The sequence below is a fragment of the Phascolarctos cinereus genome, unplaced genomic scaffold, assembly GCF_003287225.1.
Source record: "Phascolarctos cinereus isolate Bilbo 61053 unplaced genomic scaffold, phaCin_HiC Scaffold_2;HRSCAF=192, whole genome shotgun sequence".
Taxonomy (NCBI): domain Eukaryota; kingdom Metazoa; phylum Chordata; class Mammalia; order Diprotodontia; family Phascolarctidae; genus Phascolarctos; species Phascolarctos cinereus.
The window spans coordinates 318,068,535-318,212,713 of NW_027555625.1; the positions used below are offsets into that span (position 1 = coordinate 318,068,535).

The 144,179-nt window shown below is 42.4% G+C and overlaps 1 protein-coding gene across 2 annotated transcripts; it reads left to right on the forward strand.

Annotated features, from left to right (window-relative positions):
- Positions 1–4,461: 4,461 nt before the first annotated feature.
- Positions 4,462–120,310, forward strand: ARHGAP40 (Rho GTPase activating protein 40). Of its 2 annotated transcripts, none has more exons than XM_020990802.2 (16): positions 4,462–4,691; positions 72,590–72,792; positions 84,462–84,682; positions 89,357–89,432; positions 90,997–91,160; positions 92,785–92,950; positions 94,395–94,486; positions 94,685–94,762; positions 97,731–97,890; positions 100,621–100,703; positions 102,429–102,635; positions 103,778–103,918; positions 109,556–109,716; positions 112,334–112,389; positions 116,515–116,634; positions 117,947–120,310. In XM_020990802.2, the coding sequence occupies exons 2-15, from the start codon at positions 72,612–72,614 to the stop codon at positions 116,619–116,621; spliced, it is 1,893 nt and encodes a 630-aa protein (XP_020846461.1). In that variant the 5' UTR covers positions 4,462–4,691; positions 72,590–72,611; the 3' UTR covers positions 116,622–116,634; positions 117,947–120,310. The 2 variants fall into 2 exon arrangements, with proteins under 2 accessions (XP_020846461.1, XP_020846462.1); XM_020990803.2 differs by lacking the exon at positions 4,462–4,691 and adding an exon at positions 43,448–43,647.
- The last annotated feature ends 23,869 nt before the right edge of the window (positions 120,311–144,179 follow it).

Genomic DNA, 144,179 nt, shown 5'->3' on the forward strand with positions numbered 1-144,179 from the left:
GCCTACTGCCCCCTTTTCAAAAAAAATTACTCAGTGCCCCCCTGGAAATCTACTTTCTTTAACACTTTAACTTTTTAAAAAATTTGCATCATTTCAAAAACATACAAAATATATTCTTTTAAATGATGCATCTTAAATTTAATAATTTATTGTAAATTTGTGTTTTTTTCTTACCCTGAAATTTTGCTGATGCTATATTACATATACTATACATGTAACTGTATAGTGTCATATTGTAACCACATCATTACATGCACATATTCCTGCTGATACATGCTGGACTTCCCAACAATGAGCAACATGCTTTCCTGCCAACACTTGTTTGTTAAGACCTGTTGGTAGACTTGACCACTGATCAGTTATAACTTGCATGTTGTGTGTTTATTTGGAAAATAATGTAATCACTATGACTTTAACTCTGTTACACAATGGATGAAACACATACAAATGGTTTTTCTTATCTTTTCTTCTTTCCTTATGCTTCCACCACCTCCTTATTTTTATTCAATGACCCTTCTGAGGCTGTTACTTCCTCCCAATCGTTCCAGTACCCTCCCAGGAGGCAGTATTGCCCACTTTGGGAACCTATGTTTTAGACCAGGGGTAGGAAACCTGTGGCCTCAAGGCAATGTATGGCCCTCTAGGTCCTCAAGTGTGACCCTTCGACTGAATCCAAACTTGACAGAATAAATCCCCTTAATATTTGTTCTATAAAACTTGGACTCAGTCAAAAGGCTGCACCCAGGGACCTAGAAGGCCGCATGTGGCCTCGAGGCCTCAGGTTCCCAACCCCTGTTCCAGACTAATAGTACTTTCTTGGGGTTGAGCAGTCTTTCTCCCCTGCTGTGTAGGGGAAGAACCTAAAAAGGGTGCGAGTATCCGGCCTAGGAAAGCTATAGAGTGTACAACAATGCAATGATTATGAGTGCCTTGAGAGTTTGGGATTGAGGCAATGAGTCCATGGTGTAAAAAATAAAAGGGAGACGAGCAACTCTCCGCTCTGACAGGTCTCATCTTTCCTTGGAACCTGTAGCATCCACATGTCTCACAGTGTCAGTGAAAGGATAGGGTTAGTTTCCTCCCTTTTTTCCTCCACGACTCTGTCAGAGTCCTTTCTGCCCCATCTCTGGTGACTATTTCTTTTTGTTAGTTAATTTTTAAAAAATTAACAAGCATTTATTTTTTCTGGTGACTATTACCATGTCTTTTTATTAATTAATATTTTTTTAGTTTTCAACATTCACTTTTTTTTTAACTTTTTTTTGGTGAGGCAATTGGGGTTAAGTAACTTGCCCAGGGTCACACAGATAGTGTCAAGTGTCTGAGGTTGGATTTGAACTCAGGTCCTCCTGACTCCAAGGCTGAACTTGATCTACTGCGTCACCTAGCTGCCCCCATCAACATTCATTTTTATAAGATTTTGAGTTCTAAATTTTCCCCTCTCCCTTCCTTCTCCCCTCCCCAAGATGGCATGCAATCTGAAATAGGCTATACATATATAATCATATTAAATATATTTCCATATTAGTCATGTTGTGAAAGAAGAATCAGAACGAAAGGGAAATACCACAAGAAAGAAAAAACAAACAAACAAAAAAGAGAAAATAGTATGCTTTGATGTGCATTCAGACTCCATAGTTCTTTCTTTGGATATGGATAGCATTTTCCATCATGAGTCTTTTGGAATTGTCTTAGATCATTGCATTGCTGAGGAGAGCTAAGTCTATCAAAGTTGGTCACCATATAATGTTACTGTTACTGTGTACAGTGTTCTTCTGGTTTTGCTCACTTCACTCAGCATCAGTTCATGTAGGTCTTTTGAGGTTTTTCTGAAGTCTGCCTGCTCATCATTTCTTATGGAACAATACTATTCCATTACATTCATATACCGTAACTTGTTCAGCCATTCCCAAATGATGGGCATCCCTGTAATTTCCAATTCTTTGCCACCACAGAAAGGGCTGCTATAAATATTTTTGTACATGTGGGTCCTTTTCTCTTTTTTACGATCTCTTTGGGATGCAGACCTAGAATTGTATTGCTGGATCAGAGAGTATACACAGTTTTATAGCCCTTTGGGCATAGTTCCAACTTATTCTCCAGAATGGTTGGATCAGTCCGTAGTGACTATTTCTTAATGGTAACTATTTCTTGCCTACTCTGGATAAGCTGTTCTCCTAAGCTGCTTCAGTTGAACCTCTCTCTCCAGCTATCCCTCCTTCTGTGGTGGTTCCAGATTTTGGGCCATAGTTCAGGTGTGTGAATTAGTTGTAACAATGCCACAGGACAAACAAAGGCCACAGGTAGAGCCATGAAGACTCAGGACAAGGAAATTCAGGGGATACAAAGGATAAGAGATTAGCCTTTTGGGAGAGCTTGGGAGTATTCACTACATGTTTCCATCAAAACTTTGGCTCTAAAGTAGATCCATCAGAATTTTACCAAAGACTTTCCATCTGAATTTTGAGCAACAGAGTAATCTCCTACAGATTGATTACTATGTTTATTTGTTTCTTGGAAGTATGTAGGGAAGGGAGGCCTGGAAATCTTGAGATTATTTTGGACTCTTCTCTTTCCCTCACAGTCTATATACAATCAGTTGTCTAGTGCTATTGCTTCCTCCCCTTACATCTCTAAAATGCATTGCTTTTTATTCCCACAGCTAACTCCCTCATACAGCCTCTCATTACCATCTGCCTGAACTATTACAAGTCTCCCAATAGGTCTTCCTGCCTCTCCAATTCAATCCATCCTTCACACAGGTGCCAGCATAAATTTCTTATGCAATGATCTGGTCATAGGATCATGGTAGATCAGGAAAGAACCTCAGAGGTCATCTAGTCCAACCACTTCATTTTACAGTTGAGGAAACTGAGGCCAAGGGAGGGTAAGTGACTTGCCCAAGGTCATACTGGTAGTCTCAGTGGCAGGAACTCAGGTTCTCTCACTTCCTGGCCAGTTCTTCTCATTGCACCATGCTACCTCCCTTGAGGCCCCTGACTCCTATGCTAAGAAACCTCCCCGTTGATTGTTGACTGGAATTCAAAGAACTTTTGTATATGAGAACTTCTTTGTTAGAGGCAGGATTTGAACTCAGGTCATCCTAACTCTAAGCTGATCTTCTATTTGCAATGCCAAACTGCCTCTCATATAGTATCTTACTTTTTTTTAAGTTTACAAAGTGCTTTCCATACTTTATCTCCCATTTTACAGATGAGGAAACTGAGGTGTTAAATAAATTGAGCAAGGTCATACAATTAATGGCAAGGCCTGGAAATAAAACTAGCCCTTTAGCTTCATGAGAGCAAGGAATTTTCTTTGTCTCCCCCCACCCCACCCCCAACCCCTTGAAGAGCTGGACTCTGCATACAGTAAGTTCTATTTAAACTATTCCTTTTAGGGTTTAAAAAAGTTGTATTAACATTTTTGCATCTTCTAAGTCTCCTAATATATTCCTCTCCCAACCCCTCCTGGAAAGCCATCACTTGTAATAAAAAATAACAATAAGAAAAAAATTCAGTAAAACTAACCAACATATCAACAGTCTGCATAATGTTCCACACTCATAGTCTGCAAAGAAGGGAGATATATTCTTTTCTGTTAATGTCCTACTCTTGGTAAGTGCCTTTTAGGTGTTTTCTTCTCCATTTTCTTAGGCCATTTTTCTTCTCCAGACGAAGAAATTGAGGCAAACAGGGTCAAATGACTTGCCCAGGGTCACACAGCTACTAAATGTCAGAGGCCAGGTTTATAACTCGGGAAGATGAGACTTCCTGATTCCAGGCCCAGTACTCTATCCACTGTGCCACCTAGCTGCCCGATGTATTTTTCTGTTTCCAATTTGGAGCCTAGCTTGGGGAAAATTCCACAGAATTCAGTATCTATTGTTTTGTTGGTCTTTCCCCTTATGCTGTTGTGATCATCATTCATATTGTTTTCCTAGTTCTGTTTATATCACTTGGCATCTGTTCCCATGTCTTCCCCTTCCTCCCTGTATTTTTCATATTCGTTGTTTCTTAAGCACACTTATATACTACACATTATTTTAGCCTATCCTAATCATTGGGGGACTTTCTTTCCAGTTCTCTGCTACCACAACGTGTTGCTATGAACATTTTGATGTATATAGGACCTTACTTTCTTTTTTCTTTTTTAGTTTTTATTTATTTATTTATTTATTTGTTTGTTTATTTTCTTACTTTCTATCTTTGACCTCATTGGAGAATATTGCTCAGATCTGGGTCAAAGGGTATGAGCATTTAAGTATCTTTTTTTTAAAGGAAAATTCCAAAATACAATAGACTTTAGCTAATTATCTGTTGAATGGGGGATACTGAACTGAGAAGGAGCCCCACAGCTGGCCAGTAAGCAGAGAGCAGCTCCCGGGTTTGATGCTTCCTCGGATCTTTGGGGCTGTCCACTTTGGCTCGGCTCGGAGCAGCGCCTCCCCTTGCCCGCCGGCCGCCCCGCCCTCCTGTTCCACGCCCCCGCTCCTAGCTCCAGCTTCCCTGGGGAGACGGATTCCAGACCCGGGAGCCCAGGAACCCGGCGCTCTGCTCCTGCCGCTGGGCTCTGCACTCTGCCTTCTGCCTTCATCTCCCGTTTCGCGGGTAACGAGTGGAACCGGCACCAGAATTGCCCCAATCCCTGCCCAGTCGCGCTTAGTCCATCCCTCCTATAGCACAGAACAGGTAGGGAGCGTGGAGGGGCGTGTGGGCTCTTTGAGCTGACCGGGGAGTTGTAGGAGGCATCACAGGGGCTTCTGTGGGGAGGGGAAGGTCTAGTTCGGGGGCATCAGTGGCTCTTGGAGAAGGCGAAGGTTCTAGGGGTTCCGGGAGAAGGGGGATCGGGAGTCTCGATGAGAGGAAGGGGACCTTTGGGGGTTCTGATGGGGTAGTAGGTGAGGGATCTGGGGATTCTGGGGGAGAGTGCACTGGAAAGAGTAACAAGAGGAACACTGGGGTCTCTAATGAGGGAGGGAAAGGGGGACCTGAGCAACTTGGGGGGCTCAATCGAGGGAGGGAGTCAAGGAGTACTCTGCACGGGAGTGGCGCTTAGTTAAGTGAGGGGAGGGATTGCTTGGACGATCTAAAAGGTAAGAAAAGGGGAAAAAAAAGCCCCATTAGCTGTCCTAAGGGAGAGGGCTTAAGGGCGAGAGGGGCGGAGTCCGTTGCCAGGGCACTTCGCTTTCTTCAGGCCAAGCGAGGTGAGGGCCGGTCCGGGCCTGCCGGGGGATATTTAAAGGTACAAATGTTTAACTTCTTATTTTAACCTTCAAAGAGCGATTGTTGCGAACCTCTGGTTCTCTTTGCTCCGACGACTGTTTGCACATCTGTGGGGAGCCAAGCAGAGATGGGGAGAGAAGTCTCTGGTGAAGCCGAGGTGGGCAAGTTGCCACGGCCTGGAGACCCATTTTCCAGCACCGACTGGGTCTCGGAGAAGATGTGTCTGGGTGGAGGCTGCCCCCGTGCTCCGGGCTTCCGGGGCTCTGTCTGGCCCTCTGCCGGCGCTCCCTGTGACCCTCGACTCGCCCAGATCAGACCTGGAGCTAATTATATTATTCACTGAGACACATGACTTAACTTTGAATGTTTTTCTCTTTTGCTTAACCAGATTGTATCTGATAAATTGCTTTCTGGGCAGGGTTTTGAATTTACAGTGTTAGTGTTAATTGTCACATTACATTATGTTTGGTAAGTTGGACACTTGAAAGAAGTGCTGGAGTTAGGTTCCCTGTTCTGAGTGTGAGGAACTGAGTGTGTTTGGAAGAGAAGGAGGTGTCTCTTTTTCGCCCACTCATTTATCGTACTCTCTCTTTTACTCTTCTTTCACGCTCATTCTTCTTGATTTCTCATACTCTTCCTAAGTCCTTTACTCTCACACTTATCTCACTTTTCATTCTTTACCTTTCTTTTTTTTCTTTCACTATCTTCCTTTCCATTTTCTCTCTCTCTCTTAAATTCTTTTCCCTACTCTTAGACTGCCTCTTTTCCTCCCATAACATTTATTACTAACAGTAACTATCTCAGCAAAAGCTAATAAATAATATTACACCTACAACCACAAACTCTAGTTTGATAAAAGAAAATCAATGTTTGTGTACCTACAAAATAGCGGAGTATTTGCTCTGTGTCCATTTCTGGTCTCATGTCTGTTTATCATATTTTTGTGGTTCTTTCTTACAGTCATAGCTATTCTGATCCTACTTTATTTGGCATCACTTTGAATAAATCTTTGCATATTTCTTTGTTTTCTTATTTGTTATTGGGGCACAATAATCTTCTGTTAAAAATGTCTCAGTGGTGTTGAGGTTCAGGAATGCCATGCCTCTGAGCACAGGCTTTGGCAGGTACCATCAAGCTGGAGGAGCTTCAAGTAAGGGCTGCACTGAGGATGCTGTGTCTCTTTTTGAATGACCAGCCTAGCTAATTGCAGAGGAAGGCTCTTTACCAGAAAGGGGTGAAGGCCCTGAGACCATTTTTCCTCCTACAAGAGCTCTTGAAACTGCCCTTTTGGGTAGTGGTGTCAAACTCTGAAAGAAATGGGAGCTTCTAAGCTAGACCAAAGGATTCCTGAGGGCTGCATATTAAGAAAAACACCTATTAACATTATCTGTGTTTTATTGTATATTTATTTTGTTCATTATTTTTGTTCCTCTATACCTCTTTTTTTCATACTTAAATGTTTCCCTTTTCATTTAATGTCATTCCTGCAGAATGTGGTATTTGCTACCTCTGTTCTAAGTCATCTGCTTCTATAGAAGGAGTACTTGAAACTAGGTGATATAGTGGATAGAATGATGAAAATCTGGAGGATCTGAAGGAGATAAGTGACCCAGGGCAAGTCACTTTAATTTCTCGAAGGCTTACTTTTCTAATTTGTAAAATAAGGATGGGGCATCTAGGTGGCAAAGTGACTAGAGTACTAGCCCAGGGGTCAGAATAGAGCTGAGTTCAAATGTGGCCTCAGATGCTTGTTGGCTATGTGACCCTGGATAAGTTACTTAATGCTGTTTGCCTCAGTTTCCTCATCTATAAAATGAGCTGAGAAGGAAATGACAAACCAATCTAGTATCTTTGCCAAGAAAATCCCAAGTGGGGTCACCAAGAGTTGGACACAACTGAAATGGCTGAACTACAACAAAATGAGGATAATAATTATTGTGAGGATCAAATGAGGTAACTTATGTAAAATACTTTCCAAACTTACTGATATATCATGGATCCTGGAAATGCTATGGCTTATAATAAATATACCATATTGACATGCCACCATTTGTTCAACAATTAATCTAGCTTTGGTTTCAATATAGGTTACTGCCAGCTTTTTTCCTATTACAAAAAAGCCACTATGACTATTTTTATACAAATACACTTCCTCCCTTCTTCCCCCCCCAACCATTTTTTTGTTTTTTTGTTTTTGTTTTTGCTAGGCAGTGGGGTTAAGTGACTTACCCAAGGTCACACAGCTAGTAAGTGTTATGTGTCTGAGGTCAGATCTGAACTCAGGTCCTCCTGAATCCAGGGCCAGTACTCTATCCACTGAGCCACCTAGCTGCACCCCACCCCCACAACCTTTTTGAGAACATATTTAGGATATAGTACTAGAAGTGGGTTCAGCTTTATAACATTGTCAAATTGCTCTGCAAAAATATTGTTATCATTCATAACTCTACCAATAAATAATAGTTAGAATTTATATAGCACTTGAAGGTTTGCAAAATGCAAATGTTATTACAAATAAATAACAGTTCTGGAAGGTAGGTGTTATTGTTATCCTCATTTTACAGATGAGGAAAGTGAAGCACAGAGAGGTGAAATGACTTGTCCAGGGTCAAACAGTTAGCTGGCATCTCAGGCCATATTTGAACTCAGGTCAAGTCCAGTAGTATACAAGCTATCTAATACCTTGCTACTTACCAACCGGTCTTAACAGTATACATTTTCCCCCACAGACCACCATCAGTGAATTTTATCTTTCATGATTTCTAGTTTAATGGATACCTCAAAGTTGTTTTGATGTGCATTTGTCTTGGGAGCTTAAACAATTTTTCAAGTGATAATTAATCACTGATTGCCTCTTTCCCCAATTATACATGGATATCCTTTGACTTTCAGTGTCTTGCATATAGTAGGTTTTTAAAGAAATGTTGCTTGACTTGAATCTGACTTATATTGGGAAATGGCTATTCCTCTTATAAATTTATATCAGTTTTAGGGACTTCTGTTCATTGCAGTAATTCTATTGAAGCTGAGCAGTTTTTCATTTGTTTCTTTGATGTGGTGTAGAGGAAAGAACTCTGGATTTGGAGTCAGAGAACCTCGCTATAACCTTTTTTTTTTTTGAGGCAATCGGGGTTAAGTGACTTGCTCAGGGTCACACAGCTAGTAAGTGTCTGATGACCTCACTTTTAAATTCACATCTTTGACTTACTATTTCTGAAACCGTGAGCAAGTGACTTAACTACTCCTGAGCCTTAGTTCTCTCATCTGTGAAATGAGGGGGTTGTACTACATGTTCGCCAAGGTTCCTTCCAGCCCCAAATCTATGATCTTAAAATATGTGATCTTAAAGAAAAACTACTCACAAAACTGTCCTTTTCTGCTCGATGACTTGTTCTTTCTTTAGCTGGTCACATGGAGGGTTTCTTTGGTGGATTCTCACCTGTGGGACACTGACCTTTCTGAAAATAGATGAATGTCAAATTCATTTCTTTTTTTTTCTTTTGATTAGGCAGTTGGGGTTAAGTGACTTGCCCAGGGTCACACAGCTAGTAAATGTGAAGTGTTTGGTCTGAGGCGGATTTGAACTAAGGTCGTCCTGACTTCAGGGCTGGTGCTCTATCCCCTACGCCACTTCACTGCCCCATCAAATTCATTTCGAGAGATATCAGCCTAGGTAGCCAGGTGTTACTTATGGCATCAACTCAGAAATATTTGGCCTTGTTGTTTTTAATCATGTCCAATTCTTTATGACCCAATTTGGGGTTTTCTTGGCAAAGATACTGGAGTGGTTTGCCATTTCCTTCTCCTGCTCATTTTACAGATGAGGAAACTGAGACAAACAGGGTCAAGTGACTTGCCCATGGTCACACAGCTAGTAAGTATCTGAGGCTGGATTTGAACTCAGGAAGATGAGTCTTCTTGACTGTAGGCCATGCACTCTATCCACTACACCACCTACCCACCCATATTTGATCTTAGTTTTCCTGAAAATAGCTCTCCACTGTTTGGCCCATCAGTCTCTGATTTGGGATCCTAAGAAATCTCTCCTCTAGTTCATTGGTGCCCGCTAGCCTCAGGATACATCTGAGGCATTTGTGGGCTTTGGGGAAGTCTTGAAAATAGTAGCCCTGTTTTTATTGTCTACCTAAGCTTTTATTGTCCTGATTTAATAATAATAATACTAGCTAGCATTTCTATAATACTTTAAGGTTTACAAAGAGCATTACATGGATTATCTCATTTGAGCCTCACAATGATGCTGGGAGATAGGTGCTATTATCATTCCCATTTTACAGATGAGGAAACTGAGGCAGACAAGTTTAGTGACTTGCCTGGGGTCACAGAGCTAGTACATATATGAGACAAGATGTAAATTCAGGTCTTCCTGATTTGAAGCCCAGCACTCTTGTATAGATGTCTTATTGGAAAACTAGCTCCAGTGGACTCTGGGGAGCAGGATTTTCTAGCCTTAGAAATTTTCATCATTAAAATTAATATTTATTTAGCACTTCAGAGTTTGTAAAGTAGTTTACAAACATTTCAATTGATCTTGGGAACAACCCTTTGAGGTGAGTATTTCAGGTGTTAGCTCCATTTTACAGTTGAGGAAACTGAGGCTCAGAAAGTTTTGGCGACTAGACCATGGTCAGTCAGCTCCATGGTAAAGTAAAAAAGAACACTGGATATGGAATCCAAGGATTGGAGTTCAAATCCCAATTCTGCCACTTATGACATGTGTGACCTTAGCTGGGTTAACATAGACGTGCTGTTAAATATTTAACAACAGGCTGTCCAGAAAAATGTATACATGATACACTTTTAAGTTTAATCTGCATTATTCACATTTTCTCTATCACATTCCTATGTCTGGACAACTCAGTCTCTGATATGTAACTTTTGCCAATTTCTGAGATGTAAATGCTCACACTGAGAATTTAACATTCGGCTCTCTGATGCAAGCTGACTCTAGTATATCCCTGAGCTAGATATGGTCCTTTTAGCTTTAAATATAAGTGCCAGAGGTGAGAAATTAATGCATTTGAGTAAAGTATATGTAAGAGTTGTTCCAATGCCACACATCTTTTTTTTTTTTTCACTTACCTGGTAAGACAAGTAGGTGAACCGAAGGATGTGACTGACTCATTGCACAGAGGGCCTACATTAGTACAGTGGGGCAGGTAGAAGGTTTGATTGGGGTGGCATACCTGTCAAACTGTAAGACAAGAATAAAGAGAATTTGGGGAGCACGTAGTGCAGAAGGGAAAAAGCTTTCTTGATCTAGATTTTCAGTAGGAGTACAGACTGTGAAAGTGGGGCTTCAGTGTTTTGACCAGGGGCCCCTAGAAAAGTTGCCACAAGGATTCTGTGCCCCTCTCCACCAAGTTGTGCTCTGGGTGGCTGCCTGTTTCACCTTTACATCAGCTCTGCCTGAAGGTCACATTAGAGATTCCTAATAAATAGTCTAGGTTATAGCTTTTAACTCTAGGTCCAAGGGGAAGGCAGAGGGATGAGCTGGGGAGGGGTGGTTAAGATTAAGAGATCTTGGATTGGTTTTCTGGGACAGAGTCATAAGAGGAGAGAATAAATAGAAAGCCTGGAGAGGACTCATGCCCATGTACATACAGGTTGGCTGACCGTCAGCATTGTATAAGATTTGGAATCAGAGACCTTGAATTTAAATCTTAGATCTGTGACATAAAGGTGGGAATCTCTGTAATCCCAGAGTTCCTTAATCTATCTGGGTTTTTGTTTCCTCATCTGTTATTGGTAAAATGAGGGTACCGGTTCGGTGACCTCTGAGGCCTCTTCAAACTCACGGAATTTGATAGCAAGAATTTGGGAGGAGAGAGGGAGACAGGAGAAAAGAGGGAGAGAGAGAAAGAGATGGTAGAGATGAGAGAAAGAGAGAGATAGAAAGAGGAGACAGAAGATTATATAGAGAGAAATAGGGGTGGGAGGAGACAGACAGATTATGCTTCCCTGCATGTCTTTCTACAATTCTGATTATTGAGAATTGATCACATGTTCTTTTGAGGCTCTATAGGGCAGCTAGGTGTTGCAGAGTGCCCAGCCTGGAGCCAGGAGGACCTGGGTTCAAATCCAGCCTCAGACCAAACACTTGACACTTACTAGCTGTGTGACCCTGGGCAAGTCACTTAACTCCTATTGCCTCGCCAAAAAAAACCCCAAAAAAAACCACCCAAAAAACCAAAATTACAGTTTAATAGTGATTTATCAGTCAGGGAAGAGATTCTAATGAGAAGGTTTGGAGCAGACGCTAAGATTTCTTACACGATGTGGAACTGTGGCTAAGAAATGAAAGAAGAGAATTGAGACCTGTATTCATTGAGAGTACAACAAACTTGGTTACCAAGACTTGTCTACTCTTACCCAGAACCAAAGGATTCAAAATTCATCCTTTTCAGTTTTAGGGAGTCTTAAGGAAAAAAATAAAGCTTTTTTTGATCACGTGACAGATTCAGCTATCTCTGAGCCACAAGTACACAACACAAACTAATTTTTTTTCCAGTAAAAATGAAGTTAACAGAACAGTACAACCAGAATATCGACATCAATCTGTTAAAGATGCATTGTGTGGGGCAGCTAGGTGGCACAATGGATAGAGCACTGGCCCTGGAGTCAGAAGGACCTGAGTTCAAATGTTGCCTCAGACACTTGATACTTACTAGCTGTGTGACCCTGGGAAAGTCACTTAACCCCAATTGCCTCACCAAATAAATTAATTTTTAAAAAAAGATGCATTGTGTTCAGCTGTCTAGTAACAGCATACTTTGTGGTCACAGTATGAAAATAGCTTGTTTTATGCAAAAAGTGTGTTCCTAAAAAGGTCTGTGCAAATCAGTTTGTGGGGCAAATTGACCCTATTTTCAAATTCCATGTAAATTGTGAATACTCTTTTAAAACGATGAATCACTTTGTGGTTCAGGGGAAACAGTACTGAATTTGGAGTCAGAGTACCTGGACTCAAATCCAAGGTCTGTCACTTACCTAGCTCAGACTAGTTCTAATGCTTGCTGGGTAACCTCAGGCTAATACTTAACCTCTGTTTGCCTCAGTTTCTTCCTCTATAAAATGGAGATAATAAAGCACCTACTGTTGTTGCCAGTATCTAACAGGATTATAATTGTAAAGTACTTAGTACTGTGCTTGGCTTATAATGAGCACTATGTAAACGGTTAGCTATTGCGATTACTACCTGCATGACTTTAGGCAGTTCACTTTCCTCTCTCTTGTCTCAGTGTCCTCCACTGCAAAAGGGGGAGGTAGACTAGATCGTCCCTGAAGTTCTTGCCCTCTCTTTTATTCTATAACTTTTACAAAAATAATCGTCTCCCCCTTTTGACTGTGTTAGGGTTGCTGGGTAGTACGGTGGCTAAAACTGCGGGGCCTGAAGTCAGGAAGACTCATCTTGAGTTCAAATGTGTGCTTAGATGCTTACTAGCTATATGACCCTGGGCAAGTCACATAACCCTGTTTGCCTCACTTCCCTCATCTGTAACGTAACCTGGAGAAGGAAATGGCAAACCACTCCAGTATCTTTGCCAAGGAAACCCCAAATGGGGTCACAAAGAGTCAGACACAACTGAAACAAGCCAACAAGAATTAGATTGTGGACTCCTTGAGAATAGGAGCTAGTTTTTTTTTTGGTCTTTTTTTGTATCCCCAGTACTCAGCACAATGCCTGACACATATTAGGCATTTAATAAATGTTTGTTGTTTGTTGATTAAATCTATGATCTCCTGTAAATAATTGCCACATAACTGACCTTTTTAAGTTTGCATTTTCACATTAAAAATGTTTCCTAAAAGTTTTAGTTCATTTCTAAATTATGAAAACTTCCCCCAATTTAAAACTGCACCAAGACTTATGGGACACCCAGTATTTTTAATTCCATATTGTATTTTTTTTTTTTTGGCTAGGCAGTGGGGTTAAGTGACTTGCCCAGAGTCACACAGCTAGTGAGTGTTATGTGTCTGAGGCCGGATTTGAACTCAGGTCCCTCTGACTCCAGAGCCGGTGCTCTATCTACTGCACCACCTAGCTACCCCCATATTGTATTTTATATCTCACTTTTTATCTCACATGCGTAGGAAACATTTTGCAAACATTATCATAGTTGTAGAAGGGACCTTAGAGATCATTTAGTCCAGTCTCCTCAGTTTACAAATGAGGAACTGAGAAGCTGTGCCTTGCCCAGGGCCACACAGCTAGTGAGAGTCTGAAGTAGGATTGTCATAGTTGTTATTATATTTCTGTCCTCAAATATAAATTGTCATTTAAACAGCTACTTGTGGGTTGGGATACAGAGAGGTCAAACCTATTTTCCTTATGTAGTTGCCAAGAATTGTTACAAAGACATCAGCTTATAGGATTATAAGATTTTACAGCTGGAAGAGAATTCATTTTACAAATGGAGAAACTGAGGTATTAGAGGAGGGAAAGTGATTTGCCCAAGGTCCCAAAGCCAGCAAGTCGTACAAGAGGCATCTTAACTCGGGTTTTATGACAGGGATCTTCACGGCTCCTTTTGCTATATGTGTTAGTATTAATATTGTTTCCCCCATCCCACCTCTAAGACTGTCAGTTCTTTGAGAAAAGGAACGTTATCTTACACATTCTCTCTGTCTCTGTCTCTGTCTCATATCACTTTTGTTGTTCAGTTGTTTCAGTTCTGTCTGACTCTTTGTGACCCCTTTTGGGGTTTTCTTGGCAAAGATGCTGGAGTGGTTTGCCATTTCCTCCTCCAGCTCATTTTACAGGTGAGAAAACTGAGGCAAACAGGATGAAGTGATTTGCCCAGGGTCCTACAGCTAACCAGGAGCTAGGTTCATCCTATGTACATACATAATAGTCCTTTGCATTTGCATAGGACTCTAGTATTGCAAAATGCCTTCATATACACCCATTGATCCTCATAATTACTTGGGGGGTGGTAGGCAAAGGCACAGACTAAATGTATCTTAGAGATGAAGAAAGAAGGGCTTGGATACAATGGAGTAGGGTCATACAATACAAATTGGAAGGGACCCCAAGCCCAGAATTCCTTCTATTATGTGATGTTGCAGCCGGTACATGTATGTAACCTTGGTTTGCAGCCCTTGCAGAAGGTGGTACTGGGCTCACCCCTTCTCGCCCCAATTGCAGGTAGCTGTCCAGTTGTATGCTAGTTGTTAAGCTCTGTACTCTCAGCGAGCCGTATGGGTTCTGTAGCTTTTGCAGGGGAGGGGGGATGGTGGCCTTCATCTCTCTGTTCTGCCTCTTGTTTCTTGTGGGGAAGATCTCCTCAAGGTCTCCAGGCAGTGGAGGCTGAGCTGCTGGCTCAGCAGCAGCTGGTGGGCAGCCAGAGGCATAAGGGGATATCCTTTGGAGGCTGCCTGAAGGATGTTCCAAGTTGTTTTCTCCTGCTAAGTTACAATACCAGAGGACAAAAACCCCAGGGCTTAAAGGCGGAGAAAGGAAATGCTCAATGGACTTGCCAGTGCAGGAAACCAGCTGCCCTCCATCCTCCCCCTCCTCTCCCTTTCTCTTCCCCCCCCTCCCCCAGCCTCCCACTTGGCAGATGATAAGAGTTACAGCTGCCTGACCTGCACGTGTGGGCATCTCTGCTATGTAGTCAAGTGAGTTCTAAGGATGGGATGGTTCTCAGGCACCGTTGATTCTTTGTGAGGGAAAAAAGCAGAGGCACCACATCTTTTTACCCTAAAGTTTTCTCATCCCATTCTGCTCTCTACTGGGGCTATTGTCCTCTCTGACAGGGCACATCTCAGTCTTCTTTAGCAGTGGTCCTGTCCAGTGCTTTCACCAGGTTCTGTCATTTATCTATTATGAGGAGGTGTGTTATATGGCAGCCAAGTCTGTTCTGTGTTCTTTACATCGTGAACATCATAGATTTAGAACTGAAAGGAACTTTAGAGATCCCAGAATCCTATCTCCTCAATCACTCAACATTTACTAAGCATCTGCTATGTGCCAGACACTGTGCTAAGCATCGAGGATACTAAAAGAGGCACTAGAGTCCCTGTTCTCAAGGACTCACAATCTGATCTTTTTAAAAATGTATTTTTAACATTCTTTTTTTAAATTTTGAGTTCCAAATTCTCTTCCTCCCTACAGCCCCTCCCCCTCTATTGAAAAGGCTAGTAATATGATAAAATGTGAAATCATATAAAATGTATTTCCATATTCACCAAATTGCAGAAAAAAATAAGAACAAAAGCAAAAAAAAAAGCAAGAAAAATAAAGTGAAAAAGTATGCTTCAATCTGCATTCAGAGTCCATTGATTGTTTCTCTGGAGGTAGGTAGCAGTTTTTGACATGGGTCCTTCGAATTCATAATCTAATCTTCCTTCTTTTTTGGATGAGGAAACTGAGGCCCAGAGAGGGGAAATGATTTGCTCAAAGATACACAGGTAGTAAGTAGCAGAGCCAGGGTGAGGGAATTTGGGATGACCATATATAGCCTAAAAAGAAGTCGGGCAGCAGTGTGCTAAGATAGAAAGTGCAATGGCTTTGGCCTGAGGGGATGCTGTGCCTGAATCCTGTGTCTCAGGGCAGGGGAAGGCCTGAGAGGCTAAGTGAGTGAGCAGCTGAGTGAGGGCAAAGAGCCTGGATCTTCTGATTTGGTGCTGGTGTTCTTAACAGGCGCCATGACGTCTCAGTGGGAGCTGTCTCCATGGGACAAATGGGGTTGCACTTTCCAAACAGTTTGGGCTCTTAGGATGATATAACAACTCAGTTAGGTACTTGTCACAAATCCTCATGTGTGTATTTCAATGCAAGAATGGCGGATCATAGATGCAGAGCTGGAAGATACCTTAGAGCTTGTGTAGTCCAATCACTCATTTTACAGATGAACAAACTGAGGCCTGGGGAGGTTAAGTGACTTGCCCATGGTAATATAGGTGGTAAGTCCTAAGGGCAAGTTTCCAACCTAGATTCTCCGTATCTAAGATGAGCATATTTTCCCACTGTACCACATTGTCTCTGGCAGCCTATGTACATTTGGAGAGCCTGCAAAAAACTGCCCACTGAGAGCTGCATTCCATACAAGGCTGAAACAATGCGCAACATCTGGATGGCCTCTGACCAACTTTCCTGATTGGTTTTAAAAGTGTTTTGTATTCAGAAATTTTTTGGCTCCTCTACAGCTTTTGCTCATTGGACAGAAAGGGGTCAAGGCTGGAGATATTCTAATGTTAACTTACAGTAGATCCTGTGTCCTCGAACATCCTTTTAAAACAATGAGTTTGCTCATAGTTATTTCTGTTGCTTATCTTTTGTACGGAAGGCTTCAAAACACTTGCTTCTGGATAGAAGACCTCAGGAGAATATTAGCTTCTTGAGGACTGAGATTCTTCTCTTTCTGTCTCCCCCAGGTTACCTAATTTCTTGCCTCCTAGAGAAGCTCCTCGTGAAGAAGGAAGTTTGCTTTCCCTTCACGTCTGGTCGACTTTCTGTTGACTTTCTGCGTTCTTGATGGTAGATTTATAATCTTTGCTAAATCTGAGCCAGTTTAGGAAAGTAAAATAAAACATGAAGGTAAAGTTTAAAATGGAATGAATTGTTGATCCTAAGCCTTATAAGCTCCTTATCACTTGCTCATTAATGACCGCTCCTGCTGATACTGTGCTGAGGTCTTCCGTTTGTCCACACATCATCATGATCATGTACTGTTCAGATCTTGCCAGCTTGGACTGCGTTTGCCCTTTTAATATTTCATGGATGCCAGGTCAGGGCTTGGTACATTTCTCTTGCCATGTGACCAACTCACCTTCTTTCTAGTCCTTCATGTCTTTGATGATGTCTTCTGTGTTTCTGTCTTGTACAGGCCATTGTAGTGGGAAGAAGAGATTAGACTTCTGCTTGACTCTAGGGGGCAGATGTAGGAACAATAGGTAAGTTACAGAAACACAGATTTCAGGGTAATGTAAGGAAAAACTTATTAATGAATTAAAAAACTATTAAGCACTTACTATGTGCCAAGTACTGAGCTAATGGTAGATACAAACAGAAAAGCGAAACTGTCCCTGCTCTCAAGGGGCTCATATTACAATGGGGGAGACAACATGCATAAGAGGGTTTAGCTGCAAATCAGATGAAAACAAAAACCTAGGGACTTTAGGGAGTAGTAGCAAAGCAGATGGTAATTATGCTTCCTGGTGATAAGTCCATTGATAAAACTATTTTTGTTTATAATGTGGAGCCATCTGGAAATGCCAAGGGTTTTGGTGTCAAGAACTTTCTTTTCCAGATCTTCAGTAGTTACTATTTCTATGGCAGGGGCTATAGCTCCTGCAGAGGAGTTGCCAGTCCCATTTCTGCAAGGTTTGCTTCCTTGATTGATAACTGTGGGGGCTGAGCTGGAAACAAGGCTGGGCAGGGGTGTGTGTGATGCTATTCTTGAGTAAAAGATCCTGGATTGTTAATACCAGGGCCTGAGGGAAAGGGAATGGTCAAGGTGGTGGTGGTGGTGGTTTCACCTACCTGGTATATTCATGCCACTTCCTACTTTATTTACATGAGGGCACTTTGCTGCTTTAGCTGGGCTGATTTGCTTGCCTCAGCAGTGGCAGCTGGTGGTGGTGGTGCTGGGGATGGTAGGTCCCTTTTTTAAAAACTTCGTTTAAATATTTATTCTTAGTTTTCAAAATTCACTTCCACAAGATTTTGAGTTCCAAATTTTCTTCCCATCTCGGCCCTCCCCCCACCCCAAGATGGCATACATTCTTCCCCTAGTCTGCCCTCCCTTCTATCCCCTCCCCCTTCCCTTATCCCCTTCCCCTTCTATTTTCCTGTAGGGCAGGATAGATTTCTATACCCCATTGCCTATATATCTTATTTCCCAGTTGTATGTAAAAACAATTTTTAACATTTGTTTTGAAAACTTTGGGTTCCAAATTCTCTTCCATCCTCCTTCCCACCCACCCTCATTGAGAAGGCAAGCAACTCAATACAGGTTATACATGTGTAGTCATGCAAAACACTTCCATAGTAGTCCTGTTGTGAAAAACTAACTATATTTCCCTTCATCCTATCCCACCCCGTATTTATTCTAATCTCTCTTTTGACCCTGTCCCTCCTCAGAAGTGTTTGCTTCTGATTAGCCCCTTCCTCAATCTGCCCTTCCCTCTATCATTCCCTTGCTATCTTATCCCCTTCCTCCCAATTTTCCTGTAGGGTAAGATAGATTTTCATACCCAATTGAATGTGTATATTATTCCCTCCTTAAGCCAAATCTGATGAGAATAAGATTCATTCATTCCCTCTTACCTTCCCCTGTTTCCCCTCCACTGTAAAAGGCTTTTCTTGTCTGTTTTATGTGAGACAATTTACCCCATTCTACCTCTCCCTTTCTCCTTCTCTCAGTATAATCCTCTCTCACCCCTTAATTTTATTTTTAGTGTGTCCTCTATCCAACTATCTATCTATATATACATATATTTTTTCCCTCCAACTGCCCTAATACTGACAAAGCTCATGAGTTACAAATATCATCTTTCCATGCAGAATGTAAACAGTTCAACCTTAATAAGTCTCTTATGATTTCTCTTTCCTGTTTACCTTTTCATGCTTCTCTTGAGTCTTGTGGCTGAAAGTCACATTTTCTATTCAGCTCTGGTCTCTTCATCAAGAATGCTTGAAAGTCCTCTATTTCACTGAATATCCATTTTTTCCCCTAAAGGGTTATATTCAGTTTTGCTGGGTAGGGGATTCTTGGTTGTAATCCTATCTCCTTTGCCCTCTGGAATATCATATTCCAAGCCCTGTGGTCCCTTAATGTAGAAGCTGCTAAATCTTGTGTTATCCTGATTGTGTTTCCACAATACTTGAATTGTTTCTTTCTGGCTGCTTGCAATATTTTCTCCTTGACCTGGGAACTCTGGAATTTGGCTATAATATTCCTAGGAGTTTTCCTTTGGGGATCTCTTTCAGGAGGTGATCAGTGGATTCTTTCAATTTCTATTTTGCCCTCTGGTTCAAGAATATCAGGGCAGTTTTCCTTGATAATTTCTTGAAAGATGATGTCTAGGCTCTTTTTTGATCATGGCTTTCAGATAGTCCAATAATTTTTAAATTATCTCTCCTGGATCTATTTTCCAGGTCAGTTGTTTTTCCAATGAGATATTTCACATTGTCTTCTATTTTTTCATTCTTTTTTTTTGTTTTACAATGTCTTGATTTCTCATAAAGTCACTAGCTTCCAATTGCTCCATTCTAATTTTTAAGAAAGTATTTTCTTCAGTAACTTTTGGACTTCCTTTTCCATTTGGCCAATTTTGCTTTTTAGGGCATTCTTCTCCTCATTGGCTTTTTGGACCTCTTTTGCCATTTGGGTGAGTCTATTTTTTAAGGTGTTATTCTTCGTATTTTTTTGGGTCTCCTTTAGCAAGCTGTTGACTTGTTTTTCATGATTTTCTTGCATCACTCTCATTTCTCTTCCCAGTTTTTCCTCTGCTTCTCTTACTTGCTTCTCAAAATCCTTTTTGAGCTCTTCCATGGCCTGGGACTGATTCATATTTTTCTTGGAAGGCTTGGATGTAGGAGCTTTGACTTTGTTGTCTTCTTCTGGTTGTATGTTTTCACCTTCTTTGTCACCAAAGTAAGATTTTATGGTCTGGCATTTTTGTGCTGTTTGCTCATGATCCTAGCCAATTATTTGACTTTTAAACTCTTTTTTGAGGTAGGGGTCTGCCTCCAGTGTGGACAATGTTCAGGGGTTTTGTGCAGCTGTTTGCAGAGATACTTCTTGGGACCTGTAAATTTTCAGTTCTTCCAAGGTGGTATGATCAAAGGCGAAGTGTTTACTCCTTTCCTGGCCCGTGCTGTGGTCTATGATTGACCACAAGCACTCTTTTATGCCTTGGAACTGTGAGGGGGATTCCCTCTCACAGCCACTATCAGCTCCACCGTGCCAGTATTCCTCCTTGTCCTGGGATTGCCACCCACGACTGCAGCCCAGATCCAAGCGTGGGCAAAGCAAGAGAATCCTACCTCAGTGCCAGCAAAGAGATCTTTGCAATCCCCCTCTGATCAGCTGCTGGTTCCTCCCTCCATCTGTGGGCGGAGAGCTCTGGAAACAGCTGCTGCCCTGGGGCTATGCCGGGACTGGGACTGGACTGAGACTGGACTGAGCACCTCTCTCACTGTGGTCGATAGACCTTTCCTACTGACCTTCTAAGGTGTCTTTGGTGTTTGTGAGTTGAGAAGTCTGGAAACCACCACAGCTCTCCGTGATTCAGTCCTGTGAGGCCTGCTCCAGGATCGCTAAGGCCGGGTCTTTGCTGGCACAGCCCACGCTGAACTGTGCTCCTCTTCCAGCCCTGCGCAAGAGACCCTTCCTGCTGACCTTTCAGGTTGTCTTGTGCTAGAAATTTGTTTCACTCTGTCTTTTTGTGGGTTCTGCAGCTCTAGAATTTGTTTTGAGCCGTTTTAACAGGTATTTGGAGGGGTTTGAGGGACAGCTCAAGCAAGTCACTGCTTTTGCTCCGCCATCTTGGCCCTGCCCCCAGTAGGTCCCTTTTCCCACAATGCCATTTGTTCCCCCAAGATGATGCTTGCAGGGCAGGTCGTCTGTAGAATAATATTATTCCTGGGGTTCTCAGGTTCCCCTATCCTTCTGTGGCACTTGGTTAGTAGTTGGTGTTGATGGTGACCATGATGGTGGGCCCCTTCTACATAAAGATTGCTTTTCTTAATGATGGCTTTAGGGGCTGGGCTAGAGATAGGCTAGTGGTCTGGTAGACATTGGCATTACTGAAACTCTTGAGCTTACCCACCTGTCAGTGGTAATTGGCGTTGGGTGTCTGAAAGTAGAACAGGTTGCCTCTGGAGGCTGTGAGCTTCCTGTTCCTCGAGGAGGTTAGATGACCAATATGGAGATGCTGTCCAGGAGATTTTGTCAAGTAGTCTGCCAGTCAGTAAACATTTATTATCTCTTATATGCCAGGCACTGTGCTAAGTGCTGGGGATGCTAATGTGAAAAAGAAAGGCAGTCTGCTCACAAAGAATTTATCATCTAATGAGAGAAGACAACAAAGGAAGCTGAAAAGGTTGGGGGGGAGGAGAGGAACGGTACCAGCCCTAGGGTACGAGGGAGTAATCCCCAGGTCTGCAGCTGTGTGGGAAATTAAGTGGCGGCTACCCTGGGGTCTTCTTTAAATGGAGACTTTGGGAGAATACTCTATTCTGCCCTCCTGTCGGAGGGACTGAAGGTCAAATGAGGTACCTGGAAAATGTTTGCATTGAAATGACTATTGCTACTACCACCACCTATAGTAGCTGTCATGTGTATGTCAACATACATTTTACATAATTTTTACATACCACTTTTCCTCAAAACAACCCTGTGAGGTAGGTAATGCAAATATCATTACTCCCATTTTACAGTTTAGGAAAGAAGATCTTAGTAGCAAATGAAACTTGCATTAAGGTCAAACAGCCACTAAGCATTGCATTCAAAATCCATATCTCTGGACTCCAAAATTAAGATTTTTCCCACATTTCTCTGAGAAAAAAAGGACACGATTTGCTGGGGGAGGGGAGGTAGTGTGTTTTTTTTTCCCCCTGAGTTCTGTGGACTGTAAGTTTACTTTAGTTTTCTACAGTGGAAGATAACTGCCAGTGATAATATATTTCATCCGATCAAGAGCTGGAAGGGACCTTAGAGACCCTTTAGTCCAATCCCCTCATTTTACAGGGGACACTGAAGCTCAGAGAGGATTAGGGGCTTTGTTCAAGGTCATAACAGGTAGTAATTTTGTTACTACTAATTATATAAAGGCAAGAGATAGTCTTAGGTTAACTTACAGCAGATCCAGAGTGCTGAGACAGGCTTTAAATAATGAGTCAATTGTAGTTATTTTTTGGGAGCTGTCTTTTATATGACAGATCTGGGATCCAAACTGAGGTCTCCTAATTCATTGCTCTTTCTACTACTCAGCAGCTAGATGGTATGCGTCAGCTAGCGTCTGCCATGAGAGAAAAGCATTAATATGTTTTGTTTTGTTTTTTTTGTACTAAGAAAGTGGACTAAAACATCCATTCCTCTGGCCCGTTCATCCTATTGCTAGGCATAAACACTGAGAACGTCACACAACAGAAAGAAAGGTCCCGTGTAATCAAAAAATATTTATAGTATCACTTTTTTGCAATTGGGGTTAAATGACTTGCCCAGGGTCACATAGCTAGTAAGTGTCAAGTGTTTGGTCTGAGGCCGGATTTGAACTCAGATCCTCCTGACTTCAGGGCCAGTGCTCTATCCACTGCACCACCTAGCTGCCCTTATAGGATCTCTTTTTGTTGGTGAAAAAAACTTGAAGCAAAGTAGATACTTATTAATTGGGGTGTGGCTAAGCAAATTGTGGTACATGAATGTAGTGGGATATTAGTAAGAAAAAATACATATAAAGAATACAGAGAAGCATGTAAAGAACTATATGAATTGGTGCAAAGTGGAGGAAGTAGAACCAGGAAAACAGCAACAATATAAATGGAAAAAGCAACAATGACAAAACAAAAAGTTATACAGAATGCTGTAATAATAATGACCCATCTTGGACCTGAAGAAGAAAGGAGGAAATGCACTTCTCTTCTCTTTTGTATCAATCAATCAATAAGTATTTATTAAGTGCCTGCTGGGGGCAGACATTATGCTAAGCACTAGGGTTACAGAAGGAGCTCACAATCTAGTAAGGGAGACAATATGCAAACAAGTATGTACAAAGCAAGCTGTATAGAGGAGAATTAACAGAGATGGAGGACTATGGATGCAGCTCCCTGCCTATACTGTCAGACTCTGGTGATGTGTAGATTAGTTTGCCAAAGTGCTTTTCTCCTTCCTCCTTCCTTCCTTCCTTCCTTCCTTCCTTCCTTCCTTCCTTCCTTCCTTCCTTCCTTCCTTCCTTCTTTTTTATTATTATTTGTTTTAAAGATGACTCAGGGAGGGAGAAAAGAAATACATTTTGAAGTAGAGGTGATATAATATTAATAGCTAGGATTTATATCAAGGTTTACAATGTGCTTTACCTATGTTATCTTATTTGATCCTCACAATAGTTTAAGGAGTTAGGTACCATTACTATTCCTTTTTTTACAGATGAGGAAACTGAGGCTGAGAAAAGTTAAGTGACTTTCTCAGGGTCACTGTTAATAAGTGTCTGAGTCAGGATTTGAAGTCTGGTCTTCCTATCTCTAAGTCCAACACTATTTACTATAACACCTAGGTGTCAATTTTTTTATTTTTTGAGGAAAGGACATTCATAAATTGTACTCCTATTTAGGCTCAAGAATTGTTGAAGAGAATTTGCTGGAGCCAATGAAAATGATTGTTCATTTTATTAGTATATTTTGAATTTCACATCATGAAACAACTTAGCCAATACTCTACATTTTATAGGTTTGCCTTAAGGCCTTACTTAAACAACTGACCTTGGGAATAGGAGGCTATCAGGGAAATGGAATAGATAATTTGGACTCATTACTTGGCTTTGAGACTTTGATATCTATATGTATATTTATATCTATCTATATCTGTATTTGAATGTGGTATCTTTGGGGTCCTGGAAATACAGTGTAAAGGATACAAGGGACTGTCAATATGTTACTCTCCCCACCCAACCCCCCATCTCTAGTGTGGGCAGGTACTGTGTCTTTGCATCTTCAGCTAGTATACTTTTTCTGAACTGTGATTTCATTTATGCTAGTGTGGAAGAGAAACCTAGTACTCTATACATTTGTCTAGAGTCTGTCAGAAAGCTAATAATTATTAATTTAAATTGTAAGCATTTCTCCTTAAAAAGGATAATCCAAAGAGAGAGAGATTTATCTTACTTTTGAAAATCTCTCTGGCCCAAATTACTTAAAATTTATAACATTCAATATCAAAGACAAAATTCTATAGCCAAGATTAAGAAAGAGTAGAAAGTTTAAGTAACAGCTTTTGATTTTTGTCAAATGGAATGATAATAATAATGTTTTTGGTACACCCTAGAGAATCATTTGCCTAAAACCATTCAATCCTTCTTTAAGCCACTTCCTCTAAAGATTCTCCTTTCAACCTGGTCAAAGGTAAACTCAAGAGATTCTTCTGTTAGATTAATCAAAAGGCATTCTTTCCCTTAGTTTGATAATTGTTATTTTTGTTCAGACCTGTCCTACTCTTTGTGACCCTGTCCGGGGTTTTCTTGGCAAAAATATTGGAGTGGTTTGCCATTTTCTTCTCTAACTCATTTTACAGAGGAGGAAACTGAGGCAAACAGGGTTAAATGACCAGCCCAGGGTCACACAGCTAGTAAGTGTCTGAGGCCAGATTTGAACTCTGGTCTTCCTGACTCCAGGCCTGGCACTCTATCCATTGAGCCATCTAGCTGTTCCAGTTTGATAATAACTCTAATCAATTTCAGAGATGATTCCTTCCTTAACTGATAGACCTCTTCCTTGTTAGGCATTCAATAAGAGTGATATGAAAAGATTTTAGTGAAGGCCATGGATAGTTAAAGGAAGACTAATAAGGTTTTTCAGTCAGATTACACCAAGGTCTTCAGACTAAAGTATTGTCCTAATTTTTTTTTCTTAATGTGTAGCCTAAAGAGTGGCCTAATATGCTTCTATAATGGATAAGGGAACTTATAATTTATAATTTATAATCCTAGAGAGTTGCCTGGTAGTGCTGAGAGCTATGGTGATTCCCCAGAGTCACACCACAAGTATCTAGTAGAGTCAAGACTTGAATCCAGATCTTCTCAACCGAGGCAAATTTTCTTTCCACCACACTATGCTGCTTCTTGTGGTAGCTTGATAATATAGTTGGTACTGAATCATGTCTGAATGAATGAACATAGAACACTGTTGTCCAAATTGCTTAATTTTGTTAATGGCTTGAGTGGATTTAGCATCTGCAAATGCAGATGCCTGAAATTCTATTCCATATGTATGCATACATAATATGTATATGTAGGGGTTTGTTGGTAAATGTTTAACAACTGGCTCCCCCGTCCCCCATTGTTCCCATTATACATTTTAAAATTTAATTTGTTATTAACATCACTTTCTTAAGTCTGTGATGGGGTGCTTGTGTTTGGGTGTTTGTGCTTGGACCCCAATTTCTCCCTAGCCTCAGAAACACTGTCTCTGGCAGTTTCTCCCCAGCCCAAGAACACTGTGCCTAGCAATTATTCATGACCAGCAAGACCCTTATCTCTTTCCCTGGTGCAGTTACAAACGGCACCTGAAGGAATTATTAGTTTGAACTGGCTTTGCACTGGGTCATAAAGATATTCTTACTCACTGGACTGTCTATACTACCACCCTACCTCATTATCTACATCCTGGACTCCTCATTATCTGTATTCTAGACCTAAGACATATGTATACTCTCTACATCTATCTTGTCAAACAAGACATTGACTGGTGGCAGACTGGACAACTCTCAGTTACCCTGAACTCTAGTTGACTTAGTGACGTAGCAGGCCTAAAACCACATCTCCATGTGGCCCCCCTTATGGGCTTTTCCCAGTGAACTCTGGGTAAAACGGCTGTGCAGTAGGTACAAGAAGTGCATGTTCCTTTAAGAACTGACTGCTCCTTAACCACTCCCTAATTCCCACCCTGAATCACCTAGTTAGCATATTTGACACATGTTTTATTATATTTTATCCTATATAAACTTTAACTGTACCCCTCTAAGATCACAGTTTCCTTAAGAATCCTTGCCCACTGAAAAGCTTAACAATAAATCTTTGCCACCTTGACTTAAAGAATGCTTGAGTCTGTGAATTCATTCCAGACAACCCGTCCTATACTTTGGTCTTTGAGGGGTCTCAACCTGTCAGACTGCAACATTTAGACTATCAACAAAACAATAAACCAAGCCCTAATTTATAGTGTTTGCCAGTTTCCAAGATGTAATTGCTCAGTCTGAAAATTTAACAATCAGCTGCCAGTTTGAGCTGGCTCCAGCACCCCCTTGTAATATAGACACAGGCACGCGTGCACACACACACACACACACACACACACACACACGCATATTCCTATATTCCTTCTCCTTGGAAAGCTGTAGTGGAAGTAATGAAAAAATTTGGAGTGAGAGGACCTGAGTTTATATCCTGAGTTTGTCCCTTATTACCTGTGTGACCTTAGGCAGATCACTTCACATCTTTTGGACTCGGTTTCTTCATCTGTAAGATGAGAGGCTTGGAGCAGATGACCTCTCAGGTCCCTTCCAGCTGTACATCCTATGAGCCTAACATTTTTCAGTGTTTTTTTTTTAAGTTGATCAAGAAACAGTGTCATAACAACATTTTGTTGTAAAAATAGATACTGTAGTGGAAACTTCCTTCCATTGTCATGGCTCTTCCTCTACTTTATCTTCAGAAGTTTCTTAATTACTGTACTTGACCACTGCTGCTTTAATTACAGCATCTTATTGCTAAGTCCTACTACAGTTTTCCAATAAAGTCCTCCTTTGATGTCTCACCCTGGCATGGAGGAGACTCTGGGTTCTGGAAGGCTACATCTACATAAATAAGACTCTGACTGGTCCTTCCAAGCTGGAAAGGCTTCAGATACAATACTAGTGATGAATTACATGTCTGTCATCCAAGGAAATGGCTCTAGGATAATGATGTTTTTAGCCAAGGCAACTCTGGAAGACCATCTACCTAGTCACAGAAGGGGGTGTGATCCCATCATTAACAGATGGGAGTACCCATGCCTACAAAGTCACAGATCCCAAAATGCTACAGAATTATTCGAACAGAGAAAACAAAATTAATCTGAGATATTTAACCACCAACTGAAGTATGGATTACAGGTTGTGATGGACTCAGGCTGATACAAGGTGCTGTAGGAAATACTGAAAATGTGGTCCTCCCTTCAGAAAACTCACACAGTCTAGTTGGGGGTGACAAGACTACCTACCATTTTTGAAACCACTAGAAAGCAACATGAGATGATATCTGGTTGTAGCCAAATTTTAGTAGGCAGTGTGGAATAATGCAAAGAGTATTGAACTTGGAATCAGTATAATCAAGGTTCAGTTCCTGGTTTCTCCACTTGCTAGCTGTGTGACCCTGAGTTTGGCCTTTTCCCTTCCTAGGCCTCAGTTTCCTCATTAGAAGTGGCCTCTTTCCCATATACTCTACCCTCCAGTTAAACTGGAATAGTACCTTTCGCTCATGTTTAAGCTGTATTCTAATACTTCTTGGCCTTTACTGACTTCTGGAATGAGCTACCTTCCCCTCTTTACCTGATGAATTTCTAATCACCTTTTGTTGTTGTGGTTTGTCCTTCCTTCTTGAAGAGGAACTTGACTTCAGGATGACTTGCAAGTGAATTAGATTTAAATAAGGGAGGGCTGTGCTGCATTCTCCAGTTAACCTCTTTTGGCCCCCAGGGTTAGTAATGTCCTCTTTATAATCCCACAATACTTTGCTTTGCGCCTCTCCAATGGATTTATCCAGCATCTGGTGGTGAAGTGGAATAGAGCACTGGGCCTGGAGTCAGGAAAATTCATCTTCTTGAGTTCAGACCTGGCCTCAGACACTTGCCATTTGTGTGACCCTGGGCACAACCCTGTCTGCCTCAGTTTCCTCATACGTAAAATAAGCTGGAGAAGGAAATGGCAAACCACTCCAGTGTCTTATCCAAGAAGACCCCAGATGAGGTTATGAAGAGTTGGACATGACTGAAAAATTAGCAACAACTATAGTTGAATAGTCTGGTAAGCTGTGTTTGTGTCTCATCTCAATTTTAGTCTGTAAGCTCCACATGAGGGCAGAGGCATCTTATTTATCCAAATCTTGTACCCAGCACAGGGCTCTGCATGCAATAAGTGATTAATAAATGTTCATCGTTGTTGTTATTGCTAAGAAGTGCCAGGGAAGGGGAGCTTGGGGAGGTCAGGCTGGAGCTGCCAATGGTGAGACATGGAAATAGGGAGGAAGACTCGGCTGGGTTCAGGCAATTCTGTGCGAGAAAACCAGCGGGATTTAAGGAGCAGGTTTAAGGGTGTAATAGTTAGGCCCTACATCCTGCTGGGTCCTTTGGTTTCCTATTTTCTACCAGTGGCCAGAGTTTGTGTAGTAATAAGTAGTGTTGCCTGGGCAACACATTTCATATTTGTATCTGTATTCTTTCTCTGATGAATTTCTCCTCTGTCCTCCAGGGTCCTCTCCACAGTTACCAAATATTGTGGTTTTAAGGGAGAAATGGTTTTTCTTTTAACTTTTTCAATTGTCAGCTGCCTGGGGAGCTTCATTCGTGACTTAGAGCAAATTAAGAGGTAATAATGATGCTAATTGAAAGGATGTTTACCCACACCTCTGCAGCCCTTCCTAAGCTTTAGAAAAGTAATAACAGTAACAACAGCTTGTATTTCCTAAAAAAGTGGACCAAGAATTTTTGATATGTTAACTCATTCGATCCTCACTACCACCGCATGAAATAAATAAGTGCCATTATTATTCCCATTTTACAGAAGAGGAAAATAAGGTGAGGGGGTCCACTAGAAGGCACCATTGGCTGTAGAGTCAGAAGACCTGGGTTCAAATGTAACCTCTGATGCTTACAACTTGTGCTACCTTGGGCAGTTTGCTTAACTTTCCTGGGCCTCAGTTTCTGCATCTGTAAAATGAAAGCAGTTGAACTAGATGGTCCTTGGAGGTCCCTTCCTACTCTAAATCCATGTTCTAATTGTAAACCAGGTTTTCTGACTCCAAATCTAGTGCTCTTAGGGCTGTGGGTGTAGGATAGTGTTGTACTGGGATTTATTTAAGATCTGCATCCAAGACCTAGCTCTAGCACTAACTCACTATGACTTTGGATTTTGGACTAAAATTAAGATCATTCAATTTGATCTAATATTAAGAGGTCATGTTTATATAATACTTTAACATTTGCAAAGTGCTTTATAAATGAATTGCCCATCATCACACATTTGGTAAGTATCTGAAGCAAGATTTGAACTCTGATCTTTCCAACTCCAGCACCCTATTCACTGCAGTGCATCACTGCCTCTAGCTTTTTTTTTTCATATGTAAAATGAAGTGCTTATGCTAGGTAATCTCTAGTACCCTTTCCAGAATGAATAATTTATGAATCAATGAATATATATATACATACACATGAATCTGAATCTGCCTCTGTCTACAGCACCTTCCACAGAATGCCCTCTCCCCCATTTTAGTGGCAAAATACCTATTCAAAAGGGTGGAAATGATTCCAGCAAATATTTCCTAGTGGCTGTTGTAGGAAGGACTCTGGCAGGGAGAGAGGAAGGAAGACCTCAGGGTTGTGGAGGAGTGCCAGTCAAATCCTCCCCTTGATTGAGTTCTGCCTGAAGTGGACCGTGCAAATCAGCAGCTTCCTAGAGGTCAGCCAGGATGTGTGGCTGTTAGTTTGCCTCGGGATGTTTTTAGTTCATTTGCTAGAGACCCACTTCCTGTTTCTGGCTGTTCTTTGATGCTGATTTGAGGAGGGTCCAGGTGGATCCTGTGTTTTAGTCTGGGCCCCAGAAGAGAAGGAAATGGTCTATCTCTCAATGAGCAACCTCCCTTGTCATCCCCTGGTAAGGAACCAAAGAGGCTTTTATCAGACCACATGCTGTCTATAGTTAAATTTGAGAAGGGAGAAGACTTTTTTTTTTAAGGCAATTGGGGTTACACAGCTAGTAAGTGTCAAGTGTTTGGTTTGAGAGTGAATTTGAACTCAGATCCTCCTGACTCTAGGACTGGTGCTTTATCTACTGTGCCACCTGGCTGCCTCAAGAAGGACCTTTTTGCTGGAGAAATCAGAGAAGGGTTTGTGGTGAAGGTGACAGGAAGGTGTAGGAAGGCAAAGATTTCTGCAGGCATTAGTGAAGAAGTAATACATTCCAGGCATGGGCCTTCTGATAGTGGGCTATATCTTAGAGAGAGAGGCAGTGTGATTCAGCGGAATGTTGAGCTTGGGATCAGGGTCCTTGTTAGCTGTGGGACACTGGGTAAGTGACTTGATCCTCTGAGCTTCAGTTCCTCATCTGTAATATGGGGACAGTAATAGCACTTACCTCCCAGAGTTAAGGAGGAATGAGACGAGGAAACTCAGTCTAAGAGAGATTAAGTGACTTGTCCAGGACTGTCCAACAATTCAGGTAGACTCTGGTGATGTTTCCCATCACTGGAAGTTTTTGAGCGGAAGCTAGATGACCTTCCCCTGGGTGAACTGTTTGATTAGATTATGTCCAAAATCCAGTCTATGAAAGATAGAAACAAAGGCCCAAAATATAACAAAATGAGAATAAAATGAGAAACTATTTGTAAAATGGTTTGCAAACCTTAAAGTGTTATTAGCTATTATTAGTATTAACCCAGGATGTTGTATTCTTAAGTCCATCACTATTTTTTAAAATAAGATTAGCATATTTTTCCAAATAAAAATATTTTCTCTCCCTCCCATGTCTCACTGCTCCATGGGAGAAAAAAAGTAAAGAAAAACAAAGTCATTATAACAAATATGCATAGTCAAGCAAAACAAATTCTGTTATTGGACATGTCCAAAAAATATGCATATCTTCCCCTGCACCCTGAGGCTTCATGGCTTCTTTTTTCAGGAGTCTGGGAGAGTGGTCAGCAATGTGTTCACTCCAACTAGCCTCCTCCTCCCTTTGTGGGCTGAGAGGTGAAAGCTCATAGCAGACCAGGATGGCAAGAGCTCTGGAAACCAAAGTAATTCAGGAAACGTTGACTACGTTTTCACTTTGTCTAATGCATTATGATGGACATTGGGATGGGGGTGGAGGGAGAGGGGAGAGGGAAAAGGGACACGCAGAGATAAGACCTGGTCCCTGCCCTCAGGGAATTTATGATGTACCAGGTGGATATGGCACATGCACAAATCTAATAATAAGTGGTATATGCTAAGTACATCAGGGAAGTACAAAATGCTTTTTGAGTCTAAAGAGGGAAAGAAATGGCATATGAAGTTCAGTTGAAGGAACTGGGCATGTTTAAAGCTGAGAAGAAAAGACGGAGTGTGGTGGGAAAGAGGGAAGAGAGATGGCAATTATCTTCAGACATCTGAGTTATGAAGAACTTTTTAGAGATCATCTGATGTGGAAAGCTGACATGGAAGAGGAAGGAGATTTATTCTCTGTGACTGAAAAGGGCAAAACAAGGAACAATGGGTGGAAGTTACAAGGTGGTTACATTTCTCACATGTTTTGTTTGTGGGGAGAGTGCTGGGCCTGAAGTCCAGAAGACCTGAAAGACTTGAATTCAAATCAACTGTGTGGCCCTGGGCAAGTCACTTAACCCCATTTACCTCAGTTTCCTCATTTGTAAAATGAGCTGGAGAAGGAAATGGCAAACTGCTCCAGTATCTTTGCCAAGAAAATGTCAAATATGGTGAAAAAGAGTTGGACATGACCAAAATGCCTGAACAATCAAAGTGCTATAGGCATGTCATTTCTTGAGGCTGATAAAGTATTTTTTGTTGAATGCCTGGGCCTGTGAATGACTGTCCTGAGCTTGTGCTCAAGACTTAATGAAGCTAGGACCCTGATGTAAGCCAGAGGAGATCCAGGGGAAAACCTAATGTCGTGGAGGAAAAAAGTAGAAGGTAGCAGCTTGTAGGGTAACAATAATAATAATAATAATAACAATAATAACAATAATAATAATAATAAATAATAATATAACACTTGTGTTATTTGATCTTTGCAACAACCCTGGGAGGTAAGTGTTATTATCCCCATTTTACACATGAGGAAACTGAGGCTAAGAGCTATTAAGTGACTTGCCCAGGGCTGTCCAATAATTCCAGTAGACTCTGGTGATGATGAATTCCCTACCACTGGGAGTATTTGAGCAGAGGCTAGCTTACTAATTGTCAGGAACCTTATCCCTGTGTTTGACTAGATAATCGCCAAAATCCAGTCTATCGAAGACAGAAATAAGGCCCAATATATACCAAAATATCCATGGCAGTCCTCTTTGTGCTAGAAATAAAGGCAGTGCCCATTGATCAGGGAATGGCTGAACAACTTTTGCTACATGTATACGGTTTCCATTATTGCACGGTGAGAAATGAGGGTTATGAGAAATTTAGAGAAATGTGAGATTTGTATGAGGCAAGAACATAGACTATGACAACAATGTAAGTGAACATGAAATTAACTAAAAGGAAATTGAACTCTGTATGATGGAAAAAACACTGAAAGTCTTAGAAGAGAGATAATGAAGCATAGCTCGTTCACAGCTAAGAGGCAGAAGTCTACCAGACCAGAATATTATATACATTTCTAGATGATGTTCCTGTGTTGAATATTTTTGCTGAATTGTTTTCTTTCTCACAAGGGAGGAATCAATCTAGAAGAGGTAGGTGGGAAATAACTCATAGAATTACTGAGTTAGAATAAACTTTTTTTCCCCGTTTGGCCATCAATAAAGTATATATTTTTTAAAAAATAAAAGAAAACAAGGGGCACCTAGATGGTGCAGTGGATAGAGCACCGGCCCTGCAGTCAGGAAGACCTGAATTCAATTCCAGCTTCAGACACATGACACTTAGTAGCTAGCTGTGTGACTCTGAGCAAGTCACTTAACCCCGATTGCCTCACCCTCCCCAACAAAATATGCAATGATGTAGCAACAATTCTACCTAGAAGGCAAAAGGCAAAAAAAAAAAGTTTATTCTAACTCAGTAATTTTGTGAACTATAAGTACATTCCTGTCTTTTATATTTGCTCCTTATCTTCGTCCCTTTCTGAAGCATGTTGCAGTAGAGGAGCAGTGACTAGAGTCAGAGGACCTGAGTTCAAATCCTGCCTTTGACTTCTAGTAGTGACTTAGGTTAGTCACTTCTCTCTGGGACTCAGTTTCCTCTTCTTTAAATAAGGAGGTTACATTAGATGGACTCTGAAGTTCTTTCCAATTCCACATCTATGATCCCTAAATGGAAGTATTGCCTTCAGCTTGTCCTGCGCCCATTTCTCTCCACAGTCTTTCCCTTAGTGAGCTCCAAACCCACAGGTGCAATTATCCCCTCTGTTCAGATGACTTCTTAGTCTATATCACCTCTCCCAAACTGTTCTGAGCCTTAGTCCTACATTCCCCTATTGCCCATTTGGGTGTCAACCTGGCACTTAGCCTCAAACCTGGTGTTCCTGAAACCCCTGCCATGTTGGTCACCTCAGCTGGAAATCTTGGAATTGTGTGGAGGAAGGTTCTTTCTCTAACACTTCCTAGCTCTGGGACCTACAAGAGGCTGTGTGATGTAATGAAAAGAGAGCTAGATTTGGAGTCCTTGAAGATCATTGCTTAAATCCCTATACAATGACTCTAAGTCACTTTCTCTGAGTTTCAACTTATCTATAAAATCCCGATGGTAATACTTCAGTTATCTACCTAATAGGGATGTTGTAAGGAAATCACTTTGTAAACTGCAAAGCTATCATCATCATCATCATCATCATCATCATCTACATGCCTGCAGTATGAACTGTTTAGTGGGGCATCCTCGTGAGTACCCCACAGGAAGGGTCAGAGACGCAGTAATGATTTGCCGTGGGGCAACCGTAGAGTGTGTCATCAATGCTCATGGCGCCATAGGGCCCCGGCCCCCACCTTTCTGGTCCACTCCTGCCGCGGCTCTGGTAGCTCTAGAACTGCCCCAGATAGTGAGTCAGGCTTCTCTGAGGTTGGTCCAGGTCCCTTTGATCAGACTTTGCCCCACCCTTAGGCATGTAATTGAGGATTATCCAGTGATGAGTGGAACCCTCATCAGGCTGCACTTATTGGGTCAGAAGACCCATGGGGCTGAAGATGTACAATTTGGAGGAATAGGGGAAGAAGATGGGAGAAGATGAAGTTAGGAGTAAATGGGTATAAGGGACACGTAGTGACCCTTGGGTGCTCGATGACAGTTCAAGCAGGATGACATAAGGCAGACCCACATTTTAGTTTCACTTGAACGATTTATGGTGTCAGAAGGAATGTGTGTTGACAGAAAGGAGATGCTTCGATTTCAGGGCTGCGTTACGTGGCCTTGGAGCCGTGCCAGGCTGTTGAGCAAAATCTCCAGCTCTTTCTAAACCTGTAGGACAGATACTAGGCGGCCTTGGGGCTGAGTTCGGTGGCCTATTTGTGTGTTGGGAGTTGTTACTTAGTGCACGTGGCTTTCTTTAGGGCAGCTGCCAGCAGTTCTCTGGGGGAGTGACTCATCTCAGAGATGCAGGTGACTTGGGACACATAAGCATAGATTTAGGACTGAGAAGTACTTTAGACATCATGTAGTCCATTTGTCTTCCCCTCTCTCAACCACCATTTTACAGGTGAGGAAATTTAGCTCAGGATAAATTAGGCGACTTGCTCAAGATCACACAGCTAGTAAGGATTTGAACCCAGGGTCTCTGTTTTTACATCCAACATCCCTACTTGAAGAAGTTGGAAAAGTAATTCGCCATATATTCAGTATCTCATTGTATATCTTGTCTTTTTTTTTACTTTGTTTAGAGTGGGGTCTGTGAACTTGTTTTTAAAAATATTTCAGTAATTATATTTTAAAAATAATTTATTTTCTTTGTAAGTCTATGTGTTTTGTTTTATGCATTTAAAAATGATTTTGAAAAAGAGCCCATAGGCTTTATCAGGCTGCCAAAGAGTTCCAGAACGCAGGGAGGGTTGAGAAGCTCTGGTTGAAGTAACAGCCACATTGTGACACAAATGACTTTGACAGACCTAGCCTTCTCAGCAATGCAAGGATCTAAGACAACTCCAAAAGACTCATGATGGAAAATGCTGTCCACATCCAGAAAAAGAACTATGGAGTCTGAATGTAGATGGAAGCATACTATTAGCTCTCTTTTTGTTGTTTCTTCTTTCTTGTGGTTCTTCCCATTGGTTCTAATTCTTCTTTACAACATGACTAATGTGAAAATATGTTTAATATGAATGTATATGTAGAGCCTATATCAGATTGCATGCCCTCTTGGGGAGAGGAGAGGGGAGGCAGGGGGAGAAAATCTAGAATTCAGAAGCTTATAGAAGTGAATGTTGAAAACTAAGAATGAATAAATCAATTTATTTAAAAAAAAAAAAAGCTCTGGTTGAGACAGTGTCCCTGTTCCTCTGAAAGGTGTAGGGATTCTCTTTGGAGGAGAAACTGCATTCAATTTTTCAACCAGCATTTACTAAACATCTGCTTAAATGTGAGACCCTGTGTTGGGGCACTAGAGTTCTTAGAAATGAACAAGATGTGTTCTCTGCCCGTATGGATCTTGCCAGTCTAAGAGTAGGGTAACACAAAAGTGACAGAAACTTCAGGATCAGGCAGAATGTGGCAAGGGCAGTCCAAGCATTGTAGGCATTCCTGGGGGAACAGCCAAGTCAGCATTCTCCTGTTGGCTGAGCTACGAAAACTTCCAGGAGTTCTCTCTATATCACTGACTTGTGCATCAGAGGACAATACAACCTATAGTTTGAGTGTGTGATGAAAAGGCAAAATGAAATTATAATTCACATTTATCTAGAACCATAAAGTTTATCAAATACAAATATTATTGTCCTCATTTTGTGGATGGAAATTGAGGCTCTGAGATTAAGTGACTTGTCCATGGTCACACAGCTAATAAGTCAGTCAGTCGACTAGCATTTATTAAATGCCTACTATGGTCTAGGAGCTGGAGATATAATGAAAGACAATTAAAATAGTCCCTGCTGTCATGAAGGTCACAGTCTAATGGAAACAACATGCAGATAACTATGTGCAAGCAAAGCTAGATACAGGATGAGTTAGGGCTAATCTCAGAGGGAAGGCTCTAGCATTAAGGAAGTCTGGGAAAGTTTTCTTAATGAAGGTGGAATTTTAGCTCAGACTTGAAGGACATAAAGGAAACCAGGACACAGATGAGGAGACTCTTCCAGGCATGGGGGGGACAGACGGTGAAAATATCTGGAGCTGAGAGATGGTGCATTGAGTCCAAGGAACACCAAGGAGGCCAGTGTCCCAGGATTATAGAGTATATGGAGGTGGGAGTAAGTTAGAAGAAGACTAGAAAGGGAGGAAGGGGTCAGGTTATGAAAGGCTTTGAAAACCAAATGAAAGATTTTACGTTCGATCCTAGAGTACATTGAATAAAGGGGTGATATGGATAGACTTGTGCCTTAGGAATGTCAATTTGACAGCTAAATGGAAGATAGCCTGGAGTGGGGAGAGACTTGAGGCTAGAAGACTGACCAGTGGACTATTGCAGTAGTCCAAGCATGAAGTGATGAGGACCTTCACCGTGGTGGTGGCAGCATCAGAGGAAGGAAAGGTTGCGGGGGAGGTGGTAGGCAGTGTGGGTATACAAAAGATGTTGAAAAGAGAATCAGTAAGATGATAACAGATTGGATGAAGGTGGGAACGGAAGAATTATCAGTGGAATTGCAAGCCTAGGTGACTGGGAAGGTGGAGGTACCCTTTACAGTAATAGGAAAGTTAGAAAGGAGAGGGTTTTTTGAGGAAAGATAATGAGTTCAGTTTTTAGACATGAGTTTAGAAATCTCTACATGACATCCGGTTTGGGATGTATAAAAAGTATTTAGGCTGTGGGACTAGAGGCCAGCAGAGAGATTAGGTCTGGATAAGTAGATCTGAGAATGATCTGCATGGAGATGATAGTTAAACCATGGGAGCTGATGAGACCACCAAGCAAAACAGCACAGTGAGAGAAGAGGGTCCAGGACAAAGCCTCGGAGGACACTTGTGACATGAAGAGCCAGCAAGAGATAGAAAAGTTGTAGTCAAGACAAATAGGAGGAGAACTGGGAAAGAACATTGTCAGAAAGCAGTGTAAGAGCCTGGATTCAGTTCCAGGTGCCCTGACTGCAAGTATGTCATACTGCCTCTCCACATGGTCCCATGTTCAAGCTATAGCCATCCTGTGGAGAAGAAAAGGGCATTTTGGATAGAAAAGCAACAAAAAGGTCTGGAGAAGGGCCAGATGAGAACTTTTTGTGGGAATTAGAAAGAAATGCTGCTTAAAATAAAGCTCAGAGAAGGGCACTGTGAAACCTTATTCATCTAGGTTCTAATTTATTTAGTTCTCAGCTAGTAGATTGAAATAGGTGCTCTCCAAACCTATTATTTTTGCCATATGCTGTCAGAAGCTCCTATAGGGGGAAGAACATTGTAGCTGGCGGTATTGCCTGGCGGGTAGAACATTAGCCCTAGAATCAGGAAGACATGGGTTTGAATCCTGCCTCAGACACAAGCTTTGTGACTCAGGACACTTAACCATCTAAGCCTCAGTTTACTCACTTGTAAAATGAGGGACTTGGACTCTATGACTTCAAAGTATCCTTCCAACTCTATATCTGTGATTGTTGAACCTCCCCCTCATCTAGCCTTGTGATTTTATAAGCTTGCCTCTACTCTTGATCCCATGTAGCCCCTCCTGGGTAGAAACCCTAAGTCCTTGTCTTAAGGAAGCATCTTTGTATGGAGTACTTAAAACAACACCAATATGGGCAGAGCTTATAATAGTTCACATTTCTGTGACACTTAAAGGCTTGGCTTATAAAGTACTTCCCCCACAACAACTCTGTAGTAATTGGTACAAGTATTATTATTATCTTTTTTGGGGGGTGAGGCAATCAGAATTAAGTGACTTGCCCAGGGTCACACAGCTAGTAAGTGTAAAGTGTCTGAGGCTGCATTTGAACTCAAGTCCTCTTGACTCCAAAGCTGGAGCTCTATCCATTTCACCACCTAGCTGCCCCAGGTGCAAGTATTATTAATCCCCATTTTACAAATGAGGAAAATGAGATTCAGAGGAGAGGAGGAGTTATTTGTCCAAGATTACTTTGATAGTATCGAAAGCCAGATTTCAATCCAAGTATCCTAACTCTACATCTGTCCACCATTTCGCCTCTATACCATGCTGCATCTAACCGTTGGGCTTGAAGCTATAATCTCCCCTCAGTAGATAATACACTCCTCGAAGGCAAGAATTATTTCATTTGCGTCTTTGTTTCCAGTGCCTAACACAGTTCTTTGCACATGGTTGGTGTTTAATAGACGTTTGTTGATTTGAATTGACTGTTTTCTTTCTCCTAAAGTGAGAGCAAGTTGCTAGAGATTTTTTGGCGTTCACTTCCAAGGCATGGGAGCTTCTCACTGGCATTAATGAATTTCAGAATGTTTGCCTCACAGGGTCTGAGCAATGGGACCTTTCACATCTGTTCCAGCTGGGTTTGTATTCCCCACAGCTGAGCTGCTATGAGATTGTGTGTTTTTTAGGACAGCTGTGACTGCCTCATCCCTTGGAACGGAGCAGCCAATCTGTGTGGAAGCAGAAGGGTTTTGAAATTGGGTGGGAAGTGAGCAGCTGCCGATGTGTTATGACTGAAAGAGAAAGCCTTTCTTCCCAAACATTTCTTCTCCCACCAGACTGTAAGAATGTCATTAAAAACATCTTTGAGGGGCAGGTAGGTGGTGCGGTGGATACAGTACCGGCCCTGGAGCCAGGAGGACCTGAGTTCAAATGTGGCATCAGACACATAACACTCACTAGCTGTGTGACCCTGGGCAAGTCACTTAATCCCATTGCCTAGCTTAAAAAAAAATCTTTGAGTTTATATACGATATCTTCAGAAGGCTTTTTTTAGAATACAAATAATTACCTGGGAAGGTAATACAGTAGGTATCTATTCATTTGTCCAGTCATCCTTTTATGAAACACCTATTATATACAAGCATTGCTGCATTAATTAATTTCTCAAATTCAGTCCTGGTAGACAGCAAGGCCTTGCGGAAATGAGCTGTAGGATACATACATATCTTTTTGAGGGACTGGGTAGGTGGTGAGAAGGCATAGATCCCTGAAGACAGACTGGAATGAAATCCTTCCTGCAAAAGTGGTAATGATGATGATGATAATAATAATACCTTACATTTCCACAATGCTTTAAGCTATACAAAGCATTTTCTTCTGGTCTTGTGAGGTATGCATTATTACAAAGATTTTATAGTTGAGGTAATTGAGTCTCATAGAGGTGAAATGACTTGCCTGGCCTCCCATATCTAGTAAATAGTTTAGTCTGGATTCAAATCCACATCTTACCTGACTCCAAACCCATTTGTGGGGGGGGGGGTCCTGAGCAGCTGGAGGGTATTGAGCCAGAAACAGACTTCTAAAAGGGGGAAATGAGTAGGCTCCCAAGGTCAGATATACCTATTGTCTAATGTTGACTGGGCCAGCTGAGGGGAGAAAAATGTATCACTGTCCCTTGGGTTGCCTTGGATGTTTCCTGATTGTTGTCAGGGTTCTCTAATGGATAACATGAAATATAACTTGGTGGGGAGTGGAGGTGGGGAAACATTTCTTGAGAGGTTTAGGCTCTCCTGTGAGATTTTACTAGCTGGGAAGCATTGGCAAGTTTTCTTCTTTAGAATGATCATCAGGGGCAGCTAGGTGGCGCAGTGGATAGAGCACCAGCCCTGAAGTCAGGAGTACCTGAGTTCAAATCTGGCCATAGACCAAACACTTGACACTTACTAGCTGTGTGACCCTGGGCAAGTCACTTAACCCCAACTGCCTTAAAAAAAAAAAGAATGATCATCACACATTCCCAAGATGCCATAAATATATGATTGATCTAGTGTCAATGCACATCATCATTTTAGCTATTACCTAATGAAACAAATTATCATGCATCAAGATGTTAAGTTACAGAGCTCAAAAGGTATTCAAAATATTACAGCAGCCTATTCAAATCATAGCAGAAACACAATTTTTTAGGGAAGCTGAGATGAGGAAAGAGTGTTTTCCTTTTTCTCCTTTTTCCCTTCCCTAAAATACGTGCGCGTGCACACACACACACACACACACACACACACACACACACACGCATACTCTTTAATAAAAGCAATAGTTGGTTTTTTAAAAATCCACATTAAATACTGTCAGATGTTTCAGGAATGTTTGAAGGACCTATGATTTTGGTCAGCCTGAGGGTCTCCCAGTTTGGGAATTCTTTCTACTTATATAGAGTTGGGAATTTCCTGCATTATGTAGAGAGATTAAGGTTCTTAACCTGAAGTCCATGGACTTTTTTTTTTTAATTTTTAGGCAGTTGGGGTTTAGTGACTTGCCCAGGGTCACACAGTTAGTGTCAAGTGTTTGGTCTGAGGGCGGATTTGAATTCAGGTGTCCTGACTTCTGGGCCGGTGCTCTATCTACTGCACCACCTAGCTGCCCCCCACCATGAACTTATTTTTTTAAAAATATTTTGATATCTCTACTTGGATACAGGGTGTCCCAAAAGTTTTAGTGTAGTTTTATAATTTTTAAAGCTCTTTAATCTCTTAAAAACTTAAAACTGTACTGGCTTTTGAGCTGGCCTGTATTACTGGTTTTCTTTGTCATCCTGTTTTTTTATTTTATTCATTTAAAAGCATTTTTCTGAGAAGTCATAGGCTTCCCCACATTTCCAGAGGAATCCATGACACAAGAAAGGTTCAGAACCTTTGAAGAGAGGTTAAGTGACTTGCCCAGGGTGATGGTATTTGAGGTGGAATTGGAACACAGGCCTTCTTAGTTCTAAGCATGGCAGGCTCTCCACCATACTGTGACAGCTCTCAAGTCAAGAAAAGTGTAGGCTCTTCAGAAACTTTATGAACAAGAATGACTTTAGCTAGAGTAACAAGGTATTTTACCCTTTAAGAAAATGTACTAGTAAAGCCAATTTCATACACAGAGAAACTTGCATGAGACAGACTGAACAAGAAATATGTAATTGTCCCCTCCCATTCTTTGCTGGTTCCCTCCTTGCCAAGCTTAACTGTAAAGGTTTACTTGGTGTGTATGCGTGTGTGTATGGTGTGGCTGTGCCTGCACTGAGTTGGCTACACCCAGGAGAGGAGGAGGAGGAGGAGGAGGAGGTGAGAGAGACTGATACCCAGTCAGTGTGTGTGTGTGTGTGTGTGTGTGTGTGTCTCTCTCTCTCTCTCTCTCTCCTCTCAATCTCCTGTTCTCCCTCTCAGTCTCTTGTTCTCTCTGTCTCTTGTTTCTCTCTCTCTCTCTCTCTCTCTCTCTCTCTCTCTCTCTCTCTCTCTCTCTCTCTCTCTCTCTCCTCCTCCCTCCCTCCCTCTCTTTCTCTCTATTCCTGGTGGCTACTTTCTGGTTGCTTTTCTCTAACTCTTCCCATATACAGATGAAGCAGGATCAGGGCAGCAGCTCCCCTGCTCTGGGACTTTCCAGGGGAAGAAGTTTAAGTGACTTGGAAAAAAGGCGACTCCTGTCCCGTCTCAGAATTGAGAAGATGGAAGAGGTGGGGCAGCCGTGGCCTAGCTTCACCCATACCAGGATCCCCAGGCCCCAGCTTGTGTGGCGGCCAGTTCAGTACCGCAGGCGGTGGCCTGGTTCGAGCCTGGTGTTCAGGTACCAAGGGCTGATTCTTTGCATTCTCCTCCTTGGGTGAAGCAGTTGTAGGGGCCTGGGGAGAGGGGGAGGAATAATCTAGGTCTCATTCCTGCAATAGGCTTCAGGAGAAAGGTTGTCTCACCAATGGGCACAGGAGCCTGAGTAACAGATTTGTGTGGTTTCTCAAGGATGGATGAGAGCACCTAAAAAAACCAAAGAGGAATATTTTTCTAGATATTTTTTGGTGTGCATCCTATGTACAGTGTAAAAAGTATTTTTCCCCTGCCAGTCATTTGTTGCACATTCAAATACACCTTTGAGTCCTTATCTATTCTATTTAGGATTTAGAGCTGAAGAAACCATAATCCAGGACATCTTCACCTAGGGTCAATGAACTTTTTTTTTTAGGCAGTTGAGGTTAAGTGGCTTGCCCAGGGTCACACAGCTAGTAAGTGTCAAGTGTCAAGTGTTTGGTCTGAGGTTGGATTTGAACTCAAGTCCTCCTGACTTCAGGGCCGGTGCTCTGTGCCACGTAGCTGCCCCCTCAATGAACTTTTTAAAAAAATGATAACTATATTTCAGTATAATTGATTTCCTTTGTCATCCTATACATTTTATTTTTATACACCTAAAATCATTATTCTGAGAGGGGGGTGTTCCAAAAGCTTCACCGGACTGCCAAAGGAATCCACGCTACAAAAAAGGTTAAGAACACCTGATCTAGTCCAACTCTCTAATTTTACAGTGGGAAAACTGAGGCCCGGGAAGGGAATGTGACTCATCCAAGGTCATACTGCTAGTAAATAACGTGTGGGATTGAAGTGGGGAGGATGGGATACATAATCCCTGTGTGTGGATGGGGCCCAGCTGAAGAAACTAGGGATGTTTGATTTAGAGGGCATAGTTTTGCTATGTTCAAGTATTTTTACTTGGCTTAGCCCCAGAGGGCAGAACTCGGCATTTGGGGGAAGTTGTAGAGAAGTAGGTCTTGAAGAATCATTCTCTCTAACAATGGAATGGGCTATTTTGGAATGAAGGAATTCCTCATTGCTAATGTTTCCCCAGAAGTGTTGAATGGCTGATTATCAGGGATGTTCTAGAGAGAACTCTTGCCCAGTTAAGAGTAGGCTTGAACAAAAGACCTCCATGGCCCTCAGAAAGAAGTTGGGTATCCTGTGATTGTTAAAAGCTTCCTATGGAGAACCAGTCCAGGACCTGGGCAGGTGATGGTGACTGAATAGTGCACCCATTTCTGCGATAACTGGATGGGTAGTTTTAGGAATAGAGAGGAAAGAGAGGGGTAACCTATTTCAGACAGGGATCACTATGATCTCGATTTCATTGAGAGCTTGTCTGGGTAAAGACATTCATGCCCATGGGGGGCTGTTCAGAGCTTAATAGAAAGGTAGCCCAGTGGTGAGAACTTTAGAACCACAGGAGCTGAATTCAAAAATAGCAGCTGAATTCGAATGTAGCTTCTGTAATTTACTACTCTGGGAGCTGGGCCAAGTCACTTGACCTCCATGCGTCTCAGTTTCTTCCACTGTAAAACAAGGATGTTGAACTACATGGAATCCTACTTCAAATCTGTGATTGGATTCTACTCCCCCCCCTTTTTTTAAAGCAATTGTTTGCCATGTATAACAGCTGAAGTTATTTTGTTCATGCTGGAGATGTCCAGGGTAGCACCAGGTGATAGTACTTGTGTTTATTTGGTGAATCTCCCCTGCTTTCCCCTCTTCAAACAGGAAAGATCTCTCTGGCCCCTCTAAGTCTGTGCTTCCCGCTCCAACAGTCCGTAAAAAGACAGATGGTGTGGGCCCTCACTTTGCACATCAGGGCATGTGCAGAAGCTCCCTCCCAAACCCCAGAACCTGTTGAGTAGCATTCCATGAAACAGCAACAGTACAGACTGGAGCTGTCTGAAGATCATAGACAGGCCTGAGGGTGACCCACCCTCCCTGCCCTGGTGGGCTAGCCTAAAGGACTCCGAGGAAGGCGCTGCTGTCCTGTACCAGGTGTGTCCTCATTCTATCTCTTCTGTCCCCTTTCCTCCCTCTTTCTCGGGGAATAATGTCCGTATGATTGACATCCCAGAATGGTTCTTTGCACCGAACCCTTCTCTGAGAGAAGAGTTCTTAGTGGAGGGTGGAACAGCAGCAGGAGGTGGGAGAGCACTGGAGGTATCTAGGGGCAGCTGTCCTTAGTATCTGCTGTGTGTCTGCCCCCTGGGCAATAGATTATCTGGCCATCAGTGTTCGTGTCATCCCACTGGTCACTGTGGGGATCTTCTATGGCTCAGTTGGTTGCAAGTACATCTGAAATGTTCCTCAAATGGTATTCTGCCTCAGTTTCCTCATCAGTAAGATGGGTATAATGATAGCATCTACCTCACAACGTTGTGGTGACAATCACATGTGAAGTGTTTTGCAGAGCTTAAAGGGCAAATCTGAAGGCTGGCTATTTTTCAGTCAATTATACACACTTTAAGTAGCAGTTAGGGGCAGGGTGTATGTGCTAGGCACTAAGGATACAAAGATGAAAAATACAACACAATACAGTAAACATTTATTAAGCACCTACTGTGTGCCAGGTGGTATACTAAAAATGACAGTACTATGAGGTGGGAGAATAAGGGGATAATGCTTAAGACCTGGGGAGGAGATAGAAAGCCTGGGTATTCTGAGGTTGCCTGTGGGATGGGGGACAGCCTCAGGGAGAGGAGACACCACCTGGAACGGTTGCAGATTTAAGGCCCTCTCCTCTGTACTGGCAACACCAGGGCAGGGAGGGGCTTGGGTCCTTCCTGACAGAGTTCCCTTAAATTTTTCAACGTTGTCGCATCTGTCAGCAACCCACAGACGGATCAAACCTGAATAGAGATTATTGTTGTATTCAAATAAGATTTATCCTTCCCCTCACCACCCCTAAGTTAATTTGACACACATGATATGCATATCCATGATCGTGATGAGTAGGGTTACTTGTCTGTGCCTCTGGGCTCAGGCCCAGCTGCTTCTGAGCCCTAGCTCCTATCAGCCATCTCAAAGTAATGTGCCCATGGGCCGGGTGTCTAGATCAGTAGAGATGGGACTCTTCTGTCACATAGTACTGTATGCTTAAGTCTTTCTCAGTTGTAGGTTTGCTGTCCCTCACCAGACTGAACTTCCCAGGGCAAAGATCCTGGCTCTTTGTTTATTTGATGTAAGTGGGTTCTCTGCATTGGTTAGTGAGGGTGTGAACTATTGACCTGTTGCTATAACTATTGGACTTTCGTTGAAATCATGAACTAAACACAGTATGATTTGAGAGGTTGTTTGTTGTTTGTTATTATATTAATAATATATTATAAGCATTGCATATTATATAATAATATGTTATATAAAATTAATGATGTCAATTATTAAAATTAATTGTTAATAATGAAATAATAATTATTATTGATAAGTAAACAATTATTCTTATTACTTCCTTCTCCTCCTCTTCCTCTTCCTCTTCAGTTAGGACCTATGGATTTCATTGATATAGGGAATTCCCAGATAAGGGAAATTTCCTTTACCAAAGCAGGTTGGCAATTTCTCTACAACTTGGGTGCCTGGGGTATTCAGAGGGTTAAATCACTTTCCCAGAATCACACAATCAGTATGTATTAAAGATAAGACTTAAACCCAGCTCTTCCTCTTGTTGAGTCCAGCTCTCTGTGAGCTATACCACGTTGCCTCTGTATTACTACTACTATTATTATTATTATAGTTTCAAGGGTCTGTAATTTCTTCAGCTTCAACTTTAGCTTGCTACATGCCATAGTGGATATTGGGAGTTTTTGTGGTCAGAAAGTCATCACCGGGTGAACCACTTTAGGGACCAGCCTTTCCAAGCTTGGCTAAGTCATTCCTTGGATAATAGCGGTGTTGAAAGCGTTCAGCATAGTAGTGTTCAAAGCCTTTCCAGCCTGGTAGGGCTTGCTAGAGCTTGGGTGCTGATGGTATCTGAGGGAGACTTGTCGGAGGATTGTAATTGGTAATCATTATCATAATGGTTTAGGGCCATAAAACACTTCTTTTCATTTGCATTGTTTTATAGAATGGGAGGGAAGGGGCTTTAGCTCTGTAATTCAAAGAATGGATACCCTGCAGCACACCTGCACACCTTGTAAACTTCTTCAGGCCGCAGGTAGGTTAGACTAGAGGCAGACTGATGATGGGTGGTTGCTGCGGGTCACGTGACAAACAGGAGCGTGTGCAGCGGCAACCCTACAATTTTTGAGGGCTACCTGAAATCCTTTGTCGGGCTGCATGTTGTGCAGGCCATGCCCTAAAGCATTTCACCAGTCTCCTTTTCCTCAGGGAAGATGAGCAATTGAATCAAATTGAGAAAATACAGTTATGCCTTCCTTATTGTGGTGGTAGGGGCGCCCCACAATCTGGAAAATCCACATAGAATTTATTGGCCCTCCCTTCATACCAGAGAAGTCTGAATTATTATGGTATTAAAAGATAACATATGTTGACATAAAATATTATACATATATTTTATGCATTTCTGAGTTTCTAAACTTTTTCCGTCTGCTGGCCTTAGTATGTTGTCTGTAGCTTCTGCAAAACTCTCAAAAAAATTCCCATTTAATTTCGTATGTTCACTTGTTATATATTGAAACCTTGATGGGGAAAGTTGCAATGTGGAAGAGATAATAACTGTACTCAGCTGCAAACATGGTATTTGCTTTGTATGTAGAGCAGGAGTTCTTAACATTATTTGTTATGAATACCTCTGGCAATCGACTGAATCCAGTGGACCCCTTCTAAGAATAATGTTTTTAAATGCATAAAAGTACAGAGGATTATAAAGAAAACCAGTTATTGAAATATAATTTATATACACACACATACATACATACATACATACATACATACATATTTTAAAGTTCATGGACCACAGGTTAAGAACCTTTGACTAAGAGTATAGGCCCTGACATGGGAATTCTTATAACCTTTTGGCTGGAAAGGTCAGCCCAAATGTTGACCTGCTTTGGCCAGAGCACCATTCCTCCAAGGCTCTGGAAATGCTGTGCAGATGAAACTTTGAAACCCATTCTTTGCTGTCAGTGTTGCTAAAAAAAAATTGTTATTGTCAATGATTAAAGGCCAAAGCTCCTTTTTTGGAAAAGGAAGGGATGAAAGTACATTTAATGTACTTGGTACAGAAAATGGAGCTTCAGGGATCAGGTAAGGCTCAGATTTTGGCAGTCCTAAGAAGGCCTGTTTGGATTCCAACCAGTATAGGTCTCCTGAGCAAAGTTAAAGGGTGTGTCTTTGGCTCCTGAACTTCTAATGACCTTCCTAACCATAAGTTTCATGTTTACCAAGTTAGGAACTGTTGTTCCTCTTGGCCCTGTTACTTCCTGGCAGCGTAGGTGAGGGAACTTAATCTTTCCGGAAGGAAGGTGGCGCATGGAGAAAATCCTAAATTGGCAATAGGAAGGATGAAAAATCACTATTTCTCTAAATGCACTCTGCCCTCCAGCTAGCCCTGTCTGCTTGCTATGCTCCAGATGCACCTGGCTCGTTCCTACTTTAATGTTTATGTCTTCCTTCTACTTGTCTGGAATACCTTTCCTTGATCCTACCCCCTGCTTTTAGACCATCCAAATCCTACCATCCTTCTAGGCTCAGTTCTATTCCCATCTCCTCTTCGGAGCCTTTCCTAATCAACCCACTGCATAGTGATCTTTCCTTCTTCGGAGGTCCTCCAGCTTTTTTTTTTGGTGGGGGGAGGGGGGGAGGCAATGGAGTTAAGTGACACTTGCCCAGGGTCCCTTAGTAAGTGTCTGAGGTCAGATTTGAATTCAGGTCCTCCCGACTCCAGGGCTGATTCTCTACCCACTGTCCCCCCCACCCCCAGCGCTTCTTTTATGTAGCAATCATTGGGAACTGATAATGTGCTTATATAGGGTGGGTAGATAGGTAGTTATGTAGATAGATATGTAGCTAGATGATAGATATGTTGATAGATAGATGCATTTATTATGTGCATATTTTGTGCCTATGAGAAGGAGAAGGGGAATCAGGAATGTTAACTGTTTTATATTTATTCATTCAATTAAATCCCAAGTGTTTTATTGAGCACCTCTGATATATAGGATGCTGTGGGAGATACAAAGAAGCAGACGACCTGGTCCCTTTGGAAAATGTAGGCAGTCTGAAGATTTTTGAGTAGAAGGTGGAAGATGCTCAGGATATATTAGGTATATTACCTGGTGATGACGATCAATGTTGTCAAACTCAAGTAGAAATGGAGGCCACTAAGCTGTACATAAGAATTCCTGCGTGCCATATACTGCCTTAGAAAACAGCAAAATAATATCTATTTTTATTATTATTTTTATTAATCTTGTTAAGTATTTACCAATTACATCTTAACCTAGTTAGGGCTATGCTTAGGAGTGTTGTGGGGCCCATGCACACCTTTGATGTGGAAGATGGATGGAGAGATAATAGACTGGAAGAAGGGAGACTCTAATGTATTCCACCTGTCTTTAATAAGGCAATATACATGTGTAACGAGGATCTGCACTAAAGTCCAGTGAGTGGGCTACTCTTATGGGACCATTATTGATCTTTTTTGATGTATTCCTCAGTTATGGGGACACATAAGGACCAACCAGGAGCATCTGATCCTATATGTCCTTTAACAAGGGGCCAGATTAAGGCCTTGCCCCATAAAAGCAGAGCACATACCTCATGGTGTCTTGTCCTTGTTACAAGTATGATTACCATCATATGAGTGATAGAAGCAAAATGACATAGCAAGTCCTAGGATTTAGAGTTCTGGAAGGGAACTTGAGGATCATGAAGTCCATCCCCTCATTATACAGATAATGAAACTGAAGCAGGCCCACAGAAGAAATGGGACTTACCCAAGGCCACATAGTAAAGCAGCTGAGCTGGAATGTGAATCCAGGTTTTCTGACTATGAGTCTGGTGTTCTTGCCACTATGGCATTTAACTATGTGGTGATGATGATGCTGCTGGTTTTTGGATCCATGGTGATTCAGTGGATAGAGCGCTGGACCAGGAGTCAGAAGGCCCACTTTGGAATCCTGCCTCAGACACAAAGAGTTGGATATAGCTGCTGCCTTTCCAAGAATATTCATTTTTATGCACCACATTTAAGAATCAATCTGTGAGCATTTATCAAGTGCCTGCTATGTGCCAGGCCAATGTGTTAGGGGTAGAAAGATGAAAAGGAGCTTCTCTTCTGTCTCGAGTTGAGTGGTGCAGCAGATAGAGCACCAGGTCTGATATTAAGGAAGACTCACCTTCCCCAAGTTCAAATTTGGCCTCAGACTTTTACTAGCTGTGTGACCCTGGGCAAGTCACTTTACCCTGTTTGCTTCAGTTTCCTTTAAAATGAGAAGGCTGGATTCAGTGACCTCAGTGATCTCTTTCACAACTATAAATCCGTGATCCATAGTCATCATCTTAGGCTAATACCAGGAAAGTACCTACAACATTGTGGAAAACAAAGTGCTGCCTGGGGTTTGACTCAGAAGTTGAGAGGCATTGAGGCACGGAGGAGAGAACACTCTATTTGAATGGAGTCAGAGGACCTGAATTCCAGTCCTGTCTCTGTCACTGCCTGTGTGGCCTCAGGCAGCTCTGGGCTTCTTTCCTTATCTATGCCATGAGGGAGCTGGCTGAGAAGAGCCCTGAGGTCCCTTCCAGCTGCCTGTCTGTGGGTGATCTGGGGAGTGCCGATGGGGGTTTGGGCATGACTTTCCCTCCAGCTCACCTGAGTGAGTCCTTTGGCCTACAGCCTCTGCCTCCTCCCATTTCTCATCCCCTTTTAGGATCCTTGGCTTTTTCTAGGATTTGGGCAGGATGCTGAAGTGTTTTGCTTTTGGTGGCCCTCTTTGCATCACTGTCATCCTGTGAGCAGCAAGCTCTGCCCTTTGTAAGGGACCCTTGCACAGCCATCGGGAGGGCCTGGGAGGAGGAGAATAGGCAATGAGGCATTCCACCCAGTGTGTGCTGTTTTCTGGCCCCTTCTCTGCCTGGGCCTTACCTTCCCTACAAGGGTCACAGAACTTCAGAGTTGGGAGATATTATGGGATCCTGGATCTAGACCTACAGAGGGACCTCAGAGACCACCTAGTCCAACCCCTTTCACTTTTTTTTTTTTGCTTTTTTGTGAGGCATTCAGGGTTATGTGACTTGTCCAGGGTCACACAGCTAGTAAGTGTCAAGTATCTGAGGTCGGATTTGAACTCAGGTCCTCCTGACTCCAAGGCTGGAGCTCTATCCACTGCACCAACTAGCTGCGCCCCCCCCCTTCACTTTTACAGATGAAGAAACTGAGGCCCACCAAGATTGGACTTGCTGAAGGTTCACAGAAGTAATGAATTTCTGAGGCAGGATTTGAACTTGGGTCTTTTGGGTTTTTTGGTTTGTTTTGTTTGTTTTTTGGGCTAGGCAGTGGGTTAAGTGACTTGCCCAGGGTCACACAGCTCCTGAGTATTCTGTGTCTGAATCCAGATTTGAACTCAGGTCCTCCTGACTCCAAGGCCGGTGCTCTGTCCACTGCGCCACCCAGCGGCCCCAGCTCTATTTTGGTTTTGGTTGGTTTTTTTTTTTTTAACTTGGGTCTTCTGGCTCCAGACTTGACACTCCAGAAACACCGCTGAGACCATCTAGTCTAATGCATCTCTCAGCAAGAATCCTCTTTCCATATGCAGAAATGGCCCCCTGGACTTTGCTTAAGGACCCTCTGGTGAGGGGGAAGCTACTACATCCTGAGCCTGCTGTTTCCACTTTTAGAGAGGGATGATGCTTGAGGGGCCATGAAGAAATAGTGCTAGAGGGGGAGACTGGAATTGATTCCATTGTGTGATGGATACCTGTAGCCCCACCTGCTTTGGGGAGTTATTGTGAAAATCAAATAAGAGAAAGTTATGGTGCTTTGTAGACCTTAAAATGCTATAAGAAGGTCAGCCATTATCCTTAGGAGGTTCTTCCTTATGCCAAACCTAACTCTGCTTTCTTTGTGACATCTTCCTCCCTCCCCCTCGTATTTCTGCCCTCTGGGGCCAAGCAGAACAAATCCAATCCCTCTTCTACTGGACAGTCCTAGAGACACTTGAAGATAGCTAACATCCCCTCACTCACCCACCTACCCACTTATCTTCTCTTCCAGCTAAAGATGAACTCAGCCCTTTTACCAGTGTCCTTGTTCTCCTCCAGTACTGTCAAATGCTTACTAGCTATGTGACTCTGGACAAGTCACTTAAAAAAAAAAACAAACAAAAAAACCCTCTTGTTGACTCAGTTTGCTCATCTGTAAAAAAACAAAAAGAGAGCGAGCACTCTAAATCAATGATCTTGGCAATATCCTTCCTCCCTCCACCCTTCAAAATTACCTTGTTTTTATTTTGTATATATATAGAGTGTCCCAAAAGTCTTAGCTCTTACAGCTTAAAGCTGCAAGAAGACTTTGGGACAACCTTGTTTTCTTTATGCTTATATATGACCCTGTTGTTTCATTTTCAGTCATCTCTGACTCTTTGTGACCCCATTGGGGTTTTCTTGGCAAAGATAATGGAATGGTTTGCCATTCCAGGTAAGGAAGTTGAGGCAAACAGGGTTAAGTGACTTGCCCAGGGTCACCCAGCTAGTAAGTGTCTGAGGCCAGACTTGAATTCAGGAAGATGAGTCTTCCTTGACTTCAGGCCTGGCATTCTATCCACTGTACTACCCAGTTCCTTAGAGGGAAGAGAAGCTCCTTTTTGTCTTTCTATCTGTGACACAATGGCCTGGCACATGGCAGGCACTTGATAACTGTTTGTAGATTGATTCTTAAAATGTGGTGCATAAAACTGAATATTCTTAGAAAGGCAGCAGCTATATCCTGGAAAGGTAGCAACTATATCCAGCTCTTTGTGATCAACACAGAAAGAGCTCAAAAAAGCTCAGTAGATGCTCATGAATAGAGTGAATAGTTATCACATAGTAAATAGAGTTTTGGACTTGTCAGGAAGACCCAGGTTCAAATTCCACCACTGATATTTGCTAGTTGTAAGTTACAAGTTATTTCATTTTTTCTCTACCTCTGCTTTCTCATACATAAAGGTGGTATAACAGAGCTTCTTGTATCTGTCTCACAGGAGAGCTGAGGCTCAAATAAGATAATGGGTGTCAAGTGAGTTGCAAGCCTTAAAATGCTGTGTAAATGTCAATACTATTATTAGGTGATTTTTAATTTAGGGAATGGTATTTCTAACTTGATCTCAGTAGGGCCTTTTTGTTTTTCCTTCTTCTCTCCCAGGTATGGACAAAAGATAAACAAATCCAAAGTCTCTGAATTTTCTGTCCTAATGATGATAATAGTGGACAAATGCTGTAGCTTTTTACTGTTTACAAAGTACTTTGAGTATGTCTGTGTCCTTTGATCTCCATAACAGCCCTGTAAGGAGGGCAGGGGAATTACTGTGTCCATTGAACAGATGAGAACACTAAGTTTCAGAGAGTATTATACAGTGACTTAGGAGGCAGCGAGGTGGCTCAGTGGATAGTACTGGGCCTGCAGTCAGGAAGACCTGAATTCATATCCAGCCTCGGACACTTACTAGCTGTATGATCCTGGGCAAGTCACTTAACATCTGTTTGCCTTAAGCCACTGGAGAAGGAAATGGCAAACCACTTCAGTATCTTTGCCAAGAAAACCTATAGACAATGTGGTCCACAGGGTCACAAAGAGTCAGACACAACTGAACAACAAGAAGTATAGTGGCTTGCCCAAGGCCACACAACTAGCAGTGGGACTGGCACTTAGGTCTTCTGACTTAACATCTACTGCCCTTCCTATTGCATGGTAGCTGCCCACATCAAGTCAAAGGCAACAAGCAGGAAACTTTCATGAAGGTTTACGTGGGCCAGGAGTGGTGGTGGTCTGCCATAACCTTTGTTGGTAGGGAGGCTGAGGCTGGTGGGTCACTTGAGCTCCAGAGTTCTGAGCTATGGTGGGCCTTAAGCCACTGAGGTGTTCAGACTAAGGCCTGCACCAACATGGCGACCCCTTGGTGGTGGGGGAGGGCTTGTACCAAAGTACCTAAAAAGGAGCAAAAGCCTCCCTGCTCATCAGCAGTGGTACTGGGCTCTTTGGCCTGCATGAGATAAGAAAACCTAGTTGAAAGAAAGAGACTTAGTTTATCTGGGTCTGTGAAGAATGTGGACATTCTCAGTTGTATTTGTCTAGTCTAAAAATGTTTGTTTATTGAGCATGTTGCTGGGGAGGAGAACACAAAGGAAGAAGCAAAGTCCCTGACCCCTGGGACCTCACAATCTAGTGACTGGGACAACAAAGCTGTAACTAAGAATCTTGGAGAAGTACCACAGACATGCCAGTGTAACCTCAGTGGTGGGGGGAGTAGGGCAGGGCAGAAGTGTACCACAGCCTGCCATCTGGTAGCTTCCTATTTTTAATTAATTAACCTTGCTAACTAGGTGCTAACCAATGATATATTTTTTTTTTACACAGCTTTAGGATTGTAAATGCTCGAGACTCCTATAGTTGGCACCTTGGTGTGAACCTAGTTTTGGCTCCAGGAAACAAGATTCACTGGACATAATTAGAGTGATGGTATAGACCAAAGCAAATTGTGTGCTTTGGACACTAGGTATAGAGGGCATTCAGAGGAAAGAGAAATGGATGTGGGCTCGAGTGTGAGGGAAGATTTCATGAAAGAAGTCAGCCTTTATCTGAGCCTTGAAGGGAAGGGGACAAGGGAACGAGCATTTTTAAGGGCCTACTATGTGCCAGGTACTACGCTAAGCACTTTGCTATCTTATTAAATACAGGTAAGGAAATTGAAGCAGATAGAGGTTAAGTGATTTGCCCAGAGTCACACAGCTAATAAGTGTCTGAGGCCAGATGTGAATTCAGGTCTCCCTTGCTTCAGGCCCAGTACTCTACGTACTGCACTAGGATTTAGTCAAAGGGTTGCACTTGAGGACCTAGAGGGTGGCATGTGGTCTCAAAGCTGCAGGGTCCCCACCCTTGATCCTAGCCCCTTAGAGAATGGTGAAGATGGGTGAGGGTGTCCTAGGTAGGAGGAAGGGCATGAACAAAGGTATGGTGGTCAGAATGCCTCTGGCATGTTAGAGGAGACAGACTGACTGCAGTGTTTGTGTTGGGAAGGGGCAGAAGATAAGGAAGGTTACATACATTGCTTGTTTATAGATAACCTTGCTTTTTGCCTCTAATCTCTCCCCTCTCCATAGGGATAGGACCTGTGATTCACTGATATAGAGAGCTCCCTCTATCGATGCAGGTCAGTAACATGGTCTTTGAGTTGACCAGAGCATTGAGAGGTTAAGTTACATATTGGGTATATGTCACAGATGGGACTTGAACCTGTGTCATCCCCTGCTCTGAGGCCCACCCTCTAGTCCCTTTATCACACTACCTCTGCTCTCTTATATAGCTACTTGAAAAATCTTCCTAAGGCACACACTTGACTATCTCACTCCCCTCTCAAAAATCTTTCATGGCTCCCACTTGCCTGTAAGATAAAATACAAGCTATGTAGCCTGATGATGAAGATTTCCTCCGTCTGGCACCAAGCTATTTTTCCACCGTTCTTTTACATTACTTCTCTTAGAGATTTCTGTTCCAGTCAGACTTGACTACTTGCTGCTCCTGGAACTCTACCTTCTAGCTCCTGCCCCTGTGAATTTGCTCAAGCTACCCCCAGATGAGGAATGCTTCTTTGCAACTCTGCTTTCCTTCCATCCTTAGCTCAGATGCTGCCTTTTTGTAGTTGACCCTTGCTCCATCCCTCCCAGTCATAGGTAGTCTCTCCTTCCTCAGATAATCTTGGGTTTATTTATCTGTGTGTATTCTGTAGCCCTCCAGGAGAATGCAAGCTCCTTTGAGGTCAGGGACTGTTCTGGCATGGTGTTTCACATATAGTCAGTTCTTAGAATAAATGTTTGTTGAGATGAATCAATTTAACTTGAATGCCAGTCTAATCAGAGTTGTAATCTGATAAGCAACGGGGAGAGATTGCAGGTTTTTGGCCTTTAATATAATATATAAAAGAAAGGGGGTAGTTAGGTGGCACAATGAATAGAGCACCAGGCTTGGAATCAGGGAGACTCATCTTCATGAATTAAAATCTGGCCTCAGACATTAGTAGCTGTGTGACTGTGGGTAAGTCACTTAACCCTATTTGCCTCAGTTTCTTTATCTGTAAAGTGAGCTGGAAAAGGAAATGGCAAACCACTCCAGTATCTTTGCCAAGAAAACCCCAAATGGGGTCATGAAAAGTCGGACATGACTGAACAACAAGAAAGAGAAAAAAAAATATGGATTTCTATTATTGTAGGCAGTAGTGGTTGGTGGGAAGAGGCATTGCAGATTTAAAGGCTCCAATAATTGTATCTTACTTTTATGTAAGTTAAGCTGTAAGCTCCTTTCTCTCTCTCTGTCTCTCTGTCTCCCTCTTACCTTCCATCTCTTTCCTTCTCTGGCTCTCTCTCTCTCTCTCTCTCTCTCTCTTCTCTCTCTCTCTCTTCCCTCTCTCTCTCTCTCCTCTCCCTCTCTCCCTCTCTCTCTTCCTCCCTCCCTCCCTCCCTCTCTGCCTCTCCCTCCCCCCCCCCCTTGCTGCCTCCCCTCTCTCTCTCCTCTCTGTCTGTCTCTCTGGTGTATACCCCAGGGGAAAATCGGGAAAATTGTTTAACCTGGATCTGTATTGGTTAAAGGAGTTTCCTCACTAGAAGTTACCTACACCAATGAGATTACCAGTCCAGACCCTTCCTTTCCAAAGCAGAAGAGAGAAGAGGCTTGTTCTGATTGACCCCAAGAGCAAAACCAGAAGAAATGGGCGCGGGGGGGGGGGAGTTGCAGATAGTTGGATGTTAGTTCAATATAAGAACGAATCTGCCAACAACAAAATGGAATGGATTACTTTAGTAGGTGATGAGTTCCCTGTCACTGAAGCTGTTCAAAAAGAAGTTGATTTGTCAGCGCTCAGGTGCTGGTTGGCCCAGTTGATGTCTGAGTTTCCTTTCAACTCCAAGATTGTGTAAGCAGTTTGTCTAAGGCCACACAAGCTGTTAGTGGCAGAAAGAGCCCTCATGGCTCTTTCTCCCAACCCACACTGCTATTCACTTTCACATATATTCACATCAATAGCTGGTGGTCTCTCTCATTTGTGACCCTAGGCCACTGTCCACTCTCTGCACCCAGACTTGAGGTGGTTTCTGATGGACACCTTGAGGTGTCTTCCAAAGGGAATGGGGGTGTTTGAGGCTAACATCATGCTGGTGTGTTAAGCATTGATGGACATTGGGACTAACTGATATAGCTGTGGTAGAGACACCAGCTTTCTATAGCTCAAGGTCATTTTGGAACAACTGTGTATTTAAAATATTATTGGTTTACCCCCCTTCCACTCCCCTTCTTTTCTTTCCTGCTGGGCCTTCATTTTCCTTAAAAGCTTCCCACAGAGGAGGCATTGTTCAGCTTCCAGTCAAAATGGTGGCACAGCTGAGGTTTTTATTTTGGTTTGCTCATGCACATGGTCAGGTGTTTGTTTATTTTCAAACAAATGGTAAGCATCTTGATGGAGCAGCTTGTGCCTTTTTTGCCAGCATGTGGTGCAAGCTCAGTCTGTAGGTGGCTCAGAGACTGGCTGTTTTCTGGGAGAGGGCCAAGTGAGGGAAAGGCAAACCCTACAGTTTATGCAGAATTGGTGTCTGCTTGAAGCTTCTTGTCTCAAAGTGGCCGCTGAATCACCTAGAGAGGATCCTTGAAAGACTCAGTGAAAGCTACCTGCTCTTTTAAATGTTTCATTGATAATTTTTTCTTTCTTTAATTTTTTACTTCTCTACATCACTGCTTACCAATTACCCCCCTCAACAGAAGCCCTCCCTTTTACTGAAAACTTTTTCTTTAATTAATCTAATCCTCCCACTGTCTTCCTACCCCATTGAGCAAATTAAACAACAAACGAACAAACCAGGCCCTGACAAATAAGGCCTTCAATATAGGCATGTATAGTCTAGCAAAACAATCGAACATAAGACCATGGATGTAGAGCTGGGAAGGATCTTAGAAGTCCTTCAGTTCAACCTCATCATTTTGGATGAGAAAACCAAGGCTTGGAGAGGTGAGATGGTTTGTTGATCATCAGGTGGGGAGTAAGCGACACAGTCAGGAGTTAATCCAAGAGCGTCTGACTCCAGAGCTGGTGTTCTTTCCGCAGTACCATACCACCTCTCAGATCCATGTTATTTACTTTCTGATAAAAAGAAATATATATGTGTGTGCGTATGTGTGTCCTTGTGTGTCCTCATATGATATTATATATATATATATATATATATATATACAATCACACACATACATACATATATACACACATAAATATATGCATATAAAATATATGTATATAAAATATACATATGCAAATATAATGCATATTTCATTACTCATTCTATTCAGTTGTTTCCCATTCTTCATGACCCCTTTTTGGGTTTTCTTGGCAAAGCTACTGGAATGGTTTGCCATTTTCTTCTCCAGTTCATTTTACAGATGAGGAAACTGAGGCAAACAGGGTTAAGTGACTTGCCCAGGATCACAGAGCTAGCAAATGTCTGAGGCCAGATTTTAAACTTGGGTCTTTCTGATTCCAGGTCCAGTTCTCTACTCACTGAGCCATTTAGATATACATCTACATCTATATCTACATCTACATCTACATCTACATCTACATCTACATCTACATCTACACATACACATACACATACACATACACATACACATACACATACACATACACATACACATACATATACACATACACATACACATACACATACACATACATATACATATATATACTACATGTACACCATTTACACACATATATTTATATATACACATATATGTATAATAAACATAGATGTAATAATGATAATAATAATAATAATAATAATAATAATAAGGTTGTACCTTATCTCTTCTGTTTCCTTATGCATTAGGTTATTACCAACATTATGTCTTTACTGTTGTCATCAGTATATGTGTTCTTATTCTTTTTTTCTGGGTTCAGCATTACTTTCTATAAGTCTTTCCAGGTTTATTTATATTCCATTTCTCTGACTTTCTGTGGCACAGCACGTTTTATGGCCTCTGGCTCAGCTCATTGGGTGAATTCCCTACAGAGGATATAAAGGACAACATAGATGAGAGGTCAGGTCCACACGTTAACAAGCATTTATTAAACTGCTGTGTGCCAGGTGCTGTGCTAGGAGCTGCAACTATGAAGAAAGGCAAAAAATACCCTTTTCCTTCAAGGAGCTTATTTACTAATGGAAGAAAGAACAGTGGTATATCTCCAAGAGGTGTGCAGGGTAAATTGGAGGTAAGCTCAGAGGGAAGGCATCAGCATTGACAGGGAGCAAGAAAGGCTTCTTGCAGATGGAAGAATTTTAGCTATGACTTGGCAGGAAGCCAGCAAAACCAGGAGAGATAGAGATGAGGTAGGAGAGCATTCCAGGAGTAGGGGACAGCCAGTGAAAAGTCATGCTCATGAGATAGTGTCTTGTGTGAAGAACAGCGAGAAAACCGGTTTGACTGGATTGTAGTGTATGTAGAGGGGAATAAAATGTGAGAAGACTGGAAAGGTAGGAAGGGGCCAGGTCGTAAAGAGCTTTGAAAGTCAAACAGAGGATTTTATACTTGATTGTGGAAGTAATAGGCAGTCAGTAGAGTTTATTTGATAGGGAGATGATATGGTTAGACTTGAGCTTTAGAAAGATCACTTTGACAGCTGAGTTTGGGGAAAGATGAAGGAGACCAACCAGTTACTGAAGTAGTCCAGTTCATTAGCTTTGGCAATTAAGAGATCAGTTTGGGAAGAGCAGTTTCAGTTAATGATGAGGTCAGAAGCCAGACCATAGAGAAATAAGAAGAAAGCTAGAGGAAAGGAATTGACAGCACGGATTATGGAAGGCCTTTAGAAGGAGTTTAGTCTTAAGAAGGAGGAGATACATTGGACACTAGCTAGTGGGGATGGGTGGAGCAGATGGGTTTTTTAAGGATAGAAGTGATATGGAAGTATTTGTAGGCATCAAGGAAGCAGCTACTGGACAAACAGATCAGTGAGAGGGTCGGGATGATAGAGGGGGCATTCTCCTGGAGAAGGTGGAATAGAATGGGCTCACTTGTGTGTGGAGAGCTTTGCCTTGGCAAGAAGGGCCACCTTATCGTGTGAGACAGGGGTGAAGGCAGAGATAATGACATGATAGGAAGTGAGGAGGAGGGGAGAAGAGAGACCCTCTTGACAAATGGCCTCAATTTTTTTTAGTGAAATGTGAAACAAAGTTCTCAGCAGAGGGGGAGCAAGTTATGCAGGTTTGAGGAGAGATGAAAAGATTTGGAAAAGCCTGTGGCAGTGGGGTACTTAGCCAAGAGGGAAGTATAAAAGGATTAACTCATGGCAGAATGTGCTTTGTGAAGAAGTATGAATGAGTTGTAAACTGCACAAGAGTACCCTACCCTAGACCCACTGATGACGTTACAAAATAATAAAATCAATCAAGTATTTGTACATATGGTTCAATAATAGTCCAAATAGAGCAGAGATTACAGTTGGAAGCAAGATCTTCCTGATCTTCCATTTTGCAAGGACATCAAGATCACAGAATTTGAGGGTTAGTTGTATGGAACCTTAAAGGCCATCTAGTACAATCCACACTCAACAAGAATGCCCACTGTAGCGTGAAAGATCAATGGTAATCCATGTTCTGCCGGAAGACTTCTAAGATGTTCACCACCTCTTGAACCATCTTATACCACTTTTGGACAGTTCTCATCATTTTTTCCCTCACATTAAGTCTAAATTTGCCCCTTAGCATCTTCTACCCTTTTGTCCTGGTTCTGCCTTTTTAAACAAACAGAACAATAATAGCTAACATTTATATAGCGCTTTAAGGCCTGCAACACTTTGTGTCTGTTATCTCATTTGAACAAGTCTCTGCCACATTGGAACCGTTCCATGTTCTGTTCCCTCCACCCTTTCCCTTATGCTCTCTTCTCTTCTCTCAGCTAAACATTCCCAAGTCCCTCTTCTGATCCTCGCATGATATGAACTCAAGGCCTTTCATCATCACTGTTGCCCTCCAGACATTGTCTGTCTTCTTAAACAGTGATAACACCACAAGGCCTCCTCAATAAGGTTATAGACTCATAATCTCAGAAGCTATCCAGTTGTACAGTCCTTGATTTTTGTCTGCCCTTCCCCCTTTGGCTCCCTTTTTTTTGGGGGGGCGGGAGGAGCATTATTTCTACTGATGTTTTTAGAACTTAATTCTTTAGAATACCCTCTTCCTCCAACACTGACTTTGCCATTTATCCTTTCTCGGAGGTTGATTTTGCCTTTACTTTTGAATCATGAACCAAAGCTGTGTGGTGCAGCAGAAGGATAACTAGATTTGAATCAGAGGACCTGGTACAGATCCTGTCTCTGCTACTAATAAGTGGCAGGTTTGTGTGTCCTTGGCCACATCATTTCACCTCTTGGGGCCTTGGTTTCCTCTCTTGTAAAATGAAGGGGTCAGAACAGATGACCCCTAAGTTCTCTTCCAGTTCTGAATCTGGGATCCTATTCTTTCTGAGATGGAGTGGTTGACTGCTCCCAAGGTTCTCACCACAGTTCTACTTCTGCAACCAGTTTCTTCTTGTTGCTCAGAATCAGATCTAGAATAGAAATTTTCTTATCACTTCCTCTTTTAAAAAAATTATTATTATTAAGGCCTGTCAAGGATGAATCCGCTGCACTGCTTTTGGTGGAGAGAGAAGGAACAATCAGATAGCTGTGGCTCCCTGTCCCTACAACTGCCCAATCATGTTTGTGATCTGTTTCCTGAACTCCTTATCGAATTCCTTCTTCTGTCCTGGTGGTCTGTAGCGGACCTCAGCACAACTGGCGAAGGCTAGATGTTGTCCCAATTCTCCAAAAAGAAAAGAGGATAAAGCCTATATTGGACAATTGGCTAATCACTTTGACTTCTTTTCCTGGAAAAATTCTATTAAAGGGATGGTTCGTGAGTTGTTTAGGAAAGAAAACATTGATTGCTAACAGCATGACTTCATCAAGGAGGGTTTGTATCAGACTAACCTCTTTTCTTTTTTAAATGGGGCTACTACTAGACTGGTAGCTCAAGAGTGCTGTGGATATAACACGCTTGAAGTTTAGCAAAACATTTGAAAATCCTTCATTCACTCCTTGTGGAAAAGATGGAGAGACATGTACTAGCTAGTTGTACATTTTGGTGGATTAAGAATTGATTGAATGCTCATCCTAAAGAGTAGTTATTAATATTTTGATAGCAATTTGGAGGGAGGTCTCCAGTGGAGTACCTTGGGGATCTCTCCTTGACCTTGTGCTATTTAACATTTTTTTTTCCAGTAAATTGGATGAAGCTGTAGATCGCATGCTTATCAAATTTTCACATGGAAGGAAACTAAGAAGTGTTTCTAATATTTTGGATGACAGATACAAAGAGATCTTGACAAGTTGAACCACCAGACTTATAACTAATTAGATTTAAATTTAATAGCCATACATGTGAAGTCCTAGCCTGGGTTCAAAAATTTAACTTTGTGAATAAAAGATGAGGGAATCATGGCTATACAACAGTTAACTATGAAAAAGGTTTGGCAATTTTTAGTAAACTGTATGCTTAATATATATTAATCCGTGTAATGTGGACTAAAGAAAAACAACAAAAAGCAACCCAATGCTGCTATCGAAGACTGCAGTGAGCGAGGCCTGGTGTCCACAAAGAATTCTGTTGTGTTCTACGCTGTCATATTCAATTCTGTATGTCACATTTTAGGAATGACCTTGACAAATTGAAGTCGGTCCCGAGGAAGGTGAGGGAACTTGGTGGTGAGGGAACTTGGAATAAAAGCATGGGTGACATAATTATTTGCAGATGGAACAAAGCTGGGAGGATGATTAACGTGTCTGATGGCAGTCAAAATCCAAAATGATCTTCATAGGCTAGTTTGTATGTTTGTGGGTTTGTGTTGTCCAGACTTGTGACTTCATTGGTCTCCTCCAACTGAGGAAATTCCCTCTACCAATGTAGATGGGTAGCTGTGCAATAACTCATGTTAGAGGATTGTTTGGGGGCACTAAGAAGTTAAGTGACTTGCCCAGAGTCAGGACTTGAATGTATTTAGGTATTCTAGATTCTCTAGCCATCATGCCAAGCGGCTACTCTTAATGAATTAAATAAACATTTATTAAGAATCTGTTATGTGCTAGACACTATGCTAAGCACTGGATTTTAATGAAATGAAATTAATTATTAATGAAATATAACGGATAAATGTAAAGTCTTATACCTGAGTTAAAAAATTAACTTCACAAATATAAGGTACATGTGTATGTGGCCAGATAGCAGTTTGTCTAAAATGACGTGTGGGTTTTGGTGTATTGTAAGCTTGATGTAAGTATGATATGACCATCAAAAAAAATTAATGCAATCTCAGGCAACATTTAAAAAGATAGTGATCAGGGGGCAGCTAGGTAGTGCAGTGGATAGAGCACTGGCCCTTGATTCAGGAGGACCTGAGTTCAAATGTGGCCTCAGACACATAACACTTACTAGCTGTGTGACCTTGGGCAAGTCACTTAACCCCATTGCCTAGCCAAAAAAAAAAAAAAGACAGCGATCAGGGCCAGGTTGGTGATTGTTCTGCTGTATGCTCTCTTGGTCAGATGACATCTGGTGCGTTGTGTTCAGGTCTGGGTGATGCATTTTAGGAAGGACATTAATACATTGGAGAGCGTCCAGTGAAAGATTACGATGATGTCAAAGGACCTCAAAATCATGCCATGTATGCGAGTATTAGTCGAAGGAACACTGGGTTTGTTCATTCTGGAGAAGAGAAGACTTGCTGGGGTGGATTGTGGCGGAAGACTGATATGAGCTGTCTTCAAATATTTGAAGGGCTATGTTTCCATGTGAAAACTTTGTTTTGCTTCGTCCCAGGAGATGGAAGTAGGAGTGATGGATAGAAGCTGCAAAGAGGAAAGTTTAGGTTTGAAGCAAGGAAAAGTATCCTTTGTTTTCTCATCAGGAAAATGTGTTTATATGTACGTTATAATATATATGCAGGTTGGGGGTGGGGTGAGGGAACACAGAGGTGTTGAACTAAATCATGTCTAGGATTCATTCCAGCTCTTAATTCCTTCAGTCCTTTGACTAGGAAGGCAATGAGCAATTTGTTGTTATTCAGTCATATTTCAGTGGTGTTGGACTCTTAATACCATTTGTGGGTTTTCTTTCTTTTTTTTTTGTTTTTTTGGGTTTTTTTTTTTAATTTTTAGGCAGCTGGGGTTAAGTGACTTGCTCAGGGTCACACAGCTAGTAAATGCTAAGGGTTTGGTCTGAGACCGGATTTGAACTCAGTTCCTTCTGACTTCATGGCCGGTGCTCTATCCACTGTGCCACCTAACTGCCCCTAAAAGATTCTATGGTCTGACACTTCTTTTTTTTGTTGTTGTTATTTTAGGCAGTGGAGTTAAGTGACTTGCCCAGGGTCACACAGCTAGTAAGTGTCAGCTCTCTGAGGCCAGATTTGAACTCAGGTCCTCCTGACTTGCAAGACCGGAGCTTATCCACTTCGCCACCTAGCTGCCCCCATTTGTGGGTTTTCTTGGCAGAGATACTAGAGTGGTTTGCCATTTCCTTCTCCATCTCATTTTACAGATGAGGCTTCTTTTCACTTTTCTGCATTTCTAGTTCACTTCGATGTGCAATTTGGAGGTAAAATTAATCCGATCAGTTGTATCCACAGAAGTTGGATTCACCACATGGGGAGGTGTGAGTCTAGGTATTGGCAATTTTAGGCCAAGGGCCGTGAGCCTCCTGTGGTTTGTCACTCCCCATTCTGTCTAGGCAGTCTTTGAGGCAGGAGCACTGTCCCAGTCCTAACAAAAGGGTGGAAGCTCTTTAGATTGAATGACTTTGCTCTCTATTCTTAGAGTTAGATTTTTAAAAAGGGAGGCAAAGCATCAATCCCATGCTTACTAAATGCCAGCTGCTGTGCTAACCACTAGGAATAAAAATAAAACAAGTAAAGGGGACCCTGCCCTCAAGGAGTTTACATTCTAACCTGGGGAAGAAAACACAGGGAGGGGCAGTACACCCATGAAGATGGCTGGGAAGTGGTATGGAAGCCTGTTGCGGACCAGATAAGTGAAAAGGTCAAGTCTCAGAGCTAGGCACCTCACGGATAGCTTCCAAAGTTGTGTTGAAGAGGGAGAAGGAAAGAGAAGATGAGGATGATCTCTGGAATATAGTCAGTATGATGGGGAAATGGCAGAGAAGAGAGTTAATAAGGCTTTTGGTAACATTTTTTGACTGTTATATCGGGGTTAGGAAGGGAAACAGGGATCTTTATAGGAAGGGGTCTCAAAGCCATCAGGGATTAGGATCAGTGAAAGGAACTGGGGATGTTTTACCTGAAGAAGAGATTTGCCTTTGGAGGGATGTGATTTCAGCCTCCTAGTATTTGATGGACTGTAAGGTGGAAGAGAGATTGACAATCTCAGAACATAGAACTGCGAACATTGGGCAGGAGTGACCAAGAGGCAGATTTCAGTTAATGTTTAAAAAAAAAAGGCAAACAATACTTCCTAATAACCAAAGCTATCTAAAAGTTGAAGGAAGCAGAGACACCCTTGTTGGCCTCCCTTCAAGCATCCCATGTAGGATATCAGGAACTTGAGGGCAGGGGCCACTTTTCATTTAGCCTTTGTCACTCCAGCACCAAATACAGTGCCTGGCACATACTACATGTTTTAAGAAATGTTTGTTAGATTTTATTGAAAGTTGTAAAGGGTGGACCTGGGCTTAATGTACCTGTGACTTTTAACATCACAGTAGGGCTGGAAGTAGAGGAGCTAGATTCCTGTGTGGGCAGAAAGCGTAAGGTTTTATGATTCTACTGTGTGAAAATAAACTGGAAATGTTATTCTCATTGTATCTTGTTATATGTCTTTTGTATCTTATTCTGATCTTGTTAACTTTCTTTTATAAAAGAGTTGTGTTTCCTAGTGAAGATATGAGGTTGATTATTAACCCAGAGACAGGGCTAGGAACAAACACCTAATGACTGCTTATGAATTATTCCTTGGGAACATGAGGAGGGTTTCTGAATGGGGAAGGATGTCTTGTTGCTGATCCTCCCCTCTCCCTCCCTCCTGCTATTTTTACTTCCTCCTCTCACACGCCCACCTGCTCCATCCAGTGCCAGAGAGTTTCATGTTCTCAAAGGGACACTCCAGAAGTCATGTTCTTCAGCTCAATAAAAAAATCTATTGGGTCCCTCCTGTGTGCAAGGCACTAAGGTGTGACTCCATGGCTCACAGAGCCCCTGAAGCTAAACTGGGCCTTCTGATGGCTAGTAAATAGATTGTCAACTTGGCCAGGACACACTGTGTCGGTGCTTGGCTCATTGATTTTCATGTGTGCTAAGTCTTCTCTAGGTAAGACATGATAAATCAAAGGAGAACAGTCTAGGTTGGGAGATGAGATAGAAGTATAAAAATATCAAAGCATTGTGGATTACATTGAATTTGAACTGGTTGCCTATCTGTGGCTCATAAAAAAAAAATCCACGATCTCCCACTGCATCTGGGGCCATCTCCAGTTGTGTTGATCTGTATCTCGCCACTGGGCCCGGATGGTTCTGGAGAAGAAACTGAGGTTGGTGACTTTGCACAGCCACTTGCCTGTCATGACACCACCTCTTTGATGTCATAGTCCTCTTCAAGAACAGAGGGCAAATAACAACTTGCTACACATTATGATCTCAAGGCAGTTGGGCAGCTCGGTGGCACAGTGGATAGAGCACTGGGCTGGGAGGCAGGAAGACCTGAGTTCAAATCCAGCCTCAAACACTTACTAGTTAACTGTATGACCTTGGGCAAGTCACTTATCCTCTGCCTACCTATCTTTTTTCTACCATAAAATGGGGATAATAATAGCATCTCATGGGGTTGTTGTGAGGATCAAATGAGACAATATTTATGAAGCACTTAGCACAGTGCCTGACACGTAGCAGGTACTTAATAAATGCTTGTTTCTTTCTTTCCTTCCTTTTCCAGGTGTGTGTGTGGTGGTGTAACCATCATGTGTCCATGTACTTTCACCCTTCTGGTCTTATAAAAAATTCAAGGCTTCCATCTTGAGATATAGTTGAGTATAACTTTGCACCTCCCTTACACACGAGTCAGGAATCTGACAAAGCCAGTGGAACCTCAGTTATGGAAATACCATTTTGATCCTTTGATTAGTAAATCTAATGGGACCAAGGCTCTTGTAAAAACTCCCATTTCTGTAGTCTTTTGTAGTTTACAAAGTACTTTACTTACAACAGTCCTCAGGGGGCAGAATATTTTTACCCCCATTTTAACCAATAAATGAATGAAAAGCAATTATTGATTAACACCCCCTTTCCAAGAGCAGTGGCATTATCAATACTTGGGGATGAGGAAGGGAAGTGTTAGCTCATTGGCTGAGAGGCAGGAGAGACAGTGGGATGGTCCAAGGGGAGCGTTGGATGGAATTTGAATCAGTCTAGAGTATGGTGGTCACTAAATGTAGGGGGCCGTGTTGGCATTGGCTGAAGCAGGTCAGTGCTTCTTTGGCATGGTGGCTCCCAATCTGAGTGGATTGAGTCACTCAGATGAGGAAACTGAGTCTCAGGGAGGTCAGGTGACTTCTTTAAGGTCACATAGTTAATAAACATCAGAGCTGGTATGCAAACTCAGGTCTTAAGATTCCAAATCTGTGACCTTTCCATTGTTGCCTCTGCAATATACCATGGACAAAATATGTTATTGTGAGTCAGTTTTATGATTAGAAAATGGTGAGTGTGGAGTGTAGTCTATGGACATGGGACAAAATGGCAGCCGTTGAGAATTAGCAAAAGGTTGTTTACACTTCCCGCTTTGATGGATCCATATGCTCCTTGGCATGGATATTTCATCTAGCATTGTAAATCAAATCCCTTCCAAATTCTCTCATCCTGTTATGTTTTCATTCACGTTATTTTATAAAATCTTCCATACAGGAACTGAGCACTTATTTCAGCAGCCTACCTCCAAATCTTTTATGTGACCCAATTCTGCCAGTAGTGTATCAATTTGGTTATGATTAAACATTGAAGTACCAGCAGTTAGGCCAGTGGGGATGGTCTAAGACAGAGGTGGGCCATATGTGGCCTTGAGGCCACAGGCTCCCTACCCTTGGAAGAACTCTTGAATTCCAAGAACTCTCTGCTCTATTTCCTCCCATTCCTCTGCCATTGTTGTGAAAGTGAAAGAGGGCTACACAGGACTGAAGGTCGTCTTGTATTTTCATCTGTTTCATAGGTTGTTATGGCCAAAGAATTTATCACTCAGTAATCATACTTCTATTGATTTGCCTCTTGAGGGAAATTGTTATGTTAATAGCTAATTATTAATTTGTGATTCATCCTTTTCCTCCAGTTTCTTTAAGAACCAACTCCTGAAAAGGTCAGGCCATTTTAGAAGGGTGTAACAATAAGGTATCTCCCAGCCCAGCCCAGGTAAATGCCTTAGTTAGTAATGTAATAGTTACTAGTATATTAATATAATAATTTCTCTCATTCTCTATACTTACCTAGTCTGGTTTTCAGACAGCAGTCACATTATGTGTCCTTAAAGCCATTTACTAACTAGAGTTAGGATAGGAGATGGACCTGTGGTTTCATTGGTTTAGAGCAAGAGTGGGGAACTTTCAGCCTCGAGGCCACATGTGGCCCTCTAGGTCCTCAAGTGCAGCCCTTTCACTGAGTCCAAACTTCATAGAGCAAGTCCCTTTAATAAAATAATTTGTTCTGTAAAACTTGGACTAAGTCAAAAGGCTGCACCCAAGGGCCTAGAAGGCTAGTCACATATGGCCTTCAGGCCACAGGTTCCCCTCACCCCCGGAGAATTATCAGCTGAGGAAACACCCTCTACCCATGCAGGTGGGTACATTCCCTGCAACTTATAGACTTACAGAGCTACCAAGAGTGTGAAGAGGTGAAGTGATTTGCTGAGAGTCACTAGGTGGTACCTGAACAAAGTCTGCCTGGGTTTGGGTCTGACTCTCTGGCTACTGCACCACTTTGCTTCTTTACAAGTGTGCCCCTGGAACTTGAGTCCAGTCAGAGAATCCAAGTGCATGAAGGTTGGAAAGGACCTTAGAGGCTCTCTAGTCCAGCCTCTGTCGGCTCAAATATTTCCTCTATAACATATACAACCAAGGGTCATTCAGTCTTTGCTTTGAGACCTCTAGTGAGAGGGAACCTACTACTTCTGGGGTAGTGCACTTGACTTGAATTTTTGTTGTTCAGTCATTTTAGGTCACGTCTGACTCTTTGTGGCCTCATTTGGAGTTTTCTTGGCAAAGATACTGGAGTGGTTTGCCATTTCCTTCCCTAGCTCATTTTATAGATGAGGAAACTGAGGCAAACAGGGGCAAGTGACTTGCCCAGGGTCACCCAGCTAGTAAACGTCTGGGGTCAGATTTGAACTCAGGTTTTCTTGACTCCAGGCTCAGCACTTTATCCATTGCACCACTAGCTGCCCTCTCAGCTTGAATAGCAGTAATCATTTTAGAAAGTTTTCCTTACCTCAAGCCTGTCTGCCTCTTTGCAACTTCTACCTATTGCTCCTTATTCTAGGGAATAGCAAAACAATTATGATCCCCCTTTCATGTGTTAGCCTCTTAGATACCTGAAGAAAACTGCCCTGTCCCCCCAGGGCTTCTTTTCTCCAAGTTAAAAATCCCTTGCTTCCTTAACTGAAGAGGTGTTATGGAGTAGAAAGCTGGCTTTGGAACCATGAAGACCTGAGTTCAAGTCCCACCCCACCTCCAACACATTATGGCTGTGTGACCATGGTTAAGTTACTTGACCTCTTACCGCCTAGACCAGTGGTTTCCAAAATGGGGGTTGTGTCCTGATTTCTTTGACTTCTTGTTCTCTCTCGTTGCACACAGCCAATCAAATGCCAGGTCTTGTTTCTACCTGTACAACATTGCTTACATTACTATTCCAAGCATATTGGCCTATTTGGTTTCCCCACCTTAAATTTCCTCTCCCTACTGCAATCTATGCTCTGCTCAGCTGTGATTTTCCTCCACCAAAATGATTTTCTAAAGCTCAGATCTGGCCATGTCACTTCTCTTCTCAGTAAACTCCTGTGGCTTACTATTGACTCTAGTATCAAATTTTATTTAAAATATTTGTCTTATCCCCTTTTAATTTCTATTTTGCTTCATAATATATATAATTATTTATACTTTAGCACATGTACATAATTTATTTATAAATGAATATACACCTATTAAGAATGGGCGCTCAAACATTTTTTACTAAGAAAAGGTGTATGATTAGTAAGGCTTGGACAGTGCTACTGTAGACAACTCTATGAGACTATAAACTGCAAGGTGGTGGTGAACTGCACTGATAGAGGTGCTTCCTCATCTGGAAGCTCCCTTTACCAGCGATACCAGAGGTGCAGCCCCTATCCCAGTCCTGCTCCTTCAATCAAACCTTGGACATTATGATTTCCATTTACTCAACATTGCTCGACAAAATGCTGCTGCTTGACTTTTGTAGAATGTAGCAATGACAGATATGCAGAAGTCAAATGACAAATATAAGAACTTCAGAGAATCATGGCATTTTTTGGTATGAACTGATATGGTATGAGGAGCAGAACCAAGAAAACAACGTATAAATGATTATAGCAATGTAAATGGAAAAAGATCACTAAAAAGAAGTTGAAATCTGAGTAGATGAAAAACCAATGAAAGTTTTAGAGATGAAAAAATGAAGCTTATCTCCTCACTCGTGGCAGAAAGGGTAGGAACTACTGGGACAGAACAATGTATATGTTGTCAGCTATGGTTTTTGTCCCGGGGAAGGGGGTTTAATCTGGAGAGGGGTGGGAAATGACTTTCGTGCAAAGACAAAAAATTAGTAGAATTTATTAAGATAATATGGAATAGAAATGACAATGAAATAAAATGTGAATAGAACTCAGCTGAATTATCCTGATGTCATCAGTCCTCTGACTGTGGCTTAAAACAATGAGCCTGTCACCTCCCTCATTCTGGATATCATGCCTTTCAGTGTAGCCTGAGAGCATGTTAGCACTTTTGACTTCCATATTACCTTGTTGAATGATACTGAACTGGAAATGTCCTAAAAACCCCAACCCTTTTTCCATGTGAACCCTGTTTCACCATGCCTCCACCCCCTTGTATTATGATACTGACTTTTGTTCATTGGGTCAGGATCTTTTTATACTCCAGCCTGGTCATCCACCATATCCCTTCCAGCTTTAAGTCATCAGAAACTTTGATAAACATACCATCTATGCCTTGATCTAAATCAGTGATGAAAAACGGTGAGCAGAACCAAATGCTGACCCCTGAAGCAGTCCACTAAAGACCTTTCTCCAAATTGACATCAAGCTTTTTTTTTTCCCATTAATGATGGTTCTTTGGGTCTAGTTCTGAATTCAACCATTTCTGAATTAGCCTAGGTATACTGATTACTCCATATTGTCCACAAGGGTAGCATGAGAAACTCTGTTGAGTGTTTGACTGAAGTCTTGGTAAACTATGTCTGTGGCATTATCCTGATCTACCAGTCTGGTAATGCTGTGAAAAAAGAAAATGAGGTTAGTCTGGTACAACCTGTTTTTGGAAGTCATGCTGGCTTTCAGAGTTTCTCTTTCTAGATGTTCGCAAGGCATACCTTAATTATATGCTACAGAATCATGCCAGGAATTGAAGTCAAGTTCAGACTCAGTTTCCTTTTTTGAAAATCAGGGCAGTATTTATCTTTTTCCAATCCCTTGGAACTATTCCTGTTCATGATGATCTGTTAGAGGTAATGTACAGTAGCTTGACCTGAATCACATGCGCTGGTTCTTTCAGTACCCTAGGATGTGGTTTATCATTCCCTGGGGATTGGAATTCATTGAGGGCAGCTAGATGCTTTCTTACCATGTCCTTGCTTATCTTGGGTTTCAAATCCTTTGCTCGCTTTTTTTCTTCGTCACCTTTCCAATTAAAGTCTATTCCCCTTGACAAAGAAATAAAGACGGTGAGAAGTGAGAAGCTTTCCTTTTTCTCACTCATCCTAGCTGCCCCCAAAGTAGTCCTATCCTTGCTCTCGTGCTCCCCTTTCCCACAACATAGCTAAAAATGTTCTTTCCGGTTGTCCTCAGCTTCTGAATCCATTCCAGTCATTGAGCTCTTACATTATTCTTTAGTGGCTGTTATACTTAAGTATTCATCTTCCATTCCATGACCTTAAGTTCATCTTCTGTACATTTCCTTTTAAGATCTCCAATGGTCAATGAACTCCCTTTGCATCATCTTTTGTTACTGTTTAGTTGATTAGTTATATCTGACTCTTCATGACCCCTTTTGGGGTTTTCTTGGCAAAGATACCAGAGTGGTTTGCCATTCTCTTCTCCAGCTCATTTTACAGATGAAGACACTGAGGCAAACAGGCTTATGTGACTTGCCCAGGGTCCACAGCTAGTAAGTGTCTGAGGCCTGATTTGAACTCAGGAAGATGAGTCTTCCTAACTCCAGGCCCAGCACTCTATCTACTGTACCACCTAGTTGTACCTAGATACGCCTTGCATCATCTGTCTTCCCCTTTTTCCTCCTCATTGGAATTGTTTCTCTTTGGGTTTTCAAAATTTTCATTCTGGAGAGCTTCCTATTTTTCTTTTGCTGACTTCCCCTATAGAATTTGAATTCATGGGATCCTACTTGTCTTTTCTCTGAAGCTTTTGAAATCTTCATTCTCAAAATTTAGGGTGCATGTCAGACTGTGCTCAGCTTTCCTGTCTTCCATCACAAGCTCTTTTAAGTTGAGCAGCAAAGTGAATAAACATGAGCAATGCCCAGGATAACAAGATAATCGTAAGAGGTTGCATTGGAGGAAAGGAAGCCATAAAAGAGGAGATAGTATTGGTATTACAGATTTTTTAAAAAAATTAAAATTCTTCGTATTATTTAGTTAGACACCCTGGCCAATCTTGATTTCTCTCAAATCTGAACTTTTTAAGTAGCACTTTATTATAGTTGACATAAGTGTTATTATTATTATTTGTAGTTCATTTGTTTCAGTTGTGTCTGACTCTTCATGACCCCATTTTCTTGGCAAAGATACCAGAGTCGTTTGCCATTTCCTTTTTCCGCTTATTTTACAGATGAGGAAACTGAGGCAAACAGGATTATGTGACTTGCCCAGGGCCACACAGCTAGTAAGTGTCAGAGGTAGATTTGAACTGAGGTCCTTCTGACTCCAACATTATCCATTGTGTCACTTGCACGGCCATGGAAGGTGGTGTTTCTGGCAAATGGATATATCACTGATAATCTTGCTTTTTCCCACCTTGGTTTAGTTTGGAGGTATCAGAGTTGGAGAGGCAGGAGAGAATGTGAACTTGGAGTCAGATCCTGCCTCTGGCACAATCTGTGTGGTGCTGGGCAAGTCCCATTTCCCCCTTGAGCCACATTGTCTTCATTTGTTTAAAAAAAATGCCTGAGACGTCCACCTCACAGGGTTGCTGTGAGGCTTAAATAAGAAAATGTATGTAAAACATTTTGCAAATTTCACAGCAATTTGTATGTGGTAGTTATTATTGTGATGTAATAGAACAGAATCTTTAACATTTAAGAATTTTCAAATGTTAAACTTAAAAATTAAAAACAACAACAACAATGTCCCGTTCGCTTCAGCGTACCTTCTTGACTGATTCTTCTTTTCAGCATTCCCAGCGTTTTTTCTTATCAAACTGCATCGTTATGGAGCGATTTTTACTTTTCTTTGCAGAAATCCCACTTTCCCGTGCAGCATGAGCCAGGTTCCATCAAAGAGCTCTTCCCACTGGGAGCCCCTGGAGGATCCAAACTGTTGGCTGCCCTCCATAGAGAGCCTCTCACTGGATGACTTTTGGATGGAGGTGGAGAGCATGGAGCAGAATGATGAACTGAAGCCGGAAGAGGGCGGTGTCACCGAAGCCCAGATCCCGGAGGGTGAGGAACTCTGCTGCTGCTAAGCATGGGAAGGGAAAGTGGAAAGGAGGGCAGTGTGGCAGGGGGCTCCATGGAGAAAGCATTTCGTTTTGAAATATTACACGTGAAAGAATGAGTGCACTGGCCCAGGGCAGGTTTTGATTGGGGCAGCTAGGAGGCACAATGGATAGAGCATCAGGCCTGGAGTCAAGAAGACCCGAGTTCAAATGTGGCCTCAGACACTTAGTAGCTGTGTGACCTTGGGCAAGTCACTTCACCTTGCTTGCCTCAGTTCCACATCTGTAAAATGAGCTGGAGAAGGACGTGGCAAATCACTGCAGTGTCTTTTGCCAAGCAAAACCCAAATGGGTCACAAAGAGTCAAACAGACACATTGAAATGACTGAACAAGAACAATAACAATGTGGTTTTGATTGAGTTGCATGGCAGAGAGAGAAAGAGAGAGAGAGAGAGAGGGAGAGAGAGAGAGTTTGTTAATTTCAGCAACCAACTGAATCAATTCAGCAAACATTTGTTAGTATCTACTTAGTCTAGAGCAATGGAGAAGGTGCAAAGTATAGATGAGTGTTTGCTGTCCTCTGGGAGCTTGCAATCTAATAGGAGACAACTTACACAAAATAGGGGATAAATGCAGACATGAGGTGAACAGCCAAGTACCTTATGAGGTCCTGGAAGGAAAAGGTCCTTGCCAACACAGGGCTTCTTGTAGGAGATGGCATCTGAGCTCTAATTGCATTATATTTATTTATCTCTGTAAATCAGGAGTTTTTAACCTGGTGTCCAATCACTTGTTTTTAAAAGAGATTTTGGTAACTGTATTTCAGCATAATTTTCTTCTGTAAACCTATGTATTTGTTTATTATGCCTTTAAAAACACTCTGCAAAGGGGTCCATAAGGCTTTACCAGACTTCCAGAGAAGTCTATGATACCCAAGAGTTTAGGAATTCCTGGTGAGAATGTTTATTCCCTCCTTACCACCCCCAGGCCCCCCGTAACAATGAAGACTCCCCAAGGACACTGCACCCCTCTCAGAGCTCTAGAGGACCCACAGGAGATAAAGGAGTGGTTTTCTAGTTCATGAACACCCTCACTGGTGTGCTTCCTTCTGTAATCCAAGGGAAAATGGACTTGAGCTTAGAGCATATATAACAAAGGAGTAACTTGGAGCTTGCTGGATTATTCAGAATGTTCTCTTTCGGTGAGCTGTAGCTGTCTTCTGTGCTCTTTGCAGACTCCTGAAGTTACCTTTCCTTAGGTTATCTAGTTTGTCCTAATATCCTGATAATCGTACCACCAACTGTCATTGCTATCTCTTCCATCATGCACTGCTGTCCCAGGAGATGCTGCTGGGACACCGATGAGCATTCCAATTCCTGGAACCCTCTGAAGTTCACAAGGTCATGCTGTGGTTAAGGGGGAGGGAGGAAAGATCGAGGTGCTCTTCCCTAAGTGATTTCCTCACAGAGGCTTGCTGGCCAGACACTGGAATGGGAATCCAGAGTGACTTGCTATTTTCTACAAACCCAGTAGATCTGTGACTTTTTTCCTGTCAATCATAATACACTTCTTGCTATATCTAATTGAAAAGCCTTTGGTTGGTTGATTGATTGCTTGATTGATCCAATGGAGATGGCTATGCTTTGTTTGCAGCTGGTTCATACCTCTGATTGGTTAATTCGGTTGAGAATTCTGGATAATTTCAGTCCTTAAATTCAATTCCTTAAATAAGGAAGAGTCTTCCACAACTGCTGTCCAGCACTAGAATAATCTAGGGAATGGGATATTAATCACTAGGCAGCTGGTGGTATAGTGGATAGAATGATGGCCCAGGATTCAGGAAGGCCCAAGTTCTAATCCTACTTCAGATGTTTATTTGCTGGGTGACCCTGGACTAGTCATTTAACCTCTGTTTGCCTCAACTATAAAATGAGGATAATGATGGCACCCACTTTCCAGCATTGTTGTGAGGATTTAATTTTAAAGGGATGTGTGTCTAAGTACAAAAAGTACCTGGCAGTATATATTTATATATAGTCACTATATAAATGCTTATTATTCTTTCCTTCCCTAGTCTATAGGGAATGCTGTAAAAAAAAACAAAGCAAAACAATCTTGCATTGTCTGGGAGGCCTTCAAAGTCTCTTCCAACTCAGAGCCTACTATTCTATGACTCTATCAGCTTAATACTAATAATCCCCCTCCCTTTTTTTTTTTAACAGTTTTACAATTTGCCAGGCTTTTTTAACATACACTCTGATTTGACCTTCACAACATCCTTCAAGGTACATAGGGTAGGAAACTCCACTAATGTCTTTTCTTTTAGGGAGGCCAACTACTCTGTCTAAAGGACCAGTGGAAAGAACGGTGGCTTTGGTGTTAGAAGACCTGGGTTCAAACCCTGGCCCCAGTACTTATTTAACTTGGATCACCTTGGGCAAATGTCTTAGCTTCTGGAGCTTAGCTTGCCAAAGTGTAAAAAGAGAGGTTTGTCCTGTTACGCCTTTGAGGTCCCTTCCAACAGCAAAGTGCAAGGCTCTGGGGGATACAAATACAAAAATGAATTTCTCATTCCCTCAGAGAGCTTGCCTTCTCCTTGGTGTGTTTATGTGTGGTATATGTATTTGTGTGTGGGGTGTATGTGTTTATGTGTGTGGTAGCTATAGCACTTGTGTGTGTGGTATGTGTGTAGTATGTATATGTGTGGTGTATATTGTGTGTGGTATGGATGTGTGGTTTCTTGTAGTATATGTGTGTGTGTATGGTCCATGTATTTATGTGTGTGATAGGTATGATGTCTCTATATGTGAGGGTAGTGTGCGTAGTGTGCTATATGTGTTTTTGTGTGTGGTTTTTGTATGTGTGATATGTACCTGCCCTGTTACAGTTAGCTGAGTAAATAAATACAAAGCATATACAAATGAGAGAGAGTGAGATCCATCATAGTTGATAGAGGGGCGTCAGTGAAGACGTTGTTTAAGAACTTGTGGCACCTGGAGTGTGCTTTGAAGGAAGCAAGGAAGGGATTTTTGCAGGGCAGATTCTGCTATGGGCCATTTGTAAATTTCAGAAGTACGTCTCCTTTACTTGAAGTCATTCACAAAAAGGTTAAATGAGACAGGGTCAATGGCAGAGCCCAGAGGCACTTCACTGGAGATATCACTCATGGTGTATGCAATCATTCATCAACCAGCTGTGAGTCCACTTAGTCATACAGTCATCTATCTCCTATTTTTCCATCTTGCCCATAAGGATATTATGAGAGACTTTATAGGATCCTAAGATTTGGAGCTGGAAGGAACTTAAAAGGATAAAGACCATCTCAGAGAAATTAGTCTCCCAATGCATCAACTCCTCAAAGAATAAACTCATCTTGAGATTCCCAACCCCCGTCCCAGGTGTGTGTGTTATATATGTATGCATACATACATACACACACACTTCATCCTCCATGAGGGTATTATCATTTGGACCCCCTCCATTCTGTTGGGTTGAGAACCCCTTTCATTCCTCTAAGTTTAGCCCCTCATTTTATAGATACAGAAACCAAGTCCCAGAGAGGCATTACATGTAGCAAATAGCAGAACCAGGATTGAAACTCCGGGTCCTCTGACTCTGAGGCCAGCACCCTTGCCAATATACTATGGTGAACTTGAGAAGTACTTTATTGAAATCAAGATCCAATATGTCTGTGGCATTCTTCTGATTAACCAGCCTAAGAAGAGATAGCATTCTTACTTATGTGGTATAACAAGTCCTTGCCTAAAAGATTTCTCTGTTTGTCAATACTTAGGCCGATTCTTTAAACATGTCAGATAACTCCGGATGTTCTCACCCTGTTCCCCAAATAGTCCCCAAACAGTACACAGACCCAAAAGAGTAGATTCTTTTCTGCCCCTTTGCCTTTTTGTCCTGCCTCTAGCTCCTTCCCCCATCCCCACCCCCATCTCACCCTCCCCCAAGCCCAAACTATATGAAACATGCTATTCCAGGTCTTGTTGGTTGTGACCAACAGAGATCAACACAGTGAGATGGGGATGTGCACTTCCATAATGAGTGGGACTGTGCTTTCAGGTCTTTTTATCCTATCCTTGTGATTATGTCTTTCCTCCGCCCCGAGTAAATTTGTGTCTAGCACCTACAGACTATACTTTTGGTAGTTTCAGCTTTATTGTCCCCTGTTTTTTTTTTCTGGTGAGGCAGTTGGGGTTAAGTGACTGTGTTAAGTCACACAGCTAGTAAGTATTATGTGTCTGAGGCTGGATTTGAATAGTTTCAGCTTTAGAGGCGACCTTTGCAGAATAGAAGTTAAGAGGAGCTCAATATTCTTTCTAGCTTTCTTTATCTGGGACTTTCAGCAACATTAGGACATAATCTATTCCCTTGCTTATGTAACAGGTAAAATTAAGGTAGACTGAGGCAGAAAGTTCTAAGCATGATCAATTTATTAGTAAAGTGTGAATTTACCAACAAATAGGACTTCGGCTTCCCTAGCAAAGCTAAGGCCCCAAATGAGGGGGATGGCTTTCTTTTATAGTTTTGAGAAGTATAGAAAATAGGAAGGCTAGCATCATAGATGGAAGAAAATATGATTGGATGGAAATTAGGAATGAAGGCTAGCAACAACCCCCCCCCCCCGTGTGCCTAAGAAATGTTCATTGTTTGGGTCCAGCTGCATCTGCAAGGACAGAGATAGCAAACCAGACTTCTTTGGGTAAAAAATCAGACATTCATGGAGGATAGCTTGGTGGTATAAAGATACTAGACCAGACTCCTTGGTGTCCACTTACATCCTTTAAGGGTAACAGATTTCTTTTACACAAGAATAGAAGAATGATTAACAGAACTGGATTTCTAAACTTAACTCATTACAGGGCAGCTAAATTTCTTAATTAAGTTCAGAGACAAAGAATCATGACTTAGGCAGTTATAGGATAAAAATCAATTAATTTGTAAATAGGATCAATTAAAAAAAGACACAGAATCAATCTGATTATTTCATTTGGGAAGATTCAGTGGCGCCCTATGGTCTTTAGGATAAAATACATACTCATCTGTCTGACATACAAAGCTATAAAATCCATTGTTTGAGGGTGGGAGAATCCTCTTACACCAGAGCTCTCTGAGCTCTGGGAACATTCAGCTCAGGTTCAGTCCTGAAGGAGACTAACTCCAGAGCTTTTCTCATACTCTTTGGCTCATTATTCCCCATCCTGGAGCCCTAGGAAAAAATCTCTAAAAGCTTAGGGATGACTCATGGCTAGGGTCTCCCCCAACAAAATTAACAGGGTCCTTTTCACATAGGTACTAAGAAGATGAGGTATAGGACAACTTTTTCTTTCTTCCACTAAAGAAGAAATGTTGACAATTAAGGCATGTAACAGTAAGCTATATCCTCCATCATACTCTCCTGAGTATGCTAACTTCTGACCTATTGAACTCACGAAGTTGTTATCAAGCCTGGAAACCACCCATCTCAGGATTGCCGTTTGGTCACCTGTGCTCAGGGAAAGAAACACAAAGAAGAGACAGCCAGAGACTTGAGGTCCGGCCTCAGGTTTATCCAGGCCATCGGGTGTTCGCTGTCATGTGTGTGGAGCTTCCATAACTTCGAGGGGTCGGATATTCCCCTTCTCACCCCCCTTGCTGGAAATCTGAGGGAGGCCTTGAAGAGTCTCAACCTGTGTGACAAATAGGGAGAAAGAATGATCAATGAAGTTGGTCTCCTTTTAAAGTCTATTGAGTAGGCAGCTTTTCCTGCTCAGTGGCTAGTCCTGTTAGGTTTCTCTCTCTCCCCACCCCCTTCCCTATCACAGGGGCCAAGAGACCAGCCACAAGTTTCTGTTTACACTTGTTCTTTAGCAAACAGTCAGGGCAAATGTGTTTATCAGAAACAGTCCCGTGATTCTGACCAGCAAGGCTGCTCAGCTCCATAGAAAGGGCTCCAGGCAAAAGAGGTAAAGGGGTTTTCCCCATTTCAAAGCCCTCTACAATCTGGCTCCAATCCCCCCTCCCCCAATTCCTTTCCAGGCTTATTACTTGTTACTCCCCTTCACATACTTTGTTTCAGCCAAATTCTCCCACTTGCTGTTGTCTGTACAGGGCCTTGTCTCCTGTCTTCATTTCTCTGTCCAAGCTCTTCCTACTGTCTAGGATGTGCATTCCTGCCTCTTAGAATCCCCAGCTTCTTTCAAAGCTCAGCTCATGTACCACTTCCTACATTAGTTGCACTGTAGTTCCTGATTTCCCTGTCTGTTAGTGCTTTTCCCTGTCCTGTTTGTATTTTCTTTTTTAGTTATCTATTTTAGTTTTTATTTCCTTTGTATGTAATTTGGATTTTCTTACCTGTGCACTCATTGTTTTTTCCCTACTAGATTGTGAGCTCCTTGAGGGCAGGGCCTTAAAAAAAATTTTTGTCTTTGTATTCCTAGCACCTAGCACCCCAAAGCACATAGTAGGTACTTTACAAATGCTTGCTAATTAAGGAAAAGAACGAGTAACCTACAGTACAAATCTGTTGGATCATAGGATTAGAGATTTTAACCTGGAAGGGACCTGAAAGGCCATCTAATCCAACCCCTTTATTTTTATGGATGGAAAAACTGAGGCCTAGAGAAATAAATAATTTGTTTCAGGTCATACAGTGGCAGATCTAGATTTGGAACGCAAGGTCTCCTATTCTACATCCAGATTTCTTTTTGTCACATTAGACTGTTTCCAGATCGTTAAGTTTCTGGGTGAATCTGGAAGACCAAAAGACAAAGCAATTTGTATTTACCATGTAAATGTCAGTGATTCTGAAGTAGAGTTGTTATCAGTTGCCCTCTGGGTAAGTTTTGGGGGGCACTAGCGGGTGTACCTGTATCTCCTCATTCTTTGTTTTCTAGTGACCAATATGCCTTATAATGCTGGGGAGTCTTTGGAGAAACCCCATGGGCTCCAATTTGCACTTCCATGTTTTGCCAGGTTTTAAAATGGCTCCTATGTGTGTGGGGAGGAGGAAATTTTACCCACAACATAGGGAGTCCGTGAAGGTACAAATGATCTTTTAGATAATTGAGCTTAGATGGGTTCGGCCTCTATCACAGAACAACTGCTTTGTCTAAAGGACCAGATATATGGGACATTTTTTGCCATTTTAGTTTGCCATTTAGCTCTTTTTTTCTTTCTTTCTAAGGTGACAATGGATCACCTAACTTAAAAAAACTTTTTATTGAGAAGAAATTGAACATGTCAGACTGAAATGAGTTTTGCAGTTAGGCAGATGAAGCTTTGGGTAAAAAATGATAATGATGATAAACATTTATAGAGTGCTTTGTGGTTTATAAATGGATATGGCAGCTGTAAAGGACCAGACTTTCTCAGAGCTCAGACCCAGCCCTTCAGTTTATCACTAGGTTCTGTTTGTAAGAAAAGTGGGTCATTACAGGCAGTCTCTGACATCAGTTGAGGAAAGCTAATTTTCTGAAAACAAAGATGATTTTTCTAGGTTAAGCTTCATTATAGACCAGCAGGATCTCTAATTAAATTGTGTGCAAAACATCCAGACTAAATCCAATTTTATTTTGAAAATTTATGATTATTTTGCATAAGAAGCTGTGCTGCCCATAGAACATAGACAATGATTTCCTGAGTCCTGGAACTTGATGGGCTCGGTTGGAGACCCCTTAGCTTGACTTTACTATCAGAATCTGCCCCTCACCCCTGCCTATAACTGATGAGCTGGAGAGAAAAAGGCAAAGAGCCACAGCACACCATAATTTCTCCTTTTCTTTCCTCTCCTCTCCTCTCCTTTCCCTTTTTTGTTCTTGCTTTTCCTTCTCTTTGTGTACCTTTCCTTCTCTCTCTCTCTCTTTCTTTTTCTCTTCCTTTCTTCCTTCTTTCCTTCCTTCCTTCTTTCCTTCCCTCCCTCCCTCCTTCTTACCTTTCCTCCCTCCTTCTTACCTTTCCTCCCTCCCTTCCTTCCTCCCTCCCTTCCTTCCTCCCTCCCTTCCTTCCTCCCTCCCTCCCTCCCTCCCTCTCTTCCTTCCTTCCTTCCTTCCTTCCTTCCTTCCTTCCTTCCTTCCTTCCTTCCTTCCTTCCTTCCTTCCTTCCTCCCTTCCTCCCTTCTCCTCCCTCCCTCCCTCCCTCCCTCCCTTCCTTCCTTCCTTCCTTCCTTCCTTCCTTCCTTCCTTCCTTCCTTCCTTCCTTCCTTCCTTACTTCCGTTCTTTCCTTTCGTTCTTTCCTTTCTTTTTCTTCTTTCCCTCCTTTTCCTTCCTTCCCATCCTTTCTGACTTTATTTTGGGAAGGAATATGGCCTCAGATGGAAACTCTGTATGGTACCATTTACCATTAAGGATACTTCAGGAACCTGTGATTTAATCAGTGTAAGCATGTCCTCTACTACTAGCTCCCACCACTTCGTTGTTGATTTAATGAGTTCCTATAGCTGAGACATTCCTCACCTCAGTGGACAGCTTTCTGGTGATGAACTTCTTTCTTGAACTGGCCTATATTCAAAGTCTTTCCAGTTTGGTAGGACCTATCAGGGCTTAACTTGGCTAAGATGATCTTAAAGAACTCTAGGTCACTTCCATGCCCATGTGAGTCATCAGAGAATGTCAGTGGAGGCTCGGATTTGAAGCCTTCAATAAAATAGCATCAGTTTCTGTTTTGGGTGCCTGGGGCCTTCAAATACCTGGCAATTTTCCCTTGATACACACCCATTAGGGTTGTTCCATAATGTTTATTTCTTAAAAGTGATGAAAGGTTGACAAGGGAAGGATCAGATGAGAACCTGAAATATTGGGGTGGAGGAGGGAGGGAGGTAAATACGCTGAAACAAGAGCAGGGGAATTCAGTTTGTCTTAATAGATATCTGTAGTACATGTAGGGGAGGCAACATGATAGGGTAAGAAGAGTACTGGATTTGGAGTCAGAGGGCCTGGGTTCAAATCCCAATTCTGACACTGTGTGACCTTTTGGCAAATCCCTTCCCTCTCTGAACCTTAGTTTCTTCATGTATGGAATGTGGCAGTTGGACAAAATGATCCCTAAAGTCCTTTCTGGTTCTATACCTTATGATCCTGTGACTTCAAACTTAGTACATACTCATACCTCCCTGTCCCTTCTCAAAGAGCCAGGGGACTACCCTTGGGGCAAAGTTCCATGATGCCAAGGCTCTGGGTGGTACTTTTTGGATTGGTTCTACACTGGCACCTTTGAAGAGGATGTTAGTCTATTCTGTCATTTTTTAAAATTGAGAATGTGACTATTCTAATTTTGCTACCATATTTGTTTTGAGATTTTAGCGAATCTCCTCTTTAAAAATATTTTGGTAATGTGTATTTTTAAATAATATAATCATTTCGAATGATTCCCTCTTTCCCCCTGGTATTTCCCTCACTTATGACAACAATGAAAAACAGTTAAGCAAAATCATCTAATACAACATATTTATCTGACACAGTATGAAGCATTTTATACCTGTAGTCCACCACTTCTCTATTAAGAAGAAGGAGGTATGTTTCAATTTCTGTCATTTGGAAGCAGTGTAGATTTTTGCATTTATTCTGAGCTATTTTCTCTTTTATGCGTTGTCATATTGTATTGTTATAATCATTAGTCTCCCGGTCCTTTCTTTGTGTGAACTTCTTTCTTGACCAGGCCTCTACTCAAAGTCTTTCCAGCTTGGTAGGACCTCCCGGATCATGTAGGATCATCAGTTCATACAAGCCTCCTCATGTTTCTTTGAATTCCTCATAACTGGTGCTCCTCAGAACAAAGTAATATTTCATCATATTCATTTAGAATGCTTTGTTTAGCCTGTACCCAATCAATGGATGTCTGCTTTTGGTACTACAGAAAAGCGTTGCTATCCTGGTATGCATATATATGTATATACACACACATGTACAATCTTCCTTCCTGTCATAGACCTTCTCGGTTATATATTCAGTAGTGGTTCCTCTGAATCATAGGGTATAAACAACATAGTAACTTTGCTTACATAGTTCCAAACGGTATTAATATGCCTGTGTTGACAAAGCCGTTCCAACATTCTATTCAAATCATTGAGTGTTTGCATCTCTTGCATCCTTGCCAATTTGATGAGAGTCTATTTTGATTTGCAATTCTCTTAGTGATTTGGAACGTTTTTTCCATGTTTGTTGATAGAGTGTATTTTGTCGTTTAAAAACTCTTTATGTTCTTTGCTAAACTTTTGTTTTAAAATAAAACTTTTAGTTTTATTAATTTATGTCAGTTTCCTGTATGTTGTAGGTCAGACTATCAAAAACCTTGATATAATTTTTTTCCTCAATAGTTTTTCTTAGTTTAGCTGCACTGATTTTGTTTGTGCAAAAGTTTTAACATTTTATATCATCAAAATTGTCTGTTTTCTCTTTTATAATCTCCTCTCTTCCTGTTCTGATTATGATTCTTCTCATCACGTGACTTTAGAATTTAGATCACTTATACCAGGTACCACAATAAACTTCAGCTGGAGAAGATGCTGGCTTAAACCTATTTTCTGCCTGTTTTCCATTTTTCCCAGAACTCCAATAAGGGCTCCTTCCTCCAGTAGTTTGTTCTTGGATCTATCAAACACTGAGCCCCCATGTTTTTTTGCTTCTCAGACTTGCTTATCTAGTCTGTTGCATTGAATTACTCTTCTATTTTTTAACCAGTATGAAATAGTTTTAATGATTAGAGCTTTATGATATAATTTGAGAACTGGGCTACTTGTTCTACTAATTAGGCGTTCTCTGGTTCACCTCTATTGATTTTGTTATTATTTTGCCTAGTTCTATGAATAATCTCTTGGTAGTTTGCATGGTGTAGCACTCTTAATTTTTAGAGACTATTGAATAAAATGTAAATGGGTTTAACTAGAGTGTATGGAGAGATGCTGATGAGACACAAAGGAAAAATTATTGGTCGGCATGAGGATAAAATCTCTGAAGGAGTGACTAAGGATGTTTGTGGCACATCTGACCTTGAAGGGAAAGAAAAGGCACCTTTGGTCCTGGATTGTTTAGACATTCATCTGCCTTTAGTCAGGGGCCAGTGACCTCCTACGGTCTTTTATAACTCTGGCAGCAGTGGTACATTATGCTTGGTTTAAGCGTAACTTCCATTAATCATGCATTGAGCCCATCTGTACATCATAAGTAAAGTATTTACTGAGTGTTAAACATTTCTGAAATGCTAATCCAGCCTCCTTTTTCTACATAGGAAGAAGCTAAGGCATGTTAACCCCTGTGCTAGATGTTCTGGGACACACAGGAGGCCCTTGGTTAATACTAAAATTCATTGTGTTTAATCCTTAGATGAAAACATCTGGCAAGAATTGATATTTTTCAAACCAAGTTTTACCCATGGCAATTGTGCTCTTGTGATGGTATCTGTAAGTGTGAATATCTATCTCTGAAAATTATAAAATGAAGGTTTGAATGGGGCTTCAAAGGTCATCTAACCTGGCACCCTCTCAGACCAAAAGTATCCCCTCTACCCAACATGTGGCTATTTAGTGTGAGCCCACATACTTTGGTTGACAAGGAACTCATTACCATAAAGATCTGTCTGTTTGTCTGGTATTATCTGTGTGAGTATGACCCTGTCTGCTGTCCCTCTTGCCTCTGGAATCATGGTAATGTGTTTACTGTATCCAGTGCTTTCCATTTGTTGACAGAGGGTGAGGCAGAAGCCCAGTGGCTGCAGGACACAGGCCTGGCCGACCTCCTTGGGGCCCCCACGCCAGACAGTGATAACAGAGTGCTCCTGTCCACACTCACAAAGACCCAGGCGGCTGCTGTGCAACGGAGGCTAGACACTTACACGCGCTCGATGCGTAAGAAAAACAAGCCACCCATAAGGGACGTCAGAGACATCTTTGGCACCTTTGATTCTGGGGTCAGTTAAATCTTATCTTCTCTGATCTTGGGTCTTCTTTTCATTCCCCTCCCTCTCTTGCCCCATTCCCAGAACTCCTGACAGTAGCAGCTTTCTCCCAAATAATTTTCCACAAACAAAATTAATCCTTGACACTCTGGTGACTATTAAATTCATACACACAAAAGGTCATATGGTAGGAGGTCAGATTTTCAATTGAACAGGTGATATATTTGCCTCAGTAAGAAAAGGAGTATCAAGTCTCTAAGGCAAATTCAATTTAACTCAACAAACATTTATTAAGCACCTACTATGTATATTATACTAGTTTCTAGTGCTCCCATGTGGTATCATGGAAAGTGTGGTTGCATAGGGAGTTAGATCATCTTGGTACAAAACTTGTCTCTAAACTACCTGTACTACCTTGGGCATGGGCAGCTAGGTGGCACAGTGGATAGAACACTGGGCTTAGAATCAGGAAGACTTGTCTTCCCGAGTTCAAATCCAGCCTCAGACACTTACTAGCTGTGTGATCCTGGGTAAGTCACTTAATCCTGTTTGCCTTACTTTCCTCATCTATAAAAATGAGCTAGAGAAGAAAATGTCAAACCCCTCCAGTATCTTTGCCAAGACCCCAAAATGGGGTCATGAAGAGCGTGACATGATTGAAATGACCAAACAACTAAACTTTTTTTTTTTTTTGGCTAGGCAATGGGGTTAAGTAACTTGCCCAGGGTCACATACCTAGTAAGTGTCAAGTGTCTGAGCTCAGGTCCTGCTGACTCCAGGGCCAGTGCTGTATCCACTGCGCCACCTAGCTGCCCCCAAACAACTAGACTTAGCACTTAAATTCTCTGGGCCTCAGTTTCCCCCTCTGAGGGGGTTGGATTAGATGACCTCTGTGTCCCCTTCTTGCTTGGAGCAAGAAGTTTCTCATCCTAGGACAAAGGTCAAAATCCTTGCTCCTGACCACCAGGAGTTTATCTAACATGATGATTTTAGGATCACAGATTTAAAGTTATAAAAGACTTTAGAGCCCATCGGGTTGCAACCCCCTCATTTTACAGAGAAGGGTACTGAGGTCCAGAGAGCTTAAGTGACTTGCATATCCATGGTTGCAGAGCTGGGATTCAAACCAACATCCTCTTAGCCGAAATCTATTGCTCTTTTCACTGTACCATGCTGATGGTAACTAGCTCCTCTAAATCCATGCCAGGTTTCTTCTAGCATTTTTGCTGGCTCTAATCAATAAAATATCATTCAGAAGTCCCTGCTTCCGTCACCACTTTAGAGAATGAAAATAATAGCAACTTGCATTTGAGGGTACTTAAAGCTTTGTAAAGTGCTTGCCTTACAGTAACCCTGAGATTGGCAGTATAATATTACCTCCATTCGTAGATGAGGGAACTGAGGTCCTCAGAGAGGGGAAGTGATTTGTCTAAGGTCACACAGCCAAAGCTGTAGCAGAACCAAGATTCACAAAGCCAAGTCCTCCGACTCCGAGGCTGCATCCTTGGGCCAGAGAAAGGCCCTCCTCTCCAGATAATGGCACCTGAAGCATCCTTGCCTGCTGGGGGGAAAAGGACATTAAAAAAGTGAACAGCAGCCCACTGTTCAGTAATAGAGCAGTTCCTCAGCAAGGCATGCCTTTTTGACTTTAGAAAAGCTTTTGCCTGGTGGCTACATGTTTTAAAGAAAATACAGTTACTGGAGTTAAGCTTTTCAACATTATCACACCTTTCCCTACTCTCTTCAACCCCATTCTTTTGTCCTTCTCCCTCTTTGTAGTCACCTCACCTCCTAGTTCATTGAGAAGACTGAGGCCATCAGGTGGGAGTTGCTCTAAGCTCTCTCCTTTATGTGGCAAAAGAAATTCTCTTGATTTCTCCCGCTTTGGGGGAAGATGTAACCCTCCTGCTTTCTTGTTTTTTTTTTTTCTAGGCAATTGGGGTTAAGTGACTTGCCCACGGTCACACAGCTAGTAAGTGTCAAGTGTTTGGTCTGAGGCCGGATTTGAACTCAGGTCCTCCTGACTTCAGGGCCAGTGCTTTATCCACTGCACCACCTAGCTGCCCCAACCCTCCTGCTTTCTAAGGAGTGCTGTCTGCTCTCTGGGATTCAGTTACTGCATCTATGAAAATGTCTCCCAGAGCTCTCTCCCAGCAGCCCTAAATGCTTCTATGAGATCCCATTCCCCAGTTCCACTTGTCTATGTGGCATCTCCATCAGAATGTCCCACTGATCCCTCAAAAATCTATGGAGTATCAGAGACATCTATGGGTCCCAAACTGAATCCATCATCTTCTTCCTAAAACCTTCTCCTTCCCCTAACTTCCCAGGGTCATATAGTTAGGAAGTGTCTGAGACCAGAATCAAACTCAGGCCTTCTTGACCCCAGGCCCAGGGCTCTAAACATCACGCCCCTTAGCCACTCTGGAGATTATCCTTATCCTCAGTGTGAGGCTCAAAGATGATAAATGGATGTAAACACACTTTGCAAACCTTAAAACAGTATGTAAATGTTAGTTATCATTAGCAGGCTGACTCTCATTTCATTTATTCTTTTAAAGTTTTATTGATGTGCTTTATTTATATCATAGTAATTTTTGAATCTTAATTCTCTTGTCTCCTGTTCCATCCCCCCACCCCCACCCCAGGGCTTCATGGCAGCCTTCCTTGTAACAAAAAAAAAAACCCCAAACAAACAGTGAAGTCAAACTAAGTGACACACTATGTCTGACAAGAAAACGTGATCAATGTCTCCTACCCATTTAAGTTCCTATATTTGGGGACAAGATATCTCTCCTTGAGGGATTACCTGGTTAACATTATGCAAAGACCTATGTCTAAGTAATATGTTTTTTGTAAACAATATCTTATTTTTTCCAATTACATGTAAAGATACTTTTCAACATTCATTTTTTATAAGGTTTCGAGTTCCAAATTTTTCTCCTTCCCTTTCCCCCTCCCCAAGATGGCAAGCAATCTGATATAGGTTATACAAGTAATATTTATTAAAAGATATTCTATGCAGCTGACTAAGGCCTCAGGAGGGTTGGAGATGGAGGTGGAATGCTGCAATCTCCCAAATCTGTGCCCAGGTTGGGATAGTTAAAAGCAAAAGGAAGTGAGAAGCAACTAAAATTACATAGATAAATAAAATAGTGTATAAGATGGGCATGATTCTCCCCAGTAAGTTTTGCTTTTAATTAGCCTCGTAAGTGTGAAGGAGTCTTTGACTCAAGTGAGTCTCAAGTGAGGATCAGAGGTCCTCTGATGGAAGTGCATATAGCTTTTTCTCTTGGGATTCTTTGTGTAAGAATACTAATTCTTATTCTATATAGGAAGGGGAAATACATTTCAATACACAATGACCCTAACAAGGAAAGGGAAAAAGTCTTGAATTTGAACATCTGTCTCTCCATATGACTATATGCATATACATATTCTCTGGTAAGTAATAGCCATTCATTTTTCAGTCCCCAGAAGAAGGATATTATTTGCAGAAACACAATTCTAAGCAAACCTATTCTTGCATTCATTAAAAGAGAGGTCATACATAACACAAACCAGATCCTTAGGAATGAATCACAGTAGTCGTAGTTTAAGGTCCTTTAGAGCGAGAGCTCTGTACCTCAGATATCAGATGCCTAAAGTACAGGTCTAACCATATCATCCCCTCCTGTCACTTCCTGCTCTCAAAAAGCTTCCTATTGTTTCTAGGAGCAAATATCAACTCCTCTCTCTGTTTGGTATTTATAGCCTTTTACAACCTGATTTCAGCCTACCTCCAGGCTTATTATTCATTGCAGTTATCCCTTCCACATTGAGACTTTTCCCATCACAGTTTCGATATATCACAGGTTGGCATAAGAAATTAAATGGGAATTTTTTTGGAATTTTGTGGAAGCTACAGATGACACAGAAGAAGTTTAGAGACTCAGAAATGCATAAAATATATGTATAGCGTTGTATAATACCAACATATTTTATCTTTTAATACCATAATAATTCAGACTTCTTCCTGTGGTATGAAGGGAGGGCCAAAAAATTCTATGTGGATTTTCTAGACTGTAGGGGTGTTGCACCCCTAACCCCTGAGATGTGGAAGGGATAACTGCACTTCCTTTCATATATACTATGGTCCAGCCAAATTGGCCTTAACTTCTCTCAGTCTCAGTTTCCTTTTCTGCAAAATGAGAGTAATAATAGCACCTACTTCATAGAATTATGGTAAGAGTCAAATAAGAGGACATGTAAAGCACTTTGTAAACCTTAAATGCTAGCTGTAATATGTCATTCCATCCTCCATCCCCCATCCCTCTCCCTCTACATAGACTGTTCTTTCCCCTCTCCCCCACCATGCCTGAAATTTATTTTCTCTTCACCTCTTCTGCCTTTTAGAATTTCCAGCTTCCCTCAAAGCATACTTCATCCCTTTCCAATGTGATGCCTATCCCTGACCCGGCTATTACTATCTCTTCCCTCAAAATTACCTTGCATTTACTTATATCTGTAGTAGATACCCATTTTGTATATGCTCCTATTATACATGTTGTTTTCTCCCATAGTCTCCCATAAGCTTCCTTGAAGAAAGGGACTTTCATTTTTGTCATTGTGTCCCCAGTACCTGGCACACGGTAGGTACTTAATGAATGTTTATTGATCAATGTAATTTGCAACATTCTTATGCAGGAGGGGTTAGCAGAAAGAGTGGATGCTGAAGGGAAATGGACACAGCTAAAATCCAGACCTGCAGAATCCCCACCAAGTAAGAAGTGCCTTTGTTTTTTGGAAATCTAAAAGTACATCTAGGTTCCTCTCCAAGGACATTCTCTGTAACTATATTTTCTAGCTATTGGTCTTTGGACCATTATCAGTCTCTGGAAGATGTTTATCAGCCAAAATAAGCTTTTTACTACCAAACCTTTAAAAACTAACTCTTCCTTTCCTTCTTCCTTCTCCCTATATACTGCTCATTCCTTCTTCTTGGCTCCCAGCCTCTGCCTCCTAAGCTGTCAAGATCTGACCAGCACCTTGGTGTCTTTTGTGAAACTGTCATTGGGTTTGAAAGCCAGCATGGAGTGGTTGGTAGACTTCAAGGCCCTTGTGGCAATGTAGAAATGACCTTAAGCAGGATCAGTGGGGGTCAAATTTCTTGACAAATTGGGCTGCCTGAGTTTTTGGAGTCTGAGGATGTAGCCCTAAAGGTGGTGAATCTTTCATCTGCATAGAGTTGTGTGCCTAACACCTGGCATTAACATGACCCAGATAAAATGTTTTCTTTTCCATGTATCAGAGAACTTGAGAAATGCCAGTAACATGCACTGGGAGTCCTGGTGGACTCTGGGACCTTCCATCATAGGAAAAAAGGGCACATTGTGGTTATAAGACTTCTAGGTACAATTCAGCAAACATTTACTAAGTGTATACTGTGATCAGAGCACTGGATTAGGTGCTGGGGAAGATACAAAGTTTAACTAGGTCTTGGTCCCTGTCCTCATGAATTTAGTCTAGGAATATGTTAGTAATACAGCTACCTATAAGGTACAATATTACCCGCCGAGTGCAGTAGGAGGGTGCAAGTAAAATGCTGTAGACAGTCCGAGGGTGAAAGGCTATTGCCATCCAGTGGGATCAGGGAAGACTTCTTCAAAGAAGTGGAATTTGAATTGGAAAAGAATGGGAAGGAATTCAGCAGGCAGAGGGGGTGAGGGTGGGTAGGGGGATAGAAGGTCATATAGGGGATTGGGAATAGGCTGAGTAAAGACAAGAAGAGTGAGAGCACAGTGGCTATTCTGCAACCTTAGAGATACCCAGTTTGGCTGGTTTAGAGAATATATGAGATAAGGTAGGAAAGGTAGGATGGCACCAAATTAAAGAAACTTTAAATGCTAGTCAAAGAAGTATGAACCTTACTCTGTAGGGGATAGGGAACCACTGAAAATTCTTTAGCAGATAAATGACATCACTAGATCTATGCATATTAGGAATATGCGTTATTATGTATTATATGATAGAATACATTATATGCATTAGGAATGTGCATGTAAGAATATTCTGGGTATGAAGGACAGTTTGGATGGATAAGAAAGTAGAAATGGGAAAAACTTGGATGGGATCTCTATAGTTAGTTATTCTGCAGGCAAGATTATGATTTATTGATTATGAGAAGTAATAGTTTGGCCTGTGGATCTGGGATCCCGGGAGGGAGAAGCACATCTATAGTAGATAAATTCCTGAGCAGCTGTTCCCCTCAGAACTGTGTCACCAACATCTGCAAGACATCTGCCCTGTGGCTTCTGTTGAAGAGCTCTGTTTTTGTCCCCTGGCAGTGGCAGATTATCCAGGATGTGTGGAACATCCTGGCCCAGTTCCCAGCTCTGGGAAGGAGGAGATTTTCAGCACTGATTCTGCATATTCGGAGCAAGCAGCTCTTCTGCAGAAAGGATCACTGCCCCCAGAAACCAAGTGGATAAGGGGCAAAGGTTCACTGCCGGTAAGGAACTGGGAACATGCTTGGGTGTTTGGTGACATGAGCCTCTTTGGGCATTTGGATTCTGGGGCATCATTGCGGGTATGCTATTGGATTCAATTTCATAAATGTTTCCTGGACCTTTACAGCACATAAGGCCCTATGGAGGATTTATAAATGAATAATGCCTGGTCCCTGCCTTCAAGGAACTTCCAGGGTTTTTTTTTTATTCTTTTTTTATTTATTTTTAGGCAGTTGGGGTTAAGTGACTTGCCCAGGGTCACACAGCTAGTAAGTGTTTGGTCTGAGGCTGGATTTGAACTCAGGTCCTCCTGACTTCAGGGCCAGTGCTCTATCCGCTGTGCCACCTAGCTGCCTCTAAGGAACTTCCAGTTTTGAATGTGAGATAAGACATCTGTACATAGTATTGTAAAACAAGGTTTGTTGTGATTAGGGTCATACAGGAAGTCCAAAGTACTGAAAAGTGTACAGATTAAAGAATATTTTGTGTGTGTGTGTGCGTGGGAGATATGAATACTGTGGGAATTTGTTTTGCTTGACTATACATATTTGTAATGGGTTTTTTTTACCTTTTCAATGAGTGAGGAAGGATTAGGTGGAGGAGAGAAATTGGAATGGAAAATAAATTAAATTGATTTTTAAAATTCAGTTAAAGGGATTCAGAGGAAGAAGAGCAATGGATAGAAATTACTAAGAGGCAAATTTAGGCTGGATACAAGAAAAATTTCCTAGCAATAAATTGGAGCTTTATAAAGTTGAATATCTGCTCTGAGAGGTTGTGGGTTTCTCCTTCTTGGAGATTTCATAGTAATGTCTGGTTGACCATTTGTTAGGTATGTTGTAGTGGGGATTCCTTTCACATATGAATTGGACTAAGTGCTTGCTGAGAAATATCCTAAGGAGTCAACAAAAGATGAATAGAAAAAAACGACTGTGAAGGAACTTTGGCTCCACTATAAATTTCTGCCATTTAACCTGAATGAGGCCTTCAGTCAATTTTGTGACGTTCAGTTTGTGACTTCTCTGTCAAACATTAGCCATTTGGGATTCATCCTAGAAGGGATGTTAATAAGGATGGTTTGGCAGTGGACACAGAGGTGGTAAAAGAATCTAGGATTTAAGCAAGAGAATTGTCGAACTATTTGGCCATAGGTTCTGAGCTAAGTAGAGTGGGAGGTGAAACTAGAAGTAGGCTAATATACTGAAAAGCTAGGGCGGCCTAGAGGGACTGGAGTTTCTTGGGAGAGCAAAGGACAGGTTCACTAAGAGTGGGAACGAGAGAGGCAGAGGGACTTAAGTTTGTAGTCAGAGAGAGTGTTTCAAAGGGCAAGTTCCAGTAGCCATCTATTATTATAGCCGCATAGGCTATCAGAGCCAAAAGGCCCTCTCATTATACGAATGACAAAACTGAGGCCCAGAGAAGAGAGAGTTGTTGATCCAAGGTTACACAGAGTGTTGCTATCAGACCCAAGACTAGAAACTGGACATTGTGATTCCTAGACCAGTAATCTTTCCAGTCCATGTGCTACCTGAAAATGTCTGAATTTCCTGGAATTATCTGTAATTTCAGACACCTTAGTCCCTACTAAAGGTTTTGAACACAGGGAATTTTCTTCTGTTTCTTTAGAAGTTTAGAATTCCTAAGGGAAGACTTGGAGTAACAAGAATAGGAGACTTATCACCACAAGATATGAAGAAGATCCCCACGCTGGCCCTGATTGAGCTGACGGCCCTTTGTGACATTTTGGGACTGGACTTGAGAAGGAGCAAGGCAGGAAAATGGAAGGCAACAGGTTAACCATCCTCTAGTCTATTTAAGAGTCTTTAACTGAAATAAGGTTTGACTGAAAACAAACTCATATTCACTTGAATTTTTTTTTTTATTTTGGGGTGGAAGGCATGGGGAATCTTAACCTCTGCAGGGGTGCTGGATAACATGTGGAAACAGCGGGATCCTAGATGAGGTTTGGAAAAGACTTTCTTTGTAAGAATATTGGTCCATAGTTACTGAGAACAAAGGGTTCCAGATTCATGGGTGAGTCTATTAATCAAAAGAAGGAGACAAATATTTATTAAGCAGCTACTGTGTGCCAAACACTGTGTGAGGCACTTTACAAATATTATCTCATTTGGTCCTTGCAAACAACCCTGGGAGGTAGCTGCTGTTATGATCTGCATTTCGCAGATGAGGAAACTGAAGCAGATAGCAGTCAGGTGATTTGCCCAGGGTCACACAGCTAGTAATTGTCTGAGGCTGATTTGAACTCAGGCCTTCCCGACTCTAGGCCCAACCAGAGCCAGGCTCCAGGTTCTATCTACTCTGCTATCTAACTGCTTCTAGTGCCTCATGACCAGTAACAGAGCCCAACTTTCTCCACCCCCAAGTCTCCCCCACCTCTATTTGTGGGTTTGCATCAAAATTTTGCTGTGCATGTTTACCCACAAGAGTGTGTGTGTGTGTGTGTGTGTGTGTGTGTGTGTGTGTGTGTGTGTATGTGTATCTGTTCTGTGGCACATACATATTTTTCTCGCACCTTCAGAGCTTCATCTCAGTAATCTTTGCCTTCTGCTAATTTGCTTTCTTGATAGACGCGGAGAAGGCTGAGACTCAGTTTTTGTTATTCAAGCACCTGTGGTCCCATCAGTGTGCGTACTGCCGCTGATACAGATCGCGGCCTCTCCATGTCTTGGGAGATGGTTTAATAAGTTGTGGTAAACAAAGAAATTATGGCCCAGTGGCCAACCTCTGGAGGTTAGTATTTCCGAATGTAGCAGATCCAATGTAGTGTGCTATAGCAGATAGAGTACTGGACTTAGAATCAGAGAGGCATGACTTCTGTATCCCACCTCAGATACTTACTGCTTGTGTGACCTTAGGCAAGTCACCCTCTCTAGGCCTCAGTTTTGTCATATGAAAAGCAGAAGGGTTGGACTCAGTGGCCTTTAAGGTCCTTTCCATCTCTAAATCTCTGTGTCCCTTATATAGTGGGCACTCGGTCTGTCCCTGGTCCTGTACTCAAAGCCCTTTCAGCTTAGTAGGGCCTGCAAGAGTTTGTGCTCCGTTACATTCACCCTGAGAACTGAGCTGAATGTCTGTGTCTCGAGGTAGCATTGGAGGAGAACTTTTATGGGCATTAGACATTCCCTTTAAAATTTGCCCCTTAATTCGGTTAGAATGGAAACTCAATATTACTTAAAAAGACATGAAATCCATTTTTGTCTCTTCCTTTTCTACAGAGAAGCGGCTTTTTGGAGTTCCTCTTAGTACTCTGTTGGAGACTGATCAGAAAGTTGTCCCCAACACACAAGTGCCTTTGATTCTACAAGCTGTAAGTTGGCTTCGGATGTCATGTACGTGTAGCTGTAAGTCAGCTTCTGGCCATCTGTCTTAAGTACGCTACCGTTCCCAAACCTCTCAGACTCTGGATTATGTATAGAAACCAGCTCCCAAGTTGCAGTCTTCTTAGATGGGTTTTCAAAGCTCCTGTCACCTACTGTTTCACTCATTGGCTCCAACTCTCTCCTAGTTGCTGTCCTGTTTAGAGAAGAGAGGGTTAGACACCGAAGGGATCCTGAGAGTATCTGGCTCCCAGACCAGAATTAAGGTAATTGGGTGGTTTTTGTTTGTTTGTTTTGTTTTTCGCTAATAATTGGAGTTTGGTCTTCCAGCTTCTATATTCATCAATAATATGGTGGTCTCTGTTCCTGGCATTTTCCTTATTAATGTGCACCTATGGCCAGTAGAAATACTCTCTTACTGACCTGTGCATTTTATGAATTGATATGGATAATTAAACATGAATGTTTGTTGAGTAAAATGCAAATTCAGTTAATGGATATTGATATTCATGTGGGGTGGTTCTATTTAATTTCATTTGGCTTTTTAGGCACCTGCCACCTTCCTTTTCCTACCCACATCTCCTCTTCCTGGTTCTCTTCTTATTTGGCACAATTTTTATCCAGTTCTCTTAAATTTCCATTAAGACTCAACTGACTTTTCCAGCCAGAAAATACACTGATTCATAGAGTTGAAAAGGTGAATGAAAAATCATTTATTAAACACTTCCTATATGCCAAATACTCTGCTAAGCACTGAAGATACAAATAGAAATGCAAAACAGCCCCTGCTCTCAAAGAGTTAACATTCTGATGAGGGAAACAACAGATACAAGAGAATTCTATGGGCCCAGGCACGGGGAAAGGACAAGAAGTCCTAACAGTGTACAACAGGCCATAGGCAAGACCCTGGGGTACTTCATTAAGTCAAATTACAGTGCCCAAGGTTCTGGACAGCATAGAGGCAGGACATATGATAAGGCCCAGTGGACCTCGGTCTCACCACAAGGGTTATAATCTCATCCAGACTGTGTAAACAGCCGTGTATTCTGCCCCTTGGATTATAGATGGCCAGGAAGTTGGGTGAAGAGGAGAAGGGAAGTCAAGGAAGTAGGCGTGGGTGTTTTGTCATGCTCAGACACTCAGTGGGGTCTGGGTGGCCTAGAGGAAGGAGCAAATGGAAGGAAAGGGAGAGAGCAATCCCACCACCCAGCTTCCCTGGATGGTTAATAGGATTTATAGCAGGATGAGATCTTCTAGGCCGGGGGGGGGGGCCTCTGTAAGCTCTGACCTTCGTGTCCCTCTGCCTGTGGCCTGCTCAGCTACCCTGATCTAGGCCACCCCCATCATTTTACAAAGGAAAAAACTGAGGCCTGGAGGGAGGGTAAGGGACTTCCTACGGTCACAAAAGTAATAAATAGAGTTCAACCCAAAAGTTTCTGACTATGTCTAGTATTCTCCCTCACACTGTGATGCCACATGATTACCTAACAGAGAAATTGTATTATCAGGAACAAGCATATGTCCCTATGGCACTGGGCTCCTAGAAATAGTGTCAATTCCCTTTCAATTCAACATACTTTTATTGAATACTTTGTATGTACCATGTAAGGGACTGGGGGGATATAAAGACAAATCCAAATAACCCCTATTCTCAAAGAACCATAATCCTTTTTTTAGTCTTTCTGAAATAAAGTACCCCTCTCTAGGAATTATCACCTCTTTTCCTTGAATTCCCATGGATTACTGGGTTTACTGGGTAATTTGGATAATAACTGTACTGCAGGTGGCTTAATTTCCCACCCCAGGTCACGTAAATTCAGTTACGATACCTTCCTAGCAAATGAAAATAAAGAACATGTATTTTAAATTAAAATATTTCATTAGAATGAAAATAATTAGCAAAGGAATAGAGAAAGTAAATTTACACACATTTCTGGAGGGATATAATCCAATATGCCTAGTCACGCACAAATGATGGCGGGGGTGGGGCAGGGGAGGGATAATGGGGAAGAGACCTGGGAAGCATTATCCCTTGAAATGCTTGTGTGCCAGGGTGAGGGAATAATTTCTCTGATGGTCAGGTTGGGTAAAGAAGATGTACAATCCTTCTTCATCCCTTTTCATCATGGTCTTTGTAGTTGGTTAGAAAACCATAGCAGTGGGACTTCCTGTACTGTGTTCTGCTTCCTTATTTCACGTGGAGTTAGGTGTATGGGTTTTCCTTCTTTCATGAATGTGTTCATGCCACCTTCAGCTGGTTTCTGGAAATAGAATGTGGCTAAAGTAACTTGTATTGGAGTCATCCCTTCTGAGCAGACCGAGTCTCACGACAGCATGTTGTTCTAGTTTGACTCCCCCTTCAATGGTTCTGCAATTGGTTCCCTAGCTCTGGGTCTCAGAAACACACTGGGACTCCTGAGCCCCTGGTTTATTCCATTGCAGCCTTGCTGAAGTTCACCTTATTCTTCCTCTTTTATGTTCTAGTCCTGGAATAAACCTGTCCCAACAGGTGCTTAGGCACATGTATCACAGGATGTCAGGCGTAGGACTCTAATCAAGCTAATCCTTGAAGCCTGGAGCCAGAGCCTTGTGGGAAATGTTATAATCTATATTCTCTTCGGGGGTGGGAAGAGGTGGGGATTAGTAGGAAATGTAACATGCACAAATAAATGTGAGATATTTTAAGTAGGGAGAAAGTACTTATAACTGGTGGGCACAGGGAAGGCTTCACAGAGGAGATAGTTGAAGAAAGGAGGATAAGGATTCCCGGAGGCAGAGTTGAAGAGGCAGTAGATTCCGGGCACTAAAGATGTGCAAATAGAGTGTTGCATTCAGGGAACAGCTTGTAATCAGTTTAGCTGGAACATGGAGAACAGGAAGGAGAATAAATATAAAATAAGGCTGGGAAGGTAGGTTGGAGCCTGATTTTTAAACTCCCTGACAAGTTTGTATTTTATCTAAGAAGCAATAGGGAGCCCTTAAAGGTCTTAGAGCATGGATGTGACCTTTGCCTTAGATTATTTTGGCAGCTTTTTAAAGGATGGATAGGAGAAGGGAAAGCCTAAAAGGGGAGAGACCTAATAGCAATTAGGTGGCTATTACATGGTCCAGGTAAGAGGAGATTGAGGGACAGAGCTAGAATAGTGGTTGTGTGCTTAGAGAGAAGGCAAGGGATATGAGACATTGGTTCTCCCGGAGCCTGAGGTGTCCAGCCCATGTTCTTCTTGGTTTCAGAGTTTGGAGCAGAAGCTAGAGAGAGAGTTCTATGCAGGCCTCTTCAACTGGGATGAGGTCCATCAAAATGATGCATCAGGTTTGCTGAAGAGGTTCATCCGAGAACTGCCTACTCCACTGCTCACAGCTGAGTACCTGCCTGCCTTCACCGTGGTACAGAGTGAGTAGCCTCATCCTCGGGGTTCTGGGGCACAGAAGGAATGTGGATGGGGAGTGGCAGGAGCTCACGGAATTCTTGTGCTTTATAAATAAGGTTCTCCTTTCCTGAGGCAGAACCTACGGGCTCTCCTATTACCAGAGGTCTTTCAGTACAGGGCAGCTAGATGATCACCACTTGTCAGGGATGTTAGAGAGGATATTCCTGGTCAGCTATTGGTTGGACTATATCAGTAGTCCAAATTAAAATAGAAATAGTTCCCAGTAGGCTCATATTGACTTCAAAAATCACAAATTAGGGGCTAGGTGGAGCACTGGATAGGGCACTGGCCCTGGAGTCAGGAGGATCTGAGTTCAAATTTGGCCTGAGACACATAACATTTACTAGCTATGTGACTCTGGGCAAGTCACTTAACCCCAATTGCCTCACCAAAAAAAAAAATCACAAATTAACTATTTGTGATACTGTATTTTTATTTTGTTAAACATTATCAATTACAGTTTAATCTGGTTCAGCTGAAGACCAACCAGCCAACCAAATAACTAAATAAATAAGGTTTTCCTACCACAAAAGCATGGAAATTCAATTCTCCAACCTCTTTTGAAAAAAAAAAATTCTCATCTCCCAAGGAAGAGCTCTATATCAACTTCTTTAAATGTGCTCCAGTGAAGCTCTGATCTTATCAGTGTGGGTACTGATTTCAAATCCTAGCTTTGCCATTTAGTACCTGGGTGCCCTTGGTTGAGTCACTGAACTTCCATGGACCTCAGCTTCCCCATCTGTAAAATAAGGTGGTTGGACTAGACTCCTGAGGTTCCTTCTGGCTCCAGGTCACACCCCATTGATTCTTTTCCATATTTGTGCTTGTCTTGTTCATGCTCTCCCAACGAGATACAGTCATCATGCCGGGAGCCTTCAATACATTGTCTTACCATTGCAAGGACATCAGTGAAGCCAATGGACTGCTCATCAGTTGTCCTGATTCTTGCCACATGACCAGCCCATTTCTTTGCTTATATATTTGTTGCTAACATCTTTTATTCCACTCTTATTATTCCACTGTTTCCTAATTTTGTCCGTACAGAGTTGCAAACTGCTGACACACCCCACATGCCTTGGTGATGCTCGTTTTCAATTCTGTAGACACTTTAAATGCATAAAAGATGAACCAAAAGGCAGGAACTTGCTGAGTCTTTCTGGGGGAGAGTCAACAAAAAGCTTGCTCTTTTCAGGCTTACAGGTTCCTTTGTGTTGGAGTCTATCCTAGCTCTCAGGTAGGATGCCTGTTGGGGTATGTGTGTGTGTGTGTGTGTGTGTGTGTGTGTTTTCTTTTTACCTAAAGATGCTAGAAAAGATTAGGGAGTTTCCTCTGGGGGGCCAGTTGCAAGCTTCTTCTTCAGTATCTCCTTCTATTTACAAGTAGAAATTCCTATTTGTAACTTCTTGTCAGGCATTTGTTGATAAGAGCTATCCTTTTGTTAATCAATCAATCAATCAATGAACATTTTTAAAACGCCTACTGTGTGTTGGCTACTGTGCTAGACATTGGGGATACAAGGACAAAAAAGAAATTGTTCCTGCCCTTAAGGAGCTTACCTTCTAATATAAACACATATAAATAGATACAGAGTATAGAAAGGAGTAGGGTCTGGCTCTGTGATTTCATTGGTCTTGGAAACAGCCAGGTAAGGAAACTCCTTCATAGTGCAGGTCAGCACCTTCTCTAATACTTTATAGTCTTACTTCATATATAGAACGGATATCATTTTTTTTTTGCCTTCTCAGTGGGTAGGAGGAGATACAGAATTTAGAATTGAAAGTAAAAAAAAATTAAGTTAAAGAAAAAATACTTATAGTCCTAGGGAGTTGCCTAGAGCTGAGCCCCAAGAGGCTGTGACTAGCCTAGGGTCATACAGTCTGTATTAGAATTGAGGCTTGAACCCGGGTCTTCCTGGCTTTGGGTACATTGTTCTAGCTACTATGCCCCTTTGCCTCTTAGTATATTATTCACTACTGGCTATAATATTTGCAATTGGTTTTATTTTTTTTTTTTACTTCTTAATGGTGGGAGAAGGGGAATAGGAGGGAGAGACTTTGGAACTGAAAATCAAATAAAATAGAATTTTAAAATTATATTATTCATTACACAAAATATATTTAAAATAAGTACAAAGTATTGGAGGAAGTCATTAATAGCTGGAGGAATGAAGAAAGGCCTCATGTTGGAGATAGCATTTGAGCTGAGCTTTGAAGGAAATTGAGAGTTCTAAGAGGCAACGGTTAGGAAGAAGTACATTTCATTATACACATTGGCTCCTCCTGAAGTTGAGATTGTTTCTAATAAATGTGTTGACAGCTCTAGAGGAAAAGGTATCCTCACATTAACTACAACAACAACAATAATCACAAGAATTTATTAAGCACCTACTATGGGGAGGCACTGTGCTGAGTGCTTTACAAGCATTATCTCATTTGATCGTCATGGCAACCCTGGGAGGTAGGTGCTATTGTTATCTCTGTTTACAGTTGAGGAAACCGAGGTGACTTGTCCAGTGTCACATAGTCTGAGGTGAGATTTGAACCCAGGTCTTTCTAATTCCAAGTCTAGTACCCTGTCTTCTGCCTTTCATAAAGCACATCCTTGCATGGGCTTGAACCACCAGCCTTCTAGTTGCAGCTGAATGCACTCACCAGTTACACCACAGAGATCTCTACTGCTTTTCCTCCAAACAGATATCCCAGACCTGAAGCAACGACTGCAGGCTCTGAATCTGCTCATCTTGATTCTTCCTGAAGCTAACAGAAACACTTTGAAGGTAAGGCCCCCTAATCTCACTTCACTCTCCCCCTCGGACTCAGCATGTCCTCTACCCTGCTACCCTGAGCATCCCCAAATATATTCTTCACTTTCCCCTCCATCATTCTAGACAGCCCTGGATCTGGCCCCAAATCTGTTCTCACACATGCATGAAAGGTCAGGCTTTGTCTTTGGCCAGGACTTACAAAGGCACCATTGGCTAATGGAGTTACATCGGGCTTTCACTCATGGAGATGTTACAGGGGATACAATTCAATCTGTAATGTACCCAAGTCACCTCATATGCTGTGTGATAATAGGGTTTTACTCTGATGCCCCAGGTGATCCCCAAAGAGGCTGAGGCAGTGGGGCCCAAGCCCTAACAGGCCTTCTCTGTTTGGAAAGCTATCAGTTACTAGACCAAGGCCAGGCTATGGGAGCCTCCTTCAAGGATCAGCCTAGCTAATGTCAGAAAGATTTATCATCACAAAATTAATTACTACAAAAACGGGGGGGGGGGAAACTGGAAAATGGTATCACAGAAACTAGGTATAGAGCAACCCCTTACACTGTATACCAAGATAAAGTCAGAATGGATACATGGTTTAGACATAAAGGGTGAAACCATAAGCAAACTAGGAGAGCAAGGAGTAGTTTACCTGTCAGATCTATGGAGAAGGGAAGAATTTATGACCAAATAAGTGATAAGGAGCACTATAAGATGTAAAATGGATAATTTTGATTATATTAAATTAAAAAGTTTTTGCACAAACAAGATTATTGAGTGATGAATTTTTTTGGCCATAACAATTCGTGAAACTACTGTGAATGTTTAGAGGGGTTACCCTCTGCAGTAGTAAAGGGGACAGGGACATCACACCAACGAAAGGACAGAACTTTGCAAGTATGGAAATCAGTGTTATCATTTCAGTGTTTTAACTACCGCTTCACTCCTTTATTCAGAAGGAGCTCAGTGTTGTTATTGGTATTCTTGTTCATCTCCTTTGTGAGATGCTAGTGTGTTACCATGGAAATGAACACTGGATCTGGGGTTAGATGATACAGGTTCAAATCCTGCCTCTACTACTTACTTCTTCTCTAATAATTATGGATAATCTCTAAGGGCCTTAGTTTCTTTATGTGTAAAATGAGGGGGTTGAGGGGAGGAATTAGGGCGTAGCACAGTGTCTGGCCCCTAATAGATGTTTAATAAATATCTATTGATTATTTACTGAGATGGCATCTGAGATCCTTTCCAGTTCTAAAACTACAATATCCCTAAGGAGTAGAGAGTGATTGTGAGAGGAAAGAGATTCATTCCATTTTATGGAGGGGCACACAGACCCAGAGAAGTCAAAGCTGAAGATGACACAGGAAGCTGGTGGTAGAAATGACCCTAGAACCCAGATCTCTATAATCCCAACCAGACTCTTCATCCCCATAGCTGTTCAGGATTAGAACTGGAGTACTCGTTAGGGAGAGGTGGAAGGTTCAGTGTCAGGAGCTGGCCTTTTCCAATTGCCTTCTCCCGGACATAGGATTTAGGACTAAAAGGCACCTGGAAGGCCCTGTAGTATGACACCATGATTTTACCGAAGAAGAAACTGAAACCCAGAAAAGGGAAGTGGCTAGCCTAAGGTTATCCAGCTAGTGAGTGGCAGAGCTGGGATCTGAATCCAGGTCCTCTGAGTCCAAATCCACTGTGTTTCCTGTTACTCTATATCATTCCTCCTTCCTTCTCCAGGCCCTGCTGGAATTTCTCAGGAAGGTAGTTGCCCGAGAGAAGAACAACAAAATGACTTTATGGAATGTTTCCATGGTGATGGCACCAAATCTCTTCATGCATAAAGGGCAGCCTCACAGAATCCCAGAGGGAAAGGGGAAGCAGCTGGCCGAGAGTGCTGCCGATGTCGTCCGGGCCATGATCCATTACCAGGACCTTCTGTGGACTGTGAGTTGGTGGTGATGGGCATGGAGAAGGGACTGGCTCTGTACTGATCCAGATAGTGACAGACCTCAGAAGGTGGTTTTGTGAAATGAAAAAAACCCGACCATTTCTGTCACTTTGTTTTCCTTTTTGATGTTTTGTCAAATGAGATAGCATAAGTAAACTGTTTTACAAATCATAAAGTACTGCATAAATGTTAGCTATTATTGTTGTTATTGTGACTCATAAAGCTGAATGAAAAAAATTCAAGTTGAAGAGAGTTATCATTACTTGGCCTATGTTAATCAAGGTTTAGAAAATGGGCCTCAGTAGATAGAGCTCCAGCCTTGGAGTCAGGAGGACCTGAGTTCAAATCCAGCCTCAGACATTACCAGCTGTGTGACCCTGGGCAAGTCACTTAACCCCAACTGCCTCACAGAAAAAGAAAGAAAGAAAATGGACCTATTTGGGGTGGTTATTCCTTTTATGAAATAATCCTTTACTTTTCAAAAGGATTCACCATAGGAACACAGTCCTGGGCACCTTGGGGCTGTTCAATGTACACTTATTGATTTGAATTTATCCCTTTAAATAAGAGAGCACCCTTTGAACATTTCAAATATAATTCTGTTTATGTGTGTTACACACATTACTATTGTGGTAAGTGAGGTATGCCCATATTTTATACATTTCACCCTTAAGAACATGAGAGATGCTGCTTGGTAATCAGCCTGATGCATTTTATTGGAAGTTTCAGTGCCATAATGGAAGAAGCAGCATGGTTGAGTAAGAAGAGTGTTGGATTTGCAGCCAGAGGTCCTGGGTTCAAATCCTGGCCCTGTCACTTAATATCTGTATGACCTTGGGCAAGTCAGTTAAGCTTTCAAAGCCTGTTTCCTTATATATGAGGTGAGGGGATGGGACAGGGGCTTTCACATCTCTTCAGCTTTCGATGTATGGTCTTGTGACACCTTCTTCCCCTCAAAGGAATGACGGGCTCTGGGACAGTCCTAATTCTGTTACCCAGGTCACCGTGTTCCCCGAGGTACTCGGGGGTCACTCTGCTAAAAGTAAAATTTCTCCCCCCTTCCCAATTCTGCCGCATCTCCTGCCTTCAGAGAGGACCCCCCTTGGCTTCAGCTGCGCTTTTCTCTGTTTGGTGCTAGGTCTCCTCCTTCTTGGTGGCCCAAGTCCGGAAACTGAACGAGAACAGCGGCTGGAGGCATCAGTTCTACGACAGACGGATCAAGAACTTCCTTAAGAAGATTCACACAGACAAGGACAAGGCGAACAAGACCCCCGGAGAGGTGAGCGTGGAGCCAGCACCCCTCTTCACGTTGATTCGGCACATAGCTAAGTGCCTGCTGGCTGCTCTGTGTTCACTGCTGCAGGTGGTGGCAAAGTCCATTCTGCAAGGCGTGGCACCTGTCCCTGGGCATCTCCTGTGTCGTCTCACTGCCAGGAGTGGCGGACAGATTCCACTAATCGGAATGGAGTTTGGGAGCTTAGCTACCACCAGATACCAAAAGGACAAGGTTCACAATTGAGCTCGCTCCCTGAGCGCTGGATTAGGAGTCAGAGGTTCTGAGTTTGAATTCTGACTGCCACTAACCACTGGGCGACCTTGGGCAAATCAACTCACTTTTCTGGGCTTCCATTTCCTCATCTATAAAAAGAAAGGGTTGGACTAGATGGCTTCTCACGTCCCTTCCAGCCATTTAAATCTATGTTCTCACCCCCATAGACTGACCCAGCAATACCCCTGCACTGATCTGTGACTTTAGGGTATGGGTGTTTCTAGTGGTCACAGACGATGGGGTCTGATCCTGGAGACAGAAACAAATTCCTGCCATTTGCAAGGTCTTTTCCGTCTCTTACTGCTGGGATCCTTTTGTTTCCCTTGCTCTCAGAGTGATAGAATCCCAGACTTAGAAGGGAGAGAAGGAAATTGCATTTCTTATAGCAGATACTATGTGCCAGGCACTGTGCTATGCACTTTTTACAAATGGTATCTCACTTGATCCTCACAGCAGCCCCTGGAGGTAGATGCTATTACTGTTCCCTTTTTATAGTTGGGGAAACTGAGGCATACAGAGGTTAAGGCACTTGCCTCAGGTCACACAGCTAGTACATGTCTGATGCTGAATTTGAGCTCAGGTCTTCCTGACTCTAGGCCCAGGGCTCTACCTGCTGAGTCACCAGCTGCCTCTAGACAAGGGACCTCAGAAGCAGCTCTGACTCAGCCCATAACTAAGCACAGATCCAAGCTACAGGATCCTAGCTAAGTGACCGTCCCAACCCTTTTGAAGATTTCCAAAGATGGTAAACCCACTAGTCCCTTGAGGCAACTCATTCCATTCTAGGAAGTTCTCCCCCTTCTTTACTGACTGACTAAAACTGCCTCTCTACAATTCCCATTCATCGCTTCTCATTCTAATTCCTGGGACCAAGAAGAAAAAAGTCTACTCTCTTTACCATATGACAGCTCTTTAAATATTTGAAAACGGTTCTCATTTCCCCCCTAAGACTTTACTTACTAACTGTGTGACCTTAGGTAAGTCACTCTCCTTCTCTGAGTCTCAATTTATTCGTCTGCAAAATAATGGAGTTGATGTCCCTTCCAGCTTTAAACCTGTGACCTTATTATCCTTGTCTCTGAACCTCGTCCTCCTGGGAAAGGACGCTGCTGTGGGTAGCCCTGTGATGAAAGGTAGGAAGAGGAGGGCATGAACACAGTGGTTCTCTATAGTACTTTTCTGGGTTTCACTGGCAGTTTTTCTTGAGCCTTGTGGAGGGGATGAAGGGGAATCCATTGAATTGGATGGCCTGCCTTCCCCAGTCGTTCAGCCTTAGTCATTTTAAACAGAAACCTATCCCACCTCTGGACACCTGGGGGCGCTCCAACTTTATTCCCAAATGGTAACTGGGCTGGTGATTCAATTTGGCTGGGAGGTTGTTTTTATGTATTTATTTATGTCGACAGCTCTTAGTACTGTGAAAAGACGGAGGCTGGCTGGCTGAATGTGAGCCATTGTTTTCAACCTGGCTTCCTTGGCACCCAACCCTGGGCCTCTCTGGGAGCTTTTCCCAGGTGTCCCACCCTCCCTACTCCACGGAATGGCTTCTGTCTGGGCTGGAGACCTCTGCCTCTGGCTGCCGAGAGACAGAAGGAGGTGCAGCTTCTGTCTAAAAAACAAAGGGATTCAAAGCTTCAACGGCCTTTAAACCATCAAGATGTTAGTCACCTCTTTTGAGTACGTTAAATGCTCTTTCTGAAGACCACACACCACCAATAAGCTCACCCTCATTTTGGATTCTTGCATGCACTGGTGACACGATTTCTTGGCCAAAGCCCAACACAGAGAAGTGAATCATGCCTATTTGAGAATGTGTGTCTGTGTGTCCGTGCTTCTCCTTCCTTAGCCTTCCAAAGTCCATTTGTGTGCATGTGTGTGTGTGTGTGTTCATATAGCCTTCTAAAGGCCATTCAGATAGCCAGGTGAGGAAGTGGATAGAGTGCTGGGCCTAGAGTCAGGAAGACTCATCTTCCTGAGTTCAAATCTGGCTTCAGACACTTACTAGCTGGGTGACCCTGGGCAAGTCACTTCATCCTGTTTGCCTCATTCTCCTCATCTGTAAAATGAGCTGAGAAGGAAATGACAAAAAAAAAACCCAAATGGGGTCACAAAGAGTCAGACATGACTAAAGGACAAAAAAAGGCTATTGTGTTCACATGCTGTCTTATTAAACTTCCTGTGTCCATCCGATGTGTGTGTGTACGCACCTAGAGTGGTTCTCCATTGCCTTTAGAGCAACGTATGATCTCCCAAGCCTAGCTTTTATCCAAGGTCTTCCATAGCCTTTCCCATTGCACAATATTTCCTTTTCTTCATTTCTCTCTCTTTAATCAGACCGTGCTACTAACTCTTCCCTAGTCTTGTCCTGGATTTTTGCAGCCTGTCCCCCTGTGCCTGGAACACATTCGTTTGCTCCCCCTCTTTGCCTTTTGGAGCCATTCTCATCCTTCAAGGCATATATCGGTTCCTCCACAAGTGACTGAATACATGAAAAAGCATTTACTGAGCACTTACTGTGTGCTAAGCCCTGAGGATACAAATGGAATAGTGAAACACTTCCTGTTTTCATGGAGCTTACATTTTAACTGGGAGAGACAACACATATACACAAATTCGTCTGCAGAACTGATGGAAGAACCTTAGAAGTCCCAAGGGTGCTTAGATAGTTCCCTTCCTCCTTCCATTTTCTTTGTGCACTTTGTATCTGTCCTTTCACTCTGTCTTATATCCTGGAGTGTGCTGGTAGATGTTTAACCACCAGCTCTTTTTTGGGGGGAGGGGGAACACCGCTGTATGTGACATACTTTACATTTTAATCTGCGTTCACATGTTCTCCTCACTTTCTTAAGTCTAGACCCTGAACAAGACAATAATCAAGTTCTGAGCTGTAGGTTTGTCAGCTTCCAAGGTGTAAACGTTCACACTGAAAATTTAGCCACTGCCTAGTCATACCCAACTCTTTCTGATCCCATTTGGGGTTTTCTTGCCGAGATACTGGAGTGGTTTGCCATTTACTTCTCCAGCTCATTTTACAGATGAGGAAACTGAGGCAAGCAGGGTTAAGCGACTTGCCCAGGGTCACACAGCAAGTCTGAGGTCAGATTTGAACTCAGAAAGATGCATATTCCTGACTCCAGACCCAGCACTCTGTTCACTAGGGTGCCACCCAGCTGCCCAGGCTAGCACACCCCTGCTTATATCTTAAAGGTAAACATGTTGAATCCCTACGGTGGATCTTAAGTTCCTTGAGAGTAGGGATTATTGTAATTTTTTGTCTCTATGTTTCTCCCCTCCCTGACTCTGACTTACCTATAAATCAGCCCTTCAATAAATGTGTGATCTCATCAGCTGGCTACTCCCTCCACAGGTGCATATAGCAACTCACCCATGCCTTCTCATCCTGTTTGTGGCTTTCTGTGAATCCTCCATAAAGGAGCCTCCAGTACGCTTACAGTCCTACTCTGGTTCTTTTTACCGATGAATTCCCACTCAGCCTTTCAGTCTCATCTTCTGCAAGGAGGCTGCTCTCTTCTTCTCTGTTGTTAACCTAAAGGGGTTCAGGCTTCACCTGGACTTTGTGGGTGCCAGTGCAGCGCTTGGTCTGCCCACCTGTTATCCCCCAATCTTGGTGCTTAACAGCTCTCACCTCCCTTTCCCATCACAATATGTCATTGGTGCTGTCTTTGAGGCCATCTCTCATGTCAAAGCTCAGAAGACATTATTGGTAATGTGCTCACATCCAGCGTGCAGAGTCCCATTGACCTTGGGATTGCCCAAATTGTGATTCTTCTAAGATGATGGTGTCTCATGATTCATAGCCTTAGGGCATCTCCAAAAAGAATCAAAAGAAATAAATAATAATCAAAAGGACCAGCTTGAGATCATTGAAAATACATAACAGGTACTTAATGAATTGTGCACATCTTCTCTGTTCAGCCTTCTAGAGTCTGTATCATTTACTTAGTCATTGATTCAAAAAGCATTTATTAAGCGCCTACTCTGTATGAGGCACTGTGCAAAAACAAAGCGCTCTTTGCCTTCCATGACCTTAAATTCTCTCAGGGGAAGGTACATGTACACAGATAAGTAAATGCAAAGTAGATGTTTAAAAATACAAAGTCATTTCAGAAGAGAAGGCACTAAACCCTGGGAGAAGAAGGGTTGGCCTTGTGTAGGAGATGGCAGCTAGGTGGCACAGTGGATAGAGTGTCAGGCCTGGAGCCAGGAAGACCTGAGTTCAAATTTGGCCTCAGATACTTACTAGCTGTGTGACCCTGGGTAAGTTATTTTACCCTGTTTGCCTCAGTTTTCTCATTTGTAAAATGAGTTGGAGAACAAAATGGCCAAGCACTCCTTGCCAACAAAACCCCAAATAGAGTCACAAAGAGTTGGACATGACTGAAGAGTAATGAAGAGATGGCCCTTGGGCAGAGCCTTGAGGGAAGCCAAGGGTTCTAATGGTAGAGATGATGAGGGGAGTGCCTTCCAGGCATGGGAGATGAGAAGTGGAGAAAGGAGAAGGGATGTTAGGCAGCAGATTGGTCAGTTTGCCTGGGGTGTGTACACGTGTCAAGTCCACAGGGATTTAAGTGCTTACTATTTATTATATGCTGGGCACCATGCTAAGTGCTAGGAATGCAAATACAAAGGGAAAGAAAAAACAGTCCCTTCCCTCAAGGAGCTTACATTCTAATGGGGGAAGATAACCTAAAAGGAAGCTGGAAAGGGGCTGGAGGATGATGAAGGTACCTGGTGAGGAAAGCATTGTAAAGCAAGTCTGGAGAGTCCAAAGTACAGCCTGTAGAGGGATTAAGACATGGCTAGGGGGCAGCTAGATGGGACAGTGGATAGAGCACCGGCCCTGGATTCAGGAGGACCTGAGTTCAAATCCGGCCTCAGACACATAACACATACTAGCTGTGTGACCCTGGGCAAGTCACTTAACCCCATTGCCTAGCCAAAAGAAAAAAAAAAAGACATGGCTGGTCTGGGCTTACTGTTGTTCAGTTCAGCCATGTATGTCCACCTCTTCCTAACCCCATGGCCGTACTATCCATGTGGTTTTCTTGGCAAAGATACTGGAATGATTTGCCATTTCCTTCTCCAGTGGGTTAAGGCAAACAGAGGTTAAGTGATTTTCCCAGCATCACATAGCTAGTAAGCGTCTGAGGCTGAATTTGAACTCAGGACTTCGTGACTCCAGGTCCAGCATTCTGTCTACTGAGCCATCTAGCTGGTTTGGGCATCTTCCTTAAAAAGGCCAGGAGAGTCAGGGGTGCAGCCTACAGAGCAGTGAGAGGAATTCTGTTCTCCTTTAACACATCTCTTCTTGTTTGTGTATGCACGTCTGCATTCTTTGTTCTTCAGCCATCCAAAGTGGTGAAAATCCAGGCCGCTCTGCTCCTAAAGGACTGTTTAGAGGTGCATCTACACAATAGCACCAAAGCTGCTGATGTGCTTAAGCAGTTCCAGAGACACCTCTGCTCCAACAGCTGGAATGTCATGAAGACAGTCAACCTAATCCAATGGTAACTCCTGCCTGGAAACTCCAGGGGCCCCAAGGAGTGAGGAAACAATTGTGGAGTTCACCATCAGTGGACCCTGGTTTGAATATTGCCTCTGCCTTTTAGCTTGCCCTACACAAATTAGGTCCACAGCCTTGGCCCCTCTTAAGCTCTTTGTTCTAACCACTACAGCTTTTGTGACCTTGTAAGTCACTTCCTTTCTCTGGACCTCAGTTTCCCCTTCTGTAAAATGAAAGGTTTATTCCAGGTGGTCTCTTAAGATCCTTTCCTACTCTAAATGCTGTGCAGGTATAGCCTATATATAGAGATCGTGCATGGATAGCCTATATCAGATTACATGATTGGGGAGGGGGGAGGGGAAACATTTAAACTCAAGATCTAATAAAAGTGAATGTTGAAAACTAAAATAAATAAATAAAATCCTTGAAAATAAATAAAGAAATGCTGTAGAACCGAAAGTGTGCCAGACGACCTAATGCCAGATCCCTAGATTTATCCCCAGAGTCAATTAACTATCTGTAGAACCTTGTACAAGTCACTTCCCCTCTATAGGCCTCAGTTTCTTCCCCTGTAAAATGTGAGTGTTGGACTAGATGAACTTTAAGGTTCCTTTTAGCTCTTTAGTTTCTGATGCTATGAGCATAAGCTTTAACATTAAATACTAGCCCACATGCCTCCAAGCATGTAGCTGTCTAGGGTGACCAAAGAGAGCTGCTGTGGTCTAATGGGAGAGAATGCCTCTCCCCTCAGAGAAGAAAGCCATTTTGGGCAGCGTATGGATAATGTTTTGAAGGGCAGCTGACCTGTCGTTTAATATCCTTTGCTCTAAATCTATTCATGCCTTGGCCTTGGAGGAAAAAGACATGGTGACTTTTGTGGAAGGACAAGATAACAATAACTTCCATTCCTATGGTGCTTCTATATTCTATTTTATTTATTTATTTTTTGGCTAGGCAATGGAGTTAAGTGACTTGCCCAGGGTCACACAGCTAGTAAGTGTCTAGTGTCTGAGGCTGGATTTGAACTCAGGTCTTCCTGACTCCAGGGCTGGTGTTCTATCCTCTGCGCCACCTAGCTGCCCCCTATATTCTAAATAGTCTACATTTACAAAGTATTTTTTCCTTAACCACCTTGCTTATAGCAGGCAGGATCCTAGCAGAAAGTAAGCCCCAAGACCGAGTGCCTTTGAGGGCTCATCCCATCATTGCTGCCTGCCCTTTTGGGAGCAGAGGAAGCAGGGGTTCAAGTTCGGTCCATTGGGTGACTTTGTGATGCTAGTGAGAGGCTTTGCCCTCTGCCAGTGCCAACCTTGTTGACAGGATGAGTGAGGCCCACTCACACAAAAAGGAAATCGGATTCCAGAATCTCAAGGCAAAAGAGAACCTTCAAGGTCCCCTTCCTTCATTTTATACACGTGGAAGTCAAATCTCAAAGAAGGAAAGGGACTTTGCCAAGGTCCTACAGGTAGTAATATACAGAACCAGGATTAGAATCTAGTTCTCCTGACTCTCAAGTTCAATTTAAACTTAGTCACTGTTGTTCACTGAAGATAATAACTATTAGAGATTTTTCTTATCATCTGTAGGATTGAATTCATGTATCAGAGTTTAGAACTGGAAGGGACCTTATAATTAATTTAGTCCAGCTACTTCATTTTATACATAAAGTGCAGCCTGAGAAGGAAAACGATTTGTCAAAAGTTACAAAAGTAGTCAATATCTTAGTTCAGATTCAAACTCAGTTAAGATAGGACAGGGCTCAAATTCTCCTGTAACAAATATCATCTCAAGGAAAAATGTCTGCCAATGAATGGAACAGACTAAGGCCCCAGTCCTCTATATATTACTGTACCCATGTCCACCCCTAGCCAGGAGGGAAGGAAGGAAGGGAAGGGAAAGGCCTAAAAGTGGACCTTGCCTTCCTGTCTCTTATGCTGGGGCTTTGACCAGGCCACCCTTGACGTTGTTGACCCAAGTTAATTTTCTGCATGAGTCAAATCTGTTTAGTTACATTCTTTGCCCCCCTTGTAAAGACCTGACACCCAGTCTTGGTATATGCCTTTGTGCCTATCCCTGACCATACCATGATATCTAGAGTTGGAAAGGAGCTTAGAGATCACCCATTCCCATCTTTTCATTTTACAAAGGAGAAAACCAAAGCTGAGGGTGAGTAAGGAACTTGTCCACGATTACATCTAAGAGATCAGTGGGGCCTGCACTTCTGGGTGTGGGGTCTTTAAAAAGTCCCCCCCCCCCCCATTCATGCTGGAGAAGTATCGTACAGTCAGTAGAAAGGGCACTGGCTTCTGGTTCCAGCTTGCTGGTTAGGTACATAACCAAACGCAGGTCACTTAATGGTGCTGAGCCTTAACTGACTCATCTATAAAATGAAGAGTTTGGTCTCTGAGGTCCCTTTTGGGTCTCTCTGCTCTTGTGATCCTTTGATCTTCTGTGAAATGGAGGCAATAATCACTTCCCTACTTTTCTCATAGGTGGTTGTTTGAAAAGTCCTATGCAAACCTTAAAGCCCCATTGAAATGAGAGCTTATGTCATTATGAATGCCTTGGCTGCCTTTGGACCATCCTCACTGACATATGTATCTTTCTTCTGTGTTCTGCAGTAATGGGCCTGTTGAATCATCAAACCTGCTCCTTTATGAAGTCGGCGGGAACATAAGTAAGTCTGCCCTTGGGCCTTTCAGACAATCGCTTTGGCAGTGATCCACATCTACCAGTCATTCTCTTTTTGAGTGTGAGTGGAATAGAGACCACTTACCCAAATAAAAACTCAGAGGTATCTCCAGGTAGAAAACAGAAGGTTTTATTCTAGCAAGTCTCTCGCGAGAGTTGGGCATCTCCTACCCAGAGCAGACTGGTGTAGAGAGGCGAAGCACAAACAACAGCAAGCTGTGTATATAGTCTTAGACAAACCACTCCAAAAAGCCCCCCTCCCCGCCTGTCTGTCTCAATCTCTTTATCCTCATTGGTTGAGGCAAGAGACCTCACAGTCTAGATTTAGAACCCAAAGAGACACATTTTACTCAAAACTAGCTTGGGAGTTAGAGGATTGCCTTATTTTGGTAAAGTTAAGGCACAAAACAACAGAGGGGGTGGTTACAAAACAAGGGAGGGGTGTGGGCAGCTGGTGCACAACCCCCTTCCCCAGAAACGAAAGTGAAACTTAGGCCCAGCTCATGCTGAAACCTTACTACATTTATGGAGCATAGCTTAAATCTTACATGAGAAACTTTCACTCGTCCCATACAAGTGGGACACTTCTATGAAGGCAATCAAAGAGGAAAGCTTCTTGATTGTGGGATTTCACTCACTCATTCATTCATTCACTCATTCATTCATCAGCTCAGTATTCAAACAACCACTATCTAGGCCTTGTGCTCGAGACTGTGGGGAAAACTAAATGTGGCTCAATGAAAAGAGTGCTGGATTTGAAATTAAATGACCTAGGTTCTGTCAAAGAAAAAATAATATTAATACTATTGCTGTACTCTATTTTTAGGATCAATTCTTCCAGAAACAATTTTATTGAATATTTTTCAATTTACTAAATGTTTATTAAGTGCCTACTATGTGCCAGGCACTGTGCTAAGTGCTAGGGATGTAATTGTCCCCTCGAGGAACTTACAATCTAATGAGGGAAGACAACACACAAGAGGAGGCAGGAAGATGGAGGTGGGGAGAGGTGGGGACATCAGGGGGTACCTGATAAGGGGGGCATCTTATTCCATGTATTTGAAACCAGGCAGAGCAGCAGATGCAAGGCATAGGGAGCTGAGAGCCCAACTTCAGCCATCTGTAAAGAAAGGCATAGTGCCCTTTGCCCTCTGGCACAATGCTCTACCCCGACGTGATTATAGGAATCCCAAGGAAGTAAATCATAACAACACAGTTTGGGTTACCCTTCTAGGATAGTCAAGTAAACAATCCCATTCCCTCTTAAACCACTGCTCCCACTCCAGGAATAAACAAAGGTGCCTCCTCCCCAGATAGATAACAGTATCCTTTCTCTAGAGAAAAGAGTAGGTCTTGGCACTAGTCACTTCATTTCTTTTGAGTGGGGAAGCAATGATGTCAACTAGACAAGAGTTATTCTTGGTTAAAAGATTGGCCACCACCCTTACTCCATTTGCCAGTGAAGAGTCCTTTTTGTCCGGGACCTTTCCAAGGGGCTTTTCCAAGGTTCTTAAAAAGGGCTTTAGACAAATACATTATTTCTTAATACTTTTAGTTTTGCAAAAAAAAACAAAAAAAGGTTTTAAATTATGTTTCCACAGGTCAAAGCCTGATTCTCTTACTTAACTAATATGGCAGACTTTAGGCAAGTCACTTAACCATTTCTGTTGTTTCTTCATCTGTAAAATGAGGGGTTGGATTTAATGATCTCTCAAGTCGTTTTTAGCTCTGAAGTCTATGATCATATAAATAAAATAGCTGTTGCTGCCCTTGCAGAGCTCACAGCCTAACAGGGAAGATATCATAGATGCCCAGATAACTTTAACATGAAATCATTTTCTTTAAATGCCTTCACAGAGGTGAAAAGCGTTCTGAGCGTTCAGAGGTGGAAACAATTGTTTCTGGCCAAATGGGAGGAGAGATGGCACCTGACCTGGGCACAGGGGTCAATGTGAAATTGGGGATCTGGTGTCAGGCTTTTGCTGACCTTTGGCAAGGTCAGGCATAGATTTGGCTGGTCATTTCAGCCTTCGGTTCAGCAGTCTTCAGTGGCTCCCTATTGCCTTCTGAGTAAAGCTCAGATCCCTCTGCCTGCCTTTCAAAGCTTTCCACAATCTACCATTATACCTTTCTAACCCTATTTCATATTACTTCCTTTTGGATGCGCAAAACTTCAGGGAAACTGCACAATTCTCATCTTTCTCTGAATTAATTCACCATGTGCTCTCCCACCTTATGGCTTTGTTTGCACTGTTTCCTTTGCCAGGAACGTCCTTCTTTTTCTCCTCTTTGCCTGCTAAATTCCTTTAAAGTCCAACTCATATTCGACCTCCTCCAAGAAGCCTACCTACGTATGTTCTGTTTGTAGTCTGAAGGGACTCAGACTTTACCTGGCATTTTGTTTCACCTGTCTCTGATGCACTTGTCAGTTAATATTGTGTTTTACAGTTATCTATATTTGTGTCATATCCATCTCCTATGCTGTATGCTCTCTGAGAGTAGTCAAGCCAGTCAATAGCCATTAGCCTTGACTGTGTATCAGGCTAAGTGGTGAAAGACAGTCCCTGTCCTTAAGGAGCTAGCATTCTAATAAGAGGGGTATTTATTTAAACTTAGTATCTCTCTCAGTACCTAGCTCTGCACACAGTTTGCAGTACATGATAGAATTTTTTGGTTTGTTTTTTTGAGGCAGTCGAGGTTAAATGACTTGCCCATGGTCACACAGCTAGTAAATGTCTGAGGCTGGATTTGAACTCGGGTCCTCCTGATTTCAGGGCTAGTGCTCTATCCACTGAACCACCTAGCTGCTGCTGTGATGGTTTTTTAATAATGTTGAATGAATAAATGGCCTGGGATTTAGGGACTCAGAATGAGGACAGAGTTACAGGTGAGGCTGCAAATAGAATTCGGAGTCAGTCAGGCTGTGGCTATGGAATACAGGATATTTTTCTGTGGGACCTAGCCAGCTCCTACACAGATGCAGTCCATAGCCTTGGCCTCATAAGTTCTGTGTTCTAATTGCTCGAGGCCAAATGTTTCTCTCCAAAATGGTAGAGCGATGTGAGTTTAGACTCAAACTTCACCGAACAAATCCCCTTAATAAAAGGATTTGTTCAGTAAAACTTGGGCTCAGTCAAAAGGCCACACCCGAGGACCTAGAAGGCCATATGTGGCCTTGAGGCCTCAGGTTCCCCACCCCTGGTTTAGAGCATAGCATTTAGATGTTTCACAGTCTGTTTGGCCACAAGGCAGTTCAACAAGTATCTGATAAAATCCATGGAATATTCCCAACCCAAATGATTTCAGAAAATGAACCTTGTTTGTTAGAAACATTTGTTATGACAGGCAGTATGGGTTGGTGGAAACAGCATTGGACCTGGAGTCAGGCCACCTAGATTTGAATCTCAACTCTGACACTTAATAGCTGGATGACCTTGGAAAAGTCATTCTATTTCTCTAGCCTGCAGTTTCTTCACTTACACAGTTAATACTTAGATTACATGGGGAACGATCTTTGGAAGCTTTAAAACCTTGTAGAAGTGTGGTACTCTTTCTCTTCCTCCTTTTCCTCTTCTTCCTGCTCCTTTTTCTCTTCCTTCTACTTCTTCTTCTTCTTCTTTCTTCTGCTCTTCCCAACTCTGATGCTTATTATAGTTGTGTGACCTTGACCAAGACATTCCTTTCTCTGGTGGCCCCCACTCTTCACCTATTTACATGGGGAAGGGTCTTTGAAAACTTTAAAACTGTGTGTAAATGTGGTCTTTCTCTTCCTATTATTTTTTCTCTCCACTTCCTCTTCCTTCTTCTCTTCTCTGTCCTCTTCCCTCCTCCTTTTCTTTTTTTTTCTTTTTCCTCTTCTCCTTTCTGCTCTTTTCAGGTCTGATACATACTAGTTATATGACCTTAGAGAAGTCATTTTACCTAATCTGGTCCTCAGCTTCTTCACCTATACAATAAAGACTTGCATCACCTAAGGGCATGGTCTTTGAAAAATTTTAAATCCTATAGATATATGGTTATCTTCTTTCTCTTCCTCTCCTTCCTTTTCCTTTGCCTCCTCCATTTCCATCGGCTCTGATGGCTATTTTTCAATTGTCCCTTTGCCCCACAGGTGAACATTGCCTGGATCCAGACACTTACCTCTTAGACCTGTACCACACCAACCCTCATGGGGAGTGGGTCATCAAACAAAGCCCCACCTTACCCCGGACACTTTAGGAGAGTTACCAAGGTAAGTGATAACTTTTGCACTTTGGTCCTGGGAAGGTAGTAAGTAGAGTGTCCTTATCCTGCTGAGATCTGCCTTTACTCCCTTGATGGGGAGCTGTCAAATAATCTTCAAGGCCTTAGGTGGAGAAGCTTTGAACTTGATATTGTCAAGGTGGGATGAGATCCTGTCCAAGGTCCCTTCCAACTCACAATGCTTCTGAAGCTCTGATTTCTTAGGACCCAGCTGAGACTGAAAAACAGAAGCATTAAGGGCCAGAACATTGCTGTCATTCAGCATCTCAAAGGCTGTCACCAAGAAGGGGTCCCAGGGGAGTACTAGAACCACAGTCTTCTAACTGGAAGGAGCTTCATTTGGCATCATTCTAATTCAAGTCTAATTCGTAAAAGCAAAAATCTCCTTTACAGCAGCGATGTCAAACTCTGACTTAGAAAACCACAAATTAACATTACCTATGCTGTATTGTATTTTTTTTAAATTTTGTTAAACATTTTCCCAATTATATTTAAGTCTGGTTCCCTCTTCAGAGTTTCATGGACACTTACTAGCTGTGTGACCCTGGGCAAGTCACTTAACCCCAGTTGCCTAAACAGAATGAAACAAAAAACCCCCCTAAAAACAGAGTTTTTTGGTCCGTGAGTTTGACAGCTCTGCTCTACAGCATCCCTGAGAACTCACTAACTACTGGGGCATTCTTTACACTGCAGGCTAGCTTAAACTGTCAGGAAGTCATCCCTTATAGGAAATAGTATGCTACCTCTTGGGAACATCTCCCCATGGCTCTAAGGTATGGCTCTGGAACCAAATAGAATAAGCCTAGTCCTTCTTCCTCATGATAATTTTTTCAAATACTTGAATCTAGTGTTTCCTCTAAGTTAGACATACCTCATTATTCAACTGGTGGTAGTATGTCCTGGCATTCATTCAGTCCCCTCAATCATCTTTGTCCCCATTGCTTTATATGATCAGTGCCCTTCTTAAAATGTGGTACCTAGAGTGGAATATAGTATTCTAGATGTGGTCAGAGGATCTGCCATGGTGGAAACTGCAGAGAAAAGCTCAAAATAAGGCTTGATAGGAAGAAAAAACTTCCTAAGAATCAAAGGTGTTCAAAAATGGAATGGGCTGTCTTGGGAGGGGTGGTATGTTTCCCCATTACTGGAGGTCTTTGAGAATATCCTGGCCGGTCACTTGTCAGCACTGCAATGGAGGGGATTCTTGCTTATATCCCAGTTGGGCTGGCTGACTTGTGGGGTCCCTTTTGATTCTGAGGTTGCTTAGGTTTGCTTTGTTTTTTATTCAATTTATGCCCTAGGGTCAGAAAGAAAGAAGAGCAGCAGGAAGAATGTTTTTTTCCTTTTGAGCATTTCCCCCATCCGGTGCCTTTAGCTGGGAGATGTGCAGAATTCAGCCTGAAGGTGGGCAGAGACGTGGAAGCCACAGATCACTTCATGTTTCAAAGAACCCAGCTGATCAGCAGCACAGTGCCTACCCCTAGTGATGCGTGAATAACCCATCTAGGTGGGCAGACATTCTCCTATACAGCATTCCAGCTAATGGTTGCCCAGAAACCAAACTGGCAGTGAAATCCTTGCCCATTCTTGGGTAGTGACTCAGAGAGAGAGGAAAAAAAAAACAAGGTCCTAGAAACTGCAATCCTGAAAGAAAAGTATGCAGCTGAGAAAGGCATTCCCATTTTGGAAAGCTTTGTGGCTACTGGTGATGAGAACAGCTTCTTCATGTTTTCTTCAAGTTCTCTGCTCTGTACAGAGAAGAAATGCTGCTTCTCAGGGATGCAGCAGAATCTTTCTAAGGCAAAAGAGCTCAATCAATCCATCCATCCTATCCTCAAGATGAGGATGTGGGCTGTTACCCTTGTCACTCACTTCCTTAGCTGCCTGCTCTGACTTTCCAAAGTGATTTTGTCCTTTTTATTCATTTGACTGTGGCCTCACTCCTCTCAGAGTCACCGTTGGTCATTGTCCAGAAATCAAGCTGAGTATTAGGGGTCTTTGAAGATGTATATATTTTGACCCTTTCTTGCCAGTTCAATGACCCAGTATTACTTCTTGCTTAAGAAGCATCCAGTGGCTTAACTTTTAAAAATGTGTGTGGTATGAAGTCTGATGCCTTTATTGGAAATCCCTTCTCCATATGTAAGATTTGCTGATAGAAGAGTGCCTAGGGAGTCTTTTCTACTCTGACCCCACTGATGACTCTTGGAGATGTCCAATGCCCTGAGCCATATTGCTGTTCCTCTCCCATTGGTCTTACCAGTATTTTGGAGACAATGTCTTTGGTCTCTGTCTCAGCACTGTGTACATATTGATAGTTACATAAACACATTTTGCAAAATGTAGTGAATGAAACAAAGCCAGACAGTTGCATTGCCTGGGCAATGTGATCTTCACACCTTTCTGATGTGGTTGAAAAAGTCAAAGTGGTCACATTACAGTGCTGACTCTGGCTATCTCCCAGATGGAGGTGGAGACCTTGCCCATGCGAGGGACAATAGAAAAAGCCCATCCTCCCCAGCACAGTTGAGGTGGGGCAGGACTCTACTGTCCCCCTTCATTGTCCTCAGATGTGACTGGGGCTGCATCTGTGCCTGACTGCCCTGGCTTCTAGCCATGATCAGGGAGGCAAAAAGGAGACATTGTTCTCCGACCTCAGTGTATACAGTTGCAACATCCCACACCGTTGTGAGAGGCAAGAAGTAGCAGACTGGTCTGAAACCAAAACAAGAATGGTTAGGATGCAGCTCCGTACCCTAGGGTTTCTTCCTGAGCGGCCCTATTTACCAGAACAGAATGGGCTCGACTTTTGACTTTTCCTCTTGGCTCCTTGAACATCTGCGATGCCTTCTAACTACCCTGCCTCCTCCCCAATATGGATCAGTGCTGCTTGCTCCAGACAATCGAGCATCCATGTGCTGTGATCTTGCCATGCTGAGAATCTCTTTGGTACTTCTGGGCCTCCATGAGTTTTATCACTGTCCTTTGGGTTTAACTGTAGATTGTGGCCAAGAGAGATGGGAACATAGAACTTCAGTAGCTCAGTTTTTTTTTTTTAGGGAAATTGCTGTGAATTTGACATGTGATAATGGTGCAGTAGCTGGGTTGGGATTCAAGACCCATACAACGTTTGGCAAGTCCCTTGACCTCTCTGGATCTCGATTCTTCCTTTGTAAGTGGAGTTTGGGTGGGGTAGGGGTGGTGCTAGATGATCTCTGAGGTCCCTTGCAACCCTCCCTTGACTTCAAATCATGGAGCAGAGATAGAGCCCATCCTTGGGACTGAGATTCAAGGGAAAGGTGGTGCCGGCAGTGTCAGCACTGATAGTGGTCATAAGACTATGGGATTTGGTGGTGAAAGATCATTCCATCCAAGGTCTTCATTTTTTATAAATGAAGAAACAGAAGCCCAAAAAAGTGGGGTGACTTGCCCAGGCTTGCAGAGACAAGATTAGCACCCAGGTCTTGTGATTCCTAGGGGCTCTTTCCATGACCTCACACAGGTGTTCCAGCCATCTTTTATTTCCTTGCTTGGCAGGGGAGAAGAAAAAGAAGAGGTTGAAACACTACAAGTTCTTGGTTTTAAGTATTGAATTTATTATCTTTTCATTTTTTAAAGTTATATTTAAAATTAGTATCAATAATAAAGATATAGAAAAGTTTAAATTTTTTCAGTTTTATGTCTTTCAAGGTTTTTTCCCTCCCCACTTCCCCACTCCAGCTAAAATGTGTCCTAGGACAGTGGTGGGGATCCTGGGGCCTTGAGGCCACATGTGACCCTCTAGGTCTTCAAGTTTGGCCCTTTGACTGAATTCAAACTTCACAAGGGCTACATTCAAGGATGTAAGGGCCTCTAACATGTGTCCTCGAGGCCCAAGATTTCCCACCCCTGTGCTCGGAAGTAGCACAATAGATTTAAATGAAAGATGCTTTTTGATGCTATTCAATTGATTTATATTAAAGTATTTAAGCAATACATTTCACCTAATATGACCGAGTTACCATGTAATGAATTCAGAAGAGAGGAACCATAGTCTTATCCTGCCCATGCTGTTTAAGATTTATGAGGCATTGTGTGTAGAGGCAAGAACACTAAGCTAGACCTCAGGAGACCTGAGTTCTAGTCCTCATTCTGCCTCTGCCTTGCTGTGTGAACCTGGACAGATCAAATGGATGGCCTCAAATGAGATAATAGGCACTTAGTAAATGTTTATTCTCTTCCCTCTCTGGGTTTATGTTGAAATTGGGTCAAATTCAGTTCAATTCAGCAAACCTTTATTTAGCACCTTCAAGGTACAAGACATTGGGGCAGCGAGGTGGCTCAGTGGATAGGGCACTAGGCCTGGAGTCAGGAAGATCTGGAGTTCAAATCCAGCCTCAGGCATTTACTAGCTCTGTGATCCTGGGCAAGTCACTTAACCCCTATTTGCCTCAGTTCCTCATCTGTAAAATGGAGACACCTGGGCAATGGCAAATCACCCCAGTATCTTTTCAAAGAAGACCCTACTGACAAAGTCCATGGAGTCATGTAGATTCAGGTAGGACTGAACAACAATAAAGGTGCAAGGTGTTGTGTTAGGCACTGAAGATACAAAAAAAAAGAGTCACTACTTTAAGGAATTTATTTACATTTTACTAGAGGCTGGGTGGTATGAACATATACAGAGATAAAGGTGAAAGATGCTCTGGTCCCCCCTCTCTGAGGTCCAGGCCTGTTTATTTGACTGTCTGCAGGGTCCTCAGGGACTCTGAAGGGATCAGAGAGTTTCTTTTCTCTGCCATCTGCTCTAGTCTCACTGGCTGTGTTCCTCTCATTTGTAGGTGTACAGTGCCTAGCACCCGAGTTTCATTCAACCACTTAAAATTGTATTAGCTTTTACAAAGGAACATTTATTTCAAAGATATTCTAAGAACAAATATATAAACATTTGCTCCAACATCTTGGGGTATAATATATGCACACATGTGCGTGTGCGTGCACACACACACACACACACACACACACACACCAGTCTAGGGTTGGGGGGTGGGTATTAGGCTCAGAGTTAGCTCAGTTCCTCTCTAGCATTAATGCTATAGGATTGCCTATATGCCTGTATGCCATAGGATTAATCCTGTGAAGTTCATGTCAGTATCTCCTCCAGCCTTTGCCACTGCACTCCATACACAAGAAGATGCTTTAAAAAATGTGTTGAATAAATGAGACCCCATAAATAGTGAGTGCACAAATAGAAGTGACTATGGAAGAAGACTTCCAGATGGGGCTTGTGCCCCAGATGCCCCCCCAATATGGCTGTGGTCTTAACAAAGGATCTTTCATGCAGACACAAAAAGTAACTTCCATTTCTTTAGTAATTTAAGGGTCACCAAGGAGTTTCCTCACAACAAGCCTGTGAGGTAGGCACTATGAATATTATCCCCATTTTACAGAAGAGAAAACTGAGAGGCTTCAGAGAGATCAAGTGACTTCCCCATAGATACATAGCTAGTCAGTGTTAGAACCAGGTGGTGCAGTGGATAGAATGCTAGGCCTGGAGTCAGAAAGACTCATCTTCCTGAGTTCAAATATGGCCTCAGACACTAACTGGGTGACCTTGGGCAATTCACTTAACCCTGTTTGCCTCAGTTTCCTTATCTGTAAAATGAGATAGAGAAGGAAATGGCAAACCACTCCAGTATCTCTGCCAAGAAAATCCCAAATAAGGTCATGAGGAATTGGACATGATTGAAAAACAACTGAACAATAACTGTTAGAATCAGAATTTGAACACAGATCTCTTGACTCTTCAGGCCAACACTTTCCACCATGCCATGCTTTCATATGGATATGTCAGTTCTGTTCGTCCTCAGAGCTAAACAACTTCCCAGGCTGCTAGAGTTTCTTGGGTGCTGTCCAATGTATCCTGGTGCACACTTCCTGGCCTTGCTAGCTACTAATGCTATATTGGCTGCAGGTTTTTCATTTTAAGGTTGCTGGTCCAGGTGATGAGTTAAGAGGAGCATGTAAGTAAGACAAGAGTTGGGCTGGATGGGTTATTAGGTAGTCAGATGGAGGCAGTTTTGAGTCTCAGGGTAGCATCCTGATCTCTACAGTTGAGCACTAGGGACTGGGCCCTAAGAGTTAATGATGTGGAACTTAATAGTGATACCTGTGATTGTGGGGTCTGGAGAGCTCCCTGGTAATAAGTCACTTTGATATGGCCACTCACTTTAGTAGGATACTCTAGGCTGAGCCAGGTTCCTACTGAGTGCTGACTAAACTCTACAATATCAGCATTTTCTGGCAGGGACAGGGAGGGGATCCCATAGGATCAGGAGCTAAGATCTTGGATGTCTCCTAAAAGTGGAGGATAATAATAATAATAATAGCTAACATTTATATAGAACCTACTATGAGCCAGACATTGTGCTAAGCACTTTACTAGTATCTTATTTGATCCTCAAAACAACCCTGAGAGGTAGATACTATTATTTATCCCCATTTTACAGATGAGGATACTAAGGCAAATGAGTTAAATGACTTGCCCAGGGTCACACAGCTAGTAAGTGTCTGGATTTGAACTTAGGTATAACAAAAACCTAGTTTTCTTAAGTAGAGCCCCAATGCTACTCTCTCTAAGTAGATTTTGCATCCTAGCATCCCATTTAGTACCATACAATAACCAAGTGAAGGCAGCAATCTTATAACTCACAGCCCAGCAGTGGTGGCTGAGTCAGAAGGAAGTTTTGTGAATGCTGACACATCCAGTTTGGGCAGAGGTGGGGAAAAAGCAGAGCCACAATACAAAGACAGAAGCTTTGGAGGATCAGGTTGGGTCCAATAAATGGTCATCCCCTGGCCCTCTGTACATCTTAGCTTCCTAATCGGATCCTAGCTTCTTAGTTTGGGTCTTGGTGCTCTGTGGTCACCTTGCTATCAACCAGCCTAGCTTTGGGGGCTCATTTGCTCTTCCCTCAACTATGACCTCCCTTCCTAGCCCCACTTTTAGGGAAGTCTCTCTCTGGTCACTCCTAGAAAGAGGGAAGAAGCATAAAGAAACCAAGAGTCTGTAATCAAAGAGCCTGTTACTGACATCACTTGTCAAGGGTTTGGGAAGGGATTCTAGAATTAGCTCCTAGATGGGACCCTGACAGCAGCCCTCTGGATTGGCTTCCATATAAGTCCCCTGCCAAATTGGCCCCTGAATTAGTCCAGACTAGGCCCCTTCCTGTCTTTTTTTGTAAACCTATCCATCATCTCTCTGTTACATAACCCTTGGACTTCCCAGCCATCCTTTTCCCTCTTTCATTTACCCTGCTCTAGGTTAAGTTATAGCCCAGGTATCTTTGCCACTTTATGATGCTAATCCAAAGTCATCTTCAAGATAAAGCCTGTGAAGTGATAGAGTTTGGTCCCAAACATCACCAATATTCCAAATTGTGATATTCATGGCACAGCCATGCAAAGATCTGCATATATTTGTAAGTATATTTTTAAAAATATTTATAGAAACATCCATATGTTTGTTTTTCTGTGTGTATCAGTTAATCAATCAACAAGTAATTATTAAGTGCCTTTTATTTGCCAGGCACAGTGCTGGGCACTGGGATTACAAATACAAGGAATAAAAGATTCCTGCTATCAAGGAAGTAATATATCATATCTATCTTGGCTTCATGTATGTGTAATGTATGCATCCTACATATATATACCTGGTGGGGAAGATTGCATGAGGTGTCCTTGAGAATCTTGGTTTCTCCTCTTCATAGAATCTCCTAACAGCAGCAAGACATTAGAAGAGGAGGGCGGAGCCAAGATGGTGGAGTAAAGGCAGGGACTTGCCTGAGCTCTCCCCCAAACCCCTCCAAATATCTTTTAAAATGACTCTAGACAAATTCTAGAGCAGCAAAACCCACAAAAAGATGGAATGAAACAAATTTCCAGCCCAAGACTACTTAGAAGGTTGGCAGGAAAGGTCTGTTGCACCAGCATAAAGGAGGACCACAGTCCAATGCAGGGCATGCCAGCGGAGACTGGCCCCACCCCAAAGCAGAGCAGGCCTCAGGGCGATTGAATCTGTGGCGGCAGTGGTGGTTTCCAGACCTCTCATCCCACAGACACCAAAGAACATGAGAAGTGTTTTCAATGCAGAAAAATTACTCTAAATCCTTTAATCTGATGTTGGGTCCTTAGAGTACTCAGGAGAATGAAGTCATTAATGTTGGTCATCACCAGCAATTGGTTATTTATACGAATAGCTGACATTTATGTAACCCTGGGAGGTGGACACTATAGGAATAGTTATCTCCATTACTCAAATGTGGAAACTGAATCTCAGAGCCTCAGTTAAGTGACTTGACTGTTAATATAGCCAGTAAGTATTACAGGTGAGATTTGAACCCAGATCTTTCAGACTCCAAGTCCAGAATACTACTAGTGCCATGTAGACTATTCAAATGTTAACCATCCAGGCTGTGGGTTATCCAAGCCTGGAGGAGCTGCCTATCTTTGGGGCACGCCCCTATTTACCAAAAACATCTCCATATGGGAGAAAAGAGAAATGTAGAGAGATGAATTTGTATCTGCTTACTTTTCTCCTCCTAAATGCCTGTGAGGAAAGGTGTGATGAAGAGGGAAACTGAACTAAAAGGCTGAAATGCTGAAAATTCTTTGAGTGATTCCAACCCGTTACTCCTCTCCTGAGCAGAAACCTCTTCTGGAATCAGCCAGCTCTTCTTTGTGGCAAAGAGCCAGACTCTAGGAGACACTGGAATAGAACAATATGTGACAAATACCCCCACTTTAGAGAGAGGGGAAACTGAGGTATGAGGACATTTTCCTACTCTGAAATTCAATGTTTCTCACACATTGGGGGGGGGTACTGGAAGGTAATAAGCATTTATTAAGCACCTACTATGTGCTAGGCACTGTGCTAAATACTTTACAAATATTATCTCATGTGACACCACATCTTTGTGCCTTTGCATTGTCTGTCCCCATGGCTGGAATGTTTTCTCTCCTTTGTTTGTTGTACAGTTATTTCAGTCATGTCTGACTTTGTGACCCTATTTGGGGTTTTCTTGGCAAAGGTACTGAAGTGGTTTGTCATTTCCTTCAGCTCATTTTACAGATGAGGAACTGAGGCAAACAGAGTTCAGTGACTTGCCCAGTGTCACCCAGTTAGTAAGTGTCTGAGGCCAGATTTTAACTCAGGAAGAATCATCTTCCTGACTCTAGGCCTGGACCTCTATCCACTGCACCACCTAGCTGCCCAGAAGCTGCCCTTTTCTCCTTAATTCCATCTTATAGCATTCCTCTCTTCCTTCAAATCAGTGGTGTGCTGGAGCTGGTTTGTGGGCTTCACCACCCCCACCCCCAGTTGATTGTTATCTTTCCAATATGAGCTTATATACCTCAGAAATCAGCAAATGCTACAAAATCAGGGCTTGATTTATGGTTTGTTATTATCTAGACTTAAGAAAGTGATGGAGAAATGTTAATAATGGGATTAAACTGAAAAGTACACTGGGTATTTTTGTGGAGAGCTGGTTGTTAAATAGTTACCAGCTCACCCCTGTTCAAGATGCAGGTCAAGCGCCAATTTCTACAGGAAATCTTTCCTTATTACACTAATTTCTCTCTCCTGAACTACCTGCTATTTAATCACTTTGTACTCATTTGTACATATTCTCTTTACATTTTTCTGTATATATTTTTATATGTCCTTGTCTCTTTTCTTCTAATGTAAGCTCCTTATGAGGAGGAATTGTTTCATTCTTTGTGTTTTTATCTCCATCACCTAGCACAGTGCCTGGCACATAGCAAGTGATTAATAAATGCTTGTTGATTGATTGATTGGTTAACTCACTGACTGAGACGTTAAACAACTTTCATGAAGTCCCATCGTCGCTGGTGAAGCTGGGCTTCTGTCCAGGGTCCTGATTCAGCCTAGGTGAAGGAGCCTCAAGATAGAGGAAAATCACCTTAACATAGAAGAGAGATAGTGTTGCTGCCTTTGAGGCTTCTTTTGGGAGAAAAGGCTTTTGCTCTGGCCTTGGCTCAGTGTCTCTGCAAGAGACGAGGAATTTCCTGGCAGTTTTGTCTTTTCAGCTTTTCTCAGAGATCATCTGAGGGAAGATACCAGTTTAATCAAATTTCAGTCCCTCCATTTATCTTCTGCTTTATCAGAGCACTCATCTCTCTCAGTCCCTTTGGACTGCTTGGTGATTGATCATCATACCATCAGCTTGTCTGCAGGGAGCCAGGCAAGTTCCCATTCAACAGTCAGAATGGGCAGGCTTTGAATCATCCTCTAGCATTCCTGGTCCCTGGTCCTTACTTCAGTTTTCTTGGGGGCAGTTTGGGGTTTTTTGGTCTGTTTGTTTTGAAAAACATTTAATATAGCATCACACAAAGGGAAGAGCACTAGAACTGGAGTCAGGATTCAAGTCTCAGTTTATGACCTGTATGACCTTGGGCAAGTCATTCAACTCTCTGAGGATCAGTTTCCTCACCTGTAAAGTGAAGAGGTTGCACTAGATGGCTTCTGAGATCCCTTTCTGCTCTAAATCTATGGTCCTGTGGTCTCATTGCTTCAAGATTCAAAGCTAAAATGAAAACAGCTAATCTGACATCCAGGAGAGCATTTCCTGAGGTGATGGGCACACAGGCTTTAAAGCTGGAAGGGACCTTACAGAGTCCAACCCCTTCATCTTATAGAAGTGGCAACTGAAGCCTATAGAGGAGAAGTCACAGTCAAGCAAGAATTCAAACCCAAATACTTTACAGAGAAAAAAATGACTGGAGAGCAAAAGGTAAATTCCAGAGGACAAAAAAACCTCCTTTCTTTTCTTTTTTTTGTTTTGGTTAGGCAATGAGGTTAAGTGACTTGCCCAAGGTCACACAGCTAGTAAGTGTTATGTGTCTGAGGCCGGATTTGAACTCAGATCTTCCTGAATCCAGGGCTGGTGCTCTATCCGCTGCACCACCTCACTGCCCCGACAAAAAAATATCTCTCCAGGCAGTCATGTGGGGAAGCAGCCATGGAAGAGTTCAAAACATGTCTTGCTCTTCCATGAGGAAGGTTTTTGTCTAGGAATCAAGATCCCATTCCCATCTCCAGACCTCACTTTGTCCAATCAACTCAACCAGTGTTTACTAAGCACCTGCTCTGGACCAGGCACTGTGCTAAGTACTAGGAATGCAAAGAAAGGAGAAAGCAGTTCCTGACCTCAAGGAGATCACAGTCCATTGGGGGGGGGGGAGGGCAGGGAGAGGCAGGAAGACAACATGCCGAAAATTATGTACAAACAAAATTTTTATATGTACAGAATAAATTGCACAGAATCTCACAATAAGACACTAACACTCAAAACCCAGAAAGGCTTTTTGTAAGAAGCAGAAATTTTAACTGAGACTTTAAGAGAGACAGGAGGTAGAGAGAGGTGTGGAGGGAGAAAGATCCAGGTATGAGGACAGCCTGTCAAAATGCACTAAGTTGAAATGTTGAGCAGGAAGAGCAGTAAGGAGGCCAGTGAAAATAAATTGCAGTAGTACTTGGAGGGGAGTAAGGTATAAAAAGACTGGAAAGGAAGCGGCTAGGTTATGAAGGGCCTTAAAAACCGAGCAGAGGATTTTATATTTGATTCTGGAGGCTATGGGAAATCACCAGAGTCTATTGAATTGGGAGTAGAGGGGATAACATGGTCAGACTGTGCTTTAGGAAGATCACTGATAGTTGAGTGGACGTTGTACTAGAATTGGGAGAGATTTGAATCAGGGAAACCAACCAGCAAGCTATTAAGTAGTCGATTAGTCAGGTGATGAGAGAAGGGATTGTACATAATACATGTTACAAAGGTAGAATAAATGGGGTTTGGCAACAGATTGGATATGGTGTGGGGGTGGTGGTGAGAAAGTGAGGAGTGAAGGATGAGAAAATTAATTGCCATGTTGTTCCACTCACCATCCCTGGGACTTCCTAAACCAAGATATCCTTCCCTTGTCACCACTCCTCTATATGTATTTTCTCCCCCTGTGAGCTCTTGGAGGTTAAGAGCTAATTCACTTTTATATATGAGTTCTTAGCACTTAGCACAGTGTCTAGAACATAGTAAATACTTAATAATTCCCTTCCTCCCTCCCTTCCTTCTTTCCTTCCACATAATTTTTCTATATTTTCTATATTTCTGTGCCTCAATTTCCCTACCTCTGAAATGGGAATAATATCTGATACTCTGTTCCATCTTGAGTATTCATGAGGATGAAATAGAATAATATGCCACAACACCAGACCACTGCTAGGCAAAGGGAGCTGGGGTGCTTGCTCTCTCCCTTTTCCATTAGGGGGTGCTTCTCAGCTCTAATATCATACACATAGAACAAGTTCAACACTAGGGGAAGTTGGCCCCCTAAAGAAAGGGATTAGGCTTTTCTGGAACCTTGTGATTCTTTACATCCTCACCCCAGAACACCAGGAAAAATCATTTAAAGTTTAGATTTGGTCCATGTCCAAAAGTGAAAGTTATTCACTGTCCAATGTAGATCAATTGTAGAATAAATATTTATTTCCTCCACACAAAAGAAATGTTAAACAAAAAAGATTCATAAGCACATGTTGACAAAGACTTAAAAAACCATCAGTAACTCATAACTGCTAATCATTCTCCTAAGAGATTGATACTGAAAACATAAAAGCAAGACTGCTAAATTGACATTACACCTTCATCTTGGCTCTGCTCGGTCCACACAACTCCTGCAATGTTCCATGTGTCTTCTGACAAGGTGACAAGAGCTTAGGGCTCTTATTTCTGTCTGTAGTCATCTTCTCCAAAAAGAGTATAATTGCAAAATGCTCCTACTTCAGTCAACTCTGCCACACAGATCCAGGAATTCTCAACCTCTCATACTCAAGAGGCTGCTTCCATGGCTGGATTATGTCCATCTCAAAATCAATGTTTGGTCACTAATGCTCAGGCAAGGAATACAAAATAGAAGAGGCAGCCTGAGCCCCAAGACTCACCTACACAGGGCATGTACATACTGCCATGTGCTCAAGCTACTGTTCTGCCAGGATGGAGAAGGGTGCCCTCTCCTCTCCCTCAATCTACCCAACAGAAAGTCTCAAAATTACATGATGCTACACATGCCAGAAAGAGGAAGTAAGAGAGAAAGAAAGCTGAATATTTATCCCCTGACACCCTTGGGAAACCAAGGGAGCACATGATATTTGCTACATTGTCCCAAAGCACCAAGCCCCTCAGAGCTGAATGTGTTTCCCCAGAAGTGGCTAGGGATCAACCTTAGCACTTCCTGTGCTCTAAGGAGAGTGGACTGGACGGTCTGCTATTTACTGCCATCAGAAATACAATTAATAATAATGATAATAACAATAATAGTGCACATCTATAGTGCTTTGAGATTTATGAACTGTTTTCCCTTCTCTATAGGGTAAGTATTACCTCATTATAGGGATCCAGACACTGAAATGTGGTAGTAAATGTTTAACAACTGGCTTGGGGATAGGGTGGGGTGGGGAATGTACACATAAAACACTTTTAAGTTTAATCTTCATTATTAACATTTTCTCCTTTACTTTCTTAAGTCTTAATGTTGTTCGGTCACTTCAGTTATGTCTGACTCTTTGTGATCCCATTTGGGGTTTTCTTGGCAAAAATACTAGAGCAGTTTGCCATTTACTTCTCCAACTGAGTTTACAGATAAGAAAACTGAGGAAAAGAGGATTAAGTGAGTTGCCCAGGGTCACACAGTTAGTAAGTGTCTGAGGCCAAATTTGAACTCAAGAATATGAGTTTTCCTGACTCCAGGCATGACATTGTACACTATGGTACCACCTAGCCATCCCTCCTTAAGTCTAGACATCATTAAAACAGTAATTTGTAGTTTTTGTGACTTTTGAGTTGTGAATGCTCACATTGAAAATTTAACAAGCAGATCTCCCAGAGTTGGCTCCTGCATACCCCTCACTGAACCTCACAAGGTTAAGTGGCTTGTATGGGATCATACATACAAGGATACGCTTTGATTTTTAAGAGGAAAGGGAATAGATGAACCTCACTTCATGGGATTCCTTGAAACATGATGTATTTAGGGAAGAGGCAGTTAGGTGGTATAGTGGATAGAGTACTGAATCTGGCTTCAAGAAGACCTGAGTTCAAACATGGTCTGAGACACTAACTGGGCATTGTCCTTCAAGCCACTCAACTACTGTGTGCCTCTGTTTCCTCAGAGGAAATATAAAATGGAGTTAATGGTAGTACCTACCTTTCAGGGTTATGAGGATATAATGAGATAATATTGGTAAAATATCTTGTAAACCTTAAAGCACTATTTAAATACTAGCTAAATTTAGAGTATTTACATTTTCTGGTAAAAATCTCAGAACAATCATCCCCCCCATCTCCCATCCCCCCCATTCAACCTTTATTTTTGTTTGTTTCTGAACATCTGAACATCTTTCTAAAATGTTGGAATCCCTTTCATGCCTCAGTCCAGTCTAATGACCGGGTCTGAATCTTTCTTCAATTAATTCTCATTAACGAGATAAGAAGTCTAACAAGTCACCCCCCCTCAGCTTTTGAACAGTGGACCACATTTCCCCTGCCAGGGTCTGGTGAGGATTAAGGTCAAGCCTGGGCCAACTCTGGAAGGAGATAAAACCCAAGCCAGCACACATCTATCATGGACCCACCACTGAGGCCAATCCTGCCCTGGCAAGTGTGGGGGCAGCCTATAAATTGAGGAGGGAGGAGGATAACAAAGCTGCCTTTCTTGGGCCCAGAGCATAGCTGCTGTGAGCAGGGGCAAGGGTAGTTCTTGGGGTAGAGGCAGGGGTAGGAAGGTAGAGCATCCTCTGGTACCTGCAGACCTGAACCTCCATCCTAATGATGGGTGCTAGGGCCTGAGAAAGGGATGTCTCCCTGGGATTCAGCTGTGGAATGGGCTGCCTCTAGTGGCAATGAGTTTCCCTTTATTAGAGATAGTCAAGCAGAGGCTGGTTGACCATTGGCTCAGAGATTCTATAGAGGGGATTCCTATTCAGGTATGTATAGATTGGAAGAGGTTATCTCTGGGTAAGTGGGGATGGAAAGATCAGGGTTCTCACACCTGGAGGCTCTCATCTCTAGGCCAGTGGGCTTCCCACCGAATTCCTAAGAGACGGAAGACCTCTGAAAAGAGCCATTAGACTTTGTGACAAACCAGGAGAGCTATTGACAAACATCTCTGCAACTTCGCTGCAGGACAACGACTGAGCAGATGTTGCCGGGGGGCCTCCCTAATTGTCCTCCTCCCTCTTCAACATATCCTTGGTAGCTGTGGTGGGTGGAGAATATTATGAAACGCTTGTTATTATCCCTGTCATTTAGCTGGCAAGAAGCCAACAGCAAGAAGCACTTACCCCATGGTGTGTTTGCTGCCTGTTTTTAAGGTAAAATTATCATAATTAACAAATCAATCACTCTTGGACATGCTCTGAGGACGAATGGACAAAGTGGAAGGCACTGTGGAGCTTGTCTGGGGAAGGGCGAGGAATGCCACAGACTGCAGTGACATGGGCCACGTGGCCCAACCTGGTGTGAGAGAGTTACAAATTGGCATTTGTCTTTGTTCACTGCCCTCTTCTCAAAAACCTTCCACGGTTCCCTAGTGCTGAGAGGATAAAATCTAAATGACTGCTTCTTATGTTCAAGGCCTTCTACCACCCGACACTATAATGATAACAATAATAACAATAGCTCACATTTACATAGCACTTTAAGGTTTACAAAGCACTTTTCATATTTTATCTCAGTCATACAAGAATCCTGTGAGACAGGTGAAATTATTGTTTTACAGATGAGAAAAATGAGGCTGAGGGAGTTTCAGTGACTTGCCTGTAGTCACACAGGTAGAAAGTGGTCAAATTTGAACCCAGGTCTTCCTGGCTCCAAGGTTAGTATTCTATTCACTATACCACATGCACTAGTAACTACCTAACTTCCTACGGCCAACTAGGTGGTGCAAAGGATAGAGTATGGAGCCTGGAGTCAGGAAAATTCATCTTTCTGAATTAGAATCTAGACACTTTCAGATGTATGACCCTGGGCAAGTCATTTAACCCTGTTTACCTCAGTTTCCTCATTTGTAAACTAAGTTAGAGAAGGAAATGGCAAACTACTCCACTATCTTTGCCAAGAAAACCCCAAATGGGGTCACAAAGAGTCAGACTCAACTGAAACGATTAAACGGTAATAACAAATATCCACTACCTCATCTTTCCAACCTTCTCTCCTATTGTTCCCCCTTATTTCCACCATAGTTCAGCCAAGCTGGACTAGTCTCTTCCCCTTTCTTGCCCTTCTGTTATTATTCTCGTTGTCCCATCTCTGGGCCTTTGCTTATGCCATCCCTTGTAGTTGGAAGAGACAACACCAAGCAAAGGTCTGGAGATGGGGGAGGGCAGCTTGATAACTCCTTTCGTGACTTTGAGCAAGTAAGTCATTCAGCCTTTCTGGGCCTCAGTTTCCTCACCTTTTAGAGTGAGGGAAAGATTGGATCACAGGTCATAGATTTAGAACTGGAAGAGCCTCAGAGACTATGTAATACAACCCCTTGAGTTTACAGTTGAGGAAACTGAGTCTGGGAAAAGGTAAGCAATTTGCCCAAGGTCACACAAAGAGCAAGGCAGAACCAGGATTCAAAACCTGGACCCTGGACTCCAAATCCGACAGCCTTTCCACTGTTCCCCAAATGCCTAGCTGGGATGCAGAGTAGACTAGTCCAGCTGGCATGTAGAGTGTGTGAAGGGAGTTAGAGTGAGGTCACTTGAGGCAAGTCAGTGATGGCCAGAACCCTCCCATTACTATGGTCATTCATTTGTGCAGTCACATTTACTCCCACAGAACTCCTGGGAGACAGGCAGGGCAGCCATTATCAACACTTTTTGCAGATGGAAAAACTAAAAGCTCTCAGAGTGAGATAGCCCAACCTAGAGCACAGATCTCCGGTCCCTAGGTCCTGTGCTTTCCCCAAGATACCCAGTCGCATACACACACTCCACCTCAGTGGCTATTAGTCTGTAGTCTCTGGAAACCTAAGGGCTCTGTGAAGAGATTTCAGGGAATCTGTGAACTTGGATAGGGGAAAAAATTACATCTTTATTTTCATTAACTTCTAACTGAAATTTTTCAAACTGTGAAGTGTTATATAAATGCCAACTATTATTATTATTGTTTTTATTTGACATTTCCTCTAGTTATGAATGTAATTATGAATGAGATTTTGAGAAGAGGTCCATAGGCTTCACCAGACTACCAAAGGGGTTCATGACACAAAACAGATTAAAAATCCCTGTGTTTGTTTGAAGCTAGCACTTTATCAATAGCAGGTGATCAAAGGATTTATAACTAGAAAAAGCCTTCAAGATCATGTTGTCCATCCCCCTAAGAGGGGAAGTGACTGGCCCAAGGTCACACATGGGTTCAGATTTCAAATCCAGTGATCTTTCTACTACAGGACTCTTCCACCCCATTCCTGCCTGTTTCAGATCACACATTTGTCCTGCCCACACCACGAACCAGATTCAGCAGCTTCCCTGGATCTGGGGGCAGGGTGCCTGAGTTCCAGGAACCTTTTCCCTCTCCCTGCCAGGGCTCTGGGGACTGGGTATGAATTTGATGAGCTGACAACATGGTCAGACAACATGCAGGCAGCACTCTGATGATTCTACTTGTCTGTCACTTCCTATTGGGTTTCCTGGTCCAATGTGGCATAGAATCTTTGGCCAGAATGGGGCAGTGAATGGGGAGGGGGTGTCACATCCTCATCCATCCCCGCCAGGCAGGGATGACCTGGAGGAGCTGTCGGGGACCAAGCCTCGATGGCTGAAAGCTTCATTAGCCCTGTTTCAGCCTGAGCCTGTGCAGTGATGTGGACAAATAATGCCTCCAGTGTTATCAGCTGGGCACAGGCGCTGGTTGCATAGCAACCCAGATTGGTCTCCAGCTCCAGCTTCCAAAAAAAAAAAGCCCAAACCCCACATCGTTTCTTTAATTTAGCGCCAATGAAATGGAAAGGGACCCTTGGCAGCCCAACATCTCCAGGCTCCTCTCCTGATTGTGAGAAGTGGGGGCCATCTAGGCAAACCCAGCCTGTTATTTTTAGTCTGTCCCACTCTCTGTCTCTCAGAATCACAGAAGAGCAGAGATGAAGGGACCTCGGAACATCATCTAGTCCAAGGCACATTTGAAGAGGAATCCCTTATACAAAATCCCCACAAGTAATATTCCAGGCCTTATTCTAAAACCTTCAATACTGGGGAACTCATTACCTCCCACTTTTGGACAGCTTTCATTGTTAGGAAATTTTTCCTTAAGTCTGCCTCTCTCCACCTTCTGCCATTATCCCAATTCTGTCCTCTGGGGCCAAACAGGACAAGTCTAATCCTTCTCTTGACAAGGCATGGATGATAATAATAATAGCTGACATTTATATAGCACTTTAAGGTTTACAGAGTGCTTTACATATATTATCGAATTTGACCCACAGAGAAGGAAGAAGGAAAAAAGAGAATCCAGCTTAAACTACACTCTGGAAGCTCTAATTGACTTACCCTGGACCAAGGATGGAGCACAACCTCCATTTGTTCTTGGAAGGCCTGGGAAGGGACTGGGGACCTAGAGGGTATCATTTTTCCCCTTTCTTGGAGAAGCAAAAGTCATTCGACCATTATTTATTTATTGTCATTTAATTTATTTTTTTCAATGAACAAAACTATATCTTCTCCCCCACCCCCCCATTGGAAAAGGAAAAGAAAAACAAAAGCCTTGTAGCAAATATGCAAAGTCAAGCAAAAGAAATTCCCCCATTGGCTGTATCCAAAAATGTATATCTCATTTTGCATCTTGAGCCTATCATTTCTCTGTCAGTAGGTGGGTATCATGCTTCAGCATCAGTCCTCTGGATTCTTGGTTGTTCATTGCTCAACAAATATTTATTAATGTTTACTGTGTGCCAGGCAGGGCAGCTAGGTGCTCCAATGGATGGAGCACTGGCCCTGGAGTCAGGAGGACCTGAGTTCAAATATGACATCAGACACTTATTAGCTATGTGACCCTTGGCAAGTCACTTAACCCTGTTTGCCTCAGTTTCCTCATCTGTAAAATGAGCTGGAGAAGGAAATGGCAAACCACTGCAGTATCGTTGCCAAGAAAACCCCAAATGGGGTCACAAAGAGGCAGACACAGCTGAAACAACTCAACAACAAAAACTGTGCCAGGCACTGTGCTAGACTCTGAGGATGTAAGTACAAAGAAAGGAACATATGTTCTAATGTATCAGTGTCCCCAAGAGGGAAGGCATCTTCCGAAGAGAGACTGTAAGACTTCCAGAGACCAGACCCTCCAGAACTTAAGCCACTTAGTTTTGGAGCCTTTGCCCTGGGGCCAAGCTGCCCCCTTAGTAAGTGGGTGTAAACTCTCATGGCCCATTATATCTGGTTATCCTTAGAGCAGACCATCCTTTACATTTTTCTCTTCTTTCTCTCTCTCTCTCTTTCTTTCTTCCTTTCTTTCTTTCTTTCTTTCTTTCTTTCTTTCTTTCTTTCTTTCTTTCTTTCTTTCTTTCTTTCTTTCTTTCTTTCTTTCTTTCTTCCTTTTTCTTGAGACTGGATCTCTCTATTATGTCCAACCTAGACGTGCTGATCAACTCAGAAGACTTAAAGCCTTCTCTGCCTCCAACTTTATCTGGCTTGACCCTTCACAGATAGCCTTGTTCCCTGCCCTGACCCTGAGTTCACCTCATTAGTGCTGGATTTATTGCAGATACTCTATCAGCTTTAGCTCACTATACTCACTCCCTCCTGAGTTCAGATGATCCACCAGTCTCTGTTTCCCTGGTATGAGGAATGATAGGTGCACACCACCAGGCATGGCACCAATGCTTTAAATTCCGTTCATTCAGCAGCCTACCTAGGCCAAATTCTGACCATCAACCATGTCTTCCACCTCCACACTGCCCCCATTCCTTCCTGCTTTGTGACTTTTACCTCTTGCTCCATGAGTCTTAATTAAATCAGTGCTACCATGACTTCTGAGAAAGGTATGCCAATTATCTCCCTTATATCTCCATGCCTATGACTTCTCAGACCAAAACATTATCCTTCCCTGGCCTCCACTCCCTAATATGTGTTTTCTTCTCCTATTAAAATGTAAGTTCCTTGAAGACAGAGGCTGTCTCATTTTTTATATTTGTAAACCCAGCTCTTAGGACAGAGCTTGGTGAATAACAAATGTTTTTCATTCAACGATAAGGCCTATTCTTAGTCAGTGAGGTACCTTCTTGAACCTGGCCCAAGCCCAGGTCCTTGGACCCCAAGCCTCTGCTCATCTTGGAAGCTTCCTCTCCTAATTATCTGAACTATAACAACTACTGTGAGGATAGTCTCTGCTCCTGGCCCTACTAGTTCGGAAGATGGAAATGAATCAAGGATTCTGAACTTGGAAGAGGAAGGTTGAGGCTTTGATGCTTTAAAAGAGAGTTTATGAACTAGGGCGCGAAGTGTTGAGCATGTGGGCCAAGCATTGCATCTGGCAACACCCCTGAGTGGGCCTGAACCAGATTAAAATGTAATAGAGAAATATTTAACTAAATTAAAAAAATCCAATACACCAAAACTAATGTTAATTTGTGGTTTTCTAAGTCAATATGCTGCCCAAAGGGATCCTCATACATGGTTTAGTGGCTCCTATTTCCATCTGAGTTTGACACAACTGCTCTAAAGAAATGATGATGGAGAATGCTACCTGATCCTGCCAGAGGAGGGATGAACTCAAGGTACAAACTGAGATGCACATTTTGGGGCATGGCAAATGTGTGGATTTGTTTCCTTGACTATGCATATTTGTTACAAGAGTTGCTTTTTGGGGCAGCTAGGTAGCGCAGTGGATAGAACACGGGCCCTGGAGTCAGGAGGACCCGAGTTCAAATCCAGCCTCAGACACATAACACTTACTAGCTATGTGACCCTGGGCAAGTCACTTAAGGCCATTGCCTAGCAAAAACCAAAAAAAAAAACAAAAAACAAGAATTGCTTTTTTTTTTAAAGGGGGGGAGAACAGATTTGGGGGAGAGGGGAGCTAGTGATTTGTTGTTGTTCAGTTGTGTTCTACTCTTTGTGACCCCATTTGGAGTTTTATTGGCAAAGATCCTAGAGTGGTTTGCCATTTTCTTCTCCAGCTCATTTTACAGATGAGGAAACTGAGGCAAACAGGGTTAAATGACTTGCCCAGGGTCACAAGGTTAATAAATGTCTGAGGCCAGATTTGAATTTAGGTCCTCCTGACTCCTCAGCCAGTGCTCTATCCACTGAGCCACCTTGCTGCCCATGGGGCTGGTTACAGTGTTGATAAAAAAGAGGAAAAGAAGGCAAAGAGGGGCATTGAAACAACTTCTTAAATGCATATGTAAGGGATATGTTTGGATGCTGTTGTGGTTTTTAGTCCATGTAGGTTATATATGCCCTCAAAGGGAGGAAAGGATAAATAGATATTTCTAAACTCTCCCCTCTCTGCTCTGCCCCCCCCCCCACCTTTTCCCAGAAAGACTAAGATTTCTGCCAGGAGGGGAAGCAGGAGGTCGGGGCCAGAGGCTGGCCCCTCTACTCTCCTCAGATTGTATTATATCTATCTGCTCCCTTAAATATGATTAGTCTAGAGGAAGACATTTTTAGGTTTAATCTATATTCCTGATCATTATTCGTTAATGAGAAAGGAGAGCCCCAAATTATGTATTCATGGCTTGATTCCCTTCCCACCAAATGCCAGTTCTTCAGTGAACATCCATAGCAAATAAACCCATTTATCAAAACAGAGAGCAAAGAGAAATCAGAAAAAGTATACATATGAGACTGTGTAGCAGACAATACACAGAGCAGATAAACTCTCCCTTTGGGAACGTGGCGACTCAGCTCAACCAAGAGAGTCCCAGATCTCACCCAAAGGGAAAATTCCATGATATCTCTAGCATAGCAAGCTATTAATAGGGACATGATGGAGATTGCCAGCCCCTCTACATGTCAGCTTCTTCCCAGAGTTTTCCCTCTTCAGTGACCTGAGGAGAGAGGTTGGAATGGCATATCTTTTTTGAAGCAGGACGCCAGAAGACCAGATTTCCCTTCTCTCAAGCACACATCGACTATGCCCCCATTGGAGCATTGATCTTCATCAGTGAGGAGAAAGTCCCATACCAATGGGCTTTGAGGCCTGGGTTATACACTGAAGGGAACAGAGTGAAATTTGGAAGGTAACGCAGAGAAACAGGATAGCTTCGAAAACACTATATTGATTTTATTATATATCTTATAAAAAGCAAGCAGTACATACTAGAGATTAGCTGTTTCCCATAAAATAGTTTTTCTGTTTTACTTTGTGTACACGATCTCTTTTTTTTTTTTGGTGTTCATTAAATTAAGAATAAAAAAATAACATTTGAAAAAGGAGGAGTCTGTGGTCTAGGGAAGGACAGAGAAATCAAGTGATTATGTTTCTGAATGGTTCTAGGCTAAGACTCACTGTTCCCAAATACCAGCCCAGCAGCTGAATCCAGGGCTTTGTATCTTTTGCCCAATCAGCTAAGAAACTGAAGGAGTGAGGAGGCTCAGAAGCCCACTCATCAAGGGGAAGGGAAAGACCTCAAAGGTGGAGGATTTTTATTTATTCAACAAGTATTGACATAGGTCCTACTATGTGCTAGATACTGTGCTGTTTGGAGGGGACAGAAGTGATCTTTTGTGTTAGATCTAACATGAATACAGGGTTTTACACACACACACACACACACACACACACACACACACCTGTGATGTAAGCAATATAGTTACAATCCTAGTTGACAGGAAAACGAGGCTTAAACAGAGTTCAAATAAATGACCTATTCAAGTGGTCATCATTTAGACCCAGCTATATTTCTTTTTTCATCAATTGATGCTCTGTGAAATGAGAGGGCTGGTCTAAACGCCTTAAGACCCCTTTTAGCTCCAAATCAGTGATCATAGAATCTTGACCACTTGTGTGTGCCCTTTAGGCTCCAGGGAAAACAGCCAGTCAGCCTGTCCCTCAGTCAGTCAGGTAGCGAGAATGGATATGCAGAAAGGAGAGTACTCAAAGGTAAACCTCCAGGCTTGCAAGAAGGCATGCAACTAACTGTCTCCATAGGAATGAAACTGCTCTCCAATCCATCACCAACCCTATTCCAGCCTTTTTGAGTTCCCCCTCAGTGTTTGGGGCTAAACTTCTCCCTCTTCACCCCTGCATGATAGGAATCAGATGCTACCTTCTTCTGAAAGTCACTAAAGAAAACATTTGGGGGCCAAACCTACTTTCTAAGATTAGAGAGTGAGCTCTCAGCCAGGCCCTCTGAGGCCCCAGGCAGTGATTGTCTCTTTTTCCTTTTTGTCCCCTTCCCCTCCCTCCCTCTGTCTCTTTTTCAAAGACTGAGGACCCTCCAGGGATGGGGAACTTTCATTTCACCACCCAGGCTTCTGACAGCAGCCCACTGGCTTCTCTGTACACATTAACACAGTAAATTAGCATTGTAATTGCCTTTTAACTATTCATCAATATGGAAAAGGACCAGCCCCCACCCCAACCCTGGCAGGGCTCCCAGCCTGCTTCCAGCCTCCCAGGAGAAGTGCCAGCTAATCAGACCCACACTCACCTCTGGGGCCCTCCTCCAACCTATTCCCCTCTCATTTCAGTGCTGTGTGAGTCCTGGAATATGGTAGACTGAGCCACCAAGGTAAACCACACCCAGCCTTGGAGTCTGCCTCTGATGGGAAAATATGAGAGATTGGCACTGGGGCAAGAGGGACAGAAAATGTTCTGAGAGGGTACATTGACCTCAACATACCACACACACCCTGATCTGTAGTAAATGAAAGCCCCAAACACTTCAAAACCTCGAAGGAGAGACTCACATCCTTCTCAGCCTCAGGAGTGTCTTACATTAGAGGGACTCAAGTACTCACAGGAGTATGTCTCCCCTTTTCCACTTTCACAGGAGATACTTATATCCCTCCAAAATTCTCAGGAGAGCCTCATACCCTTTCTATCCACACTTGAGAAACATAATATTCCAGCTGTCACAGGAGGGATTCAAATCCTTTCCAAACTGACGAGAGACACTCACACCCTTCTCGTCTTCACAGAAGAGACTCACTCTCCTCTCAATCTCATAGTAGAGACAGAGGCTCTGTATGGCAAGGAGGTAAACCCATACTCATCCCTCACTCCTAGCTAGCAACTAAAAAGAGAGATTCTGGGCTACTCAGTCTGTGACTCACATTCTCTCCCCCCCTACTTGCTTTCTTTAAACTAGGTCCAGCCTCCATGTAGGCATTAGCATTTCACTTTGTTTTTAAATTGGACACTATCATTTCCACAGCTTCTGAGGGAATCTGGGGATAAGAAATGGTGAAGAGGCTTACAGGAGGACTGGAAGAAGGGAGGGGATTGAAAAGCTGAAGGTAGCAGCCAGGGCCGGGGCTGGCTTTGGGCCCAACCTGTTTCTAGGTGAATGGTCCAGATTTCATTCTCTCCCTCCAGCCAATGACCTCAGCTGACCAGCGCTGGGGCAGAGGAAGAGCGCGTAGAATTTTCTACCCTCCTTTGGGGTACAGGCAGGGATGAAGTATTGGCAGAGGGGAGAGGCAATGGAAACGGTCATTCCCAAAACATGCTGTTGGTTTTGGCTGGTGAGGTTGGTGTCTGGGGCACCCCATGGCTTCTGTTTATCACTTGAGGTGCTTGCCTTTCATCCCACGGACCCCTCCAGATTCTTCCTTCTCACTGGGGTCTTTCTAGGATAACACAACTGTGAATCTCATTAGAGCTAGGAAAGGAGCCAGAGAAAGGCGACCAGTGTCTGGCCACTGGCACGGGCCTTGTCCTGGTTTCTCTGCCACCCACTCTGGGTGAGCAAAGGCTGGAAGCAGAAAGTCTCAGTCCTTAGTGTAGGTGTGAGTGATGAAAGAACACTTCCTTCCTGTTCTAAAATACCCGGTGAGGGCTCTCTGGAGCAGATAGGTTCCCAGGGAATCTCTGTAGACTATGCTATTCCTTTCCACATACCTGTCATCCAGCCAGACTGGTACGGTGCTGCCATACTTGCTGGGAGATGGAAAACTCCACCTCTTGTCTCAGCATCTGCCATTCCTGGAATGTCCAACCTCCTTACTTCTGTCTCTCAGAATCCCTGGCTTCCTTTAAGGCTTAGCTCAAGCACCGTGAGGTGCTTTCCTGATTCCCCCAGCTGCTATCACCTTCTCCCATACTCCCAAGCACTTTATTTCTATTGGATATATAGGAGACGCAGCAGGACATAGTGAAATAGAGCTGGCCTTGCAGTCAGGAAGCCTGGGGTTCAAGTCTTGCCACCAACCTATACTGGCCATGTGACCCTCAGAAAATGTTCTTCAAGCTCTAGGCAACCCTCCAAGAATATAAGAGGGAGTCTCCCTTATTCCCTAAGGATTTCCTTATTCCAATTGAAACCATAGATCCAGTCCTTATCTCCATGCCTATTCCTATTTAGAAACCTATATAGGCAGGTAGGTGGTACAGTGATAGAGACTGGGAGAGTCTTGGAGTTAGGAAAACCTGAATTAAAATCCTGTCTCAGACGCTATCTGTATGACCCTGGACAAGTCACTTAACATTTTTGTGACTCAGCTTGCTCCTCTGTAAAATGGGAATAATACTTACCTCACAGGGTTTTTGTGAGGATCAAAGGAGTTACCATATAAGAAGTGCTTTGTAAACCTAAAAGTGCTATATAAAATAAACATATAAATTTTATAAGATCTAAATGCTGCTATTATTATTATGTTGTTGTTGTCATCATTATCTCCCCAGCTAGACTGGATTCTCCTTGAGGGCAGGAACTATTTTCACTTTTGTCTTTTTTATTCCCAGTGCCTAGCAGAATGCTTTGCACATAGCAGACACTTGCTTGTTGGTTCATACAAAATGTAAAACATTCCAAAATGCACAGCACTATTATAAAGCAAAAGAACTGTGTTTGGAATCAGAAGACCTGGGTTCAGATTCTGGCACTGTGACTTGATAGCTATGTGGCTTTGAGCAAGTTCCTTCACCTCCTAGAGCCTCAATTTCCTCATCTGTAGATTGAGAGGATAAGACTAAAGCTTCCTCCAGCTCCAAACCTTCTGATTCCATGGATGTTGACTTCAGCCAATAAGCTGACACCATCCATTCAGGGGAGAAGACTCTGTCTGTCTGCTGAAATTTTAAAAATAATATTTTATTTTTTCCATGATTACATGTAAAAATGATTTTTAACATTCTTTTTTTTAAAGCTTTGAGTTCCAAAATCTATCCCTCCCTTTCTTCCCTCCCCTTCCCTGAGACAGTAAGCAATCTGATATAGGTTATACATGTGCTAATTGTATAAAACATATTTCCATATTGGTCATTTTGTAGAGTAAAACAAATTGAAAAAAGAAAGAAAGTGAAAAATAGTATGCTTCAGTCTGTTTTTGTCTCTGGAAGCGGATAGCATTTTTCATCACTAGTCCTCTGGGATTGTCTTGGATCATTGTATTTCTGAGAATAGCTAAGTCATTCACAGTTGTTTACCATTCACTATTGCTGTTACTGTGTACAACATTCTCCTGGTTCTGCTCACTTCACTCTGTATCAGCTCATGTAAGTCTTTCTAGGTTTTTCTGAAACCTGCCTGCTCATCATTTCTTACAGCACAATGATATTCCATTACATTCATATGCTATGACTTGTTCAGCCACTTCCCAATGGATGGACATCCCCTCAATTTACAACTCTTTCCCATCACTAAAAGAGCTGTTATAAATATTTTTGTACAACTAGGTCTTTCCCTGCCTTTTAAAAATTTTTTCCTTGGGATACAGACCTAGTAGTAGATCCAAGGGTATGCACAGTTTGATAGCCTTTTGGGGAAGCTTCCAAATTGTTCTTTACTTCTGGTGAAATTCGAGGGAGTAGGAAGACAAATCCCCCCAGCTATAGCAAGATCCTTAGGGAAGTTTACGGGATCTCAACTAGGCTGTCTATTAAAATGCAAACACTTCTGGGAGGACAAACACATTAACTCCTCCATTTCACTCACTAATCCCTTCTGTGGCCTGTGTCACTTTGGAAGGCTTTGGGAGAGAAAGGAGGAGCAGAAGGGACTGAAGTTGGGCTTTTTTGAGGGATAAGGGGAAGGTTTGCAAGATGCGGAGAGTGATCCTGAAGGTGTCATAGGTCCTTCTCCTCATGCCTTTGCTGCCAGCAGGAACGGGACTACCCCCTCCCCTTTGCCTACATCAAGACCACCTTTGGAAGGAGAGCTACCTGTGGGGGAAAAGAAAAGCAATGAAGCACAGAATCCCTCAGGGGAAGAGCAAACCTCAGAATTATGTACCCCAGCTAACAGTACTGCAAGTCAGTCCCTGGGAGAGAGTTGTCCCACTTCCTTCCACTCCTGTTCCCCCAATTTTGCTTCTTTACCAAATATGGTGCT

Excerpts from the sequence above, each read along its gene's own strand:
- ARHGAP40 (XM_020990802.2), top strand. The coding sequence starts at position 72,612 with ATGAGCCAGGTTCCATCAAAGAGCTCTTCCCACTGGGAGCCCCTGGAG. Across the intron at positions 94,763-97,730 it reads GCTCCCAGACCAGAATTAAG|AGTTTGGAGCAGAAGCTAGA; the intron begins GTAATTGGGTGG and ends TCTTGGTTTCAG. Across the intron at positions 112,390-116,514 it reads TGAAGTCGGCGGGAACATAA|GTGAACATTGCCTGGATCCA; the intron begins GTAAGTCTGCCC and ends TTTGCCCCACAG.